General features: G+C 40.4%; 1 protein-coding gene across 1 annotated transcript; it reads left to right on the top strand.

Annotated features, from left to right (window-relative positions):
• The first annotated feature begins 51,183 nt into the window (after nucleotides 1–51,183).
• On the top strand, nucleotides 51,184–134,826 carry LOC126262884 (uncharacterized). The gene is made up of 5 exons (XM_049959760.1): nucleotides 51,184–52,796; nucleotides 69,812–69,934; nucleotides 83,523–83,766; nucleotides 101,347–101,631; nucleotides 130,210–134,826. The coding sequence occupies exons 1-5, from the start codon at nucleotides 51,447–51,449 to the stop codon at nucleotides 130,389–130,391; spliced, it is 2,184 nt and encodes a 727-aa protein (XP_049815717.1). The 5' UTR covers nucleotides 51,184–51,446; the 3' UTR covers nucleotides 130,392–134,826.
• Nucleotides 134,827–144,179: the final 9,353 nt, after the last annotated feature.

Raw genomic sequence — 144,179 nt, 5'->3', positions numbered from 1 at the left:
TCTCTGCGGTATACATTCCAATCTGAGTTTAGGATTTCATTACTGTTTACGTCTGGTTTCAGCCAACTTTCTGTCCCTAGTACTATATGGGTGTTGTGACCGTTTATTAATGAGAGCAGTTCTGGGACCTTTCTATAGACGCTCCTGCAGTTTGCTAGTAGCACATTAATATTGTTATTCCCTGTTGCATTTTGCCAACTCCTACCTTGCCGCGTCTCAGGAGGCGTCTTGTCGGGCCTAGGGAGGGAATTCTCTAACCTAAAACACCCCCATGTGCACTCCGCTACCCTTGTAGCCGCTTCCAGCGTGTAGTGCGCGCCTGACCTATTCAGGAGGATCCTACATTGCTCCACCCAATAGCGGAGGTCGAGAAATTTGCACCCCAGATCTCCGCAAAATCGTCTGAGCCTCTGGTTTAAGCCTTCCACTCGGCTCCAAACCAGAGGACCGCGATCGGTTCTGGGAACGATACTACAAATAGTTAGCTCTGATTCCACCCCGCGAGCGAGGCTTTCCGCCTTCACCACTTCCGCCAACTGCCTGTACGAACTGAGGATGACCTCTGAACCCAGACGGCAGAAGTCATTGGTGCTGACATGAGCAACAATTTGCAGTCGGGTGCAGCCAGTGCTCTCTATCGCCGCCGGCAGGGCCTCCTCCACATCTCGGATGAGACCCCCCGGCAAGCAGACAGAATGAACACTGGCCTTCTTCCCAGACCTTTCCGCTATTTCCCTAAGGGGCTCCATCATCCGCCTAACGTTGGAGCTCCCAATAACTGATAAACCCCTCCCCCCATGTGCCTCCTCGGACCTTGCTGAAGGAGCGGCCACATGTCCACTCACAGGCAGAGCGAGCGATGCCACACGGCCAGCCTCCACATTTACCCTCCGCCTCGTGCGCCGCGAACGCCGCTGAACCCGCCACTCCCTTTGGGGAGAGGGTGACCCAACCGCGTACTTAGGTAACTCCAGTGCCCAGTATTATGGATATCCTTAAACCAAGTATTTGTGCATTGATTTCTGCCTGTACTGTGTCTTAATTTTCGCCTACACTGTTGGTAATATCTTCCAGACACACATCATCTTTGATATCACCTCAGTTGTCATATCTAAGAAAACAGCTTTTAACTAGTTCCATGCCCCCACCCCTCTTACTGGTCATTGAACGGGGGCCTATCGAGACTTGTTCGAGTTTTACGACTTACACCGAGCATTGACCACATCGTTAGGGGAAACCTCAACTAAATGCACATTATGCCTCTGGTTTCGCCAATTAGTATCTTTCACGGTTCTCGATTCGAAATTTAGTTGTCCCTGGCCACTATTCGAAACGTAATTTTAATTTTACTGATTAAAGTCACGCGGTGGCGGATTATTTTGTCGCCTGGTTGTGTTCTGGATTTGCCATTCGGGTCATTGCCCTCATTGGCGGCGCACTGAGTGCATGGTGACTGTAACCTCTCTGGCCATTAAATCCTGACCAACAGAAATTCTGTCATTGGTTCTTTTTAAATTGAATTTTTGTCCCGTTCCGTTACCAAATAGGTTCCTGTCGGTATTGCTGCAAGGGGGCTATGTCCACCAGCCATGTTGGTTGTTATTGCCATTCCCACCATGTTGTTCATTACTTCGTGTGGAGTCTGCCTGCCTGCTGTCACTCTGTGGTTGTGCAGGTCTGTCTTCATAGATATGATCAGTGGAATTGAGAACTGAGAAAAAATTCTCTATATCGGGCTCAGGAGTGGTGATTAATTTCTCATGTATATTAGTCGGTAGTCGGCTTTTCAAAATTTTTAGGACATTTACGTGTGATATCAGATTCGTTCAGTATTGGATTTTATATAGATACTTCTCGAAGTATCTTCTGAGCACTCGGTGTTTGCTGTTGAATGGTGCCAGCTTAAACATGCCGTGCCTCAATGTCTCTTGTACTGCAATAGACGAGAACTTGTCTAGGAACGCCCTTTCGAACTGTTCATAGGTGTGACATCCTTTCGCCTTGTGAGTAGCCCACAGCAATACATCACCCTGTCTATAACCTACCGCAAAGGGTGTCTCTGCACTTCGGTCCAGTTCCTTGACAAAATGTTCTGCAAGGCTCTTATGAACATGACTGGGTTTGTTTGCTTACCTTCAGAAGAAAAAAATCGGGCACTGTCTGTGTCGTAATAAATCTTCATCTGCAAGAAAATAGAAAGGCGTGCAACACTGTCCGTTGTCGGTATGGAATTGTTTTGATATATCAGATCGTATTCCAAATACCTCTGCGTGGGAGGGACAGAAGTTGGTAGCGCCTGCTGCAAGTTATAGTTGTGATCTACCTCACTTGACAAGTTAGGGTTCAAGTGCAGCTAAATGTTTGGACTGTCTATACGGTCTGTTGACCCCTGATAGCTTGAGGTTGAATTTTCGCTTTCCTTTTCAGTGTTACTAACGATGTTATTTCACGATTTCGCCTCCACTGCTTTCAATCTCTGATCCATTTCACCTCTTCATCGCTTCCTCGGTCACATCTACATTACCCTTGTGTTCCTGGACTACCTTTTGCGCCAGGGTACTGCTTCGGTCTAGCATACCAGCCTCAGCTCTGTCTTTTACTTCCTAAATTGCTTTATCTGTACTTTCTTTCTCCTTTCTCATGAACTGAATACTTAAACTTATGCTACCTAGCTTCAATCACAGGTCTTGCACCTGCTCAGGTACAACTTTGTATGCTGTTTGCAACCCGTCTGGCGAGTGTATTTATATTCTGACACAATTGTGACTGCTCCTGCAGCATTTTTGTCTGAGCCCTGGATACATCCTTCACCTTTTCCGCAAACTGTTCTTGTGTCTTGCCTGCTCATGACACTTTTTGGCTTAGATTATTTATGTCTTGAGACAAGTTAGTGAGCAACTGGGTTTTTAGATACTTTCCCATACTTACTAGTTTATCCGATAATTCATTTGAAAGATCAGCAAGCAAATGTTTTGCCTCGTCACTGCATCATTGTGTTATGTCAGTTTTGAAAGCATAAAGAGTTTGCTTTTGCTGTTCAAGTAACTCCTTTTGTATACTTGTCCATTGTTCTGAAAAATCGTTAAATTTTTCATCAACACCTTGTTTGAGTGTTTGGTTTTACTCTTCTGTAAACTCGTTCTTGAAATCACTGAAGCTTTGTTTAAGGAACTGTTGTAATATTTGTATCGTGATCAGAGTTTCCGGTGTGTGCACTGCACCCTGTCCAATCACGTTTGCATTGGCATAAGTATGACAGCAAAGACTGATTTAATAAATCCGACCTGTCATGTGTTACATTTTCACCAAGGGAAAATATCCCAGGAGAAAATTGTGGCCGTGACTCGTCTACTGTCATCATCGTAACATTTCGAATGATAATGTTACTATTACCTGCGTCCATGTTACATAAAAAATTAATTGGTCGACGTCTCTGCGACCGGTACTTTCAGTTTACATTTCATCTGTTATTACATCCCTGTCGGCAACATCTTGTGCCTGGCTATCCGGCAATGGGCTTGCAAGAATATGCAATGTTGTGCACTCATTTTCTGATAATTTTACAAAATGACAAAATTAGTGAATACTTTTGAAAATGAAATATTATGTTTGTAATAGTGAAGTTACAACTACAAAACCCATTCAGTGGCACCTCGCTACCATGTATCAAAACACACAGTCGGCTTAACTCAGTTGTATGCACACATTTCTCTACCTTAATTTTCTGTCCAAGTGTCTACATATTTTACGAGAATGCTTCAATTCCGGAATTTGATTAGGAAAGGTACTACGATCCCTATTGGCAGGGGCACTACTAAGTGCAGTCATGCAGGCAATGAATCGCGAATTTTCCTACCTTTTCGTTGGCTTCTTCACTCCTTCTAGGATTAATTCTCCAATTGTTTATGTTTAATCTTTTGCAAAAAAAAAATGGTTCAAATGGTTCTGAGCACTATGGGACTTAACATCTGTGGTCATCAGTCCCCTAGAACTTAGAACTACTTAAATCTAACTAACCTAAGGACATCACACACATCCATGCCCGAGGCAGGATTCGAACCTGCGACCGTAGCAGTCGCGCGGTTCCGGACTGCGCGCCTAGAACCACTAGACCACCGCGGGCGGCAATCTTTTGCACATCGTGTGCTTTCCATCCTCGTTCGATAATATAGTATCCCATTTATGAAACAGAGAAAGACAGCAATTGGTATAATAGAAGATTTACAAAATTATATAATTATTTTAAATTATTACAAGCGTCCTAACTCTCTGCCGACAGCGACGTCCTAGTATAGGTTGCCAGATATGTTGGTCACGGAGAGACATAATGTGAACTGTTCAGAGCTGACATGCTAATGCATGTTTTGCCACACCAGAAATTATAAGTCCAGAAACGCACGCAGGTATGGAAGTATGGGGGTTAAAAACGTTGCAGCAGTTCTGGAACATTGCTTGAAGATTAATTCCTTTGAGTTTTGGTGTACGGCTTGGTATTTACCTCATCTCTCCGACGATGTACAACAATGCTGGCATGGCTGAGTCGGCTATTCTCTCTTTGTATTGACTACTTTTTCGAAAACGTCAATTTACAAATAAATCCTCATCGCATCGGGATGTGGAGGTTAGGATGCAGCTCGTTAGGAGAATGAGAACTTGTGACTTCCACATATTATGACTTTTAACTAACACAATATTAGGAGAGTGCAAATACATAATGTGAAGAAAATGGTTCCTGGAGTTTTACTAAGACTGTGAATTTGTAATCAGAAAATGTTTAAACAAAAACTGCATAAAGTAAATGAATATTGTATAAACCCCAAGAACCCGTTTTACTTACACAAACTTCAAAAGGAAACCTCTATATGAGAAGTTTCCTAATCCAGTTAAAATTCTGATAATAAAATCCTTTGATAGTGGCAAACAGTAAAACACTCTGAAGCTAATTTGATAAATAATGACACAGTAGACTGTAATTTTGCTTACCAGTAAAAGTTAAAACCAGATAAATTTGCATCTAAACATGACTGAATGGAAATATGCCATTACGTGGCAAATCAACAAAGATCGTGTACTTTGACAGCTGTCAGATTCAAAGGACTCTCTAATACGCTAACTTGAACCAATGGCGAATAAGCCACTTCTTTGTAATTGGTCAGTGTAAATACGTTCAATGGCGGATGCCTCAACTTACACATCTGGCCACATTTCACAGTACAACACATAAATTCTCCTGTCTAAACTACTGTATATACACATCGAAGCACACCTTTCCAAAAGAAACATACAATGCATGCAACGACTAGTACAAATACACTGAAAAGCAAAACCAAATAAATTATGGCAATAACTGCTGTTAGTGGTGGGGTCAACAATCACTGAAGGTGAACAATTTTTACAGTACACAAATTTTATTTACAGAGAGAACCATTAAGGGATAGCCTATTATAAAACAGAAAGAAATTAAATTGGTTACAATTGTGTTTCTCGAAGAGAGGAATGGTTTTGAGTCTGATCTATTCTGGGTCGGCATGATGTGGTGACGGTGATGGAAGCAGTTTGAAGTTACTGATATGAATCCTGTATGTTCATCCAGTCGTGTCCCTGGCACTAATATATCCTGTTTTCCTTTCATCCTGTTTTGTCTGGCGCTGGTAATAGGTTGTGTAGCATCCATTTGTCGTAGGCTGGAAAAAGTAACTGTTTATGCAACACCTGAAGGTCGTATTAGTTCTACTGCAATTTTCACTCACGATAGTTTGGCACAATCCACATGACGTGTTTAAATTAACATCCCATTTGCTATAATTTGCCAATTGCGAAGATAGGCAGTACGTCTACAGTTAATCTTCATGGTTCACAATAACACTGTTCACACGAAAACAGTCACTTAAGTAGCAACACAGTTCATAGTTTCCACATTGGCTGTTAGTGTTTTAGCATCCGTCATATATCATAGTCAAGAAAATGAGCAATATTAAATTCACAGTTTATGTAATGCAACTCAGTTCTAAACCGTCGATAATACTGTCTGTTCACGAGTGCAATGTCACTGCCACAAACATCATTCTGCGAAAACCAACAGCGTTTGCGTAATACAACGTCCTTTTAGAATATCCATCATAAAGTCAAATTTCAAACCGGTCTAACACAAGAAAGTCCCGTATTAATATCGCGTTAAACGCACAACATTACTACACATAGTACTTGCTTTCATACCGCCACGCTCATGCGCCATCCGCGACTGTCTGCATCACTGTTCGACCCGACAACTATCGACGCCTCTACTGCTCCATAGTTCTTACAACACTTCTGCCCATTGCCCATTGCATTCTGTTTCACACAATACATTTAGTAAAACTATCTGAAGCATCATCAGAAAAAAATTCACGTCTTTACATACGGAATTCATAAAGAAAATAGCAAAGTAAACATAGTCATACACATTTCAAGTTGTACACTATATAACCAAATGAAAATTATACTACATCATCAGAAATATATCTGTGGAGTAGAAGCTAGTAAAAGAAAGGAAAAAAGTGTATATCGTTATTAGTCATGCCATCACAATACGTCTTTATCGCATCAGCTCAAACGACCGACAGACAACGATATCAGTGAAAGAAACATGTGAGGTACATAAAAAATTTATAGTATAGCTTACAGTTTTCTGTCAATTTACTCAGACATGATCATATCTCCCTACGATATCTTTGGCGCATGGGGACGGCGCGAATAAGAATCATTACAAATAGTTATTTGGCCATTTAAAGAACCTACACAATGGGAGGCAGAAGTCCATTCCAGACCATTAATGTTAATCTAGATTTTTGTTTGTATAGCTTCTGTTCATTTATGGCCCTGATTATTCTTTACTGTCAGGTATCTGTTTTATGATCTAGAGAAATCCTAAGTCACAGTCCTTCATGGTCAGAAATGTCTATTTTGATTGCATAAACTGGTATCTGCTCGTGTGAAAATTACAGATATGTTATCCTACCATCCATTCACTCTGGAGGGCTTGTTATTCATACAGCAAGACATTTAATGACCTTGACGTATTGACTAAATGTACAAAATTTTGTGGAAAGAACCCATACATGCATGGTACTTCTCACATCCACATGTTAGCTCTTTGGACAAGCAGTCTGCTATGGATCTCCTGCTTTGCTTGGGAGCTTGTGCTGCGTTTATTGTTATGAAAGGGCGACAGAAAAAGGAACCGCAAAAGTGGCTGTAGGCAAAGAAGTATTTAAATAACAGAGATACGAGAAATACAACATGACTACAATGTTTTGTTTGTAACGTTCAGCAGGTCACAGTGAAATTTTAGAGTTTCTGCTTGGGAAGCTGCAGTGACAAGGCTGGCAGTAACAATTAGGTAGGTATTAACTGGCACGTTTTATAGCAATTTGAACTACTTATTTCGCATTTCAAAGCAAAGAATTTCAGTGATTATTTCTGAAACTGAAAAATAGTTAAGGGAAGTTGTTCATCGTTATGTAAATATCAATTAAGTCTCAGTGCATCAATTTTATTTCATTTTGTGAAAAAGGTTGTACACGTAACTGCAGCAATGCAAGATTATATGTAGATTAACACCCTCAGACTCGACAAATACGGAAATTTCATACACGCCAGAATCCACTAGAATGGCAGTTGTTTTCCTATTATGTGTCTTTTGCATCACCGGTAACCTTCATATAGTGGTAACGCTGGCACCGCCAAAAATATTTCGCTGCGCAATGTACATTACAACCACTGGGCAATAGAAATTAAGGAGAAAGGAGGGAGAAGGCGGGAAACGGCATGGAACGTCTGTTCAGGTGAAGCAGCGAAAAAACAACGGGGCCTATTTTTCGGCAGCACAAAGAGTTTATTAAGGTAAAGATTACTAAACTATATTTAACAATAATAAAAGGGGAATGTGCGTTCATAAAGAATATAGGTGCGACTTACACAGTGAAGGTTCTCAGTTTATCACTGCCAGTACAGGAACGGCCATATGCTTAAAGTTTATCAATTGGTGCCTTGTTGAAGAAGTACACGAAGTTCTAAAGCTCAATGTGCACACAAAAAGCTCATCTCTAGCAGAGACACTGTGTGGTGACGAATAAAAGTAAGGGGATAACTGTAGCAATGTACCATCACACACGAAAGGAGATGCAAAACTGCATAATAATTTAACACAATGGTCCAATGTTTGGCGCTGGAACAAAACAGCCCCTCATACAGGGCGTTTACATGTGCTACCACAGGCGGAATTTATGATCTCTGCAAATCGACTGGCGACTCTCCAAAGTATCTCGAGGAAACTAAAGCGAAAATGGCTAGTGAGTCATAATCCAATGGACTGCATCATGTTCTCCTCAGGAAGCGAAGGCACTCACAAACTACCTGTCTGAAGCAATGCACAAAGCAGACTCACCCAATTTCTTCTCTAAAAGTCGTTGTGCAGCAGTCCGCAGGTACTCATTGAGAGCACTGGTTCAAAACAAAAGCACAGTTTCACACATGGAAGGACCGGTTCATATATAAAAGTGGAACATCGACAGTTTGTCATTCGCACATACCTGGGACTTCCAGGAACAAGCTGGTAGGCAGATTATGGTGGTGTGTAAAGAACATTCTAGTCTGCAGGTGTCCACCTTGGGACAAATGCTTTGGAGAGCATGTAGGTGCAACTGCAAAGGGGGAAAGTCGTCCACTAGGGCAAATTGTAGGACTCGCGAAATTTATAAGTGATGGAGATGCACATCAGTTCCTCCTTCCCCCCGTGAGAAGAGTATGTCTGAGTAACGAAGCCGAATGCAGCTCAGGTACTTCAAAAGCTTGTGTGGGTGCCGTGGCGATGAGTGTCAGCGGTGGTGGCGTGGGCAGGCTATGAACAAGGTCCACGGCACCTGACAGCCACCATGTTGACAGTGAGGCATGGTGGCGTAGCATGTGGGGGGAAAACAGCTGGTCACTGCTGGTGGCTGGGCTAGGGTGGTGGTTATGGTGGCGTATCATGGAAGTGGGCAGCAGTCCGCAACACATGACTGGCAACTGGCAGGATGGTGTGCTGAACAGCATGCCTGAAGACATACCTGGTGCAGTGTGACATGACTGGAGCTGCAACTTAGAAAACGAGGTGCTGCATGGTAGAGCTACAGGTGTAGAGGAGGCACTGGGCAGCACGAACAGCTGCAAGGGTGTGTAGTCCCACTGAGCATAGGGTGAGGACTGGGTACCTGGTCAGGCAGCACATGAGCAGCTATGCACTTTATCGCCAGGACATGTGATGCAGTTCGCACCGGAGTGCACATGTGCTGCTGTGTGTTACTGTTGCTGTTGCTGACAGATGCCCTAGTGAGATACTGATGTGGTGGAAGTTTATTGCATCGACTCTGGGGTGATTGAGGAGCACCACCTGTGACTCTGTCTGGTGGGGGCAGTGAGGTATCAGGTTTGGCGTTGGGCACTGCATGCTAGATGTCAGGTTCCACTTGCTCAGAAGCAGGAATGGGAGTTGGTTGCACCTGGGTCCCAGGAGGCAGCTGATAGTTTGGCAGTGCTGGTGGAAGTGACATCAGCAATGGTGTCAGTGGTTGTGCATGTGTTGGTGGTGGCATCAGTGGTGTCAGCGCTGGGTAAAGAGACCTCAGCTGTTGGTGATGTATGGGCATAATTGAAGGTGAGCATATAAGCTGCCTTTAACCTGTTGATGGACACAAACGAAGGGGTGCTGTAAAGACATATGGTGAATATTTTATCATTTTGTTGTAAAACGAGGTGAGGTCCCAAGGATTGTGGGGGCAGTGGGGGATGGCAGACGTTGATGCATAGCATTATGTGAGTGCACGACATGAGGTCATGGTCCAAAAGTCTTACTCTCGTCATGCCAACATGGAGATATTGGCCAGAGCCAGGCAATACAGTCCAAAAGCTGCTGGACATAAGGCCAGGCACTGGTGGTGGTAGGGGGAGGCTGGGGCTCAATAAATTCACCTGGTAGGGCTAGGGACTGCGTGATAATGGTCAACATATAGATGTCCTATTGTGGAACTGAGATGTGTATATAGGCTTTTGCACCATCTATCTTACTAAAAATAGGGACCAGAAATGTCATTACTGTAGTCATGTAAGAGGAGGTTGGGATAACAGTGGGCAATGGTTTTTGCACTGAGGCACTGATAGTGGTTGAGAGCGCCAGGTGCTAAATGAAGCTCAGAGGACCCAAGGTTTTTGGATGGATGAAGAATTTCGGCATCAATGGAAGTAACGATTTCTGCCAGCACGAACCTGTGCTTGTGCAGTGGAAGAGTGTGGATGTGACAGTGAATCAATGGGTATAGAGTAGTTATGATATAGTGCACTGTATTGTGGTGCACCTCACAGGGAGCGCTGGGGGGCAAGTGACTATTGAGAATTGGGAAAGAAGGCAGCTAAAGGGCCAATGTAAGAAAGCTGCTTAACAGCAAGGTGATCAGTGGGGCAGGAAGTGCAGGGGATGGAGTGACTGACATGTCGTTGTCTAAGCGACACTCTGTGAGGTCAGGGAGGAGATTGAAATGATAGATAAGATCTGTGCCAAGGATTTGGTCAGTGATATCAGCCTTGGTGAATATCCAAAGAAGCTGCTCAACAAAGCTGAGGTAAGTGCAATGGGTGTGAGGATTATGGGTAGTGACGATGGTACTGTTTGCACTAGTTAGGAGGAAGGGAGAGGAGGGCCAGACCAGGACAGGAGTTTGTGCTGGAAGACAGAGAGGTTTGAACCGGTATTGCTGAGATAGGCTATTAGTGAAGTGAACTTATGGGGTGCTTGGAAATTTCTGAGCAACTAGGCATGCCTGCTGCCTGTCGCTAACTGTGTTTGAATGGCATGAGCATGGCAGCTGGCAGTTCAAAGTGTACTGCTTAAGCACTCATGGTACCTGCACATGGGCTTGGTGTCACATAAGTCCTTGGACTCACCAGTTTAGTGCGGGTAACATGCTTACATGGAAGTGCATACTAGGAGTCACCATGGATGGGGGAGATGCAAGACTTGTAGTTTGTGACTTGGACCATGTAGAGCTGGGGCTGGGTGGGTATGTGGAAGCAGGTAGTGTGAGCAAGAGGGAGGTGGTTAAGTTTGTCATCTTGCAACTAAGACATTCCCTGATTTGCTCTAGGTCTGCATCTTGAGGCAGGAGTTGTGGGGACACAGCTGCTAGTTGCGCTTCAGGACTCGTTATCATAGTGGCAGGAGGGGGATGGAGTGAAAGGTAAGGGCAAGGGGACTATATGACGGTGGTGATGGCCGGTGAAGGGCCAAGAGACTCAGTCACCCAGTCTGCTTGATGGTGAGGGCATCAATATGAGTAGTGGGGCTGGGCATGTGGGAGCGCAATTTGTAAGTGCGGGTTGCCTACATCATAGGCAGGTATGCACTCAGGGGCAAACCTATTGTTCTACTTTGATTGAGAGGTACTTAACCTACTGATCTCTTTTGATTGACAGGTACTTAACCTAGTGTTCTGTTAAGTGCTTTTCCATGTCACCCCCATTTCCTTTTGATTGACAGGCACTTAACTTATGCTCCCCCACCCGCCCTCTAACCCTCCCCCAACCCCTCCCCCTCACTGCTACAGCTACACTTTCAGGTCTCAGTTATTGGAATAGGCCCCCCTCTCACTACTTAATTAAATTGATCAATTAATTAACATCTCTGGTGGGAAAGTGCCATGTCCCCCTGCAACGCCTCCCTGGTGGGAAGTTCAAGTTCCATCAGGATAATGCAGAATCTAGTAACATAAGAAAAATGGTGGGAAAGAAAGGGCAGTTGGGCTACCTCCACTAACCCATGTCATCCGACTGACATCTCTTCCTAGGAATTGGCACGAAGTTTGAATTTTGGCAGTAAAGGAAGGTCACTTGGGCTATCTCTACTAACCTAACAAAATGGCAGGAAAGAAAGGGCACTTGGACTACCTCCACTAACCTAAGTCATCCGACCGCCACATCTGCCTAGGAATTGGCGCGAAGTACAAATTCCATCAGGACAGTGAAATACACCTAAGAAAATGGCGGTTAAGAAAGGCAGTTGGGCCACCTGACCCGACTGCACCTCGTCCTAGGAAATGGCTGGGAGACGACTCAACCTATACTGGACATAAGTCTTTATTTTGCATGCACTATTTACTCAAACAATTACAGGCAGTACCTCCATCCAGTTTGTTAACCATGAGGTCCGGGGTCCAACTGACATAGTACACAGTACTGCCACCAGAGGACACTGTGATCCATTCCGTGACATAATCCAAAATAGCAAGGAAAATGGCAGGAAACAGTGTGGTCACCATGGGCTTTGGAGTCCAACTGACCTAGTACACAGTACCGCGACCAGAGGGTGTTGTCTGTTCCATGACATAATCTAAGATGGCGGTCTGGTGGTGGAGAGTAAGGGTCTCATGACTCCAGGCCGTAATTTTCTGTAAAATATACCTTATTCCCTACTCCTAAAGACTATGAAAAATTCGGACTTCCCTTAATTAAGTAATGGGTTCTAATACATTAATATAACTTCTTGAAAACATTTAGTTTTGCAAAAAATCAAGAGAGAATCACTGAATACCATTGGGGTTAAATGTGACCCCATTTCTCTCTTGCAGTATTACTACCCAATAATGCTGCATTGAATCCGCAACTGTTGCTGTATTTCCTTTGTTTTATTCTTGTAAATATTGTTGTAACGTGTGATTGTTGCCGATACTTTATAAGCCAACACTTATTTGTTCCATACAAGTGGAGACTACTATTGTGTGTGTTGCATTTAGTGGAAAATGTCTAGTCACCTTTCCGAAGATGAGTACTTGAAATGTTACTGCAGGATAATCCTCTATCTGGAGAATCAAATAGTGATATCAGCGATATAGTTTCTGATGTCTCATGCAGTGATGGAGAAATTGACGTCTTGGAAGAAAATATTCCTCAATCAGACGGAAGTTCAGAAGAAGATTTGGACAGCACAGATGTCCAGCCTGATCAGGAAGTAACAGATATTTCTGACTGTTATATGTAAGTACACATGGTATTTTTGTAAATGTGCGTTAGGGTCTAGCACCAAGAGATACCTTTTGTATTTTTTATTTTTTTTATTTTGTGTAGGTCTAAAAACAAAGAAGAATTGTGGCACAAACACAAGTTGAGAAGAGCTTGTGGAAGAGAAGAGAGATGGAACAAAATGCGAGTAAAGCCAGGTCCAACAAAATTTGCAGTGAAAAATGTAGACTCCATTGAATCAGCTTTTCAGTTGTTTCTTAGGAGAAACATTGTTGACGTAATTCTAAAGTAGACTAACAAAGAGGGTAGTCTTGTTTCAAGGTAGTAAATGGAAACCAGTAGATGCCATTGAACTGAAGTGCTTTGTCAGTGTCTTGATCCTAGCAGGTGCTCACAAGGCATATAATGAAGCAGTTACAGATCTGTGGAACAAAGAGGATGGTAGACCCATTTTTAGTGAAGCAATGGCTAGAAATCGCTTTACGCAAATTTCAAGGTGCATCCGATTTGATGAGGCAGATGTGAGACGTCACAACCGTGCTCTTGATAAGCTGGCTCCCATTAGAGAAACATTTGAAATGTGGGTACACACATCTCAAGAAGCATATGTTCCTCACAGCAACGTAACAATTGATGAACAACTTGTGACATTTGGTGGTAGATCTCCATTTTGCTAATACATTCCTTCAAAACCAGGAAAATATGGGTTGAAATTATGGGCTGTACGTGATAGTGCAACGTCTTATGTTCTCAATCTCCAAGTTTACACTGGTCGACAAGAAAATGAGTCTCTTGAAGTTGGTCAAGGCAAGAGAGTTGCTTTAGATATGACGAAAGGCTTAGAAAACAGTGGCAGAAATATAGCAACTGACAGCTTTTTCACTAGCCTAAGTTTGGCGAGAGAACTTCTGAAAATGAGTCTCACACTCTTACGAACAATTAGAAAGATTAAAGGAGAACTATCACAAGCTTTCACTCAGACCAAAGGTCGAGTCAAATAATCATCTATTTTTGGATTCCAAGAGCATATTTCAATTGTTTCATATTGTCCGTAAAAGGGAAAAGTTATAACTTTGCTCAGTACAATGCATTCAAGGAAGGAAGTGGAAGATGGTGAAGAATGCAAGCCAGTAATGATTCTGGATTATAATAAAACAAAATCAGGAGTAGATACCATGGACAAGCTGGATAAAACGTACGCTACAAAGAGGATGAGCAGAAGGTGGCCAATGGTATTATTTTACAACATGATTGTTATCAGTGCACTGGGCACAAAAGACCAACTACAAGAGACGGGCATTTCTCATAGAATTAGGAAAGCAGCTCGTCGGAAGAAAGCCAGACAAAATTATTTCCCCAGTACTTCCATCAACACTACAGACAAAAAAAAGGGACGTGTCCGTTTTGTAAAAGGTCTGAAGATATAAAATTCACCGATAAATGTTCAAAATGTGGATGCTCTGTGTGTAAAAACCACTCTGCAGTTTTTTGCTGTAAGTGTAATACGTCATAAATGTCAATTCGGAATTTAATCAAAAATGTTTGTAATTTCATGAGAATCGTTTGTAAATTTTACTGAAATAAATAATTTAAAAAAATATGCATTTTAATTTAATGTAATGTCACTGAGATCATGGTTTAGATTGAGGAAAAAATAAGGAATGTGATTTTATTCTACCATTATTAAAACTATCTTTAATAAAAAAATAAATTCCGTTGGGGTCACTAAAGACCCAATGGTACTCAGTATAACAAAAAATACTCAGTATTAGAAGGGTTAAACTATTCTACCGCCTTTGATACCAAATTAAGTAATTAATAATGTCCTCCTATCATTTTCTGGTACACTTTTGGAATTTCACATGCTTTTGAACGCCATTTCTGGTACATTCTTCTTTGTCACCCACCCCCTTACACTGTTGTTCTGCGTTTTACATAAAAACTATGCGCCATGTCACCCACTCACACACACCCTCCCCTTAACTATTGTACTGCTAACACCACATTGATATAAAAAATTTATACAAATTCATTAAATCCATTTTTTCACATGTATGGGGTAGTTTTTTTAATTCGCAGCATCCTGTTGGTAGGTGAAATCGAAGCAATACAGTTTAAACAAAAGATCGCTAATAAAAAACACTTCCCGCCATTTGACACCCGACGCCGCCTCCGCTGCCACCGCCGCAGACGCCCCCGGCCCCTAACCTACCACGGACGCGGCAGCCACAGCATCACTCTGGCGGCCATGGGCCGCCCTCCCTCAGGCTAGTGGGTTAGGGCTGCAACAACCAGGCTGCTTGCAGCGGCCTGATTCCGCTGTGTCCCCTCTTCTGCTATCACTGTATGTGGCGTGCTTAGAACATAAATACACACACATATTTCGAAAAATGATTAATATTTGTGTGCTTATTTTTCCATATGTTCTATAACTGTGCTATGTTTTGTGTCCATTGATGTAGTTGTTTATGTGTGTAATAAAGCTTATTTCGTCCACATTCTCCTTGGTATATACCTTAATCTATATGATTTTCCTAGCATTTTATGACAATGGAGAAGCCTGCAAAAGACTTGCATCATTCTTTATACACATTCTCAAAACATCAGTAGCATAAGACTGTATATTTTAGTTGTGATGGAAATCACAGTTGCTGGATGAAATGTTTGGCGAATTGTATCATATTATAAAAATTTAGTTTTTGAAAGTTGCATTAGGCATTATTCTAATAATAGTTTTTGTTGCTTTGTGGAAATTTTAAATGAAATGTGCATACACTTTATAAATTACAGATTACAAACAGAAAGACCCCGAATATCCTGAAAACAGATATTTATGGTACATGTTTTAAATTATATCTTCAAATTACTGTAGGAGATTTTTGTATGTACATGACTGTATGAAACAATCTTGGAATACTTTTGTGCATCTTGCGAAGTTTGGAGGTACACAATGAGCAGATGGTAAATTAATTCAGTAGAAAGCTATTTTAGCTTGGCAGTGCCATAAGTAATAATTTCATTAACTTATGATCACCTGGCAACTTCATTGACTGGATGGGTGGATTAGGTCATAGTGCATCTGATTCATGAATGAGACTTTACGTATGTGAACCATGTACCACAAAGTTTATCTCATTCATTTCAAACTAATGTAGTGACATGCTATGTACAATTGATCCATGTGCCACAGAGTTTATTTCATTTATTTCAAACAAATTTAATCACATGCTACATACAATTTTTATAATAGCAAACTTATTCCAGAATGTTTTCTCATAACTCTGCTACAATAATAACACTTTATTCAACATCGAACAATTCATTGCATATGTTTAAAAACAGGCTATAATTCTTGATACATAGTACAATAATACATTCTTCTGAATATGTCATTGATTAACAAAGTGATTAAATTAACTTTTAGGTTACTCATATCTCCGACTAATTCTGGTATTTTTATGTACTGGACGTCTCTCATTTACAGCAAAGGGTATATTAAACCACACAAAATGTGATCTTAAACTGAATTTTCTAGAGATTGTCTGAATGTCACAGAGTAGCTGATCTAGGACTCGAGTGTCTGTATGTAAGTCCTATGGTAATTGCTGGTAGATGATGTTCTGGTATATCAAGGGTTCTTGATTATCAGGAGTAACTTCGCTTCTGGCTTGATAGTTGGACATTATCTCACTGCTATTCGACACATTATCTGTCTCTACCCTATATCACACTACTTTCTGTGTACTACCGAAAATATGGCGGAAAGTTGTTCAGTTAGCTTCAGTCTGGTTGTAGTGTTGCTTCTCTATGGTATTCTATGTCTTTGGTCACAATTATCAAATAGAAGTTTGTATGGGGGCTATTACACTATCAGATTTATTGGACTAAGGAATTTGATCTAATATTGAACAAAGATCATTGACAATGATCTTTGATGTGGTGCAAAAGTGGTATTACACTGCCATCCAATATTCCATCTAAGTTTCAGAATGGTGGACAACTTGTCACTATGCCCTGCAGTTGCATATAGGACAGTTGCATTTGGTTTGCATATAGAGGAGGAGAGGTATAAAAGGATAAGAAAACGTACTGGGGTGAAGTTGTGGATTTTGCAGCAAGATAATAAAAGCATACAACAAAATTTGTTATGGGAGCTGTAAGTTGAAGATGCATAGTCATCTGAAAATTACTTCTGAATGGATGATAGTACATTTCAATATGTGCCCAGGAAAGTGGCTCCTCATATTACGAAGCAGAGAACTCACCTCAGAAATGCTGTATCCACAAAAGACTGACTTACAGTAACACTGCAAATTCCTGCAGAAGGAGAAAGCTATTCTAGTTTACAATATAGCACTCCAATACCACAGTGCACATTTACAAGAAGAATACCAGAAACGTGTGAAGCTGTTTATATAGCACTAAAGCAGTAATATTTGAAGGAAAATAACTCTATAGTACATAGTCTAGCTATTAAGAAATATTTATATTGCTAAAAAAATTGTAGGTATTCTCCTTTACATCCTCTGGGGTACATCTTGGCCATACTTCACGACTAATGACCTCCACAATTTTTTTATAGCTCCCTATTTTTCATATTCTATTTTTGTAGCAGGAGAAAGCTATTTAGTTTACAATATAGCACTCCAATACCACAGTGCACATTTACAAGAAGAATACCACAAACGTGTGAAGCTGTTTATATAGCACTAAAGGAGTAATATTTGAAGAAAAATAACTCTATAGTACATAGTCTAGCTATTAAGAAATATTTATACTGCTACAAAAATTGTAGGTATTCTCTGTTACATCCGCTGGGGTACATCTTGGTCATACTTCACGACTAATAACCTCCACAATTTTATTATAACTCCCTATTCTTCATATTCTATTTTTGTATTCGAGATGCCACAAATTATACAGTGCATTGGCCTCTTGCATTTCTATCAATTTCATTGTAGATGTGATGCATCATGGATATTTTGAAGCTATGTTGGTGAAACAGTAGATGTCAGACAGCTGTAGCGGTGGTAGTGCTGCAAGCAGGTACATTTCTCATTGCAATAAACAGAAAAAAACTATTTCTTTAGTCAGATATAAGGCAAGGCACTAGATTTGATCAAATAAATTGGACGGAAGGGACATCTGACAAAAGTTCACTATTACACTACATCCAAGATATTGAGCAAATTAACAAAGGCACAGCATATAAATCTCTATGGAATGAGCATTTGGAGTGTAGCACTCGTTTCACACTTCCTGCAAACGTGATGTAATTTTGATGTCACTTGCAATATCGGACTGCCATCGACTTTCGTTTGCATTTCATGTGGGCCTCCCTCGCAGACAGCTCACATATGTTGTTGGCAGCACAAATATTCTTACAGGAAGTGCCACTGGTTTCCTGAAAAGCTTGTGATATCAGTGTACCTGCGAAATATGACAAGAACAAATATGAATGCTGTAGCTCCTTTTTTCACTCTCAACAATTTAAGCTTTCCTCATAGGCTCCTACCTAACCACAAAGTCATAAATCGACACATATTCGAAAATAAACAACGAAATATTTGTGACAAGGAGGAATATCCAGTACTACACTAAAGCTTAGTCTTTTCGTTTTCGTCTTGTTTACCATGTGTAACAACTAAAACGGCTTCTGACATCAAATGTAACAATTGTGTTACTAAATGTGACACTTCTGCTACTAAATGTAACTGGGTTTTCTCTTTGGATGCTGTCAATTGTCAGGATGAGCATTCTAAAGCATTCTGTCAGGGTGAAAATATTAAATAAATTAACTTTTCTCTCTTAACAACATGTGGGCAGGGTGGGTTCTTCCTTGGCTCGGGTATGAGGTCGAATGAAACATCATTTTTACATAAGAATAACTTTTATTGAAGATTTGTACAACTGTATCTTACAGAATGTTCTGATTCGGAGAGCGGCAGCTGTGTCGTTTGTGAAGTCTTCTGCTGCGGCAGCGGCGGCGGCGGCGGCGGCGGCGGCGTCTGATTACGGGTAGCGGTGTGTATCTCGTGTCGCCGTCTCGCCCAGTTGACTGGAGACGCGCAGCGCGAGGTGGCCCGTTTAATTATTGCGAGCGAAATCGTGCATCGGATGATACCTTGGGTGTCGCGTCCCAGTGTTTCTCTTCTCTAAGCGGCCGCGTGTGTTCTGCGTCGGCCAGCGGAGCGGCGCGGCGGGGGAAGGCCAGTGTGGCGGACTCGAACCACGGACTCCCGCTTGCCAGTCTTCGGCTGTCAGGTCTTCATCCCAGCTCACAGGTGACTGCTGATGTGAGGCCGTCTCCTTCCCGTCCTCACGAGTCACCCGGGTATGTAAAAACCAGACTTCAAATACCTTTTAACCTCTGTCTTCTGGCGCCGCGGCTGCTGCTTGCTATTCCATTACAGCGGCGGACTTGGTGCGTCTGTGCATGATGCAGTCTCTTCTTGCATGACGGTCTTCAGCACCGAAACTGACTGAAAACTTCTTCGTCTTCTTCGTTTCTCCTCTCCGTCTCCGTCTCCGTCTTCGTCTCCGTCTCCGTCTCCGTCTCCGTCCCCGTCTTCTTCTTCATCTGATTTCATCTGTCTGGCCCACTGCGTCTCGCGTATTTATTCACTTCAGTTTACTGGAGGTGAACGACTTCACGGTCATTGCCTCGTCTGTCACGTTGAAAAGCTTCTCGAAGAATCTTCTTAACGTTGGTCGTTGGCTCTTGGAATGTAGGTGAGGGCCTTTGATCACATGTGACGACTGAGAAACACGTGAGCCGGTCATTGCCTCTTCTGTCACGTTGAAAAGCTTCTCGAAGAATCTTCTTAACGTCGGTCATTGGCTCTTGGGATGTAGGCGAGGGCCTTTGCTCACATACGACAACTGAGAAACACGTGAGCCGGTCGGGCGATGCCCTGACGGCTGAATCGACAGCGCCCGCTTATGTGGAACTTGCTGACTTCATGGTCATTGTCTCTTCTGTTCTGCTGTTTTGCCCGCTGAATGCCAGTATGTAACTCTCTAAACTAAACCAAGTTTTTCATTTATATCCTAATTTCTAGTTCACTTTGATTTCACTGATTTATTTACTTAAGTACCACTCAACATTCCTCCACCCTTCGGAGAAATTCGCCCTCGAATTTACCACTCAACATTCCTCCACTCTTCACACGGAAAAAGCACTAACATAAGCAATGAAAACTCTCGACTTAGAAGATTACACACGCTTCACATTAAGTATGTTGAAAATACTTTAGCACTTTACTAAAGCACTGTACGCTCATGAATCACATAGTTCACACATAAATGGTTATAATAAGTGTAACAAATCTTGATGACAATGAATAAACAAAAAATAGATTATTCACTTAGAAGTTTTCATAGCAACACCTGTTTAATCTACCCTATATGAATGCAAGAATATCTATTCTACAGTATTGTTTATTTTAACCAGAGACTGTTTAATAAAGAATGAAGTACAATAAACAAAATTAATACAGTAGTGCTCAAAAGTAACCACTGAAGTACACCAGTTAAGAGTGTGGTATCCAGTTAACAGGGATTTGATGAAGTGGTATATTATTATTTGTCTTATTTTTTCGTCTTAAATAAAAGAAAACTGTACAAGGCAGAAACACCAACAGAAAAGTTCCAGATTAGCATTATAATTTGTGTTTTGTGTTCACCTTCTAATGTTAGGACATGTTTCATCATAAAATCGGCATCAATTTTGCCTTGCTGTGAGTTTATGAACATATCTAATGACTTCAGAAGGGAACTGTCAAGGGAGTCATTGAGGTAGGACAGGTTTTGTGTAGGAAATGCTTGCATGGCGTTTTCTGAAAAAAGCAAACAGCATGGTTATGAACCTACCAATCTCGTAAAAACAAAAACAAAGAAATGAAGGAATACATTGTTAACTTCCATATCTACATCAATCTACGTTCAACCTTTTTTTCTTAAAAAATAAACCATTATCATTTATTAATTATTTACATATGTATACTACAGTCTACTAAGATTCAACTAGGACATTCGCACTCTTGGTCGAAGATTGTATGGTGCCATGTCTGTATGTTGTGCTGGCGTGGCCACTCTTTTTCCTTTTTGGGTACTTCCTCCACCCTTCGGAAAAGCAGACACTATTGTTGAAGGAATTACTTCTGGAGCGCCCTTAAAAGGTTTTAAACGACTTGCATGGACAATGGTAGTTCGGGTGGGCAGTTGCAATTTAACGTTGACTGGTGACGTGATCTCAATAATTTGATAAGGACCTCTGTAGTTTGTTACAAATTTCTTCGTTTTTCCTCTCGCAATATAAGGAGTTGAAAGCATAACCCACTGACCGATTTTGTAATTTGGATATTTACCTTGGGCATTACCTAATCTTTCCTGTCGTTCCAAAGCCTTTGTATTAGATTTTTGAACCTTTTTCCATACATCCTTCATCATTCGACTGAAATCTCTTACTGTTTCTCCGACTTTTCCGTTTTTCTGCCTGATTACATCAAAAGGGGACGGCATTTTTCTCCCACAGACCACTTCATAAGGTGACATGCCAGTTGCTTCATGCGTTTTGGCGTTGTATACCGACACGATTATTGGTAAATACGTATCCCAATTAGAATGTTGTTCGTTAATATAATAACTAAGCATCTTGCCAATTGTCCGATGAACTCTTTCTGTGCGCCCGTTGCACTGAGGGTGTAACGGAGTTGTGCGTAATTTGCGTATTTTTAATAAGTGGCATAGCTGTTTCACTAGTTCAGACATAAAATTAGATCCCTGATCTGTGATAATAGCTTCAGGTACGCCAAATTTAAGTATCCAGTTGTTAACTAATGCTTGGGCAACTGTATTTGCTTGCTGATCTGGGAGACTCACCATAGCTAGATAGCGTGAAAAGTGATCTATAATTGTAAGAACATACTTATTACCAGCAGGTGTTTTATGATATGACCCATAGAGATCCAGTCCACAGATTTGAAACGGACATGAAGCCTCGGGGAGCCTCTGTAAGGGTATTTTTGAACGAGAAAGTTCAGCTCGTTGTGCGCACGCAATGCAATTACGAACGTACTGCGCAACATCCTGCTTTCTGGTTTGCCACCAAAATCGCTCTGCTACACGTCTTTCGGTTGTCCGCTGTCCACCGTGTCCTGCAAGGATATGATCGTGGGCCTCTGCCATTATTTCTTGTCTAAGGTGTAGGGGAACAACAATTCGCGGTCCAAGTTTTGTTTTACGGCATAATACACCATCTTCAAAGCAAAATTGTTTTTGAGTTGCGTATTTTTTGCATTCTGTATCCTCATCTTGTGCCTTTCTCCAGTCCTCAGTATCTCGGCCTGTTGCTTCCAAAAGTGCTATTTTCCGACTTAGACAATCTGCATTCGTGTGTTTTTTGCCTGGTTTATGGATAACTTCGAAATCCATTTCGGAAAGACATAGGGCCCAACGCTGAGACGACTAGATGGATCCTTTAACCCAAGCAACCATTTTAAAGCTGCGTGGTCTGTAATGACCTTGAATTTCCTACCATACAAGTAGCATTTAAAGTACTTGATACCATAAATAACACTTAACAATTCTTTCTCCGTTGTGGAATAATTTCTTTCTGCTGTTGTTAGTTATCTCGAAGCGTAGGCTATGGGGTGTTCCGCGCCATTAATATTCTGACTCAAAACAGCTCCTACTGAATGACCACTTGCGTCACAGGATAAAATAAATTCTTTGTTATAATCTGGGTAGGCTAATACTGGACTGTGTGTTAACTTATCTTTAAGGGTTTGAAATGCTGATTCACAATCTTCAGACCAATGAAATTTTGCACCCTTTTTCAATAATTGGGTTAAGGGTCGGGCAATTTCAGCGAAATTTTGAACATATTTCCGGTAGTACGATGTGAGACCAATGAAACTTTGTAATTCCTTAACGCGTTGTGGTGTTGGGAAGTCCTTAACTGCCGAAATTAATCGAGGATCTGTTTTAATTCCTTTTTCACTAATGACATGCCCTAGGTATGTAACCTCTGTCAATGCAAAAGTACATTTTTCGATATTTAAAGTTAATTTAGCTTTTCTAAGTCTCTGAAAAACATTACGCAGACGCACAGCATGTTCATTAATGTCTTTGGAGAATACAATAATATCGTCTAGATATACACAACATTGCTGAGTTTTGAGTCCTCGCAATACTCCATAGAGTAGTCTTTGAAAAGTTGCTGGTGCATTTTTCAAACCGAAAGGCATTCTTTTAAATTGCCAATGGCCTCCAGGGGTAGAAAATGCTGTTTTATGCCTATCTTCAGGTGCAACTTCCAATTGATGATATCCGCTACGTAGATCGATTGTTGAAAAGTATTTACTGTTACCCAAACTGTCAATGATATCTGTAATGTTTGGAAGAGGATAAACATCTGAGATAGTTTGTTTGTTAAGGTGTCTGTAGTCACAACAAAATCTATATCGTTTCGTACCGTCGGGAGACTTCTTTGAAATAATTACGATATTTGAATTATAAGGCGAATCAGAATATTCTATAATTCCATCTTGTAGATGCTGTTCTATAAATTCATCCAGTACTGGCTGTAAGTGATGCGCAACTCTATAAGGCTTCCTATAAACTGGGGGGCTATTTCCTGTTGGGATCCTATGCTGTGTGATATCTGTTGCTGGCAGTGGACCTTCTGCATTAAATAAAACTTGAAACTCAACTAAAACTGCTTCTATCGTGTCTCTATCCTTTCCTTGCAAATGCTCAATCTTCTGGCGTAATGCGGTATTATAGGCGTCTGGTTTCTGACCATCATTAATATCTGACCAAATGAAATCTTCTTCTTCAAAAGTACTGACTGTAGCTAATAATATTCCCTTATGCAACTCTTTGTCCTCCACTCCGAAATTGTCAATATGTACCGGTACTTTTCTTTCTCCCTCAACGTCTTGAACCCGTACAACACTCCTACGTACAAAACAATGTGATACATCTAATTCCTCATTTTCCTCTAAAGGCTCTATTAGACACACTGTATCTGTAGGTACCTCGGGATCAACGGTCATCCAGACAAGTTTTCCTGAGCCAGATGGTATCTGATCCCGCGAATCAACCTTCAAGGACGTTGCACGCAGTATAGTTGATTTCGCCTTCCGCTTGGGGAAATCTTGCGGCAGCGGGCCCTTTGCAGCGGTGTCACCTAGCTGAAACACTATTCCGCTAAGTTCGACAGTTTGCTGTCTGAGGTCGATTTTAGCGTGATGTTTATTCAGGAAATCCAGTCCTAGGATCGCGTCGTACCCGTCAGTTACTTTTGTTACCACTTCTACATCTTCCTGAAATTGTACACCGTGAATATAGAAAATCAGTGATGTACATCCTAATGACTTCACTGTACCTCCTCCTACTCCACTCAATCTATACCTTGGAGGGTCATATTTCTTTTCTCCAATACATTCATTACTTACTATTGATACGTTTGCGCCTGTATCCACCAGTATCCTTGCCTCTTTATCCTGTATGGTAGCAGATAACCAGCATTCCGCCTTCACATTCGCCTTAATGGCATGAAATTTTATTGGGAACGCCTGGCGGCGGCTCCGACATTTCCGTTTGAGTTTAACTGATTTCTATTTCCTAAAACTTTCTTAGACCTGCATTCCTTGAATGTGTGACCTATTCTTTGACAATTAGTGCATTGAGGTTGTCTGCAGTTTTTTGCTATATGTCCCTGTCGATCGCACCTAAAACATCGTACTCCTGCTGAAAATACATTTCGCTTCTCCTTGTATCTGGTGGCAATGTCAATTTCTTCAAAAGCCGTCGCCACAGATACAGCTTCCGCTAAATTTTTAGGAAACTCTGCCCTGACACGACGGGACGTTTCAGGAGGTAACCCACGTAAAAATGTATCCAGAGCTCTATTTTCTGCCTCTTGTAAAATAACTGTATTTGCTTCATCACTAGTTGTCAACTGATAGGTGTTAATATTAACTTTTCTAATCCTATCTACAAAACTTCTTGATTATCAGGAGTAACTTCGCTTCTGGCATGATAGTTGGACATTATCTCACTGCTATTCGACACATTATCTGCCTCTACCCTAGATCACACTACTTTCTGTGTACTACCGAAAATATGGCGGAAAGTTGTTCAGTTAGCTTCATTCTGGTTGTAGTGTTGCTTCTCTATGGTATTCTATGTCTTTGGTCACAATTATCAAATAGAAGTATGTATGGGGGCTATTACACTATCAGATTTATTGGACTAAGGAATTTGATCTAATATTGAACAAAGATCATTGACAATGATCTTTGATGTGGTGCAAAAGTGGTATTACACTGCCATCCAATATTCCATCTAAGTTTCAGAATGGTGGACAACTTGTCACTATGCCCTGCAGTTGCATATAGGACAGTTGCATTTGGTTTGCATATAGAGGAGGAGAGGTATAAAAGGATAAGAAAACGTACTGGGGTGAAGTTGTGGATTTTGCAGCAAGATAATAAAAGCATACAACAAAATTTGTTATGGGAGCTGTAAGTTGAAGATGCATAGTCATCTGAAAATTACTTCTGAATGGATGATAGTACATTTCAATATGTGCCCAGGAAAGTGGCTCCTCATATTACGAAGCAGAGAACTCACCTCAGAAATGCTGTATCCACAAAAGACTGACTTACAGTAACACTGCAAATTCCTGCAGAAGGAGAAAGCTATTCTAGTTTACAATATAGCACTCCAATACCACAGTGCACATTTACAAGAAGAATACCAGAAACGTGTGAAGCTGTTTATATAGCACTAAAGCAGTAATATTTGAAGGAAAATAACTCTATAGTACATAGTCTAGCTATTAAGAAATATTTATATTGCTAAAAAAATTGTAGGTATTCTCCTTTACATCCTCTGGGGTACATCTTGGCCATACTTCACGACTAATGACCTCCACAATTTTTTTATAGCTCCCTATTTTTCATATTCTATTTTTGTAGCAGGAGAAAGCTATTTAGTTTACAATATAGCACTCCAATACCACAGTGCACATTTACAAGAAGAATACCACAAACGTGTGAAGCTGTTTATATAGCACTAAAGGAGTAATATTTGAAGAAAAATAACTCTATAGTACATAGTCTAGCTATTAAGAAATATTTATACTGCTACAAAAATTGTAGGTATTCTCTGTTACATCCGCTGGGGTACATCTTGGTCATACTTCACGACTAATAACCTCCACAATTTTATTATAACTCCCTATTCTTCATATTCTATTTTTGTATTCGAGATGCCACAAATTATACAGTGCATTGGCCTCTTGCATTTCTATCAATTTCATTGTAGATGTGATGCATCATGGATATTTTGAAGCTATGTTGGTGAAACAGTAGATGTCAGACAGCTGTAGCGGTGGTAGTGCTGCAAGCAGGTACATTTCTCATTGCAATAAACAGAAAAAAACTATTTCTTTAGTCAGATATAAGGCAAGGCACTAGATTTGATCAAATAAATTGGACGGAAGGGACATCTGACAAAAGTTCACTATTACACTACATCCAAGATATTGAGCAAATTAACAAAGGCACAGCGTATAAATCTCTATGGAATGAGCATTTGGGGTGTAGCACTCGTTTCACACTTCCTGCAAACGTGATGTAATTTTGATGTCACTTGCAATATCGGACTGCCATCGACTTTCGTTTGCATTTCATGTGGGCCTCCCTCGCAGACAGCTCACATATGTTGTTGGCAGCACAAATATTCTTACAGGAAGTGCCACTGGTTTCCTGAAAAGCTTGTGATATCAGTGTACCTGCGAAATATGACAAGAACAAATATGAATGCTGTAGCTCCTTTTTTCACTCTCAACAATTTAAGCTTTCCTCATAGGCTCCTACCTAACCACAAAGTCATAAATCGACACATATTCGAAAATAAACAACGAAATATTTGTGACAAGGAGGAATATCCAGTACTACACTAAAGCTTAGTCTTTTCGTTTTCGTCTTGTTTATCATGTGTAACAACTAAAACGGCTTCTGACATCAAATGTAACAATTGTGTTACTAAATGTGACACTTCTGCTACTAAATGTAACTGGGTTTTCTCTTTGGATGCTGTCAATTGTCAGGATGAGCATTCTAAAGCATTCTGTCAGGGTGAAAATATTAAATAAATTAACTTTTCTCTCTTAACAACATGTGGGCAGGGTGGGTTCTTCCTTGGCTCGGGTATGAGGTCGAATGAAACATCATTTTTACATAAGAATAACTTTTATTGAAGATTTGTACAACTGTATCTTACGGAATGTTCTGGTTCGGAGAGCGGCAGCTGTGTCGTTTGTGAAGTCTTCTGCTGCGGCAGCGGCGGCGGCGGCGGCGGCGGCGGCGTCTGATTACGCGTAGCGGTGTGTATCTCGTGTCGCCGTCTCGCCCAGTTGACTGGAGACGCGCAGCGCGAGGTGGCCCGTTTAATTATTGCGAGCGAAATCGTGCATCGGATGATACCTTGGGTGTCGCGTCCCAGTGTTTCTCTTCTCTAAGCGGCCGCGTGTGTTCTGCGTCGGCCAGCGTAGCGGCGCGGCGGGGGAAGGCCAGTGTGGCGGACTCGAACCACGGACTCCCGCTTGCCAGTCTTCGGCTGTCAGGTCTTCATCCCAGCTCACAGGTGACTGCTGATGTGAGGCCGTCTCCTTCCCGTCCTCACGAGTCACCCGGGTATGTAAAAACCAGACTTCAAATACCTTTTAACCTCTGTCTTCTGGCGCCGCGGCTGCTGCTTGCTATTCCATTACAGCGGCGGACTTGGTGCGTCTGTGCATGATGCAGTCTCTTCTTGCATGACGGTCTTCAGCACCGAAACTGACTGAAAACTTCTTCGTCTTCTTCGTTTCTCCTCTCCGTCTCCGTCTCCGTCTTCGTCTCCGTCTCCGTCTCCGTCTCCGTCTCCGTCCCCGTCTTCTTCTTCATCTGATTTCATCTGTCTGGCCCACTGCGTCTCGCGTATTTATTCACTTCAGTTTACTGGAGGTGAACGACTTCACGGTCATTGCCTCGTCTGTCACGTTGAAAAGCTTCTCGAAGAATCTTCTTAACGTCGGTCGTTGGCTCTTGGAATGTAGGTGAGGGCCTTTGATCACATGTGACGACTGAGAAACACGTGAGCCGGTCATTGCCTCTTCTGTCACGTTGAAAAGCTTCTCGAAGAATCTTCTTAACGTCGGTCATTGGCTCTTGGGATGTAGGCGAGGGCCTTTGCTCACATACGACAACTGAGAAACACGTGAGCCGGTCGGGCGATGCCCTGACGGCTGAATCGACAGCGCCCGCTTATGTGGAACTTGCTGACTTCATGGTCATTGTCTCTTCTGTTCTGCTGTTTTGCCCGCTGAATGCCAGTATGTAACTCTCTAAACTAAACCAAGTTTTTCATTTATATCCTAATTTCTAGTTCACTTTGATTTCACTGATTTATTTACTTAAGTACCACTCAACATTCCTCCACCCTTCGGAGAAATTCGCCCTCGAATTTACCACTCAACATTCCTCCACTCTTCACACGGAAAAAGCACTAACATAAGCAATGAAAACTCTCGACTTAGAAGATTACACACGCTTCACATTAAGTATGTTGAAAATACTTTAGCACTTTACTAAAGCACTGTACGCTCATGAATCACATAGTTCACACATAAATGGTTATAATAAGTGTAACAAATCTTGATGACAATGAATAAACAAAAAATAGATTATTCACTTAGAAGTTTTCATAGCAACACCTGTTTAATCTACCCTATATGAATGCAAGAATATCTATTCTACAGTATTGTTTATTTTAACCAGAGACTGTTTAATAAAGAATGAAGTACAATAAACAAAATTAATACAGTAGTGCTCAAAAGTAACCACTGAAGTACACCAGTTAAGAGTGTGGTATCCAGTTAACAGGGATTTGATGAAGTGGTATATTATTATTTGTCTTATTTTTTCGTCTTAAATAAAAGAAAACTGTACAAGGCAGAAACACCAACAGAAAAGTTCCAGATTAGCATTATAATTTGTGTTTTGTGTTCACCTTCTAATGTTAGGACATGTTTCATCATAAAATCGGCATCAATTTTGCCTTGCTGTGAGTTTATGAACATATCTAATGACTTCAGAAGGGAACTGTCAAGGGAGTCATTGAGGTAGGACAGGTTTTGTGTAGGAAATGCTTGCATGGCGTTTTCTGAAAAAAGCAAACAGCATGGTTATGAACCTACCAATCTCGTAAAAACAAAAACAAAGAAATGAAGGAATACATTGTTAACTTCCATATCTACATCAATCTACGTTCAACCTTTTTTTCTTAAAAAATAAACCATTATCATTTATTAATTATTTACATATGTATACTACAGTCTACTAAGATTCAACTAGGACATTCGCACTCTTGGTCGAAGATTGTATGGTGCCATGTCTGTATGTTGTGCTGGCGTGGCCACTCTTTTTCCTTTTTGGGTACTTCCTCCACCCTTCGGAAAAGCAGACACTATTGTTGAAGGAATTACTTCTGGAGCGCCCTTAAAAGGTTTTAAACGACTTGCATGGACAATGGTAGTTCGGGTGGGCAGTTGCAATTTAACGTTGACTGGTGACGTGATCTCAATAATTTGATAAGGACCTCTGTAGTTTGTTACAAATTTCTTCGTTTTTCCTCTCGCAATATAAGGAGTTGAAAGCATAACCCACTGACCGATTTTGTAATTTGGATATTTACCTTGGGCATTACCTAATCTTTCCTGTCGTTCCAAAGCCTTTGTATTAGATTTTTGAACCTTTTTCCATACATCCTTCATCATTCGACTGAAATCTCTTACTGTTTCTCCGACTTTTCCGTTTTTCTGCCTGATTACATCAAAAGGGGACGGCATTTTTCTCCCACAGACCACTTCATAAGGTGACATGCCAGTTGCTTCATGCGTTTTGGCGTTGTATACCGACACGATTATTGGTAAATACGTATCCCAATTAGAATGTTGTTCGTTAATATAATAACTAAGCATCTTGCCAATTGTCCGATGAACTCTTTCTGTGCGCCCGTTGCACTGAGGGTGTAACGGAGTTGTGCGTAATTTGCGTATTTTTAATAAGTGGCATAGCTGTTTCACTAGTTCAGACATAAAATTAGATCCCTGATCTGTGATAATAGCTTCAGGTACGCCAAATTTAAGTATCCAGTTGTTAACTAATGCTTGGGCAACTGTATTTGCTTGCTGATCTGGGAGACTCACCATAGCTAGATAGCGTGAAAAGTGATCTATAATTGTAAGAACATACTTATTACCAGCAGGTGTTTTATGATATGACCCATAGAGATCCAGTCCACAGATTTGAAACGGACATGAAGCCTCGGGGAGCCTCTGTAAGGGTATTTTTGAACGAGAAAGTTCAGCTCGTTGTGCGCACGCAATGCAATTACGAACGTACTGCGCAACATCCTGCTTTCTGGTTTGCCACCAAAATCGCTCTGCTACACGTCTTTCGGTTGTCCGCTGTCCACCGTGTCCTGCAAGGATATGATCGTGGGCCTCTGCCATTATTTCTTGTCTAAGGTGTAGGGGAACAACAATTCGCGGTCCAAGTTTTGTTTTACGGCATAATACACCATCTTCAAAGCAAAATTGTTTTTGAGTTGCGTATTTTTTGCATTCTGTATCCTCATCTTGTGCCTTTCTCCAGTCCTCAGTATCTCGGCCTGTTGCTTCCAAAAGTGCTATTTTCCGACTTAGACAATCTGCATTCGTGTGTTTTTTGCCTGGTTTATGGATAACTTCGAAATCCATTTCGGAAAGACATAGGGCCCAACGCTGAGACGACTAGATGGATCCTTTAACCCAAGCAACCATTTTAAAGCTGCGTGGTCTGTAATGACCTTGAATTTCCTACCATACAAGTAGCATTTAAAGTACTTGATACCATAAATAACACTTAACAATTCTTTCTCCGTTGTGGAATAATTTCTTTCTGCTGTTGTTAGTTATCTCGAAGCGTAGGCTATGGGGTGTTCCGCGCCATTAATATTCTGACTCAAAACAGCTCCTACTGAATGACCACTTGCGTCACAGGATAAAATAAATTCTTTGTTATAATCTGGGTAGGCTAATACTGGACTGTGTGTTAACTTATCTTTAAGGGTTTGAAATGCTGATTCACAATCTTCAGACCAATGAAATTTTGCACCCTTTTTCAATAATTGGGTTAAGGGTCGGGCAATTTCAGCGAAATTTTGAACATATTTCCGGTAGTACGATGTGAGACCAATGAAACTTTGTAATTCCTTAACGCGTTGTGGTGTTGGGAAGTCCTTAACTGCCGAAATTAATCGAGGATCTGTTTTAATTCCTTTTTCACTAATGACATGCCCTAGGTATGTAACCTCTGTCAATGCAAAAGTACATTTTTCGATATTTAAAGTTAATTTAGCTTTTCTAAGTCTCTGAAAAACATTACGCAGACGCACAGCATGTTCATTAATGTCTTTGGAGAATACAATAATATCGTCTAGATATACACAACATTGCTGAGTTTTGAGTCCTCGCAATACTCCATAGAGTAGTCTTTGAAAAGTTGCTGGTGCATTTTTCAAACCGAAAGGCATTCTTTTAAATTGCCAATGGCCTCCAGGGGTAGAAAATGCTGTTTTATGCCTATCTTCAGGTGCAACTTCCAATTGATGATATCCGCTACGTAGATCGATTGTTGAAAAGTATTTACTGTTACCCAAACTGTCAATGATATCTGTAATGTTTGGAAGAGGATAAACATCTGAGATAGTTTGTTTGTTAAGGTGTCTGTAGTCACAACAAAATCTATATCGTTTCGTACCGTCGGGAGACTTCTTTGAAATAATTACGATATTTGAATTATAAGGCGAATCAGAATATTCTATAATTCCATCTTGTAGATGCTGTTCTATAAATTCATCCAGTACTGGCTGTAAGTGATGCGCAACTCTATAAGGCTTCCTATAAACTGGGGGGCTATTTCCTGTTGGGATCCTATGCTGTGTGATATCTGTTGCTGGCAGTGGACCTTCTGCATTAAATAAAACTTGAAACTCAACTAAAACTGCTTCTATCGTGTCTCTATCCTTTCCTTGCAAATGCTCAATCTTCTGGCGTAATGCGGTATTATAGGCGTCTGGTTTCTGACCATCATTAATATCTGACCAAATGAAATCTTCTTCTTCAAAAGTACTGACTGTAGCTAATAATATTCCCTTATGCAACTCTTTGTCCTCCACTCCGAAATTGTCAATATGTACCGGTACTTTTCTTTCTCCCTCAACGTCTTGAACCCGTACAACACTCCTACGTACAAAACAATGTGATACATCTAATTCCTCATTTTCCTCTAAAGGCTCTATTAGACACACTGTATCTGTAGGTACCTCGGGATCAACGGTCATCCAGACAAGTTTTCCTGAGCCAGATGGTATCTGATCCCGCGAATCAACCTTCAAGGACGTTGCACGCAGTATAGTTGATTTCGCCTTCCGCTTGGGGAAATCTTGCGGCAGCGGGCCCTTTGCAGCGGTGTCACCTAGCTGAAACACTATTCCGCTAAGTTCGACAGTTTGCTGTCTGAGGTCGATTTTAGCGTGATGTTTATTCAGGAAATCCAGTCCTAGGATCGCGTCGTACCCGTCAGTTACTTTTGTTACCACTTCTACATCTTCCTGAAATTGTACACCGTGAATATAGAAAATCAGTGATGTACATCCTAATGACTTCACTGTACCTCCTCCTACTCCACTCAATCTATACCTTGGAGGGTCATATTTCTTTTCTCCAATACATTCATTACTTACTATTGATACGTTTGCGCCTGTATCCACCAGTATCCTTGCCTCTTTATCCTGTATGGTAGCAGATAACCAGCATTCCGCCTTCACATTCGCCTTAATGGCATGAAATTTTATTGGGAACGCCTGGCGGCGGCTCCGACATTTCCGTTTGAGTTTAACTGATTTCTATTTCCTAAAACTTTCTTAGACCTGCATTCCTTGAATGTGTGACCTATTCTTTGACAATTAGTGCATTGAGGTTGTCTGCAGTTTTTTGCTATATGTCCCTGTCGATCGCACCTAAAACATCGTACTCCTGCTGAAAATACATTTCGCTTCTCCTTGTATCTGGTGGCAATGTCAATTTCTTCAAAAGCCGTCGCCACAGATACAGCTTCCGCTAAATTTTTAGGAAACTCTGCCCTGACACGACGGGACGTTTCAGGAGGTAACCCACGTAAAAATGTATCCAGAGCTCTATTTTCTGCCTCTTGTAAAATAACTGTATTTGCTTCATCACTAGTTGTCAACTGATAGGTGTTAATATTAACTTTTCTAATCCTATCTACAAAACTTCTTGATTATCAGGAGTAACTTCGCTTCTGGCATGATAGTTGGACATTATCTCACTGCTATTCGACACATTATCTGCCTCTACCCTAGATCACACTACTTTCTGTGTACTACCGAAAATATGGCGGAAAGTTGTTCAGTTAGCTTCATTCTGGTTGTAGTGTTGCTTCTCTATGGTATTCTATGTCTTTGGTCACAATTATCAAATAGAAGTATGTATGGGGGCTATTACACTATCAGATTTATTGGACTAAGGAATTTGATCTAATATTGAACAAAGATCATTGACAATGATCTTTGATGTGGTGCAAAAGTGGTATTACACTGCCATCCAATATTCCATCTAAGTTTCAGAATGGTGGACAACTTGTCACTATGCCCTGCAGTTGCATATAGGACAGTTGCATTTGGTTTGCATATAGAGGAGGAGAGGTATAAAAGGATAAGAAAACGTACTGGGGTGAAGTTGTGGATTTTGCAGCAAGATAATAAAAGCATACAACAAAATTTGTTATGGGAGCTGTAAGTTGAAGATGCATAGTCATCTGAAAATTACTTCTGAATGGATGATAGTACATTTCAATATGTGCCCAGGAAAGTGGCTCCTCATATTACGAAGCAGAGAACTCACCTCAGAAATGCTGTATCCACAAAAGACTGACTTACAGTAACACTGCAAATTCCTGCAGAAGGAGAAAGCTATTCTAGTTTACAATATAGCACTCCAATACCACAGTGCACATTTACAAGAAGAATACCAGAAACGTGTGAAGCTGTTTATATAGCACTAAAGCAGTAATATTTGAAGGAAAATAACTCTATAGTACATAGTCTAGCTATTAAGAAATATTTATATTGCTAAAAAAATTGTAGGTATTCTCCTTTACATCCTCTGGGGTACATCTTGGCCATACTTCACGACTAATGACCTCCACAATTTTTTTATAGCTCCCTATTTTTCATATTCTATTTTTGTAGCAGGAGAAAGCTATTTAGTTTACAATATAGCACTCCAATACCACAGTGCACATTTACAAGAAGAATACCACAAACGTGTGAAGCTGTTTATATAGCACTAAAGGAGTAATATTTGAAGAAAAATAACTCTATAGTACATAGTCTAGCTATTAAGAAATATTTATACTGCTACAAAAATTGTAGGTATTCTCTGTTACATCCGCTGGGGTACATCTTGGTCATACTTCACGACTAATAACCTCCACAATTTTATTATAACTCCCTATTCTTCATATTCTATTTTTGTATTCGAGATGCCACAAATTATACAGTGCATTGGCCTCTTGCATTTCTATCAATTTCATTGTAGATGTGATGCATCATGGATATTTTGAAGCTATGTTGGTGAAACAGTAGATGTCAGACAGCTGTAGCGGTGGTAGTGCTGCAAGCAGGTACATTTCTCATTGCAATAAACAGAAAAAAACTATTTCTTTAGTCAGATATAAGGCAAGGCACTAGATTTGATCAAATAAATTGGACGGAAGGGACATCTGACAAAAGTTCACTATTACACTACATCCAAGATATTGAGCAAATTAACAAAGGCACAGCGTATAAATCTCTATGGAATGAGCATTTGGGGTGTAGCACTCGTTTCACACTTCCTGCAAACGTGATGTAATTTTGATGTCACTTGCAATATCGGACTGCCATCGACTTTCGTTTGCATTTCATGTGGGCCTCCCTCGCAGACAGCTCACATATGTTGTTGGCAGCACAAATATTCTTACAGGAAGTGCCACTGGTTTCCTGAAAAGCTTGTGATATCAGTGTACCTGCGAAATATGACAAGAACAAATATGAATGCTGTAGCTCCTTTTTTCACTCTCAACAATTTAAGCTTTCCTCATAGGCTCCTACCTAACCACAAAGTCATAAATCGACACATATTCGAAAATAAACAACGAAATATTTGTGACAAGGAGGAATATCCAGTACTACACTAAAGCTTAGTCTTTTCGTTTTCGTCTTGTTTATCATGTGTAACAACTAAAACGGCTTCTGACATCAAATGTAACAATTGTGTTACTAAATGTGACACTTCTGCTACTAAATGTAACTGGGTTTTCTCTTTGGATGCTGTCAATTGTCAGGATGAGCATTCTAAAGCATTCTGTCAGGGTGAAAATATTAAATAAATTAACTTTTCTCTCTTAACAACATGTGGGCAGGGTGGGTTCTTCCTTGGCTCGGGTATGAGGTCGAATGAAACATCATTTTTACATAAGAATAACTTTTATTGAAGATTTGTACAACTGTATCTTACGGAATGTTCTGGTTCGGAGAGCGGCAGCTGTGTCGTTTGTGAAGTCTTCTGCTGCGGCAGCGGCGGCGGCGGCGGCGGCGGCGGCGTCTGATTACGCGTAGCGGTGTGTATCTCGTGTCGCCGTCTCGCCCAGTTGACTGGAGACGCGCAGCGCGAGGTGGCCCGTTTAATTATTGCGAGCGAAATCGTGCATCGGATGATACCTTGGGTGTCGCGTCCCAGTGTTTCTCTTCTCTAAGCGGCCGCGTGTGTTCTGCGTCGGCCAGCGTAGCGGCGCGGCGGGGGAAGGCCAGTGTGGCGGACTCGAACCACGGACTCCCGCTTGCCAGTCTTCGGCTGTCAGGTCTTCATCCCAGCTCACAGGTGACTGCTGATGTGAGGCCGTCTCCTTCCCGTCCTCACGAGTCACCCGGGTATGTAAAAACCAGACTTCAAATACCTTTTAACCTCTGTCTTCTGGCGCCGCGGCTGCTGCTTGCTATTCCATTACAGCGGCGGACTTGGTGCGTCTGTGCATGATGCAGTCTCTTCTTGCATGACGGTCTTCAGCACCGAAACTGACTGAAAACTTCTTCGTCTTCTTCGTTTCTCCTCTCCGTCTCCGTCTCCGTCTTCGTCTCCGTCTCCGTCTCCGTCTCCGTCTCCGTCCCCGTCTTCTTCTTCATCTGATTTCATCTGTCTGGCCCACTGCGTCTCGCGTATTTATTCACTTCAGTTTACTGGAGGTGAACGACTTCACGGTCATTGCCTCGTCTGTCACGTTGAAAAGCTTCTCGAAGAATCTTCTTAACGTCGGTCGTTGGCTCTTGGAATGTAGGTGAGGGCCTTTGATCACATGTGACGACTGAGAAACACGTGAGCCGGTCATTGCCTCTTCTGTCACGTTGAAAAGCTTCTCGAAGAATCTTCTTAACGTCGGTCATTGGCTCTTGGGATGTAGGCGAGGGCCTTTGCTCACATACGACAACTGAGAAACACGTGAGCCGGTCGGGCGATGCCCTGACGGCTGAATCGACAGCGCCCGCTTATGTGGAACTTGCTGACTTCATGGTCATTGTCTCTTCTGTTCTGCTGTTTTGCCCGCTGAATGCCAGTATGTAACTCTCTAAACTAAACCAAGTTTTTCATTTATATCCTAATTTCTAGTTCACTTTGATTTCACTGATTTATTTACTTAAGTACCACTCAACACATGGTGTCTCTTGAAGGCTTATATCACTGATGCACTTTAACTGATGTTTAAAGTTAGGGGTGACATGTTTGTGACACATTTTCGATGCACCATTGCTATGAAACAGGAACCCGCCAGGTTAGCCGAACACGCTAACGCACTGCTTCTTGGACTTGGGTAGGCGCGTCAGCCCAGGATCGAATCCGCCTGGCTGATTAACGACTTGGGCCGGGGTGCTGACCAGCCTGGATGTGGTTTTTAGGCGGTTTTCCACATCCCCTAGGTGAATACCGGGCTGGTCCCCATGTTCCGCCTCAGTTACACGGCTCGCAGACATCTGAACACTTTCACACTATTCCATGGATTACACTAGTCGCTGACAGTTGGGATACACTAATTTCTTCCTGGGGAGTACGGGGCGGCGGCAGGAAGGGCAACCGGCACCCCTTAAACTAATATTGCCACATCCAATTAACCATGCCGACCCTGCATCTCCGCGGGAAAAACGACACAAGCAAAAGAAAGAAAAGTTGCTTTGAAAGAGGACACTTCAATTTATAATCAAAACAGCTAAATAAGCCAAAATGAATAAGGCGCCTGCCACATAGATTGTCAGAATTCCAGCATCGATTGTCAAAATGACGTTATGTTTGCAGAAAGTAGTGTGAGACGAGGATTACCCGCATTTGGCTGTGTAGGACGAGACTTCTATCCACAATGGATATCCACAATGGCCTCCTCTATCATTACTTTTCTTAACAGTAGTTGTCGATAGCAGTATTATTTTTTTCGAATTTTGGACAGGTCAATACTATCTCAGTTGCTTTTCTGAAAACTTTCGAATAATTTTATACACAGTATGTTATATGTCAAGCTAAAATTTATGAAAAGGAATTACTTTATAAAATAATTTAGTTTCGATATTATAATCGATAGGTACTAGTTCTGAAATTAGAGTTAAAAAAATTTTTTGAAACATTTGAAATTTCTATTATTAATTACAGAATCCTGTATTGTTCACTATGTTTATTTATGGATTCATTTATGAAATCATAATCGAAATTAATAATGTGAAGAAAACTAGTAGAAATTCATTTGTTAGGAGAAATTGTAAACCCTTTAGAAAAGTGTTATTTACACACAGTGAAAGAGTCATAAGCTTGCCTCTGATGTTATCAGACGTATTTTTGTATAATCGGTGCAAACAATGTAATTTCGGCATTGTTAATGTGAAACATCAAAATACGGTATGATATACTAAACTGTGAGTAAATCAGTGGAAAATATAGTTACATAAAAAATTCTGCAACAACAATCTTCAAATATATTTAGTTCAAACCAACCAAGAGTACCTGATGTTAGATTTTCAGCTGCAAGAGTCAGACCCCTAGACGAGAATAACTGGAGCCATCTCAACATGACAAGCTAAGTAAACACAAAAATTTATTGTAATCTTCGCTCCTCTCAAATCTTCATAAAAGACTTTGCTTATTAATTACTTGGAATGGACATTGTGTAATTTGGCCAATAGACAGAAGAAAGAAAGAGGGGGAGATTAGAAGAGTGGGTGTTGTCTGTGATTAATTGACTAATAATGAAATTTTGTCTGTTGCAGAAATTGTTTTAGTTCATCGATTTTTGAAATTTATGTACAAATAAATTTTCGATCACATGGAGCAAAACTGAAGGCTGCCCAACAAAGGATCTTGATGCCAACAGAGGCGATGAATTACCACTAATGATAGACCGGATCTAATGAAAGTGAAGAGGAGTTTACAACTACAACCAGAGACATCAAAAAGGAAAGATAAGTAAAAACTATTTGTGGCGTTAATTTGTTTGTGAGTTCATGTGTTTGTTAACAACAGGAATAGGGAGGAAAGCAAAACTGAGATAGAAATGGAAGCTGCAGGATCCAGTTAGGACATGTTTTAGCCGAGTGAAATCGTAGACAGTACAGAAACAGTAAAGATTGGTATTTTCTATTTAATTTTGGCAAAACTAGAGGAAATAAGAACAGATAACGATAGCAAATTTAGTGCTAATAATGAAAGGCTAAATGCTTTTCAAACTTCACTAGATTGACAATTAAATGACTTGAAGACTGAAATTAAACAGTAAAATGGACAGGGTACAAGATCAGATAACTCAACTTAGTAATCAAGTTTCAAAGCTCAAAAATGAGTTGTCATAGGGGTTAAAAAGTGTGACTGAAAAGTTGATGTTTTAGAAAATAAATTTATTGTTTTAGATAATGAGTTTTTAGATGGGTCAGTGAAACAATTAAGGTATGTTGATAACATCAGAGTTGAACAGAAGGCCACAGCAGAAAAACTGTGTGAGTTGGGAGCTACCACCCAACAAAATGTCGCCAATTTAAACCAAAAAATATTAAATGTAGAAAACAATATGCAAACTAATGTAACTGTTTTAGATAAAAAAATTTCAGCAGTTCAGGGAAGTTGTATTAACAAAAATCTGTGTGCAAACAATGGTATTGCGTGGTCCAACACTACTATCAAAAGTTTTCCATCAGATAATTTACATCCAGTGGGTTTTCTGCACCACTCCAGAAATGGCTTTCCATCAGGCATGAATGACAATCAAAAAATTAAATTTGTTAAAAGATGTCTTGAAGGCGAAGCTCTGTCATGGGTAAATTTATATTTAAGTCAGTGGGAAACACATCAGAGTTTCGAGGAAAGTTTTTTATATAAATTTTCGTCAGAAGCAGAACAAGGGAGAATCAAAAGTAAGTTTCTGAGTGGACCTAGTTATAGGAGTAGGGACAGCATTTTGAAAGAGTTTTGTAAGTACCAATTTAAAAGATTAGCACTACTTGACAAACCATTAGGCGAAATGACTGTGACTGATGCACTTGAAAGCAGATTACCAGAAAGATTGCAGTGGGATTTGTTACACAGACCTGACAGTTATCTTGAACAGATTTTACGAAATCTTGACATAGTGGATAGGGTAGTAGAAAGAAGTATGTACCATAATAATAGGAATGACAGAAATCACAATGAGAGTAATCACAGAAACAGAGACAATGGTAATTTCCATCAGGATCAAACTGACAATAGAGAGAGAAATTCTGAACAGCACCAGGATACGAATAATGAGAATAACCATGGGTATTTTAATAGAATAAACAATCACAGAAGTAAATACTCAGGAAAAGGCAGTTCGCCTCAATGAAGGTCCAAAGTTTTGGGGATAGGAAACATAACAAGCACAGGACCCCTAAGTTACACATGCAATTAAACAGTAATAACAGTGTTAATGATATGACACTTGTATCTGAAAGTGAACAGAAGGAATATCAAATTTCTCGTTTATGTTTTGATCAAAAGTTTTTGGATACTATGCTTAATTATGGTGATGTAAGTGCCAATCACAAACCAGAATGTGAGAGTAGCGATAATTTTGGTTTAGTATATGCTAATGTACTTGGGCGGAAAACAGTGTTGTTGAGGTATGTAAATCATGCAATGACTGAATTGGATCTGAAGTAGGTAATATTTTTGATGTAGATGTGGATGAGACCTGTGAAGTAACTGAGGTTGGTAAACCTGAGACTGGTAGCTTATTGAAAATGAATGTATGTGAGGTAAGTGACTTTGATGGAGACGAGACTTGTATTGTCAGTGGTGTTGTTGATAAAGTAATTTTGGAGGAATCTGATGAAGATGAGTATCAGGTATTTGTGGTGTTTAAGAATAATGAAGTTTCATAGCTATTTGTAAATGATATTGAGGATACAGGTAAGGTAAGTGATGTCATGCAGAGTAATGATACAAACAGTGAAGCCTGGAGAATAAAGGTGAAACTTTTTGAAGTTTGTTTGGGACCAGATTGATGATCACTTTGATGAAGGTGCATTCTGGAATAAGTTAGCTGTTGTTAGTCAGAATTGGTATCCTAATAGGTGGAATGAAGTGAAAGAAGATCTTCGCAGGAGGTGTAATTTTGACAGTAATGTATTTTGTGTTACTTCTGTAACAAGTGATGTTAGTTGTGCTGTGGAATCTGTTCACTGTGTTCAATCTTTACCTGACAGTGTGAGTAATCAAAGTAATGTTATGATACTTGTAAGGTTGATGAAACCTTGTGAAGACAGTGAGGATGGAACATTTGACAAGTTGAAAGTGATCTTTCGCACGAAGTGTCTGACAACGATGATTCAGGTTTTGGGTATCCTTAAATTAAAATTAAGATTGATCAGTGGGAAAGCAACTGTTTGATTGACACAGGTAGCCCAATTTCTGATATATCTGAATAATTTAGAGACAAGATCAAATATAGTACAAATTTCGTGGAAATGCCCATTGTAGGTGTAAAGATAAGAGGAGCTACAGGTAAGCAGAGCAGATTGGTAAAATCTCAAGTACTTTTAACTTTTAGTATGGAAGATAAGACTTTTGAACATGGATACTTAGTGATCCCTAGTCTGGAAGGAAATATGATTCTTGCTATGGATTGGATAGTGAAAATTGAAGCTTGTTTTGGCTGGAGTGCTAAAGAATTGTTTATTTTGCAACCTAAAAGTAACACTTATGTGAAAACTAATTTCTGTATTTTAAACGGGGTGGAAAAGTAGCAACTATTTGCAAGTTGAGTACCAGATGTTTTATAACGATATAAATTTAGATTAGACTGAGGATCAGGATTTTGAAAGTGTAGTATATTCTAAAGTGAGGGAGGCTAAAACTCTTACTGACCAACAAAAGGAACAACTTAGGAATTTGTTATTGAAGTTTAGAAATGTGTTCAGTGAAAGACCAGGGTAAGTGAAAGCTTACCTTAGAGACCATCAACCTTTCTTTCTCAAGACATATATAGTATACCATTTTCAAAAACAAAAGATGAGGAGAAAGAAATTCAGAAAATGGAAGCATGGGGAGTAATTGAGAGAAGTAGGATTGCTTACAATAATCCTTTAGTTATGGTAAGTAAGAGAAATGGTGGAGTGAGAATAGTTTTGGACTATAGACAAATTGTAAGCAAGAAGACCTCTGTTTGTTGTAATCAGAAATTTGTCAGATGCTATGTATTTCTTTCTATACCTTTTGCAGTTTTTTAAGGTTATCTTATATTTATATTCATAGCAAAATTATGATCATACAACCTAAAATTTTCTTGTAATTTTGGAATTTAACTTTGGAAATCTATATTCCATCTTTTGGCATCATTTTGTACACCATTTGGCAAACCTTGTAGTAGGTCATAACAGATTGTAAACACATTGTTTCCATATTATGTGAGGGGGATGCTGTGACATGACATCCTCCCCTAGCATTACTTTTCCTCAACAGTAGTCGATACCAGTATTATTCTTTTCGAATTTTAGACAGCTCAGTATTATCTTGGTTGCTTTTCTAAAAACTTTCATATCAATTTATACACAGTATGTTACATTCAAACTAAAATTTATGAAAAGGAATTACTTTCTAAAATATTTTGGTTCTGATGTTACAGTCGATAAGTACTAGTTCTGAATGTACAATTAAAATTATTTTTTTGGAAATATTTGAAATTACAAATTTTTTGCATACTTAAAGTTTCTATTATTAATTACAATATTCTGTACTGTTTATTATGCTTATATCTGGAGTCATATATGAAATAATAATCGAAATTAGTAATGTAACGAAAACTAGTAAGAACTCATTTGTTAGGAAAAATTGTAAACCCTTTGGAAAATTGTTATTTCCGCAGAGTGAGAGAGTTGTAAGCTTGCCTCTGATGTGATCGGACGTATTTTTATATAATAGATGCGCACAATGTAATTTCGGCTTTGCTAATGTGAAAGTTCAAAATACTGTATGATATACTAAAAAGTGAGAAAATCAGTCGAAAATATAGTTATCTAAAACATCCTGCAACAACACTATTCCAATTTATTTAGTTCAAACCAATCATGAGGACCTGATGTTAGATTTTCAGCTTCAAGAAACAGACCATTAGACAAGAAGCACCGGAGCCATCTCAACATGACAAGCTAAGTAAACTTGAAAGTTTATTGTAATCTTCACTCCTCTCAAATCTTCATAAAAATTTTTGCTTATTAATTACTTGGATTGGGCGTTGTTTAATGTGGATGTGGACAATAGACAGAAGAAAGGGGGTGGAAGATAACAATCTCCCACAGCACAAGTCACATGATTTTGGGACAATGTTTTTTAGCCCTATAGCGCTTAGCATATTTTGAATGTTACTACACACATCAAAAAAAGTTTTGCATCACCTCGCTTCCGAGAGTTCTGGAACCTGTACAGAAAATTGGAATAGATATCAACATAAACATCATTTCTGCCCTTTCCATTACTCATGAAAACCACACATTGCATGTTGTACCACAATACAGTGAGACCTTCAGAGGTGGTGGTCCAGTCTGCTGTACACACCAGTACCTTTAACACCCCATAGAACATCGTCTTGCATTTTTGCATGCCTGTATTCATTGTGGCATATTATCCACTAGTTCATCAAGGCACTGTTGGTCCAAATTCTCCCACTCCTCAACGGCGATTCGGCGTAGATCCCTCGGAGAGGTTGGTGGGTCACGTCGTCCATAAGCAACCCTTTTCAATCTATCCCAGGCATGTTTGATAGGGTCTTGTCTGGAGAACATGCTCGCCACTCCAGTCGAGCGATGTTGTTATCCTGAAGAACGTCATTCATAAGATGTGCACGATTGGGGCACGAATTGTCATCCATGAAGACGAATGCCTCGCCAATATGCTGCTGATATGGTTGCACTATCGGTCAGAGGATGGCATTCGCGTGTCGCACAGCCATTATGGCGTCTTCCATTATCACCTGCGGTGTATGAAGGCCCCACATAAAAGCATCCCAAAAAAGCAGGGAACTTCATTTTGCTGCACTCACTGGACAGTGTGTCTAAGGCGTTCAGCCTGACCAGGTTGCCTCCAAACACATCTCTGACGATTGTCTGGTTGAAGGCATATGCGAGACTCATTGGTGAAGAGAACGTGACGCCAATCCTGAGCATGTTTGTACTGTGCTGCATGGTGTCATGGTTACAAAGATGGATATCGCCATGGGCGTTGGGAGTGAGGTTTTGCATCATGCAGCCTATTGCACACAGCTTGAGTCGTAACACGACGTCCTGTGGCTGCACAAAAATTATTATTTACCATGGTGGTGTTTCTGTTAGGGTTCCTCTGAGCCATAATCTGTAGGTAGCAGTCATCCACTGCAGTAGTAGCTCTTGGGCGGCCTGAGTGAGGCTTGTCACTGATAGTTCCTGTCCCTCTGTAACTCCTCCATGGCCGAACAACATTGCTTTGGTTCACTCCGAGACGCCTGGACACTTCCATTGTTGAGAGCCCTTCCTGGCACAAAGTAACAACGCAGACGCAATTGAACCGCGGTATTGACCGTCTAGGCATGATTGAACTACATACAACATGAGCTGTGTACCTCCTTCCTGGTGCAATGAGTGGAACTGAGCAGGTGTCAGACCCCCTCCATCTAATAGGCGCTGCTCATGCATGGTTGTTTACATCTTTGGGCAGGTTTAGTGACATCTCTGAACAGTCAAAGGGACTGTGTATGTGAAACAATATCCACAGTCAACGTCTATCTTCAGGAGTTCTGGGAACTGGGATGATGTAAAACTATTTTGATTTGTGTACTTCACTGCTACAGACACATCACCTACAGAAGTACTGTGAAGTGTTATATACACATTTTACCAACATTTGAAAATTTGATATCAGGAACTGAAGTTGGCTTAAAGATGCAAAGAGCATTCATACTGTGCTTTTTCGCCACAGTATTGTAGTTAAGATTCCACTTTATTTAAGTTTTTCGGAAATTGGGTAAGAAGTGACAGACAACAATATGTTTTTTATCTTTTATATTGTACTTGTTAATACTGTCGAATCCATGTTATAATTAATTACGTTTCAACACTGTATACGGTGCCAAAGTCTCATGAAAAGCAACGCATTTGGAACTATGAATTTGTTACAGTAAATACAGTAAGCGATTTGCACCACATGCTTGGCCATTATGACATTCAAATTTTATTTATTTACCTTTCTGCTTATTTAGACAAGGAAAATGTCTGTAACTTTGTCACGTCATCAGATAAGTAAAAGTGTACACTACACACAAAAATAAAAAAATACTACCTCAATATTCGAATTTTGGAGTAATGAAGCAGTGATAGCCAACAATATTTCTTTTACATTTTCTATTGCACTGATCATATTGTCGAATCTGTTGTAATTAATTACATTACAGTGACACTTTATAGGAAACTATCTACTGCAGAAATTGAAAGAAATTAATCAGACTGTCATGTACAAGTTTTTTCTGCATATTAACGTAGCACCAATATGTATACACTAACTGGCAGTTTATTCAAACACACTTGCAAGTTTATCTAGCATGTGTCTCGTAAACACTGGGGCATAAAACTGCAGAAATTATCTCTATAGTACAAGACTACAATACAATGCATCGATATTTTTCATCATATAAAGTGCCTTAGATCAATAAACATTTACAATTATACAATTATCTGATTGTACCTGACATGTTATGTGACAATGAAATTTCTATTACCATTTATTACCAATTCTATGTCATTCACCAGCCACAGCTAGACAGACAGCGTCAAGATACAACATTATCAAAATACATGAATACAACTCTACTATGATAGTAATTTAATGCTGGAAGACATATTTAAGTTATAAATTAGATTACAATAACATTACAACAATAAAATAGATACAAGTATATAATGAAATTAAATATAATGGTTGCTGTTGGAGTCATTGAACTGAGCTGCAGCTCAAGTAAACACTATGCAATTACTAGAGACGAATTCTTCAATATTGTGAGAAGGGTTGTTCTTTTAGCTTACACAAAATAGTAGTTTTAAACTGCTCCCATGGCAAAGACTGAATGTCATCAGGTAGAGCATTAAACAATTTTAGGGCCACCATTGCGAAACTGTTTTGTGTCTTTGCTAATCGACACCTTGGCATGTTGATACTGTCTTTGTTGTGAGTGCTGTGTTTGTAAACTTCATTTATCTTTCTGTAGATATCATGGTTCCTCTTTATGTGGAAGAGGCAGTTCAATATATACTGGCTGTAAACAGTCAGAACTTCTAACCTGGTGAAAACTGGTTTACACTGGTCTGTTTTTTTCTTGAAGTAATGATCCTCATTGCTTTCTTTTGCAGTAAAAGCACATTCTTGCAGCCTGCAGAATGGCCCCAAAACAACAATGCATAGTACACAGTTGGCAGGTAGTGTTCTGGTAGTATACTTTTCAGTTTCCTCAAGAGTACAGGACCTGTGAAAGTTTGGAACATACATGTTTGATGTGCTGTTGCCAGGTTAATTTGGTATCAATGAGAAAGCCCAGAAGTTTAACATCTGCTGCATTACCCAGTGCTTGGGTATTGCTGAGGCTGCATATTATCCTCTGCGTTTTTTCTTCATTAATTTTCATTTTGTTCATGATAAAGCAGGGCTTAGCTTCATTGAACAAGACTTCTGCTTGTTGGACTGCCTGTACAACATTCTCTCCTTTTGAGAGCAAGGTTGTATCATTCGCAAACTGCAAAGTGTGCCCATTGGACCCTATGTAATTTACCGATCCCTGTGGCACACCATGCTGTAGCTTCTTCTCACACGAATCAGCTCCTTGCACTGAGACAATCTGTCGTCTGTTTCTCAGGTAGGATTCAAGAGTTTGCAGGACAGATCCACTTATACCATATGTTTTTAGTTTTCTGAGCAGGGCCTTATGTGGGATGCAGTCAAATGCCTTACTAGGGTCACAGAGTACTACTGCTATAGACTCTTTGTCTTCAAAACCCTGACTTATGTTTGTAACTAAGTCAAGTACAGCTGTTGTTGTTGACCTGTCCTTCCGAAAGTCATGTTGCGCATCATAAAAGAGACTATTTCCTTCAAAGTAATTTAATAGTTGTTCTTTCATTATCGACTCCATCACCTTCGCTAGTACTGGTGTTATAGATATGGGTCTGTAGCTTGACACTTCATGCGGACTGCCTTTCTTGTAAACAGGCACTGTGCTTGCTACTTTCAGGAAGTCTGGAAATTCTCCTGTATGGAGGCTTTTATTTATTACTACTGTTAATGGCTGTGGTATTTCACTGATTATAGTTTTTAACGTAATACATTACATGCCATAAATATCAGGACTCCCTGAAGTTTTGTAGCTTTTTACAACTTTTATTATTTCTTTTGAATACATTCTCTTCCACATTACCATGCTGTATTTACTCTCAAATTTCACAGCAGCTGCAGTATCTATTCTAAAGTCAGGAATTTCATCTACTGTATTTTCCACTATTTTAAAAAAATAGTCATTAAACTCATCTTGACTACAAGAATTAGAGCAAGAGGTGGGCTTTTTCCTATGCTCGTTAAGCAGATCCCATGCTGCTTTACAAGGATTGTGAGCGTATTAAAAAAAATCTGGCATTGCTTTCCTTCTTTGCTTTGTCTTCTTCCTTTCTGAAGATCCTTTTGATCTGTAAATAACTAGAGTACAATCTATCCTTAATATCTATATATTTAGCAGCTTTGACCTTGTCATTTAGTATTTGGACAATACATTTCATTTTGGCTAGTCTAGGAGTATACCACCTCTTTACTTTGTTAGTTTTTTGTCTACATTTTGATCTGGCATTTGAATATCTCTTGGCTTTTAATGGAAAAATTTCTTCAAATTTCACTTCAAGGGTCTGGGACATGTGATTCAACACAGAATTTGGCGGCAATTCATCAATTATTTGGTGACAATCTATAGAAGACACTGCAGTTTTGAAATCATCTAAGCTTTTCTTTGTAATAACTCTATTCCTAAATACATAATTTGAATGCCAGCTGGGAATTCGTTGTGTACTTACTGAGTTTCTCCATAACTTCATGATTACTGCATGGTGATCTGCTAGTATAGCGCCCACCACACTTAGTTTGTAGTCCCAGCTATTTAGGTTTGTCACAATTGTGTCAAGACAAATGGCTCCTCTTGTTGGTAGAGAGTTTCCTACAAATAGCCCATAGCTCCTTACTAAGTTCATGAAAGCTCTTTCTTTATCATTACCTTAACCAATATGAATGTTGAAGTATCCACATTAAGCAATTTTTGTCCTTAAGTGTACTTCTCAAATTTTCCATCTGGGGAACGGTACACAGAAACAACAATTAAGTTGGCATCTGACAGTCCCAAAGGAGCTAATTCTAGGTCTAGTTCTACACAAAATTTACTTAAGTCAATTTTATTGGCACTGAGTTTACTATTTACATACACAGCCACACCACCATGGATAGTAGTTTCTCTACACTATGCATTCCCCATTTCTAAATATTCAATGTTTCTGTAGTATTCTGTTTCTGGTTGGGCTAGCCAGTGTTCACATATACATAATACATCAGGTCTCACTTCGTCAACAAACAGTGATAATATATCTAGTTTTGTTCTGAGGCAGTGCACATTTACACTCGCTATAACTAAGACAACATTTTCTTTAATGATATTATTTCCTTTTTCACTGGAATGTTCTTGGTCTTGGGAGTTTATCGCACTGGTCATCCTCTGGAATGAAAAACGTTTTATCACAATGTTCTTTGCATATACTGTTGTTCATTATTTTATCTTTTAGGTCGAAGTCAACACAATTTTAAGGCTATTGTTTATTCCCGTTGTTTCCAGTTTTTCAACCATAAAATTGTTGCGATTTGGGAAAGTGTTCTGTAAGATGTTAGTCACAGTTTCAGCTGTGGTGCCACCTCTTAGTTTGATTAGGAGGAACCAGGCTTTTTTGTCACCATACAGCATTCCTTTTTCATCGCCAATACCTATTATGGCTTAATTTCTGTTTTTGGTACTGTCATTCACAAACGTTTGTATATAGGGCCTCAAACACTGTTCACCAGATTTTCCATTTTGTAGCACAGTCTTGTAAGATGTTTTGTTTTCTTTTTCTGTGTCTTCAGCGGTCTTAGCCAGTTCATTTTTTTGCTTCGCTACAGTAGAATTTTTTCTGCCTCCTCGCTCATTTTTCACTTCTTGCCAGGCTGTATGGATGCCTTCCGAAGAGTTTTCATCCATCAGATTGTTTACGTCTGTATTTGATTTGTTTTTAATGTGGGGTTTCACTGACACACTCATTGCCACTCTAGCAATGTTTGGGTCTTCAACGTTATTTCTCGTTGGAAAATTACCACTTGATGAATTTGCAGGCTTTTTGGTGCTGCTGTGATTGGTGATAGTGGTAGGTGATGCTTCTCTAACACACTCCAGACCTGTATTTGAAGTTTGCCTCAGATTCGCGATGGTTACCTCTTTATTTCCGGCTATAATACATGATATGTTGTTTTCTACATCTTCTGCACACTGTCTTGCTGTGTTTCTCGATTATTGAGATGCTTCTTCACTTCGTGGTACCAATATTTCTAACTTATAGAGTTTGGGGCAATCACAGTGTCTAGTGTTTCTTATATTTGTTTGTTATCACTGGTAAGTTTTTTCACAATTTGCGTAAGATTACTCACTGATGCAACTGGATCAACTCTGCATTGCTGCTTAGAGTACAAGATTTGTTCATGTTTCGCTGTATTAATGTCCTCTGAGATTTCGTCAGCTAACCTCACTTCACAGTTGTCACAAACGCATGTTAAGCGACCTTTTTAGCACTTCACAATGCGATCTTCGCTGCTGGTGAGCCCCACACATTCCGTGTAAAACGATTTTCCACACCACAGTGCACACTAAACACTGAATTCCTCATTTTTAACTTTTTTCTCGCACTTAGCACAAAGCATGCTTTCACTGGACGCCATCTATTCTATTCCATTTATTGTACATACCTATGAAGAGTAACTGTCCCTCCTTTCATGTTGTTGTTGTTGTGGTCTTCAGTCCTGAGACTGGTTTGATGCAGCTCTCCATGCTACTCTATCCTGTGCAAGCTTCTTCATCTCCCAGTACCTACTGCAACCTACATCCTTCTGAATCTGCTTAGTGTATTCATCTCTTGGTCTCCCTCTACGATTTTTACCCTCCACGCTGCCCTCCAATGCTAAATTTGTGATGCCTTGATGCCTCAAAACATGTCCTACCAACCGATCCCTTCTTCTAGTCAAGTTGTGCCACAAACTTCTCTTCTCCCCAATCCTATTCAATACCTCCTCATTAGTTACGTGATCTACCCACCTAATCTTCATCATTCTTCTGTAGCACCACATTTCGAAAGCTTCTATTCTCTTCTTGTCCAAACTAGTTATCGTCCATGTCTCACTTCCATACATGGCTACACTCCATACAAATACTTTCAGAAACGACTTCCTGACACCTAAATCTATACTCGATGTTAACAAATTTCTCTTCTTGAGAAACGCTTTCCTTGCCATTGCCAGTCTACATTTTATATCCTCTCTACTTCGACCATCATCGGTTATTTTACTCCCTAAATAGCAAAACTCCTTTACTACTTTAAGTGTCTCATTTCCTAATCTAATTCCCTCAGCATCACCCGACTTAATTCGACCACATTCCATTATCCTTGTTTTGCTTTTGTTGATGTTCATCTTATATCCTCCTTTCAAGACACTGTCCATTCCGTTCAACTGCTCTTCCAAATCCTTTGCTGTCTCTGACAGAATTACAATGTCATCGGCGAACCTCAAAGTTTTTACTTCTTCTCCATGAATTTTAATACCTACTCCGAATTTTTCTTTTGTTTCCTTTACTGCTTGCTCAATATACAGATTGAATAACATCGGGGAGAGGCTACAACCCTGTCTCACTCCTTTCCCAACCACTGCTTCCCTTTCATGCCCCTCGACTCTTATAACTGCCATCTGGTTTCTGTACAAATTGTAAATAGCCTTTCGCTCCCTGTATTTTACCCTTGCCACCTTCAGAATTTGAAAGAGAGTATTCCAGTCGACATTGTCAAAAGCTTCATATACTTCTCTTTATATCCGTAGCAACGACAATACTACTATCACAAGGCGAATACGTGTAATATTCAAGTTTCGCCGTTACCGCAAGTCGTAGACAAGCAGCGTCATCCCAAAATCATGTCACTAGGCAGGTTTAATGTTGAGAACACGCGCAGTAGCATAGCCAAATGGGCTATGGCAGCAAGCTACACTTTTTCCATAGATTTATATAACACAGTATATTCTATGTAAGACCATGTGCTTTGCTTGCCATCTTTGTTTTCATGTACACATGAAGGGAAGGTCTTTGATATTGCACAGATGTGCATCACGTCGGCAAGATATGTTGACGAAGGTGTTGTGATATTGGTTTGTTTGGAAAGAAGCATAAGAGTTTACATGGTACAGTGTTGTCCTGTAAAGTTTGTGTAGTTTTACAGGTGATATCCGAAACAGATATCACACTATTTCATCCTTGCGTTTTTTTGTTTCGTTAGATGTGATTAAGATGCTGGAAATGCGCCGTGATTGGGAGTGAATTATTTCGGTGTTCATAGACATAATCGCATTTGTGTTGGATACATCCTGTAAATGAGAGATGAATGTGGGTGATGTGGATATGAATGGAGAAGCTGATGATAATGACACTGACAGCACAGACTGCATAACAAGTACTCCTCTACATCATGATCGAAGTAAACACTGCATGGCCTCAGGCGGAGGTGCTCGTCCAAAGAACAGACATTTGGTTAATCATTTAGCAAATGGTATTTCCAGCCATGTAATTGATGGTGCTGTAGCTGTGAATAACAATTTACCTGTAGATGCTGTTAGTGAAGCAACAAGCAGCAAGACAGAAGTTAATTTGGGCGTTACCGTAAACAAGGTTCTCAATGGTTTGAACTCAAACCAACCAGAAAACTCATTACCTCTTTGCGTAGAATCATATTTGGGGACTGCAAACGTTAATAACTCTGTTTCATCGTGTTCGCGTCCACTCCAGAACGGGACGGGCAAAAATTCCTTGCGTCATAGAGAAAGGAGTGGAGTCGTAAGTAAAAGGTGGAATGACGATGAAAGTTCTAGTGATACGGGAAATGAAGGTGAAGATGTGTTGTCTGCGGACGAGTGTTGTTTTTACACCTACAAGGGCGATCAGTTAGCAGATTTACCGAGCTCGTTTTTCAGGCTCGATGTCGTTGGTAACGGCGAACAATGTGTAGGAGAAAATTCCCCAAGAACCAGTGGAAACGGAGAAATTAATGAAAATGTTCATCCTCACAGTGGAAGCTCCTCACCAGATATGGATTTTTTGGAAATGGATTTTGATCCCGGACATTCTTGCGATCAGAACTCAGACGATGATTCTGATGTATGTGAGTTAAGGGAAGAAGAGTCTTGCCATGAAACTGCAACAGCTGAAAGGGTGTTTGAGGTAGCTTCTGAGTCAGTGGAAGATGAGGTAGGAGACACTCAGGAACAATGTCCCTGTAATCATAGTGAATTAATGCCATCTTCGGTAAACGGTGCAGTTGCACTAGTACCAACACCACTTATGCCTGAAGGAAATAATGTATCAGAATCTCACAATATAATTTCTCTCCCTCAAAAAATGCCAACGAATCTGCAATCATTGTTTCTTCCTCGCAGCCGTAGCAGTGAAGTTTTTCCAAGCACTAGTACTGCTAGTGTTGTCTGTTGGCCAGCAAGAGACACTCGAGGTCATCATTGTAGTGGTGCAGATCTGTGTTCTCCAGGTGAAACCGATGTGTGCTGCAGTGACTGTCCAGTTGATCATGCAGGTTTGTGGAATGAATCCCACTCCAGGTTGCAGTGTGAGCAATTGCCAGATACCAGGAAGCATAGCCTCCATACTTCTCTTTATCACAGCATAATGGCGAAGAGGTTGCTTCTGAGTATTCACCCAGATGTTGAAGAAAGCAGTTCAGTAAGTATTTATTTTTATGGTGTTTCTTCAGATATGAATAATCCTGTAACAATTTTAATCATTAGTCTTGCAGGCACAGCTAGCCCAGTTCATTTTAGTTTTCTGTGTTTTATTACCCTTTGAACAATGTAACATATACTAAGTAGTGTGGTCTGTGTTTCTTATTGATGAGATTTTTTTAAGTTGATTGATTATTTTTTTGGGGGGGGGGTAATTTGATTTATGATCCCTGTTTTATTTCTGGGACGTATTAAATTTGATCTTAACAACGTCTTTATCCACTGATTTTCTTGTCAGTTGTGATGTTTTATTTCCAATAGGTGTAACCACATAAGGAAGAGAAACACAAATTCATCTTCATCAGAGTATATTTCAGATTGAAAGTAATGCACTGTGATGTCCATATGTTTAAACTTTCGTCAACAATACTAAACTTGTGAAAAGGGTGCCAAAAAGTTGTGTTCCTTCTTATCAGGACTTCATCATAACATATCGAAAATACACAGACCATAAAATACATACACACAGAATATTTAAGTTTGCTTTCATGAGGATTGGACATATGATTAAGCATGACATTAATAAAGGGGCCATCCTCGCATTTGCCTGAAGCGATTTAAAGTACAGTAACCCAATTCAGGACGCCTGGACAGAGCAGGCACCATCATCCTAAATATGAGGACAGTGTCTTAATAGCTGCATTGTCTTACTTGGTTGGTCCCTGTTGTACTATATTATTTGATTTAGGCAAAGGTTGCACCATATAATGTATGATTTAATACATAGTTTTGCACTACATCACTGCACACACTTAAAGACACATACTGCTGACTCTTGGACCACGAACATGTTGTTATGCCCCTTACACTCTCTCCAGTCTACTGGGAAAACTGACTCAGCCTGTAAACTTGTAATTGTGTTCGGGTTAATCGAAACGTCTGATTCCACCCATCTGCTTTTACCAGTGACGTCACCGATGTGGTGGAAACGACCATTCATAACAACTCCCATATCGTGAGTATGACATCAGTATGTAAACATGACAACAAAACACAAAAATAGATCGAAAAACCATCAAAGACTTATTCCTCAAAAAATATAATGAAACTAACTGGACAAGCAGAGGAATTTGGGGGTTTTTGGGTGGGGTCAAACTAAAACACACGCTACTAAACCAAATGACAAAAACAATAAAATAAAATGACCGCAACCTTCCCAAAATCAACTAAAAACAATATCCACTGGAATCGAACACTTCCCTTGACCTATATAGGTCAACAGAAACTACCGAACCAAATAAAAAAACCCAAAACTACAACCACTTCCACAATCATCACTACCTCAAAAAAGACAACAAAGCAACAAATTGGAATCGAACACTTCCCTTGACCTATATAGGTCAACAGCAAATTGGAATCAAACATTTCCTGTGACCTGTTATCCTTACAACATCTCCACATATAGCCGTCCCTGGTCCGAGATGCCGGAATTTTAGTAAGCATCATTTCTTCACGACGCACTGAACAATTCATGACTTCAGCCAACAGACCGAATAGCTGAAGAAATTTTATTAGAGGCAACGCACTGTCCCCCATCATAACCAACAACCGAAAACTGTTGACCTTGTCAGTCATATCCATACCTACCAAAGACATAAACAATGCAGTTTACCAAAATTCACACACGATGAACAGAGAAAAAAAACTACAATAACGTCGACATAACAAAACCAAAATCGTTAAGTCACTGAAAAATGTTCCACTGAAAGCACAGTCACCACTGATACCACACACGTGCAATGCTACCACGCAAATGAACCACATACGCCACATAACACGTTACCCATAAACACACCACCAGAGAGATCCACCGACTGCAACAATATGCCACCTATAAACATGCCACGCACACAAACTTAACCAAAAAAATCACCGAACACACAACACTTACACCTAAACCCACCACTAGAGAGTACCACCGATCACATCAAAACGACACCTACAAACACGCCACTCTCGTAAACTAAACTCAGCGCCGTCGTCACGTCACACACCTCAACAGCCTTACATCACGGGTCAAAGTCGTCTGGTGGAATCGGATGCTTCCATTGACCCTTATGTTCCATGCATCTCTTCATGCCCACCCCTCAGTCCACCTGAAAAACTTGAGTCTCCATCCTCCCCCCCCCCCCCCTCCCCCACATGATAAGTGAAATATTGAGCTGTGGTGAATTATAAGACATAACTGTCATGCACAATAGGTCTTGGCTCTTGATTTTCTTGTAAAAGCATTCTGAGCATGTATTGTAATATGGCAGCTTGTTGCAGTTATCCCCATTCATTACTAACCACTACTGTGAGTCCTGAAACTAATCGTTAACTGTCAAGCATGAATTACATATGAAGAATGTTTTAGCTACTATTGTCAACAGATGTTTTTAGTAACCTTTTCACCTCCATAGGCAGTTTACTATACATTCTTATTCTCTGGTATAAAATGCTGTTTTGAGACTTTTTTTGTTTTCATTGGTAAATGTTAAGCCCAAACTAGTTTTGAACATGGCTGCATAATCAGCGACCATCCACAAAGCAAAATTAAAGCAATAGCAGCCTGCAGTCACAAAAAAGAAGTATTTTGACCTAGATTTTGGCACTGCTACGAGTGCCTTCATCAGAAGTAAAACACTCAATCTGGCATGTCACATATAAAACTAAATATTAAGCAAGAAAGCTTTAGTCACAAAATTATTAAAAAAGAATATGTAGAAGGCAAGCCACTATGGGCTGCTCACATGTCTGATGCTATTGTAGGTAGACGTAGATTTTGTCCATGCTGCTGTGTTCTGCTGAAGAATTCCAAGACAGGCAGTCAATGTCTTCATGTGCAAGTCTTTTTTTATTTTATTTATTTATTTTTATACTGCGTGACATTGTACTTGTGAAGCCTCAATACCAATCCCGCCAGTCAGTCTGACAGACCTTGCAGGCTAGTCAGCCACCATAAAGAATGGTGGTCTACCACAAAATTGTGAATGATTTGCCAAATAAATAAGGCCAGAACTTGTTGGTGGATCAAACAACACGAAGACACTTCCTCTCAGTTTAGAATAGTTCTCGGCCTTGGAGAATACTCTGAAAGCGTAAGCTGCTGCGTTTTCAGTACCTTCCTGAATTTACACAAGAACAGCATCAGTCTCATAACTGCTAGTCTTGGTGTGAAGTTCTAACTCAGCATTCTCAGCATACAATGCTAGGCGTGGAGAAGATGGTACTACCACCTGAGGGACAAGGACAGATTTTTCTTGTGCCTTGTTCCATGAAAATTTGATGTCTCCCAGCCGTAGTTCTTGCAAGGGACTTGCCTTGGTACAAAAGTCCTTTATGAATAGCCAGTAGTACCAACACATTCTGAGAAAACTTGTCACTTCACAAGTCTGCCAAGGAGTTGGAAAATCTGTGACAGCTACTATTTTCTCTAGATTGGGAAAGACTCTATCACCATTCATTAGGTGCTAAAAGATTTTTATTTCTTGGGCAATGAAGAGGATTTGGACGGATTCAGGCAGAGTCCTGTAGGCTCAACAAACTTCAACAAAGTTGTTAGGCAGCGTAGTTGTTGATGTTGTGGCCTTCAGTCCAGAGACTGGTTTGATGCAGCTCTCCATGCTACTCTATCCTGTGCAAGGTTCTTCATCTCCCAGTACCTACTGCAACCCACATCCTTCTGAATCTGTTTAGTGTATTTATCTCTCAGTCTCCCTCTACGACTAAATTGGTGATCCCTTGATGCCTCAGAATATGTCCTACCATCCGATCTCTTCTTCTAGTTAAGTCGTGCCACAAATTTCTCTTCTCCCCAATTCTGTTCAATATCTCCTCATTACTTATGTGATCTACCCATCTAATCTTCAGCATTCTTCCGTAGCACCATATTTCAAAAGCTTCTATTCTCTTTTTGTCTAAACTATTTATCGTCCACGTTTCACTTCCATACATGGCTACACTCCATACAAATACTTTCAGAAACGACTTCCTGACACTTAAATCTATACTCGATGTTAACAAATTTCTCTTCTTCAGAAACGCTTTCCTTCCCATTGCCAGTCTACATTTGATATCCTCTCTACTTCAACCATCATCAATTATTTTGCTCCCCAAATAGCAAAACTCATTTACTACTTTAAGCGTCTAATTTCCTAATCTAATTCCCTCAGCATCACCCGATTTAATTCAGCTGCATTCCATTATCCTCGTTTTGCTTTTGTTGATGTTCACTTTCAAGACACTGTCCATTCCGTTCAGCTGCTCTTCCAGGTCCTTTGCTGTCTCTGACAGAATTACAATGTCATCGGCGAACTTCAAAGTTTTAATTTCTTCTCCATGGATTTTAATTCCTATTCTGAATTTTTCTTTTGTTTCCTTTACTGCTTCCTCAATATACAGTTTGAATAACATCGGGGATAGGCTACAACCGTGTCTCACTCCCTTCCCAACCACTGCTTCCATTTCATGCCCCTCGGCTCTTATAACTGCCATCTGGTTTCTGTACAAATTGTAAATAGTATTTCGCTCCCTGTATTTTATCCCTGCCACCTTCAGAATTTGAGAGAGAGTATTCCAGTCAACATTGCCAAAAGCTTTTTCTAAGTCTACAAATGCTAGAAACATAGGTTTGCCTTTCCTTAATCTATTTTCTAAGATAAGTCGTAGGGTCAGTATTGCCTCATGTGTTCCAACATTTCTACGGAATCCAAACTGATCTTCACAGAGATCGACTTCTACCAATTTTTCCATTCTTCTGTAAAGAATTCGTGTTAGTATTTTGCAGCCAGTATATAAACTTGTACTACTGTGGTTGGTGTGGGCTTCATATCTGTCTTGGCCACAATAATGCATTCATTATGCTGTTTGTAGTAGCTTACCCACATTCCTATTTTTTTATTCATTATTCAACCTACTCGTGCATTACCTCTATTTGATTTTGTATTTATAACCCTGTATTCACCTGACCAGAAGTCTTGTTCCTCCTGCCACCTAACTTCACTAATTCCCACTATATCTAACTTTAACCTATCCATTTCCCTTTTTAAATTTTCCAACTTACCTGCCCGATTAAGGGATCTGACATTCCATGCTCCGACCCAGAGAACGCCAGTTTTCTTTCTCCTGATAACAACGTCCTCCTGAGTAGTCCGCGCCAGGAGATCCAAATGGGGGACTATTTTACCTCCAGAATATTTTACCCAAGAGGACGCCATTATCATTTAACCATACAGTAAAGCTGCGTGCCCTCAGGAAAAATTACGGCTGTAGTTTCCCCTTGCTTTCAGCCGTTCGCAGTATCAGCACAGCAAGGCCGTTTTGGTTAGTGTTACGAGGCCAGATCTGTCAATTATCCAGACTGTTGCCCCTGCAACTACTGAAAAGGCTGCTGCCCCTCTTCAGGAACCACACGTTTGTCTGGCCTCTCAACAGATACCCCTCCGTTGTGGTTGCACCTACGGTACAGCTATCTGTATTGTTGAAGCACGCAAGCCTCCACACCAGTGGCAAGGTCCATGGTTCATGGGGGGGAGACAGCGTAGATATTCCTCAAATGTCTTCTGAAAATTGTCAGTACCATCCAGATAGTAAAGAAACAACATCCATTTCAGATGTAGAAACAGATTATCTGTCATACAATCGAAGGTGGGTGGAGCATTCATTGCCAAAACGGCTTAACTTTGAACTCACTGAGACCATCAGGAATAATAAATTATGAGGGCAGCCTTTCTTTTCTTGGTCAGCCTCGTTGACCTCAGGTTACCACTTGCCTATCTGTATGTCCATAGTTGAGAAAAATCTTGCTCCTTTTAATCAGTCTACGGTGTCATCAATACATGGCAACGGGTAGCTATCGTTATTCATAATTTTGTTGAGTTGTCAGTAATTGATGCAGAAATTCCATGTACCATCCTTCTTCTTCACAAGGACCAAGAACTCTCCGAAGGTTCAGTGATGTCCTCCTGCACCACATTGTCCACTTTCTGCTGAATTATGCATCGTTCAGCTGCTGACATCCTGTTTGAGCACTGGCTAACTGATGGGTGATCCCAAGTCTTTATCAGTGTTTAACCACTGGCCTCTTGGTCTGTCTTTTGTCCACTTCGACTTTCTACAGCATCTGGAAATTGGCACAGAACAGCTAATACTCGCTGACATTGTTCCTTGGTCAGGCCATATCCTGTAGGCAGTTCAGTAGCTCCACTGTTTTTCTGTAGGGGTAGTAGAGCTCAATTCCATTGATGGTACAGAGTTGCCCACCATGGACTGATTTGGCTGTTCTTACGCACATGCCTTTAGGGCTGAGTTGTGTCTGCTCATTACAGTTAGTGATCCAAAGTTTTCCTTGATCACTTGTGATGTTAATGATCATCACTGGTATGTAGATTTCTTTTTGAATCTGAGTAATTTTTGTATTCGACAAAAGAGTCACAGTTTAACTATATTGACTATTGGGACTTGCCTCATTGATGACATTGAGATAACAGTCTTGAATGATCCACAACTCCCCAAAGCAACCTTTGTTATGTATGCTTGTTGGAATAATGTCATCAATCTTGAGTCTTTTCCACAGTGTACGACTGCTTGTAATGCTTGCAAGAAGTCCCATAATAATATTATGAGTACATTCAGCTAAAACAATGAATTCGAAGAGCTGTGTTTTGTCATTGGTAGTTATTCTTGCAGTATGTGTTCCTGTTGGCTGGATGTATTTTTCTTTGTGTGACTTTCAGCACAATCCCTTTCGTGTCTCAAAACAAAGTCTTCTTTAGCTGATGACTATAAGCATTCGACATTACAGAAAGAGAAGCCCCTGAACTGACCAGCACCCAGACAGGTTGGTCATCAATTTCCTGACATCTTGGTGACTGTCACCCATGGAGGATTTTTGCCTGTGGTGAGCTCACGTCCATAGATGGTCAGCTGCCATAGTTTTCCTGATTTCATTGGTTAAGTGAGTGGAATCCACCTTCACACAGCAATAGGGAACGGTTGTGGAATGTTGGAGAATGACCTCATCCGGAGTACAGCAATGGGTTTCGCCCCACAGGTCAATGATGATCGTCTGCAGTTTTCTGGTGTGAATAGAACTGTTGTGGTGGGGTGATAGTCAATCAGTCAGTCATCTTCTTGCTCTGCAGTAGCATAGGTATTCAGGGTGTCTGCAGAGAAAAAATACTAGTGTGTTATCCTCTGTCCTCCCAACTGTGTGTTCTGCTACAGGGCATTGTGGAGGAGTTGGTTGCACCTCTGTTGGTAAAAAGCAGAGTTGTCGTTTGACGACTACAGCATAAGTTCGAGATGACTGGGACTGTTCTTCATGATACATTTGACTGTTGGCAGAGATTAGTGCTAAAGGTTGATAGACCTCTTAACGTTTTCTATTACCTCCTAATGTATGGGCTCAATGTTCAGGTCATGGTGGTCTTCCACAACTTATGTAGTTACCTCATTTGGGTGTCTGTCTTACTTCTTTCATCCGAAACTTTTATGTTGCATTTCATTGATGCCCAGACACCATGTAACGAATTCCTCAGTAGTTGTGACATCCTTTGTCAGAAGAGCTTGGTATATGTTTTCTGTGACTCCTTTCATCGAGTGTGAGATTTGGTCAGCTTCTGTCACATTCAGATTAACTGTGTGATGTAGCACCAAAATAGTCTGTATGTAAAACTGTGTCATTTCCCCATGATGTTGGGTAGCACCAAAATAGTCTGTAGGTAAAACTTTGTCATTTCCCATGATGTTGGGGCCTTTTTCTCAATTGTACTTCCACTAAGTAGACTTTCACCAATCAGCTGGACTTTATCGTACGTAATGAGCTTCTCTTCTTTTTTCAAACCACTGCAGAGCAGTATGTATTTACCAAACACGTCATGTCATCCCATCTGTTATATTTGGCATGTCAGTAGAATCATTTCAGCCATTTTGTCAGCTCCTAATCAGTGTCTGTGGGAAATACTGATGGATCCCTGATATGCTGCTGACCTATTACTGTTCTAGAATCCATCGGTCCGGAAAGTATATAGCTTTAAAATGACGTACTGGTTGTATTCCAGTTGCTGTCTTTGTAGGCAACAGCTGTTATGTTGCATACTTGGAGCGACAATGATGTAGAACTTTTGAGGATACCTGGCATCTCCACCAAACAGTGTCACATAATAACCACAGTTGAGTCCGAATTTGAAAGCAGATCCATTAGTGAAGTACAATAGGCCTACTTAGTATTGAAAGCCACATTTATTTTTGACAACAATAATATAAGAATACAAAGCTTTCCCAGTGAATGGAAAAAGGTGCAGGCCTTTCCCATTTTCAAGAAGGGTCATAGGACAGACAGACAATACTGTAGTCATGAATCTAACATTTGTCTGTTGTAGAATTTTGGAACATGTTTTTATGCAAAATTTTTGGAATCCGGAAACCACCTCTGTAAAAATTAGCTTGGCTTCAAAAAGCAATGATCATTTGAAATCCAGCTCACTCCGTTTATCTACAAGACCCAGAAAGCAGTAGATACTGGTGCCCAGGTTGAGGCAATGTTTCTTGACTTTTGAAAGGCATATGATACAGTTCCACACTGCCACCTAATGAACAAAATACTAGCATACAGAATATCAGACCAGATGTGTGACTTGATTGCAGAGTTGCTAGCAAACAGAACACAGCATGTCATCCTCAGTGGAGAGAAGTCTTCAGACATTGCAGTAACCTGTGGCATACCCCAATGGACTGTTATTGGACCATTAACTTTCACATTAAGTATAACTGAACTCACTGATAGCAGCAGAAGTACTATGAGACTTTTTGCGGATGATGCCGTTGTAGAAAGAGAAGTTGCCATGCTAGAAAATTGTAGCGAAATGCTGGAAGGTCAGCAGAAGATCGACATATGATGCAAGGTTTGACAGTTGTCCTGAGCATAAGCAAATGTAATGTGTTGTGCCTAAATAGGTAGAAATACCCATTATTGTATGATTACATGATTGCAGAACTATCACTGGAAGCAATTGTGTCCGTAAAATACCTTGGAGTATGCATATGTAGCCTTTAAAAGTGGAACTGCCACATAAAACTAATCACAAGTGAAGCAAATTCCAGATTAAGATTCATTGGAAGAATCCACAGGAAATTTAGTACACCCGCAACGGAGATAACTTTAAAAATAAAAGTAAAAAGAAACCCTCATTTGACCAATACTAGAATACTGCTCACTAGTATGGGGTCTGTACCAGATAAGATTGATAGAGGGAATAGGGAAGATCTAAAGCCGAGCAGCAAGTTTTATTACTGACATGTTCAGTAAGTGTGAAAACTTCATAGATTTGCCAGCCGTCTCTAGTGGCAGGCGCGTTCTGCGTCATGGTGTAGTTTACTGTTAAAGTTCTGAGAGTGTATGTTCCTAGACGAGTCAACCAACATATTTCTTTCTCGTATGTATATTTTGCAAAAAAACTATGAAGGTAAAATTTTTAGTCCGCTCGATAGCTTACTAGCAATTGTTGTTCCCCTGAACCATTTGAAACAGGAACCGGAGAAAGAGGGGCAGTGACAGTAGTACACAGAGTATCCATTGCCACGCACAGTATGGTGGCTAGTGTAGTATAGTTGTAGATACAGACAGATAGATAAGACCTGAAGTGCTGGATGGAGAATGCTGCTATTTATACAAACATCAAATATTCCGAAATGTATAAACATTAAAAACATAAGAAATTTTGAGAACCTCCCAGAAATGATAAATACTAAATAACAAATCATTGCTAGTGGTAGGGTGCCATTTCAATGGCACCCTACACCCTAACAGTGCTAACTGCTATGCCACTTTGCATGCAGCATAGCTCACAGCAATATTGCCAAAATGAGATCTGTTCACCTTTTCTGCTGATGCAAATTGATTAGCAAATGAGCTATCTTCAGTTACGTACTGAACCCTGTGTGCAGCACTATCTGCAAAGTTGTTCCTTTTGTGTGTGTATCTTGTAGTTCTGGCATTCACTTTGATGGTGACCTGTTCTCCTACAGTGGCTTGGTTGGGCCTCACAAACCTCGCACCACTGGTATTATTTGTCTTAATTATTGCAGATTTTTGTCCAGTTATGATTTACTATCGCTGCATTCACATGTGAACACTTCACAATAGGTTTGTTGATAAAATATCAATATATCAATATTTTTCAAGTAATATCGATATATATCAGCGATAGCTTTTTCCCCAATATATCTATATCAAAATGGCAATATCAAGTGCTGCTATTTGTATTTTATATTATATTTTTTCACAACTTTTGGTAAATATATGAAATTGTTCTTTTGAAGTTGTAGTAGAACATAATTTTACTTTCACTGTGTGAAGGAGTCTTACTACTTTTTGAGCTTTCATTGTGTCCAATTTTTCTCTTTGACTGTATGAAGCAAGTATGTGTGGCACAAAAGATGATGTCCAATTGCACTGGGGGGAGGGGGTAAATGGAATAACAAAATTGCCGATATGAAGAAATAGCTCACCAGCTGTGTTAAAAAACAATTTTTAATGCAACTAGTGTGCTATTTCTTCACATCAGTACTCTTCAAAAGCAGCTGCCTAAAAATGATGAACAAAAATCCAAATGATAAGATTGGTCTTTGTGATGGGCAGAGCTGTGTGAGGGGAAATGCTGATGCAGTTAGCGGTTGGCGCTACCAACAGAAACTGCAACTCTTAGCTTCACCGTGCAATTGTGACAGAACAATTGCTAGGTCACTGGTGTTGGCAAAAATGAAAAAAACAGGAAAGTCGACATGAAGTGTTCTGAACATATTCGACGTGTGATGAAGACAAACGACAGATCCATTGGACACATATTATTGTGCTATTTACTTGCAGTTACCATTGTTAGCTCTAAAACTGGCAGTATATTTACAATGTGCAGACAATATTTTTATAGGCTGGTACATCAATATTTTTCCATTGATATATTGATACTTTTTCTCAGTATATCAAGAGCAGATAATGATATTTTTTATATGTATCGATGTAACGTGTTCTCTGTATTTTAAAAATATCAACAGTCCTACTTCACAAAGCACACTGGTTATAAAGTACCCTGAGATTTGACTCAGATTTTTGCAGTCATAATTCAAGCCTCGTGAATAAATCACCTTTCCTAATCAGTGGCAGCTCTGAGTAATGTGTAATGCTAGTACATATTATTTACAGTACATACAGACTATATGAGCTCATAAAGTCATCTGAACGTAATGGACAATGTGCACTTGACTTCTGATGTGAAGGAAGGCAAGTTAATCAGATTTAATGTCTCAACAACAGCTAGTTCAGCTGGGAAAAGTCAAGGAAAGGAATTCTAGTTAACGTTATTGTTACACAGGTCTCTACAGCATCTTTGAGAGTAGAGTCCCTGTACAAAAATTTAGTTTCAGAATTATACACTCCTGGAAATGGAAAAAAGAACACATTGACACCGGTGTGTCAGACCCACCATACTTGCTCCGGACACTGCGAGAGGGCTGTACAAGCAATGATCACACGCACGGCACAGCGGACACACCAGGAACCGCGGTGTTGGCCGTCGAATGGCGCTAGCTGCGCAGCATTTGTGCACTGCCGCCGTCAGTGTCAGCCAGTTTGCCGTGGCATACGGAGCTCCATCGCAGTCTTTAACACTGGTAGCATGCCGCGACAGCGTCGACGTGAACCGTATGTGCAGTTGACGGACTTTGAGCGAGGGCGTATAGTGGGCATGCGGGAGGCCGGGTGGACGTACCGCCGAATTGCTCAACACGTGGGGCGTGAGGTCTCCACAGTACATCGATGTTGTCGCCAGTGGTCGGCGGAAGGTGCACGTGCCCGTCGACCTGGGACCGGACCGCAGCGACGCACAGATGCACGCCAAGACCGTAGGATCCTACGCAGTGCCGTAGGGGACCGCACCGCCACTTCCCAGCAAATTAGGGACACTGTTGCTCCTGGGGTATCGGCGAGGACCATTCGCAACCGTCTCCATGAAGCTGGGCTACGGTCCCGCACACCGTTAGGCCGTCTTCCGCTCACGCCCCAACATCGTGCAGCCCGCCTCCAGTGGTGTCGCGACAGGCGTGAATGGAGGGACGAATGGAGACGTGTCGTCTTCAGCGATGAGAGTCGCTTCTGCCTTGGTGCCAATGATGGTCGTATGCGTGTTTGGCGCCGTGCAGGTGAGCGCCACAATCAGGACTGCATACGACCGAGGCACACAGGGCCAACACCCGGCATCATGGTGTGGGGAGCGATCTCCTACACTGGCCGTACACCACTGGTGATCGTCGAGGGGACACTGAATAGTGCACGGTACATCCAAACCGTCATCGAACCCATCGTTCTACCATTCCTAGACCGGCAAGGGAACTTGCTGTTCCAACAGGACAATGCACGTCCGCATGTATCCCGTGCCACCCAACGTGCTCTAGAAGGTGTAAGTCAACTACCCTGGCCAGCAAGATCTCCGGATCTGTCCCCCATTGAGCATGTTTGGGACTGGATGAAGCGTCGTCTCACGCGGTCTGCACGTCCAGCACGAACGCTGGTCCAACTGAGGCGCCAGGTGGAAATGGCATGGCAAGCCGTTCCACAGGACTACATCCAGCATCTCTACGATCGTCTCCATGGGAGAATAGCAGCCTGCATTGCTGCGAAAGGTGGATATACACTGTACTAGTGCCGACATTGTGCATGCTCTGTTGCCTGTGTCTATGTGCCTGTGGTTCTGTCAGTGTGATCATGTGATGTATCTGACCCCAGGAATGTGTCAATAAAGTTTCCCCTTCCTGGGACAATGAATTCACGGTGTTCTTATTTCAATTTCCAGGAGTGTATTTATTCATCAGGCTGATTTTTTTCACAAGGACCACTTGGATACCGAGCTGAAACCTATGAACCGTTTGTTCCAGAGATCAGCTGTAGGGATCATGATATTAGATGAACACTCTCCAGGGAATGGAAATGCACTCAGCAATCACAAGACGATTGGCCTGATGCACATCTCCCTTTCTGCAGATGTACATCTATGAAAATATGTTGGATGACTGCTGTGGTCTATTTGCTCATCAACTATGAGGATAGGAGAGATGCTGTGCCCAGTTAAAGACAGTTTTCCCCTCGATGTTCTTGAAATATGTAACATCCTTTGTCAGTGCAGAGGCAACTATATTGGTCAGCCCAGCTATTCAGATTTTGAACATTGTGCAGAACACAAACATCACATTAAATATCACGATTTGGACAAATCAGCAACTGCTGAGCACATTGTAATGTGAAGGCATAAAATTATGTTTGATGAATCAAAAGCAGCCTTGTTCCACAACAGTGGCTCTCAGGGATGTATGAAAGCAAGTTCTTGCCATTGAGAAGCTACAGAGAAATTTACCAAGTTGTTTACTTTCCAACGAGAGAGGTGGCACCACTGGAGTCTCATACATGAACGTTATACTGGCCTCTTCATGACAGGATGACATAGCTTGAACAATCACATGCTGATTTTTCAATATAGGAGGCCATTATAGCAGCAATGATGGCTGTCAGTAATTTCTGCAAAGATTTGTGAGTCTATCACTGAAACTTCAAAATTTTACTGTAGGTTTGTGTGCCAAGAAGACTGAGAAAAAATTCTTCAGGAACATGAAAAATTTTGTTGGAGATTATATAGGTTCAGACAAACCTAATGAAATTAATAGAAAAATGGCTACTTTGAAGAAAGCTGGTGCTTCTTAAGTTAAAATAAAGAGATACCATTTATATACTACTGCTCGCATAACATTTACAAGACTGTATTGAAAATTGTCACAAAAGAACAATTTTTAACATGCTGTAGAAATGTAGGATTAATTACATTGAATATTGTTATTTGTCAGCCACTAACAAGTTATTTTAATCCTTGTATCTAAATAATCAGATAAATTGTATTCTTAACTTCTTTGACTTTATAGGGATTCAAATTTTATTGCTTATGTCTGCAGGAATTTTGTTAAACACCATCACACCAGAATGCAAAAGCCTGCTCTGAACTCTTAGACAAGCAGACATTCGACATGGAAATTATTTTTGTGTCATATGTTGAGATAGTGTTGTTGCAGTTCATTTTAAATTTATTTTTATTGTTTATCTTAAATGTCATTAATCATGTGGTGCACATGTCCACTGCAGTGCACATGTCCACTGCAGTGGACAGCTGTTAACGATGCTTCTTTGGCGTTTTCAATCAGTCCTGAGGCTGCAAATGTGCACAGTCCACTCCAGTGGACACTCTCTACTGGTGCTGTAACCTGCCAGCATTTGCAGCTTCAGGACTGATTGAAAACGCCAAAGAAGTGATCATCAACAGCTGCCCATTGCAGTAAACAAATGCACCACTTTGTTAAAGTGGAAATGTGCTGGGAACTGATTTTAGAAAAACATAAACATTTGGAGTGCCCTTCTTCCTCTTCCAGTTGTGATGAAGTGATCTGCTCTACTAGTATTCTTTCTGCTTGCTCTTTCTGAAAAATACTTAATACACTGCAGCTGCATTAACCTAGAGGATTTAACTACATAAGGTAAAAGAAACTGAATCTATGCAAAAGGAGTTATATCCTTGCCTTCAAGTAAACACTGTGAGAGATACTTTGTATGTTGTGTGACAGTTAATTGTCTTTTCATTCCAACTTGTTATTTTTATTCGTTTAAATTTCCATAATTTGCTTCTTTTCAAGATCACAAATTAAACTCCTGGTTATGAATGAGTTATTTATCTGCTCAGAGGTCATCTGGGTTGGTCTGATCCGGTATGGTTGATGTTTGGCCTTTAAGTAGTATTCTTGTGTCATCAGAATTTTTTAATATATCATTGAACTATTTTGAATATCATTTATGTTGTTAAGAATAGAAAGGACACTATACATCATGGCACGTCATGCCGTATTCCCTGGTTCTGTGTTTGTTTTTATTCCTGTGATGTATAAGGGGTAACAAAAAACTTTCCATTGGCGGGTGTTGCTGCAGCATATATGCAACGTTGTAGGATTCTATTCTTGGTTGCTGAAGGGCAAACATCGGTAGACATACATTGGAGAATACGGGTCGCAATTTGACATAAGATGCCAGTCGAACTGGGAGGCCAGCAACTGCTCTGTAGTCTGATCTCTCTCTGTGCCATTATGATGCCTTCAGTCCCTTAAAAATGCCTTGAAGGGTTGGATGAGGATATGCAGCAGATAGTTACTGACTTCTTCATGCAGCAGATCACAGTGTTTTTTCAAACAGGTACACTACTGGCCATTAAAATTGCTACACCACAAAGATGACATGCTACAGACGCAAAATTTAACTGGCAAGAAGAAGATGCTGTGATATGCAAATGATTAGCTTTTCAGAGCATTCACACAAGGTTGGCGCCAGTGGCAACACCTACAACCGATTTCTCATACACAAACAGCAGTTGACCGGCATTGCCTGGTGAAACGTTGTTGTGATGCCTGTGTAAGGAGGAGAAATGCGTACCACCATGTTTCCGACTTTAATAAAGGTCTGATTGTAGCCTATTGCGAATTCAGTTTATCGTATCGCGACATTGCTGCTCGCATTGGTCCAGATCCAATGACTGTTAGCAGAATATGGAATTGGTGGGTTCAGGAGGGTAATACGGAATGCCGTGCTGGATCCCAACGGCCTCGTATCACTAGCACTCGAGATAAGAGGCATCTTATCCGCATGGCTGTAATGGATCGTGCAGCCACGTCTCGATCTGAGTCAACACATGGGGACATCTGCACGAACAGTTCGACGATGTTTGCAGCAACATGGACTATCAACTCGGAGACCATGGCTGCAATAACCCTTGACGCTGCATCACAGACAGGAGCGCCTACGATGGTGTAATCAACGACAAACCTGGGTGCACGAATGGCAAAACGTCGTCATTTTTTCGAATGAATCCAGGTTCTGTTTACAGCATCATGATGGTCGCATCCGTGTTTGGCGACATCACAGTGAACGCACATTGGAAGCGTGTATTCGTCATCGCCATACTGGCGTATCATCCAGCATGATGGTATGGGGTGCCATTGGTTACACGTCTTAGCCACCTCTTGTTCGCATTGATGGCACTTTGAACAGTGGACGTTACATTTCAGATGTGTTACGATCCGTGGCTCTACCCTTTATTCGATCCCTGCGAAACCCTACATTTCAGTAGGATAACGCATGACCGCATGTTGCAGGTCCTGTACAGGCCTTTCTGGATACAGAAAATGTTCGACTGCTGCCCTGGCCAGCACATTCTCCACATCTCTCACCAATTGAAAACGTCTGGTCAATGGTGGCCGAGCAACTGGCTCGTCAAAATACGCCAGTCACTTCTCTTGATGAACTGTGGTATCGTGTTGAAACTGCATGGGCAGCTGTACCTGTACACGCCATCTAAGCTCTGTTTGACTCAATGCCCAGGTGTATCAAGGCTGTTATTACGGGCAGAGTGGTTGTTCTGGGTACTGATTTCTCGGGATCTATGCACCCAAATTGCGTGAATGTAATCACATGTCAGTTCTAGTATAATATATTTGTCCAATGAATACCCGTTTATCATCTGCATTTCTTCTTGGTGTAGCAATTTTAATGGCCAGTAGTGTATCTTCAAGCTGGTGTGTCAGTGGGGTGATTATCTCAATGCTCACAGCAGTTTTGCTTGATTGGCATACCAATTCTGGACTGTATGACTTTTGAATGGAAATTTTTGATTGCTGCTAATAGTTTGTCAGTTTGACCCTCAGGTGTCTGTTATGGAGACCCATGGAAGAAGGTACTCTTAATACTATATTTTCACATCATATGCAGAATGGCGTGGTCTGTACAACCACAAAATGTTAACAGGATGTTGTTTCTTGTTTGATTAAATTCTTTATTATAGAAGCCTCAGTTTTTTTTCTGCCAGCACAAAACAGTTTTATTGTATTGGACTGTTACAGATAAAACATAACAGGAAGATAGCGGAAAGAGTAATGATTTGGTCAGAGAAAGAAGCTTGTGCCAAAAATGTTACACAGATTGGCACTTCTCAGTGTGGAGCAACAGCTGTCATCAATGTACTGGTAAGTGTATCACATATTGATTTTGGGGACGTTACAGGGAAAAAAATTATTTATTAACGATCTCTCACAATATTTAATCTAATCAAAATCTTCAGTTTGCTGTCAAAATTTTGGATAACTTTTCATCTTTTCTGTTTTTAAATAATGTAATAAAATACCAGTTATCAGCATCTTACATGCACAGTATTTTGGCAATGTGACTCATTCTCTGCATTAGGTGCTACCTGAGACTGCTAGTTGAATGGAACAGGTCCAGTGTTATATGCTTAATGTCTCCCCCCTCCATAATTGGTTCTGGCACTTGATGCAAGACATTGAATCACATCAAAATATTGTGCATGGACAATGCTAATATCCGGTAGAACACTGGACATCTCAAGATGTCAACAGATCACCGAGAAAGCCTGAAGAATTACAATATAATAAAATGTTAGAAATGTGTAAATAATAATTCCATTACATAAAGAGGAGAAATCTCTATCCTATTTATTACTTTGTGTAGATATTTATTTTGAACAGGCACTATTGTAGATGGATGCCTGTAATGTCAAAAAGGTTCAAGTTTCTAGAAACGTGATGAAGTTATGAATGAAGGTGATCTTTCATATTCCTTCTCCGACTTGTGTCTGTTGGCTAATGTAAATGTCCAGTTTAGATGACTAAGATTACACATTGTTTCTGGCATACAATGAGATGACATGAGTCATGGGATACCTCGTAATATCATGTTGAACCTTCTTTAGCCCAATGTAGTGCAGCAACTTGATGTGGTATGGACTCAACAAGTCGCTGGAAGTCCCCTGCAGAAATATTGAGTCTTGCTGTGTCTATAACTGTCCAGTGCAGGACTTTTTGCACAAACTGACCTCTTGAGTATGCCCATTGGCTTGAATTGACCAAAATTTTGCAGCACTGTGCTAACAGAAATGTTCATCGAATGTTCCACATTAATTTCTGCGGTTATTTCACACAGTGTTGCATGTCTGTTAGCACTGAGAACTCTACACAAATGCTGCTGCTCTCAGTCATTAATTGAAGGCTGTCGGCAATTTCATTGTCTGTGGTGAGAGGTAATGCCTGAAATTTGGTATCCTCAGCACACTCTTGACCTTGAGGATCTAAAAGTACTGAATTCCCTAATGATCTCCAAAATGGAATATCTATTGCATCTAGCTCCATCTACTGTTCTGCACTCAAAGTCTGTAATCCCTGTCATGTGGCAATAATCATGTCGGAGACCTCTTCACATGAATCACCTGAGTACAAATGACAGCTTTGCCAATGTGTGCACAATACTACCCCCATGTGTATGTGTGCATTTCGCTGCCCCATGACTTTGTCCACCTCAGTGTAATGTTTATGTTATGAAAATTAGTAAACTATTCTTGATGGGAAGTTTGAAAAGGGTTCAAAAAATAATTTGCTCTTAAGATGGATGATTCATTATTAATAATTTCTTATGCCCTTATTCCACAAAATATTGCTGAGATATATGGAATTTGATATAGGAACAATGACAGGTTTTGATGGTTAGTAATTTTATACTTAATAATACCAATTATGAAAAAAAGTCCAAAAACAGTATTCATATCACTTTATCTTGGGTTGACTGTCATGAGGTTCCTGCTACTGAATATCCGCATTGTCACATGTTGATAAATTGACTTTTTAATTATAAATTACTATGCCTTGCATATTGTCAAATTTTACTTCAGTATATAGTGCTAGTTTAGAAATAAGGTACAGGTCTTTGATTAGTGCATTTTTTGGATAACTGCAGCGTATATATGGTTTCTGGAAATTGCAGCATGAGTGAAGAAGAGTGCTCCTTATATGCTCCTGATATGAATCTCTCAATAGATTCAAAGTAGGATTTGAGTTATGAATTGTTATAATTACTGAACAGTGCATGAATAACAAAACAATTCCAAATACTTTATTTCTGTGTGTAATTGTAAGCCAAATGTCATCTATGTTTCATTTAGTTATTCATCATTCTACCAAGTAATTCATTAATTGTAGAATATATGCCCTGTAGTTTCAAGTTTCATCACTCATTCTCATTGTGCAGTTTCTCTCCAGAATACCTTTTCTTTACTAGTGAAATTTATCCATGATGATCATTATTGAACAAAGCTTTGCTGTTAATCATATACCTCTTGAAACTTTTTCTCTTTAACTGCTAAGAAAGAAAGAAAGAAAGACAGAGGAATATATGTTGAAATATGATTTGGGTATCTGCAGAATGAGTTATATCAATACATGTCTGTGTTGAAAAGATACAAGAGAGGAATGAAACACAGCACATTAAATTATTGCTTTTGTCATAACTGTACCAAATTCATCTACTATTATAGTCTGATCAGAATTGTTGTAGGATTAACACTTTGAACTGGAGTATGTAGAGGCTCAGAGCAGAGTTACCAACTCCTGCATGGAACAGATGTGTAATTTTACATTTCATTCAGCTTGCTCATATTCGCAAGCTATTCGATTTCTTTGTGGCAAAAACTTTTTAAGACAGTATATGGAAAGTTTACAAAAATGCATTTCCCAGTGTCTTTCTCAAATTTTCAACGTGCAACAAACTTTTTTGTTGTTGGATTTAAGTGAACACATTATCAGAATGAAATCTTAAAAACACATTATATTTTCACCTACTTCAATCTGGCACACTGTCAAAGATCTATTAACATGGGATAATTTGAGTTGAATGTGATACGTGGTACTGCACTTGCCCATTTGGTTTCAAGGAGAGAAACAAGCATTAGGTTTATAATTAATTTGTTATTACGTGTTATAAAACTGTCTGCTTATTTCTGACATAAAAAAAATCATGCCTATTAATTGAGGTGAGAAAACTTACCTGTTTCGAAGAGAGAGTACACTACTTCAGCACTGCAAAAATTATAATGTAATCGGAGGTATTGTGTTTGTATAATTATTACTGAGTTCCTAAAATGAATTGCATTTGGACTCAGCTGCTGATAACAGCCTTATTATTAACAATGAAGAATATGAAAATATATTTTGCTATGAAGGTACTTCAACTGCACTGACCAAACATTCAGTTGAATCCAACTGTGCATCTTATTTGTGATGACATAGGGAAATCTCTACTGGCATTACTCTTGTCGCTATTGCATGGGCTTGAAATTAGACTGTCACTGCCATTATTTAATGACAATTCATTTCTGATAGTAAAATTAGCTTCCTAACAGCTTTGTTGCTGAGTGCATTGACAGCAGCTCTTTTTTTAATTAAGGTAAAATTTAATTGGGGTCCATATCAACGCTGTTGGGTTGAAATGGCAGTGGCAGTTTGACAGACCAGTGACAGTGTGCCCACACATTTTTGTCAGCTCATCGATTTTGTACCTGAGTAATCATAGTTTGTGGATAGATATTAGTTCCATTTGCTCCATCTTTCTAAGAGTATCAGTTAGTTCAAAATTTCAGCATGGAAGCCAATCCCCTACCTCCTTCTTTTGCTTTGCCATGGTCGTCAGCAACAACAGAGTAGTTGGCAGTATTATCAAGAACAGTTGTTGACAGTGTAGGCATATAATGTTTAAACCATTTCCCTTGACTGACTTCATATGACATGTTTTGGGTAAGAAAGCGACATTGAAATTACTGTTGCTTCAGCTACAGCTCTCATGAGATTGACTGAGTGCATGCCGTGTCTTCCTGGTAAGCCTTACTCTACTACTTCCTTTGTAGCTGTCAATCCTAAAGTAATTTTGAGCAGGTTATAGTATTGTTCCTGTGGATGTTGATGTCACCAATGTAATCGCTGTTGTCTGCACTATTACTGCACAGTTTTTACAGTGGAAGTCTTTGCTTATCAGAAATGAAGTTAGTCAGGTACTGGCCTCCAAGGCACATGTTTCAAGAACTACTTTTTTTCTTTTCTTCCAAATTTTACCATTTTTTCATGTCTGTTTCCATAACTTTGTAGTTTCCTATCTTATATGCAACCATTTTCTTCCTCAAACATATTATAGCATAATCAGGAAAAGGTGTGTGTTGTAACCAGCAAAACTTTCCTTCAGAATTCACCGACAAAAGTCAGTGGGATATCGCAAAGTCACCACTGTCAAAGTATCAGTCCAAATAACATTGGTTTAAAGTACAGTTCAGCGAAACTAGTTTATTTGTTTAACCTCGTCTGATTAGTGCCATCAGACCCTATCTTAAATCAGACTAGGGTTTCACGTACACAGTGACTTTTTTACATCATAATTTCCTAAGAAATAGCAATTTTAATATGACAAATAGTGATACAGTGATTTGAGTGTGAAGTGGCGATGATGATGATAATAATAATAATAATAATAATAATTACAGTGGCAGATATAAAATGAATTTATAGGTGTACAGAATAGATGTTTCCTGATACAGTGACCTCTGGCGAGAGAAAATTTAAGGAGACCGCAGCAACTAAGAATACTGGGGAAAGAGGAAGATATGATAGGGTAGAAGGATGTTCAAGGACAGCAAGTGCATATAGGGACAACTGTAATTCATATTATTGCTTTAGTAGAAATGTCATTAACTGTCTGCAGAAGCTGGAGATTTTATTCAGTTCTCCAATATAATGTGGGAGGTTATTTCAGAGTTGGGTTCCTGTTATGGAGAAGGACTTTGAGACAGTGGCTGAACAATGGAGTGATACAGAAAGGATTATGCTCTGATGGGAGCAGTTGTTTGTGCTAAGTTGTTCAGGTAAGAGCATTAATGTTGTGGAGAGATACTAGGGACAGTGTTTGTTGATAAGGCAGTAGAGAAGACAGAGGGCATAGAAGTCTCTGCACCCGTCTGCACACAGCCAGGATAGCTGTGCATATGGTGGTAAAATATGATAAAAGAGCCGAACATCACAGGTATAATGAATACAGCCATTCATAACCAGTTCCAGGTGCTATGAGCTTTCCTGAGAAAGACCTTGCAGAATAACATTGTTGTAATCAATAATTGGAAGTATAAGGGTATGTACAAGTTTCTTTTTGGGTCAAGATGGAATAGCGTTTCATATTTTTGTAAGGCATGGAGAGATGCTGATGCCATCTTGCACATGCAGTTACGTGCTCAGTCCAGTGTAGATTTTCATCTTCTCTTAGACTTTTTGCCAAAGGAGGGAAGTTGGTATTTGTCCCATTCAGGGTTAAAGATGGTAGGGATTCCTGATATTTTGGGCTAATGAACCTAGAATGACCAACCAGTGGCACTTGGGTTTTGGATCCGTAGAGCTGTAACCCTGTATCCTACACCTATTTTGATATTGCACATAGGTCAGTATTGAGATTCTTGATAACTGTCTTCAGATTTGTTGGTCTTGCACTTAGATGCATCATACATGTGGTATTTGCAGTAGGACAAAACTGATGACACATCATTTATGCTTAATGAAAAAAGTGTGTAGGACCCCAATACTGAATTCTGGGGGATACTTGATACTGCCTTCCTTCATTATGACTTTATATTGTCAGACATGATGCATTGCTGGTGAGATGTCAGGTATGAGCAAAACCTTTGCACTGCATTTGGTGAGAAATTTATGCTGCCAAGTTTGGCAAGCAAAATGTTGAAATTAACAGTGTCAAAGGCTTTATTGGTGTCTAAGAGGCATCCACGGCAAGTTTCACCTCATCTGTTACCTATATTAAGGCAGATGTTGTGTTGCAGTGTATATGGGAACCTGATTGATACTTGTTTAATAGGTTGTTTGTAGTTAGCCAGTTTGTTAGCTGTTCTAAGGCCTTGGACAGTGCAAGAAGAATGGTGGCTGCTCATGTGTACACAGTCAGTTGGTTTTCATGCTTACTTAGAATACTAGACATTAGTTGCAGAACAGCTGATAAATGTCAGGACTGTTTTTGCTGTGCCCCACCCTTAATTGTATAGTAAATATCTATCACAGGACTCCAGTAAGAGGTGGTGAGTATATTTTTGCATCTGGGTCATCCATAGGGGAAAGATTTATAGGTGCTGGACTGAAAGCAGGAGAGGCATAGGGATAGCCTTGAATATTTTGTAGTTTCAGTAGGCAGTGAAGTACTACTTGTTTGGGAGGGTGGAATTTTATGTAGGACAACTCTCACCTAGGGACATTGACAGTTCTGAATTTAGCGTAGACCACACTAAAATAGAATTCTTTATAGTAGGTCAAAAGGAGGAGGTGTACTTGGGACAGGCCAGGAGATGTGGGAAGATAGATTACGTCATGGTCACACAGAGTCCAAAATCAGAGATTTGAATAAAAGGCATACCCAGGAGAAGATATGGACTCAGATCACAGTTTCATGTTGATGAAGAGTAGGCGGAAGTTTAAGAGACTAGCCAGTGAAAATCAGTGTGCAAATAAGTTGAATATGGGAATACTAAGAAATGAAGAGATAAACTCAAAGTTTTCAGAGGGTATAGATATTGCGATAATGAGTGGCTAAGTAGGCAGTCATCTGAAGAGGAGTGGACAACTGTAAAAAGAGCAATCACAGGTGTTGGAAAGGAAAACAAGAATGAAGCACTCAGATTAAAAAGCCCCTACTGTTCAAGCTATACATCGAAAAATCGATGACAGAAATGTTTAAAAGTTGGATTAAAATTCAGGGTGCTAGAAAATCAATGATAAGATTCGCTAATGACATTTCTATCGTCAATGAAAGTGAAGAAGAATTGTAGGATGTTCTGAATGGAGTGAACAGTTTAATGAGTGCAGAATATGGATACAGAGTAAATCGAAGAAAGACAAAAGTAGTGAGAAGTAGCAGAAACAGCAATAGCGAGAAACTTAACAAAAGAATTGTGGATCATAAAGTAGATGAAGCTAAGGAATTCCGATACCTAGGCACCAAACTAACCTGTAATGGATGGAGCAAGGAGGGCATAAAAACAGTCCAGCACTGGCAAAAAGAGCTTTCCTGGTTAAGAGAATTCTAATAGTATCAAAAATAGGCCTTAATTCGGAGAAGAAATCTCTGAGGATGTACGTTTGGAGCACACCATTGTTTGGTAATGAAACTTGGACAGTGGAAAAACTGACACAGAAGAGAATTGAAGCATTTGAGATGTCGTATTACAGAAGAATGTTGAAAATTAGGAGGATTGATAAGGTAAGGAATCAGGAGGTTCTCTGCAGAGTCAGCGAGGAAAGGAATATATGGGGGGAAAAAACTGATAAGTAGAAGGGACATCTGCTAAGACATCAGGGAATAACATCTGTGGTATTAGAGGGCAATGTAGAGGATAAAAACTGTTGAAGAAGATAGAGATTGGAGACATTCAGTAAAATATTGAGGATGTAGGCTGCAAGTGTTACTCTGAAATGAAAAAGTTGGCACAGGAGAGGAATTCGTGATGAGCTGCTTCAAACCATTCAGAAGCTTGATGACAAAAAAATTCTTCTTCAGGAACTGTTTTCTTGCCATCACCAATACACATTTTGTATTGCCTCTAGTTCTGCCGTCATTTGTTATTTTATTAAAAGACATCTTCTATACACCATGAGCTGCACTAGATATGTTTTATTTTTCTAAACCGGTTTTCAGGCTTATAACCTATCCTCAGTGGTATTTGATACAGAGGAACAAACAACTGTATGTGCATCGATATCTGCAAAATGATAACTGTGCATATGAGCCACTGAGAATGCACGTGGTCTCAGTTAAAAAAAAAAAAAAAAAAAAAAAAAAAAAAAAAAAAAAAAAAAGTTTTTGAGCTATACCACTCAGTTTACTCGCAATGCACAGAAATTTGTTGTGGAGAAGTGGTGTAACGATAACTCCCACCGGAACCACTTGAGAGCTCCAAATGCATTCTTCCTCTCACGCCAGAGTGTAGGGTGTTCACGGGAATAGTGGTATAAGTCAGGCGGCAAGGCCATGTGGCCTTGTTGTTTTGTGTTGTTTTGCATGTTTATTTATTTATGCTCTAAAATCAAAAAGGCATTGTAACAGTGCTAGTAAGTATTAGCATTGTTTTCTTTCTTTAGATTTGTAATATCCCAAGTGTTATTAAAGCAGAAATTGTCTTTGTAGGGGGAGTTTGTACTTCATGTTCAAGTCTAGATTAAAGCCTACACAAATCAAGCAGTGATGTTCACATTAAATACATGATCCATAAAACGCATCCCTCTCAACTATGCTATGTGACACTCCGAGCCAAAAAGGGAAGACATGATGACACTTCTCTTGTACATCCCTCTGGTGCACTATGCTTTCTTCAACCAACTGACAACTGCAAGTTTGGCTAAGGAATCTGGACTTGTACGTGTTGACCCTTTGGCAGAGGAAGATGATGTGACGGTGGAATCGAGTAAATAGACATGCTCCATTATGAAGCTCGACAAGAATTACATTTTAAGAAATTTTGACATTTAGAAACAACAGTTTATTTATAATCCATAGATGAACGCACTGCTGAACTGTTGAATGGACTCAGTAGGTAAAATTCTAGTAATCAACAACAATATTGCAATTATTTTAACTCAATTTGTGTGAGAAAAGTGCATAATGTTAGCAATAAGTGCAGACTCACATTTACTGTATCACATTACGTTTATGTTTTATAAATAAACTGCAATTATGGGGATTAAAAGGCAGCATATTTCTTCTCAGGTATTCAACTTCACCAATATGTTTATAAGAAGAGTAATTTATACCACTTTACCTTTCACTATGAATAAATTTCTGTGAGGAAAATTGGTACTCCAACTTTTATGGACTATAAAAAGGAATTTAAGGTACAAATAACTAAAATGTCTGTAGTAAACATAATTGTAATATTTCATTTGTAAATTTCATCAAAATAGTCAAGAAGTATTTTAAAGCATGTATTTACACTAAACAAAATGCAAACCCTTTCATTTCTCAGAAGTGGAAAAAATTGAGTTATACCACTTTTTCTCTCAGCAGCTTATATATAGCAGTTGGCCTAATATAAGTCTTCTTACATTATGTGCTTCTATAGCAATGACGTGCTTGCCATTTAATATGGCAGGACTTGAAGTATGTCCTATAACATAGTACACAGTTTGTCTTGTACATTACTACTATCAAATTTTAGGCAGTGGCTGTGACCCAAAACTACCCAATTATGAAATTATACACAAAAAACAGGAAGAACATAGTTAGAGCAGAAATCAGATTACATCAGAAAAAGGAAGCAAGTAGAAAAAGATACGTTTATAACCTTACCATACTGGGGCCACATTTCTGACAAAAACTAGTCATTTGTTTTGAGAAACTAACCTCAAAATCGGCTTCACAACAGAGAGAAATGTAAAACCACATCTTATACACAATGTCAATAAGAGGCAAATATGTATTATATCAGGGGTGTATAAAGTAACATGTAATGATAGTGATAAATTTTATGTTGGGCAAACAGGGAGAAACTTCAAAACAAGATTTAGAGAACATACTAATGTTAGTGAAGCCAATCCCTGAGCATTCAGTAAGGGAATATTCTGCTAATGATGTTAACAAAAACATCACTATTCTCCACAAAACGGAAACAGCCAGATTTGTGGAGAAGAAGAAATTGAAATGTACAGACATATGACAAACAACCAGACAACATACTTAATGAACAAGCAGAGTTACGGAATAAGATGTGTATACAAAATTTCAACAGTGTTTTAACTGAATAATTTTGTTTTGGATTCTACATCCAGGTTGTAAACATTGTCTGATTTGATATCATATGTTGGATTACCTTGCAATCTTATACCTTTTGTATATTCTACCTTCACATGCCAATTGTCAAAAATTGTAATTCACAGAATTATATGAATGCATATCCCAAAATATATTAATATGATCTTATAAATAACAAAAAATAGGTAATATAGACTCCCTGACCTGTCAGTACCATGTTTACTCTATATGATGGCTATGTCAGACGTTAACAAGAATTGTCACTGCCTGAAACTTGACAGTAATGATTTAAATGATGAACTATGTACTATATTGTAGGAAATATTTTAGATTCTGTCATATTAACTGACAAGCATGTCATTGCTGCAGAAGTGCATAATGTAGGTGGAATTATATTACTGCTATATGTGTACAGTTATCATTTTGCAGAAATCTTTGCATATGCAGTTGTTTGTTCCTCTGTACCAGATGCCACTGAAATTAGGTTAAAAACCTGAAAAACGGTTTTGGAAAGAAAAACATTTCTAGTGCAGCTCATGATGTATAGAAGATGTCTTTTAATTAATATCTGAAAGCTGCAGAGCTCCAAGCGTTCAAGATTTGTTGTTTTACTGCCCAAACATAAAAACTCTTGTACCACCTTTAGTGTATCATTTACTAATCTAATTTCCTCAGCATCACATGACTTAATTCAACTACATTCATTACCTTTGTATTGCTTTTGTTGATGTTCATCTTATAACCTCCTTTCAAGACACTGTCCATTTCATTCAATTGTTCTTCCAAGCCTTTGCTGTCACCAACAGAATTGCAATGTCATTGGGAAATCTCAAAGTTTTTATATCTTCTCCCTAAACTTTAATTCTGTCTCCAAATTTTTCCTTAGCTTCACTTATTGCTTATAAAATATACAGAGTGAATAAAATCAGGTATAGGCTACAACTCTAACTCACTTCCGTCTCAACCACTGCTTCTTGTTCAAGCCCTTCGACTCCTATAAATGTTACTTGGTTTGTGTACAAGTTGTATATAACCTTTTGCTTCCTGTATTTGACACCTATTACCTTCAGAATTACAAAGAGAGTATTCACATCAACTTTGCTAAAAGCTTTCTCTAAGTCGACAAATGCTACACAAAATAGGTTTGTCTTTCTTTAACTTGTCTCCTAAGAGAAGCCATTGGGTCAGTATTGCTTTGCCTGTTTCTACCTTTTTCCAGAACCCAAACTGATATTCTCCAAGGTATGCTTCTATCAGTGTTCCCATTCTTCTGTAGATAATTTATGTCAATATTTTGCAACCATGACTTATAAAACTCATAGTTCGGTAATATTCATACGTCAGCACCTGCATTCTCTGGGATTGGAATTACCACATTCACCTGGAAGTCTGAGGGTATTTCACCTGCCAGATACATCTTTCACACCAGCTGTAATACTTTTATCATGGCAGGCTCTCCCATTGATGTCAATAGTTCTGGGGGTATTTGTCTGCTCCAGGGTCCTTTTTCGGCTTTGAGTGCTCTGTCAAATTCTTCTTACTGTATATTTCCCATCTCACCCTCATCTACTACCTCTTCCCTTTCTATAATGTTGCCTTCAGATTCATTTCCCTTACATAATCTTTCTTCTAGATACTTGTTCCATCTTTCCCTTCTTTGCGTAGAACTGGTTTTCCATCTGAGACCTTGATATTCATAGAGCTGCTTCTCTTTTCTTCAAAGGCCACTTTAATTATCCTAGAGGTGATATCTATCTTTCCCATAGTTATTCCTAGTTCGGTAGCCTTGCATTTGTTCTCTAGCCAATCCTGCTTAACCATAGTGCACCTTCTGCAGATCCTATCTTATAGAGTCTGTATTCCCTTGTATTGCCTGGTTCATTTGCTGAATTTTTATGTTTTCTCTGTTCATCAGTTAACTTCAGTAACCCCTGTGATATACCACGATTTCTATTAAGTGTTGTCTATTTACCTGTTTGATCCTCTGCTGCCTTCACAATTTCATCTCTCAAAGCTATCCATTTGTCTTTTATTGCATTCCTTTCTTCTCTTGCAGTCATTTGTTGCCTAGTGCTCCCTCTAAAACGACCTGGTTCTTCCAGCTTATCCAGGTCCCATCTTCTTATACTTCTATTTTTTTTTCCAAATTCATCAGTTTTTATCTGCAGTTCACAACCAATAAATTGTGGTAAGAGCCCACATTTGAACTTGGAAGTGTCTTACAGTCTAAAATCTGGTATTTAAATCTCTGTCTTACCATTAGATAATCAGTCAGAAACATACCTGTGTCTCCCCACACATACAACCTTCTTTCATGATTCTTAAACCAAGTGTTAGTGATGATTAAATTACATTTTGTGCAGAATCTTACCAAGGAGCTTCCTCTTTCATTCCTTTCTCCCAGTCTGTATTTTCATACTATTTGTCCTTCTCCTCCTCTGACTATACATCAAATTAATCTTATTAGTATTGACTTTGAGACCTATTTTTAGACTTCCTCTATTACTCTTTTGTGGGGTAGTTGTCTGTCTTGATCGTACAATAATTTTATTTAATTACTGGTTTTGTCTCTCTCTCCAAGACTCGTCTTCACATGAAAAAGGTCACTGCAAAATACTTTTTGTTCAAGAAGTTTAGTACATTGAGATACATGCAAGTACTCAATGATGCTCTATTAAATAAAAATTGTAATTGCCAAAACTACAGTGTTATATCAGCAAACCAAAGAAAGTTTAGAAATGTTTTAGGAATGACCCAAGTGATCTTATAAATTCATTCACTGCTTACAGAGTTTAAGAATAATACAATATAACCATGGTTAACATAAGAATCCCCATAAGGTCATTTGCAGAAGACGACGTTGCATACACGGAAGTCAGAATACCATAAAATTGTTGGGAAATTCTAATAAAGACCTTCAGAGAATCGACACTTGTTTTCAGGATTTCCAGCTGACTGCCAACATAAATAAATGTAAAGTATTACACGTATAAAGGTGGGAAACATATTATTGTTTGATTACAGTGTTTTGGTCACTGGAAATAACAAATGTCATAAAATATCAGGAATAAACATTTGGAATAGCGTAACATCCACATGAAATTAGTTACAGGTAAAGCAAATTCTGGACTGATATCCTAAGGAAATTCACACACAGAAGCGGGAGCTTCCAAAACACTTGCTTAACCAGTTCTTGAGAATTGCTTGTCTTCCTGAGATCCTTACTGGATGTGAAAAATAGAAAAAATTCAAAGGCGAAAGGTATGCTTAATCACAGGTTCATTTTAGAAGCACAGCAGTGTCACAAATATGCTCATCCAACTCTGGTATTAGATGTTACACAGGGACGTATTGTGAGTCACAGAGATTTGCTGTTAACGTTCTCTGAGAGTACATTTTGATAAGTCTCAGGCAATATATTTCCACTAATGTACATCTCGTGATATTATCAGGACTGGAAAATTGGAGGATATAAGGAGAATAACTGACCATTGTCCATCCCATACTCCATTCAAATTTGGAAGAAGAAACAGAAATACATTCCCCCAGCAGTCTGTATAGCGCTTGTGAAGTATAGATGTTGATGTAAAATGGTAATTCATACTCATTGCTTCATTCGTATTTTGCACGTGGTCCGCTCTGTGGTATTCACTTCTGAAGTCTACTTGTTGGTCAGCATGACTGAAACATTATAATGTTTTCTATGTAGTTTCTGATCATTTTAATGAGTATCTTGCACTAGTATTCTTAATACTTTCCTATGTTCACAAATATATGGCCAGTTGCGTTTGGTTCTGACTATATTAATGATCACACAGCAGTGTGTGTGTGTGTGTGTGTGTGTGTGTGTGTGTGTGTGTGTGTGTGTGTGTGTAGTTTATATGTGCTTATTGAAAACTGTTGTATAATTTAGAAACTATTACTTTCCAGCTGGTGTTTAACATCCCATACTCACTTGAGAGAGTGAAGGACGCAGTCAGGACAAGGTTAAGAGCAGAAGCTGCCCCTCTTCCGGAATACCTGTTGTCTAGATCTTTTGCTGGAGCTACACACGAAGACCTCATCCGAGGAGTCCAGCAGGCATCAGATGGCTTTGTTTATGCTCGCTTCATTCACATGTACCCCAACCGAGTTTCTTCACTCACAAAATGGCTAGCTAGTTGGATGAGGAAAGGTGAGGTAGTAATGGAAAACATTTGTTATTACTTTTAATAAAAGCCTACCAGTTCTGGCTGGACTGAATGCATCAAGAACGATTTTAAACTGCAATAAATAATATAACAATAAAAAAACACAAACATAAAAGAAATCAAATTACAGTAACTGCAGATGCTGCTATGGCTGCTTGTGTTGTCACAATTCAGATAGTCCAATTTTTTTTCCAGGAGAGCTTTGCCAGTTACCAAGTGTCAGCCAGTTGAAATTTCTGGTATTGCAATGACACTGCCTTGCAAAGCAAACACACTTGTAAGTCTGACCGAATACAACTGCAATTTTCACTTCATAGTGTTTCCTCACAGATGACTGTATCATCTGCAATAAGTCAAAGATTGCAATTAATACTATGTGCTAAGTCATTTATTGGTATATAATATGAATTAGTAATTTATTATTTATTTAGCATATGGTTGAACACACAGTATTATTATACATTATTTTATAAATATAAAACAGTTGTCCTAATGGAAAATATATTACATATATTGTACAATAGCTTAAGGGAATACTTACAACATTGAAATTTAATTTCTCAATCTACTCAACAGCAACAGACATCAGTGCTAGGAAATCCTTTGTGTTGCCTGGGTATGATGTTACAGTACACTCCTGTATGATGTGTTGGATGTCTGGGGATGTCTGAACTCAACTGGAAGATGAGTCAAGCACTTTTTTTCTATTTGAGAAGAAAGTTCTTGCATACACTTTGGTTTGTGTGGATTGTGTTAAGTGCAGTGAGGCAAACCAAAACATGCTGGATTAATGCTGATGTTAGGTTGATTTGTCCTCCTGGTGGACTATGCTAACCCATATTTGCTCTGTTTATGAGGTACATTAAATCCTTCATTGAGAAGTTTTTAGTGCTGGTTGTGTGTATTGTAGCATGTCAGACGTATTTTAGGGATATAATCCTGAGTGAGAAGCATGAGGTTGTCCGGTATCTTTTTATACTCATGTAACAAAACTTACTGCCTTCGGAGTTCAGGCAGAGAGCTCGGGCCAACAATTGGACAGCCTGGGTGTTGTGTTTGCTGGTATGGTTTCTGTATAGCTACATAGAAATTAGTTATGAAAACATCAAGAAGAGTCACAATATACTATTGGACAGTATGTGATTAAAATAGTGTGAAATATGTTGCAGCACTAGCCACATCAGAAGAAAGAGCATGGTACTTTTATGTGAGGAGAGGGTTTTGAATTAAATGTGTGCTACACTTGTTAAATACTGACTGAAAGCAGATGTGGAATGAACTTCTTGGCCAAGTTTGGACCATTTTAAAACAGAATCTAATTGATTTTGTGTGCAGATTTGTTTTTGTGGATGAAACATGGGTGTGTCAGTACATACAACAAATGAAACTACAAAGAAAACACTGAGTTAGAGACTGAGGGCACTGAACTAAAAAAATTAATTTTATTGGCCAGAAAGATTGAGGCTTGAGTTTTCTGCAGTACAAAAGGGATCATTCCATTTGATTTTCTCATTAATGGCAAAACAGTAATTCAAGTACTACATTATTCTTCTATACTACCTGGATGGAAAAATACTTGAGAAGTGGGCCAAGTATGAGTTGTCTGAATATCCATCTCATTCGTCACATTTGGCATCTGTTCCAGCTATTCCTGCATCAAAAGACATTTGTGGCTGGAAATCTCCAGTGAAGGGGCTACAGCAGCTGTAGATGGATATATTACCATCCTTCCAGTATCCCAAACCCCCTATGAACCATTGACCTTGCCTTCAGTGGGTCGGCTTTCATGCTTCAGTGATACAGATAGCCATATTGTAGGTGCAATCACAATGGAGGGGTATCTGTTGAGAGGCCAGACGGACATGTGGTTCCTGAAGAGGAGCAGCAGTTTTTTCAGTTGTTGCAGGGGCAACAGTCTGAATGATTGACTGATGTAGCCTTGTAACATAAACCAAAACAGCATTGCTGTGCTGGTACTGTGAACGGCTGAAAGCAAGGGTAAACTACAGCCATAATTTTTCCCGAGGGGCTCTTGGATAAAATATTCAAGAGGTAAAATAGTCCCCCTTTCGTATCTCCTGTTGGGGACTACTCAGGAGTGTGTTATCATCAGAAGAAATATAATTGGCGTTTTACAGGTTGGAGTGTGGAATGTTAGATCCCTTAATCGGGCAGATAGGTTAAGAAATTTTGGATAGGTTGAAGTTAGAGGTAGTGGAAATTAGCAGAGTTTGGTGACAGAAGGAACAGGACTTCTGGTCAGATGAGAATATGGGGCTATAAATACAAAGTCCAGTAGGGGTAATGCAGGAGTTGGCTTAATAACGAATAAGAAAATAGGAATATCGGTAAGCTACTATGAATAGAAAAGTGAATGCATCATCATAACCAAGATTGACATGACGCACGCACCTACTACAGTAGTACAATTTTACATGCCAACTAGCTATGCAAACGAAGAAGAGATTGAAGAAATGTATGATAAGACAAAAAATTATTTATATAGTTAAAGGAGACAAAAATTTAATTGTGATGGGGACTGGAATTTGACTGTAGGAAAAGGAAGAGAAAGAAAAAATAGCAGGTGAATATGGACTGGGGGGAAAGGAATGTAAGAGGAAGACGCCTGGGAGAATTTTGTGCAGAACTTAATTTAATCGTTGCTAACACTTGGTTTAAGACTCATAAAAGAAAGTTGTATACTTGGAAGAGACCTGGAGCCACTGGAAGGTTTCAGACTCATTATATAATGGTTAGACAGAGATTCATGAACCAGGTTTTAAATTGTAAGACACCTCCAGGGGCAGATGTGGACTATGGCCGCAATTTTATTGGTTATGAAATGTAGATTAAAACTAAATAAGTTGCAAAAAGGTAGGAAATTAAGGAGATGGGACCTGGATAAGTTGAAAGAACCAGAGGTTGTGGAGAGTTTCAGAGGAAGCATTAGGCAGGAGTTGAGTAGAACAGGGGAAAGGAATACAGTGGAAGACAAATGGGTAGTGTAAGAGATGAAATAGTGTAGGCAGCAGAGGGTTGAATAGGTAGGAACACAAGGCCTAGTAGAAATCCATGGATAACACAAAAGATATTGAATTTAATTGATGAAAGGAGAAAATTTTAAAAATGCAGCAAATGAAGCAGGTGAAAGGGAATGCAAATGTTTAAAAAATGAGATTGACAGGAAGTGCAAAATTGCCAAGCAGGATGGCTAGACCCCCCTGCGGGTTCGGGGGTAAGAATAGGCCCGTGGTATTCCTGCCTGTCGTAAGAGGCGACTAAAAGGAGTCTCAAACTTTTCGGCCGTATGTGATGGTCCCCTGTTGGGTTTGACCTCCATCTCTCAAAATTTTTCCGAAGAGCGAGCCGACTGGGGAAGGGCGCCTTACTTGGTGCATTGTGTCCATCTAGCGATCAGACCTTTCGCCAGCTTCTTTGTCGTTGCATTGCAGTCCTGCCCGCTCTCCATCTCTTGGGCATGGATCCGTTCCTGCGTGCACTTTCCACCTTGCGATGTGCAGTGCCACTTTCTGCACTGATGGCGACCATGGACCACATGTCACCCAACATCCAGCACGGTAGCCAGTCCGTTGTGGTGGGGCCGCCATGTACCCTGTTGGTTGTAGCCCCCTGACAACACAGGGATCGCTCTACTGATGCCTGCGCCGTTAACTCCCCAAGTATGTCAAGGAGTAGATACCCGTCTCCCTGGGGCATCAGGACTCCCGGCAATGGCCATCCTGCCAGGTGGCTGTTGCTGCGGCTGGGTGGCGCCCGTGGGGAGGGCCCTTGGTCGGAGTAGGTGGCATCAGGGCAGATGACCCGCAATGAAGTGTGGTACATCATCTCTCGCTGGCGGCCAGCCGCTAGCAGTCTCTAAGCGTTCTCGGGCTCAATTTAATGCTCAGAAGTACGATCCGAAAACGTTCCCCTCTCTGGCCATGCCGTGGGAGGAGCATAAGTCTCAGGATGGAGGTAACAGTTATTCGCCCCTGTTGTGTCGATTCCCTAAGGTCTCGACACAATGAGTGGATAGGTGCACGCGAAACTAACGCAGACGGGCGTAAATTCTGAAACAGGAGACTGGATGAAAACTATAAAGAAAAGAAGAGAGATTTTAATATACTTAACTTTAATGTAGTCTTGTTCTTGTTGAAATACATCTCTTGCATAGTAGTAAGCAATTAGCAATGATACACATGGCGCCTTGCTAGGTAGTAGCGATGGACTAGCTGAAGGCTATTTAATATGTCTCTCGGCAAATGAGAGGAAGACTTGGTAGGTCTTGTCGCAAGCTATGTCGTCCGTACAACTGGGGCGAGGTCAAGTCCGTGTCTTGTGACCTGCCATGTGGTGGCGCTAGGTTTGCGATTACATAGTGGCGACACGCGGGTCCGACATGTACTACAGGACCGCGGCCGATTTAAGTTACCACCTAGCAAGTGTGGTGTCTAGCGGTGACACCACATTCCTCCCCCGCAAATCGGCGAACGGTCGTGAGATAAGGCTTCCGCCCGCCGTGGGGAGGACCCCATGTTGACGTATGCGATGAGGTGGGGAGCCTAACAACAGGCGAGGCTGTGCCACCCGCACCCGGCCATTCGGTCCGAGGGGAGCTAGGAAACGCCTGCAAACCTAGTCCAGGGTGCACGTCAACATGAGGTGTATGCGCACGTAATGAGACAGAAGGGTCGACCTCCATGTGGTCGGAGCACCCGACGGGCGAAGACGACTTCTGGTCCGGAGCGGGCAAGAGGTCCATGGCGGAGGACGGCTGGTCACGGGAAGCAAGCGGCGGCGCGTGACCCAGGGAGGCGCGAGGCGGCTGCAGCGAAGCGTCCGCTGCTGGCGGCGCCGGCGGCGGCTGCGGCGGCGCGACGCCATGAGGCAAAATGGAAGGCATCGTCGGTAACACCTGGGGATGAGGCGAGCCAGTAGATGGGTCCCCAAGGCGCTGACCGGACGGCTCCGTCGCTGAAAGCAGACGGGGAGCGGCAGAACCCAGGCGACGACAGAGGCGCAGCTGATTGAAATGCCGACGCACCTCACCAGAGGCCCCCAAAACCAAATACATCGCGCGGCCGAGGCAGCGAAGAATGCGCCCTGCGAGCCAACGCTGTGAACCGCGATAGTTGCGATAATAGACAACGTCGCCAGGAGCAAAAGCAGGAGTCTGCCGCAGCACAGGAACCGGATGTGGCGGATGCCGCAAAGACATCAGGTTGCGATGAGGACGACCGTGGAGCAACTCAGCCGGCGAGCGACCATCGCGAGGCTGAGAGCGATATGAAGACAAAAAGAGCAACAAAGCGTCCTCCCGAGAATGCGACTCTTTCAACTTCAACATCTGTGACTTGAAAGTCCGGACCAATCGTTCCGCGGCACCGTTTGACTGAGGCGAAAACGGCGCGGATGTCAGATGTTGAATACCATTGGCCTGGCAGAATGACTGAAATTCTGCGGACATGAATTGTGGGCCATTGTCGGAAACAATAGTCTGCGGAAGACCTTCAATGCAAAAGATAGCAGACAAGGCTTGGATGGTGGCAGAAGACGTCGTGGAAGACATCCGGACAACAAAAGGAAAATTACTGAAAGCATCGACCACAACCAACCATCGAGCATTCCAGAACGGCCCAGCAAAATCGATGTGCAATCGTTGCCAAGGGGAAGTGGCTTTCGGCCAAGCAAAGAATTTCCGCGGCGGTGCGGATTGTTGTTCGGCACACGCCACGCAAGAGGAGCACATATTCGTAATTGCAGCATCGATTCCGAACCAAGTACAGTGCCGTCGAGCAAGTTGTTTCGTTCGCACTATACCCCAATGTCCTTGGTGAAGAAGCCGTAAGACAGAGGACTGTAACGAACGTGGGACCACGACTCGGGATTGATCATTATCGGAACGCAACAACAAAACACCACGTCGGACAAAAAGTCTCTCCTTGTGAGCAAAAAAACGGCGAACCAAAGGATCCTCGATCCGTGACTTTGACAAGGGCCATTGCGTAGCAACAAAACGCAAAACGGGAGCAAGGACAGGGTCAGCAGCTGTGGCTGTAGCTACACGACGAAAATCAATCGGAAACGATGCGACCACGTCATCGGCTTCCGAATCAATGAACATGCAAGCAAGTTCGGAAGAATCGAATGCCTTATCCTCAGCAACAGGCAAACGGGACAACGCATCAGCGTTGCCGTGCTTAGCAGTGGACCGATACAAGATATCGTAGCGGTACTGCGAGAGAAAAAGTGACCAGCGAATGAATTTCTGCGCTGTACGTGGAGGTACAGGCTTGTTCGGATGAAAAAGCGATGTCAAAGGCTTGTGGTCCGTGATGATTGTAAAGTGACGACCATACAAGAAGTCATGGAACTTGGTAACACCAAACACGAGAGCTAAAGCTTCTTTCTCTATTTGTGAATAATTTCTTTGCGCAGATGAGAGCAATTTGGACGCAAAGGCAATAGGGCGATCATGCGAGCCATCCTTGTGCGCAAGCACAGCACCGATCCCGAAATCCGATGCATCGACCATCAACAAAAGGGGTTTTCGGGGATCGAATGGCGTAAGGCAAGTATTTGATAGTAACGCCGATTTCAACTGGCGAAAGGCGCGTTCGCATTCCGTTGTCCAGACGAACGGAACACCTTTACGGCGGAAGCGATGAAGCGGAGCTGAAATGGAAGAAGCATTGCGCACAAATCGGTGATAATAATTTACCTTACCCAGCACACTCTGTAGCTGTTTTAAGTTCTGCGGTGACGGCAAGTCCTGAATGGCACGAAGGTGCTCTGGACTCGGATGTATACCTTGGGCATTTATGACATGCCCCAGGTACGGTAAGTCACGAGCAAAAAACACACATTTGTCCTTCCTCAAGCGAAGACCATTCTGACGCAATACCTGAAATAATGTTCGGAGATTCTGCAAATGTTCGGCTTCTGTCTTTCCTGAGATCACAATATCGTCCAGATAGTTCGCAGCAGTAGGGACCGACGCACAAATAGTTTGTAAATATTGCTGAAATAAAGCAGGGGCGGATGCACACCCGAATGGCAGTCTTTTGAAGCGATACAAGCCAAGATGCGTGTTAACCACTAAGACGCGCTGGGATTCTTCGTCCACAGGTAGTTGCAAGTACGCATCTGCTAGGTCCAATTTTGAAAAATATTTTCCCGGGCACAGTTTGTCAAAAAGATCTTCCGGGCGGGGCAAAGGAAAAGTAGCAGTCACAAGTTGTGGATTCACAGTGGCCTTGAAGTCCACACAAAGTCTCAATTTTCCGGAAGGTTTTGGCAAAATTACTAAGGGTGAGGCCCAGAGAGAAGCCTGCACACGTTCAATGACACCTTGAGATTCTAATTCGGCTAATGTTCTTGCGACCTCATCACGCAATGCGTGGGGAACATTGCGCGCTCTGAAAATTTTTTTGGTTGCGCGTTATCTTTCAGTTCCAAATGCGCTTCAGAGTTCTTAGCGCAACCAAGGCCCGGTGCAAAAATGTCTGCAAATTCTTCACAAAGACTAGAAACACCGGCGGAAGGCACAGTCTGATTCACTGATAGGACCTGATTTACAATAGACATATTAAACAATTGAAACAAATCTAAACCAAACAAGTTCACTGCACTAGAGGAACGAAGAACATAAAATGACACAAGTTTTGTCTGTCCCTTGTATGTTGCAATAAGGCGGCACTGTCCTAACACAGGTATATGCAGTCCTGAGTAACTAGTTAACGTAACATTTGCGGCACGCAATGGCGGTTGGCCCAGTTGTTTGTACGTGTCGTGATTGAGCAATGAAACTGCAGCTCCGGTATCGAGCTGGAACGGTATCACTTGTCCTGCAAAGTCTAAGTCCACAAAAAGTTTATTGTCTTGCTGACGACAAGAGCGACTGTCTCGTGCAATTTGAACTGATACAGGTCCAGAAGCACTTGCAACTTTACGGGCTTTCCGGCGACGTCGACGCACACTTTGGGTGGGACGAACACAGTCACTGTTAGCTAAAGTGTCACTGGACGGGTGGGAATGAACTACATGAATGTCCATGGGCGAAGGTCCACGAGCCTGATTGTCCTGGGTTCGATTCCGGCGCGAAGCAAAGGGCCTGGAATTTGTGTGATTGTCTGATCTGAACTTTTTCTGGCAAACACTTTGTACATGTCCTTTCTTGTGACAGTAAAAGCAAATAGCTTGGCGTGACGGGCAATTTTCACGCGAATGTCTAGTGGCACACCGCGGGCAAGATTTCACTGCATTTGCTTGCTTACGCGGCGCACGTGGTTGCAAGCGAGGCGGCCGCTGCGAAGTCGGGCGCGAGGGCCGCTTAGCGTCCCGTGCAGCGGGCCGGGCGGGCCGATTAATGTGACACACTGCTGGCGAAGTTTCAAATGATTCCTGAGCAAAGTCAAGTGTGTCTTGCCTGTCCAATATGTCTATCACTTGTTGCAGGGAGGGATTAACTAGCTTCAAAATCTGTTCCCTTATGCGAACATCAGAAACGTTCTGTGCAATTGCATCACGCACCATAGTATCTGAATATGGGAGGCCACATTCACAGGCAAACGCACAGTCTCTAGTAAGTCCTTGCAAAGTTGCAACCCACTCCCTATTAGTCTGACCGGCCGTACGTTTTGTACGAAAAAACGTATACCGTTTTGCAACTACATTTACTGTTTCTTTGAAATAGGCATCTAAAGCCGACAAAATTTCCTCGTAGGTCAGAGTTGCTACGTCGCGTCGGGGAAACAATTTCACTATCACCCGGTAGGTAGACACACCGACACAAGAAAGCAAAAACGGCTGCCGCTCTTTACCTTGAATTCCATAAGCAGTGAGGTGGAAGTTGAACTGATCGGCCCACTCAGTCCAGCTTTCTGTTGTGGCCTCAAAGGGCCTAAATGGCGGTGCGACAGCGGTGTGTGGCTGCGGTAGCGATGAAGCGGCTGCCGCCGCATCGGTTTGCAGCGCACGTTGACCCTGGACGAGCTGTCCAAGGGCTTCCAATAACGCCTGCGTCTGCTGATTCTGCAAGCGAAAAAATTCGGACAGTACATCTGGAGAACGCGGCGAAGCCATGACACAAGCAAATTAGAGCAAGTATAACACAAAGACTGCAACGTGGGCGCGGCACCACTCCTCGGCGCCAAAATATTGTTGTGTCGATTCCCTAAGGTCTCGACACAATGAGTGGATAGGTGCACGCGAAACTAACGCAGACGGGCGTAAATTCTGAAACAGGAGACTGGATGAAAACTATAAAGAAAAGAAGAGAGATTTTAATATACTTAACTTTAATGTAGTCTTGTTCTTGTTGAAATACATCTCTTGCATAGTAGTAAGCAATTAGCAATGATACACATGGCGCCTTGCTAGGTAGTAGCGATGGACTAGCTGAAGGCTATTTAATATGTCTCTCGGCAAATGAGAGGAAGACTTGGTAGGTCTTGTCGCAAGCTATGTCGTCCGTACAACTGGGGCGAGGTCAAGTCCGTGTCTTGTGACCTGCCATGTGGTGGCGCTAGGTTTGCGATTACATAGTGGCGACACGCGGGTCCGACATGTACTACAGGACCGCGGCCGATTTAAGTTACCACCTAGCAAGTGTGGTGTCTAGCGGTGACACCACAGCCCCGATTCTTAGTTTGCACGAGAGCTGATGGGGAGTCTTTTCTATCCACAAAGCCTCAGTTCTTCGCCGAGCATTTAGAGGACAAGTTGGGGGAGGTGGAGGGCTAGTCCAAAATGCACTCTGGGTCAGTACTGATACAAACGGCATCCTCCGCCCAATCACGCAGGTTACTTGCTTGTGACAAGTTGGGGGATGTTAACGTTACCATTGCACCACATAAGAGTTTAAATATGGTCCAGGGTGTTATTTTCCATAGGGACCTACTTTTGCAGTCTGATGACGAGCTGCGCGCCAACTTAGAGCGTAGAGGTGTACATTTCGTCCGGCGCGTTCATCGGGGTCCGAAGGACAATCAGGTTGCTACCGGTGCCTTCATCTTGGCCTTCGAGGGTGATACATTATCGGAGAAGGTCAAGGTGATGGTCTACCGTTGTGACGTCAAGCCCTATATCCCTCCCCCGATGCGGTGCTGGAAGTTCGGCCATATGTCTTCCCGCTGCACTTCCAATTTTCTGTCGTATCGTACCTTACGCGTGCAAGTCGCGGCCTCGTGTAGTTCCTCCCACGTCCAGGAGAACGGTGTGCCACAGGGTTCTGTTTTAAGTGTCTGCCTGTTTTTAATAGCCATTAACGGGCTCGCTGTGGCCAGTGGGAAATTCTGTCTCCGCTTCCCTGTATGCTGACGACTTCTACCTTTACTATAGCTCTATTGGCATTGCAGCTGCTGAACGTCAGGTACAGGGCGCAATCCGCAAGGCGAGGTCTTGGGCTGTAGCGCGTGGTTTTCAGTTTTCGGCTGCCAAGACCCGCGTTATGCATTTCTGCCAGCGCCAAACGGTCCATCCTGCGCCGCAGCTTTATGTTGACGGCTTTGGGTGTACTTTTTAATGCCCGGTTGACTTGGCTGCCTCATATTCGGCAGCTTAAACAGGCGTGTTGGTGGCATCTCAATGCTCTGCGATGCTTGAGCCACACCAGCTGGGGTGCCGACCGATCTACCTTGTTACGGCTCTACCAGGCATTAATCCAGTCCCGTTTGGATTATGGGAGCCTGGCTTTTGGCTCCGCTTCCCCATCTGCGTTGCGGGTACTGGACCCAATACTACACAGCGGGATACGACTTGCCACTGGTGCCTTCCGCACCAGCCCTATGGACAGCATACTAGTGGAGGCAGGTGTCCCTCCCCTGCGGTTACGGCGCCAATGTTTGCTGGCCGCTTATGCTGCCCATGTTTTTAGCTTGCCCGGGCATCCAAACTATCGTCTCCTGTTCCCGCAATCGGTCGTCCATCTGCCAGAACGTCGGCCCCGGTCTGGTTGTACGATCGCGGTCCGCGTCAAAGAGCTTCTCTCCGGGCTTAGGGTTTTCACTGTTCCACCTCCTTTCCGGCCCACTTTGCGTACACCCCCATGGTGTGCTCCTCACCCTTGCCTTCGGCTCGACTTGGCACAGTCCCTCCAGAGGCCTTCCGCCGCCGCTTTTATTCCATCCTGGCCACGTATCAGTGCTTTGGCATTGTTTACACTGACGGTTCGATGGTTGCTGGTCATGTCAGGTATGCGCTAACTCTAGGGGACCATTCCGAACAACGTTCCTTGCCGGATGGCTGCAGCGTTTACACTGCTGAGCTGGTTGCCATCTTTCGTGCCCTAGAGTATATCCGCTCCTGCTCAGGTGAGTCCTTCGTTATCAGTAGTGATTCCCTGAGTGGTTTACGAGCTCTAGACCAGTGTTTCCCTCGTTCTCGTCTGGTGATGGCTATCCATGAGTCCATGCATACTCTTGCCCGTTGCGGCCGCTCTGTGGTCTTTGTGTGGATTCCCGGTCATGTCGGTATCCTGGGCAATGAACGTTTTGACTGCCTGGCCAAACAGGCCACCAGTGAACCCACTCTAGACATTGGCCTTCCGGAGACTGATTTGAGGGCAGTCTTACGCCGCAAAGTTATCTCGCTTTGGGACGCTGAATGGCGCGGTCTGACCGCCCCTAATAAACTCCGTGCCGTCAAGGAGACGACGACTGTGTGGCTCTCCTCCTGCGCATTGGGCACACCCGGATGACCCATGGTCACTTAATGCGCCGTGAGGACCCCCCTCTCTGTCGCTGCGGCTCGGCATTGACAGTGGTCCACATTTTGTTGGACTGTCCACTTTTATCTGTGCTCAGGCAGACGTTTGCGCTGCCTGACATGCTCTCTGCCCTTTTAATAGATGACTCTGCCATGGTGGACTTAGTTTTGCGTTTTATTCGGGCAGGGGTTTTTTATTGTTTAATCTGAGTGTTTCTGTTTTTTAGTGTTAATTCTGGCTTTTGGCCTCCGATTTTAAACTGAGTTTTTAATGTTCTTGGTGGTTGGATTTTCCTCTTTTTTTTCTCTATGGTCGGCCAACCACTGTCCCACTCTGTGTGCTTTTAATTTGTTTTGTCTGTTCTTTGTCTGAGTTTTTCTTGTCCTGTCTCGTATGTTGTCTCAATTTTCCGTATTTTACTTGGTGTGGGTGTTTTTAAGTTTTGGAACAAGGGACCGATGACCATTGCAGTCTGGTCCCTTTAATCCCACAAACCAACCAAGGATGGCTAGAGGAGAAATTTAAGGATATAGAAGTGTTTCACTAGGGGAAAGATGGATACCACCTACAGGAAAATTAAAGAGGCCTTTGGGGAAATGGGAAGCAGCTGTATGAATGTCAAGAGCTTGGGTGGTAAACCAGTCCTAACCAAAGAAGGGAAAGCTGAAATGAATGTAGAGTGTCTCTACAAGGGAGATGAACTTGAAAGTGTAATATTATAGGAAGGGAAGTGGACATAGATGAAGATGAGATGGGGGATATGATACTTTGAGAGAAATTCAACAAAGCTCTGAAAGATCTAAGTCTTAACAAGCCCCTGGGAATAGCCAATATTCCATCAGAAATACTGATAGCCTTGGGAGAGCCAGCCATGACGAAACCCATCCAACTGGTGTGCAAGATGTAGGAGACAGGCGAAACATCCTCAGACTTCAAGAAGAATATAATTCCAATTCCAAAGAAAGCAGTTGCTGACAGTTTTGAAAATGGTCGAATTATCATTTTAATATGTCATGGTTGCAAAACACTAACACAAATTCTTTACAGAAGAATTGGAAAACTGGTAGAAGCCAATCTCAGGGAAATTCAGTTTGGTTTCCAGAAATGTAGGAACAAGCGAGGGAATACTGACCCTACAACTTCTCATAGAGGATAGGTGAGGAAAAGACAAACCTACATGTATAGCATTTGTAGCCTCTGAAAACTTTTGACAGTGTTGACCGGAATACTCTCTTTGAAATATTGGAGGTAGCAGGAGTAAAATACAGGCAGCGGGATTCTATTTACAACTCGTACAGAAACCAGACAGCAGTTACAAGAGTTGAGGGGCATGAAAGGGGGTGGAGTGGTTGAAAAGGGAGTGAGAAAGGACTGTAGCATATCCCCGCTACTATTCAGTCTGTACATTGAACTAGCAGTAAAAGAAACCAAAGAAAGATTTGGAGTAGGAATTAAATTTCAGGGAGAAGAAATAAAAAGTTGGAGGTGTACCAGTGATATTGTAATTCTGTCAGAGATAGCAAAGGACTTAGAAGGGCAGTTGAATGGAATGGGCAGTCTCTTGAAAGGAGGATATCAGATGAACATCAACAAAAGCAAAACAAGCATAAAGGAATGTAATCAAATTAAATCAGGTGATGCTAAGGGAATAGGAGTAGGAGAAACTTAAGGGGGGATGTAACGAAACATGTAAACATTTATTTTAAAAAATCATTAAGCCATATTTATTAATGTACAAATCCAAAATTTTGCATGTGTAAAGCAAAAGAGATATGTTTTAACAGAAAAATATAATAAAATGTGCAGTATCAATGTTTTGCCAGAAATTTGAATTTTTAATTTTTTATTGTCTTTTTTACAAAAAGCCACAACTCAAATTCTAATCATGCAATTAATCTGAAAATCTTCTTGTAGTGTCCTGAAGAGGATATAAGACCATTGATTATTAATTTATGGTACAAATTGTATCATTAACAGAGTTTTTAATTTTGCACATCCAAAATTAACTTTTTTTCTACATAAAATCATCTAAAAATCAGAATGTATTTGAAGGATCTCGTATTCTTTGGTTCCAGGGAGACAGCAACACGCTGTGAACAGTTCCTGAAAATTTCATAGCATTAGCACATATACTTTTTATAGCGCATATACTTTTTGAGGAAAAAATGTAAAACAAAGAAAATGAGGTTCAAAGATTTTCTTCTCATACTTCTACATGTAATAAGCTTCCCTCAATTTTAAAATGTACCACACTGATTATTTCCGTTATTGTAACATAAAACTGCATCATATACACATATTTTCAATACTTGAAGTCCACAGAATGTCCTTTTTGAGCATCTAATCCAAATTAAATTATTGAGGCTTTCATTTGCATTTTGTGTCTTCCTGTGAAGACACTTCCTCAATAAATCAGCGTCTGCAAGAAACCTGGATGTGGACTTAATTGCATACATAACAGGTTCTGGTGATGTGTGTTTATGTGAATACATCTCATTTCTGTTGATGAACTTACACCAATCGTCTTTCGGAAACAGATTGTGAATTTGTGTGTTTGGTCAGTGGATAGCTTGTGGAAAAAAATTGCCCACACAGCACACCTCATTGCCTCTAAATTATGTGTGTTTTTCCTGATAGCTCTGCCATAAAATAACTGAAGAGAATCAATTTCTTTCAGAGTAAGCCTGCCTTTTCCTCCTAGTGGTTTACCATCCTCTAGTACTTTACCTTTCTTCTCTTTCAGCAAGCGAAAAGCCTACCACCAAGCCTATTTTGGATGTAGCCAACACATACCAACTTTTATATTGTTGTATTGTATGGATTTTTATCTGTTAAATCTATGAATGAAGAAGAGTCCCATCACCAAGGTATTCAGTATATCTAACACCATACTAGTCCTCAGATGTGGAGAACATCCTCACAACTGCTGCAGCCTCCATGCCCCCCCCCCCCCCCCCCTTGAGCCACTATAAGTTTAGAGCATGCTACTGCATGCTTTTCTTGCCACAGCTTCTCACAGTCTTCATTGTTGGACATTTTTCTTATTGCATACTGGTGGCAGTATTTAGACATAATTTCTACATCTAAAACTTTACCTGAGTCAATACCAATAACAGACGCAACTCCATACAGAGATGTGTGACCCTTTTTCATCTAGGTCCCATCTACAGACACACACAGGTCAGTAACATTTGTAGGAGATTTACTGTCATGAATATCTACTCCTGGATCCATTTCTATTTGGTTTATTTTAACAAATTCATCCACTGCTTTCAGATATTTCTTTATTCATTTTTTCAAACCTTGCACAAGGAGCAGGCATGTTCAGAAAACCACACAATAAATTACCTCCTTCCCTGCCCTGTCCAAGGCATCTCAGAGCATATGCTAACCTAAAATTGCTTTCATAGGTACCAGTGTCAGTGTTTTTGGAGGAGGAAAATGAAAATTCACAGTCACACAAATTACAAATTAATTTAAAATCACAAGCTATTTCCACTCTTCTTTCTTCAGCAACAATCATGCATTTCATATTTTTACAGCTAACACATGAACATGAAAACTTATAGCCTGGTAGAGATGCTCTAAATCAATAAGGCTGAATCCGGTGGAATCCATATCATCATCATTCATGCACCTGTACAATTCTCCTGTCCCAAGTTTTGATGCTGAAGCTGAGAGCTTACGTTTTTCATTTCGAGTTGCTTCCTCTTTTTTGTTTGTAAGCCGATTTCCATGAAACCTCCGTTTCCAAAACATAGTTTTTCCACCATCCATTACGCATAAATCTGACTTCCACATAAAGGTTTATGAATTCAACCTTCCACCTACTAATATGTGTTAGTATTGTCAAAATGTAAATAAACCACATGCAAGGAAGTTTTCAGGCAAAAATATAGATGTCAGCCAAAGATATCGAAAGAAAATAGCCTTCTCAATGACAAAAATTCCGCTGAAGCAAGCAGTTTCCCAAATGTTGAGAAAGGTGGGAGAGGCTGCCAGTGCAGAGTTAATACTATTTTTGAAAATATCCATTACATCCTCCCTTAAAGTAGTAGATTTAGTATTAGGGGGGGGGGAGTGGTGGGGGTAAAAATTGTAGAGGGAGACCAAGAGATAAAGACAGTAAGCAGATTCAGAAGGCTGTAGGTTGCAGTATCTACACCTACACCCACATCTACATGAAAAATCACACGTAAGTGGCCAGCATAGAGTTCATCGTACCACCTTCACACTAATTCTCTATTACTCCACTCTCAAACTGCGCGTAGAAAAAATGGCCACCTTTATCTTTCTATATGAGCTCTGATTTCCCATATTTTATTATGATGATCATTTCTCCCTATGTAGGTTGGCATCAACAAAATATTTTTGTATTCAGAGGAAAACATTGGTGATTGAAATTTCATGAAAATATCCCATCGCAATGAGAAATGCCTGTGTTTTAATGGTGTCCACTGCAAATCCTATATCATGTCCACGACACTGTCTCCATTATTTCTCAATAATACAAAATGTCTGCCCTTGTTTGAACTTTCTTGAAGTACTCGGTTAGCCCTATCTGGTAAGGATCCCTCACCCTGCAGCAGTATTCCAAAACTCCAAAATAGGGTGGACATACATAGTGTAGGCAGTCTCGTTAGGAGATCTGTTAAATCTTCTATGTGTTCTGCCAATAAAACACTGTCTTTCGTTCGCCTTCCCCGCAACATTTTGTGAGTATTCTTTCCAATTTAAATTGTTTGTAATTGTAATTCCTTAGTAGTTAGTTGAATTTACGACCTTTTAGATTTGATTGTTTCATTGTGTAACTGAAGCTTAATGGATTGATTTATCGTGTAACCAAAGCTTAATGAAATCCTTTTAGCACTCTTGTGGATGATGTCACACTTCTCATTGCTTAGGGTCAATTGCCAATTTTTGCACAATACAAATATCTCTTCTAAATCTTATTGCAATTTATTTTGATCATCTGATGACTTTACTAGGCGTCATCTGGAAACAACGTAGGACTGCTCATCGGATTGTCTCCGTGTGACTAAAGAGCTACTTGTGTTTCACAAGCACAACATTTTCTAAATCCGTGTTGACTGCGTGTGAATAGACCATTCTCTTCAAGGGAATGTTTGAACACAATATATGTTCCAAAATCGTGCTGCATAACGACGTTAATGATATGGACATGTAATTTAGTGAATTACTCATATTGCCTTTCTTGAATATAGGTGTGACCTGTGCAACTTTCCAGTCTTTGGGTACAGATTTTTCGTCGAGTGAGCGGTTGTATATAATTGTTAAGTATGGAGCTATTGCATCACTGTACTCGGAAAGGAACCTAATTGGTAGACAGTCTGGACCAGAAGACTTGCGTTCTGCTTCACTACTCTGAGGATATCTGCTTCTAAGTTACTTATGTTGGCCGCTATTCTTGATTCGAATGCTAGAATATTTACTTCATCTTCTTTGGTGAAGGAATTTCAGAAGGTTGTGTTTAGTAACTCTGCTTTAGCAGCACTTCATCAGTATTATTTCATTGCTATTTGAAGATGAAGAGGGCTCATACAGGATAGAGTACCATGGAGAGCTACATCAAGCCAGTCTTCAGAATAAAGATCATGATGACAATAGTATCCCACTATTGTGATGTAATCTGCTCCCTGTAAAAACACTGTACAAACTGAACTGACTTTAAAAGAGGGCTTACATCAAAACATAAGTGCTTTTTGACCTAAAAAACAGTCTTGCCATACTAGCGTGAGGAACTACTCACCCTGCACTCTTACTACTGTGTTCTCTTTACTATGGCTCATGAAATGTATGCTATGTGTTTGTATAATATTTTGAATTACGGTTGCAGGTGCTGTGCCAATCCTGACACTGAATTTACAGAAGGGTGTAGCCCCAGGTAGCCCATTGCCAGATGCGTGGCACCACCAAATGGTTTTTGGTGTTGGTCCTCAAGGCATCTACCTCACCAACCCCCTAGAGTGCGTCAGTGAGGAAGCCCTGTGGCCGCAACTGTCCAGCCCCTCGGTACTACTCATCAGGCGAAGTGACATCCTCGCTCGGTGGAATGAAGTGACAGACCTCCGTACACTTCTCTGCCAGGCAGATCGTCGCTGGAAGGATATGAATGTTTTGGGTGAGTTTCTGGTGTAATCCTAAGCAGACTTTTAAAAAGTTGTTGTTACTCACCTTAAAGAAGACCCTTTTTAGTTGCAGACAGGCACAACAAAAAGGTGTTACCCATTGTAGCTTTTGGCCAAAGCCTCCTTCAGCAAAGAAAACACACACACACATTCACACAAGCAAGCACACCTCATGCACACATGGCTGAGGCATGCTCACTGTGTGTATTTTGTTTGCTGGAGAAGGCTTTGACCGAAAACTAAAATGTGTAACTTGTAACTTTTCATTGTGCCTGTCTGCAGCAATGTATCCTTTTCATAATATTGTTGATATTTATACCTGGAGTTACCATTGTTTTGAGTAGTTGTGGAAGATACATATTGACTGTCCCTTAATTTTCACGACAAGTACCACTGGATACTGATTTTTGGTTGTAGGTCAGTTAGCATTTCCAGAACTGAACACAAATAACTTTTTGCTTGGGTGTCTTAAGGAACTATTCAGTAACAAAGTCCCACATAAAGAAGTAGGATAAAAATTGAAATCTGTAACCCAGGATGAAGAAAGTTTGCTTCAGTGGATTCATTTGCAGTCCTTAGCGAACTTCAGTCCTGCATGAGCAGCAGCGCCTGCATGCCATTCCTACCTTTTACACCTGGTGGTTCTATCCGAGCTACTAGCCACCCTTCACCTACCCTCGCTCCCACTTGCAATCTCCTTTCTCCCCTTGCCCACTCCACCTGATACATACCTTCAACCCAGTCAAGTTGCAGAGGTGTTTGTGGATAGTCAACCAGCACAATGTACTCACACACGTGTGTGTGTGTGTGTGTGAGAGAGAGAGAGAGAGAGAGAGAGAGAGAGAGAGAGAGAGAGAGAGAGAGATATGAGGATTTGTCCAAAAAATAACAAAAGTATGAGTCTAAATCAAACAAATGAAAATCCAGGATTGAGTGTAACAATATTGTGAAAATGATAGTTGCTGCTCACCATATAGCAGAGATACTGAGTCACAGATAGGCACAATAAAAAGACTGTCACAAAATAAGCTTTCGGCCAACAGGCCCTTTTGTCAAAAATAGAACACACACACACATACTCATGCAAACACAACTCAACTCACACACACACACATGACCGCAGTTTCTGGTAGCTGAAGCCACACTACGAGTAGCAGCAGTAGTGCATGATGGGAGAGGCAACTGGGTGGGGGTAAGGAGGAGGCTGGGGTGGGGAGGGGGAAGGGTTAGTAGGGTAGAGGTGGGGGGGGGGGGTGAAGTTCTGCTCAGGAGCATGCAGGGATGAGGTGGATGGAGGGTAGGGGAGCTAAGTGCAATTAGGAGGTTAGACAGAGGGGTTGGTGGAGAGGTGGAGGGCAGGGGGAGCAGAAAAGGAGTAAAGTAAAAGGTTTGTTGGTGGAAAAGAGGCCATGTAGTGCTGTAATGGGAACAGGGAAGGGGCTGATGGGTGAGGACATGACTATGAAGGTTGAGGCCAGGAGGGTTATGGGGATGTAGCCTATATTGCAGGGAAAGTTTCCACTTGCGCAATTTGAAAAGCTGGTGCTGGTGGCAAGGATCCATATGGCACAGGCTGTGAAGCGGTCATTGAAATGAAGGATGTCGTGCTGGTAGCATTCTCAGCAACAGGGTGGTTCACTTGTTTCTTGGCTGCAGTTTGTTGATGGCCATTCGTGCGGACAGACAGCTTGTTGCTTGTCATGACCACATAGAATGCAGCACATTGGTTGCAGCTTAGCTTATAGATCACATGACTGGTTTCACAGGTAATCCTGCCTTTAATGGGATAGGTGATCTTTGTGACCAGACTGGAGTAAGTGGTGGTTGTGGATGTATGGGACAGGTCTTGCATCTTGTCTATTACAGGGATGTGAGCCATGAGGCTAGGCATTGGGAGTAGGGGTTGTGCAACTCAGCATCTCAGCTATATGGTGAGTAGCAACAATCCTTTTCATAAGGAGTCTTGTTTGCATACCTATAAGCAACTCAACAGTTCTGCTATTCGGTGAGTTGTTACCAGTACTCCCAAAATATTTACTTTCTAGTAGCACATTTATTAAAGACTACTGGTTGCAAATATAGTACACTAGCTTAGCACCCACAGCCTGGCTCGCGTAGACTGTGCTGCCTGTACGGATTTTTTTGCTTCTCTTTAATAGAATTTTTATGTTGTTCACAAACACCTTCTAAACTTTTCATGCTAATTAAGGCCATAGAAGCATGGTCTTTTCCAAGTGTACTTCTTACCAAAAAGCTATTCCAGTAGCTGCATTCCAAAGTTTTTGTTCGTCGTGGCATTGCATTCTTGTGGAGATATTTCCATAGAAACTTTCATCCACTAACATGTTTCTTTGTATCCGAGCCAGAAATGAAATACCAGTTTTCTTAGATTTACCTTTAAAATTTTTTAAATATAAATAAATATTTTCTTAAAAATTTTCTTCCCCTATTTCACTCCCCTATGTTCTGAATTTCCAAAAGCAGTGAAACACATATTTTTTTTATTTTTAACAGAAAAGACAAATACAAATTTTCGTAGATTTACCTTTGAAAGTGCTTTCGTAATGAAATAATTTTGTAAAATCTGTCAACCCCCATTTCACACCCTTTGTATGTTGAATTTCCAGAACCACTGAAACATGTAATACTTTTTTATTTCTAAGAGAGAAGTTAAATACCAATTAGTGCAGATGTAGCTGCAAAATTGCTTTAATAGTTCTTGTAATGACGATTTATTTTGAAGTAACTTCCACCCACCATTTTATCCTCTTTGGGTTGAATTTCCAAAAATGCTGAAATACATATTTTTTACAAGATGTCAAATCAAACGCCTTTCATCTGTCTGATTTCCAAACTTACTATATTTGGCTACCAGTTTCAGCGATTTACTATGCCATCTTCAGGCCCCTGTCTGACATATAGAAAGATCCCACCTCAGTTCTGGTCAAAACAGTGGCCAGCATTTGAATAGTGGTATTAGTAGATTTCTGCTTGTTATAGCGATTGCTTCAACCGTCATCTGTTTGGTAGAGGATGGTTGAAGTGATCGCTGTAGCAAGCAGAAATCTACTGATACCAGCATTCGAATGATAGCCCATGTTTTGACCAAAACCGAGGTGGAACCTTCCTATATGTCAGACAGGGGCCTGAAGATGAACATGGCATTAATAAATCGCTGAAACCTGTAGCAAAATAAAATAAGTTTGTAAACTAGGTGGCTGAAAGGTGTTTGGTTTGACATCCTGTATTGAATAGTTGAGCCTCACAACCATCTCTGGAAAGATGGACATTCAGACATATTTTTTATTTCTGACTGAGAAACCAAATACCACTTTATGTATTTCTAGCTTCAGAATTGCCTTAATAGTGACATATTTTTGAAAAGCATTTCATCCCCATAGGAGTGGAATTTCTAGTCTCTTCTTAAACAATGCCTACAGTATAAGATCCATACCCTCTTCCAAATTTCAAGTTTCTGTCCTTAGCAGTTTGGCTGGGCAATGAGGAGTCAATGAATCGGTCTGCCCCTATTTTACCCCCTTAGGAGTGGAATTTCAACAGTCTCTTCTTAAACGATGCTTACAGTATAAGATCCACACTCTCTTCCAAATTTCAAGTTCCTGTCCTTGGCAGTTTGGCTGGGCAATGATGAGTCAATGAATCAGTCTGCCCCTATTTTACCCTCTTAGGGGTTGAACATCCGAAAATAGTGAAATACATATTTTTTCATTTCTATCAGAGAAGCCAAACACTAATTTTCAAAGATTTAGCTTTAAAAATATTTTCATAAAACTTTTCACCCCCTATTTCACCTTCTTAAGGGTTGAATTTCCAAAAGCAGTGAAATGGGGTATTTTTTTAAATTTTTTATAGAGATGTTGAATACAATTTTTCATAGATGAAGCTTTAACAATGCTGCAGTAGTTTTTTATAATGATTTACATTTTTAAAAAATCCACCCACTATTTCTCCCCCATGGGGGTTAAATTTTCAGATTTACTGAAACATGTATTTCTTTATTTCTGGCTGAGAAACCATATATTTTCAGAAAACCTTCAACCCCTATTTCACCCCCTTATGAGTGGAATTTTGAAAAATCCCTTTTGAAACTATGCCTACATTAAAAGCTCAACATGACCTCCAAATTTCAAGTTTCTATCCATTGCTGTTCGGGCTGGGTGGTGATGGTGAGTCAGTAAGTGAGTCAGTCAGTCAGTCATTTAGGACATTGCCTTTTATATATAGTGATTCATCTACATCTACATGATTCCTCTGCAGTTCACAGTTAAGTGCCTGGCAGAACCACCTTCAAACTACTTCCCTACTGTTCCACCTCAAACAGCATGCTGGAAAAATGAGCTCTTAAAGCTTTCCACAAGAACTTTGATTTCTATTATTATTTTCTTGTTTCTCCCAATCTACGAGGGTGCTAACAAAATATTTTCACACTCCGAGGGGAAAGTTGATGATTTAAAATTTCAAGAGAAGGTCCTGCCGTAGTGAAAAACACATTTGTTTTAATGGCTGCCACACCAGTTCTTGTATTATATACATGGTACTCTTTCCTGTGTTTCACAATAATACGAAATGAGCTACCCTTCTGAACTTTTTCAGTGTCCTCCATCAATCCTCTCTGTTGCAGATCCCACACTCCACAGCAATATTCCAGAAGAGGGCAGACTACCATAGTGTTTGCTGTCTCTTTGCTACACATCTTAGATTTTCTAAGTGTCCTACCAATAAATCACAATCTTTGGTTTGCTTTCCCCACAACATTATCTGTGTGATCTTCCCAATTTAAGATAGTCATAATTGTAATCCCTAAGTATTTACTGGAGTTTATATAGCCTTTAGATTTGTGGTATTTATTGTGTAACTGAATTTGGTGGATTCGTTTTGGTGCTCAAATGGATGACTTCACACTTTTCATGATTTAGAGTCAACTGCCACTTTTTACACTATACGAATATTTTGCCTAAATCATTTAGATATTTGTTTTAATCATCTGATGACATTGCATGATGGTAAATGACAGCATCATCTGCAAACAATCTAAGAGGGCTGCTCAGATTGTCTCCTAAATTGTTTGTGTAGATCAGGGACAACGAAGGGCCTATAACACTTCTGTTTTACTTGCTATTCACCATATAGCAGAGATGCTGAGTTGCAGAAAGGCACAACAAAGAGTTTGTCTGAACATTAGCTTTCAGCCACCAATGCCTTTGTCAAAAATAGACAAAACACACACACACACACACAACCACAGTCTTGGACAGCTGGAGCCATATTGTGAGTAGCGGTGCATTATGGGAGATGCAACCGGGTGGGGGTAAGGAAGAGGCTGGTGTGGGGAGAGGGAGGGATAGCAGGGTAGGGTTGGGAGACGGTAAAGTGCTGTTGGGACTGTGCATGGACGAGGTGGAGAGTAGGATAGCTAGGTGCGGTTGGGAGGTTAGACAGCGGGTTGGGGAAAGAGGAGAGTAGTGGAAAAGGACAAAAGTAAAAAGACTGGGAGCATTGGTAGAGTAGAGCGCTGTGTAGTGCTAGAATTGGAACAGGGAAGGGGCTAGATGGGTAGGGACAGTGAATAACCACAGTTGAGGCTAGGAGGGTTACGGGAATGTAGGATATATTGCAGGGAAAGATACCATCTGTGCTATTCAGAAAAGCTGGTGGTGGGAAGGATCCATATTGCACAGGCTGTGAAGCAGTCATTGAAACGAGGAACGTCATGTTTGGCGGAGAGCTCAGCAACAGGATGGTCCAGGTGTTACTTGGCCTCATTTTGTCGGTGGCCATTCATGTGGACAGACAGCTTGTTGATTTTCATGCCCAAGTAGAATGCAGCACACTGATTGCAGCTTAACTTGTAAATCACAAGACTGGTTTCACGGGTAGCCCTGCTTTTGATGAGATAGGTGATGTTTGTGACCAGACTGGAGTAGTAGTTGGTGGTGGGAGGGTGTATGGGACAGGTCTTGCATCTAGGTCTATTTATTTATTTATGCATTTATTTTACCTGGCAAGATTAGGGTCTTCAGGCCCTCTCTTACACCTAACCAGGCATACTCAGATTGAATGAATTACAGTTCCTACAGAACATTAAGGACATGTAACGTGTTATACAGTATTAATGTTAAAGAAAAAAAATAGAGATTATAACAGTAATACAATGATAATTATAACAATCAAAAAATAATTATAACAATCAATAATAATAATAATAATAATAATAGTAATGACTATGTATATGAAAGTAAACATATTTTTCTTTTATGAATGTCAGTCCTATTGCTAGTTGGGAATTTTCTCGTTATGTTCTTGCAGCTTGTGAGTTATTCTCATCGATCAGAGACATAAGACGATAGAATGGGGTGAAAGAGATATAGAAGAGATAGATAGGTTAGAGGAAGAGAAATAGAATGGTAAAATTCGAAGCTATGATGGAAAGGAGAAAGAAAGAGATGAGAGGGGCACAACAATGGTGGCTATACTGTCCCTAATATGTAAGTTTTGAGTTCCCTCTTGAATGTTGAGTGGTTCTGGATAAGACGCAGATCACAGGGGAGCGTGTTCCATAGTCGTATGGCTGAGATGGAGAATGACACGGAGAAAGATTTTGTGTTATGTAAAGGTACAGCCAAGATGTTAGACGTATCCGATCTGGTATTGCGGTTGTGGAATGATGATAGGTGTTTAATGTGAGAAGGTAAGTATTGGGGGCACCAGCGGCTAAGAAATCGATGAAGTAAGCACATCGTGTGGAGATCGCGTGCCTTATGTGGGCTTATCCAACCTAGCTGGGAGTCTGAAGGACTGATATGATCATACAACTGTATATTGCACACGTATCTAACGCAAGCATTCATCACTAGCTCAAGGCATCTCAAATTTTCACTATTTGTGCCATGTTGAACTACATCACAGTAGTAAAGATTAGGCAAGACTAGTGTTTGGACTAATTTTTGTTTAACATGGGGTGGAAATATTTTTCGAAATTTTTGAATTGCATGTAGGGAGGAGAGCGATTTCCGGCAAGCCGTGACTGTTTGTTCTTCCCAGTTTAGGTGTTCATCCAATATTATTCCAAGGTCTTTTACTGTTTTTTGGTATGGCAGTTGGGTACCATTAAGGAGTATTTGAGGGACTGTTTCGCGAAAGTACCGGCTGATTAACTTTGGATGAGATATAAGTATGACCTGGGATTTCTTGGGGTTTAGTTTCAGACCTAGGTTCTGTGCCCATCGAGAAATGGAGCAAATATCTGCGTTCATACTTGCTACTGCGTCAGCAATGTTCTTGGAGCTTGCACTTATGTACAGTTGGATGTCGTCGGCATATAGATGGTAGTTGCAGGAGTGAATCACTGAAGAAATATCATTAATGTACAGTGAGAAGAGTAATGGACCAAGGACGGAGCCTTGGGGAACTCCAGAGCGCACGTTTTCCCATGATGACTTTTCCGACCCACGAATGACTTGTTGACTTCTGTTTTTGAGGTAGCTGTCGAACCAGTGTATTGCGCTGTTTGAGAAATTCAGCTGTTTCATTTTAATTAGTAATATATCAAAGTCAACTGTATCAAAAGCCTTGCTGAAGTCAAGCACTGTTAGGATGGTAGCTTCACGTCTGTCCATAGCATGTTTAATGTCATCAGTTACTTTGATTAATGCAGTTGCTGTACTATGGTGCTTTCAAAAGCCTGACTGATATTTGTCATGTATGTTATGAATTTTGAGGTAATCCGTCAGCTGTTCATGGACGATGTATTCTAGGGCTTTAAATATTGCAGGAAGTATGCTGATCGGCCTGTAGTCACCTGGCGACTTAGGGTTGTCAGTCTTGGGTACAGGTTGAATTAAACTTTGCTTCCACTCAGTAGGATATGTACTACTGACAAGAGACAGGTTGAAGATGTCTGTGATAACTGGAATAATAGTGTCTACGACGTTCTTAATCATTCCAATGCTCACTCCATCATTTCCTACTGCCTCAGAAGAGATTCTCATAATTGCCTTGTGTACTGTGCTGGTAGTGACATGTTTTAGGAAAAACTTGTCTCTCGAGAAATTGATATCTTGGGGCTGGTAATTTGTCGCTGCGTGGCAGTTTACAGCTGTTGAGAAGAAATCGTTTAATTCTTCTTCAGACGCTTGATAAACAGCGTCAGATCTTCGCTTCCCTATACCGAAACTGAGCAGCTATTTCCACAGTGCAGCAGGTTTTGATATGCCGCGTACGACAGAGCGGGCATGTCTGATTTTGGCATTCCTCACGCTTTGCTTGGTTCTGTTTCGGAGTTTCCTATAAGCATGATCAATGAGGCAAGGGGTTGGGAGCAGGAGTTGTATAGGCATGGATGAGGGTATTGAGTAGCTTCGGTGGGCGGCGGAATACCACAATGAGAGCAGTGGGAAGGATAGTGGGTAGGACATTTCTCATTTCATGGCACAACAAGAAGTAGTTGAAAGCCTGGAGGAGAATGTAATTCAGTTGCCCCAGTCCTGGATGGTATTGAGTCACGAGGGGACCCTGCCTGACTCAGTTCACTCCTCCATCCGTCCGTGATCCACCCTCACTGCCCACAAATTACCCCCTGTTAAATTTCCAGAATTTCTTAACCTTGAATGTTGCCTCACCATCATTCCCCAACCCCTCAACATGCAAACTAACCTTACTTCTGCATAAAGATCTACAGTCCAACACCTAAAAACTGATCCCGACCTTATAATCCTACCTGCTGGTAAAGGCTCTACCACTGTTGTTCTGAACCTCAAGGATTACGTGGCCGAAGGTCTCCATCAGTTATCAGATTCATCCACCTACAAACCTTGCCTCAGTGACCCCAATCCAGAAATCCAGCAGGATCTTCAGTGTATCCTCAAATCCTTAGGACCATCCCAGAACCTCTCTCTGGAGTGCATCTCTCTGCTCACCACTACCACTCCCTGCACTCCTACCTTCTACATGCTTCCTAAAGTCCGTGAATCAACCTGTGGTTACTGTGTGCCCACTGAGAGAACACCTTCAACCTATTACCCGCCAACCTACCCTCCTATGTAAAAGACACCAGCAATTTCCTCCACCGACCCTCCATAGTTCCTGTTCCTTTACCACACAGTGCCCTGCTTGTCACTATTGATGCTGGGTCATTCCACGTCAAATCATCCAGAAATATTTGGAAATGACACCCATTGTCACACGAATCCTTGAAATTTTGGGTAGTGGAAGTTTACCTAGATATATTCACATTCCCAAAATGTAAACATTGCAAGTCAATTACTCGTTCACTTATGATAAAAAGAAGTTGGATAGATTCAGAAATTCAGGCTTTCCTAGACAAGCTCCTTTGTAATTTTCCTACAGTTTTTGCAATGGAAGCTTGAATTTTTTTAAAGAGGAAGGTTTATATTTTTATAGTCATGCTTCTTGTAGTGAATATCCATCGTCTACATCTCAGAAAAAAGTTTTAAATAATTTCTTTTAAACAAAATTCAGGCATGTACATTATAATCTTTTAAAGGTAATGCCCCTTCATAGATACCTTTGAAAAATTTATAATATTATTATACATATTCTATTATGTCACACAAAGAGAATCAGTTTGTAGAAATAATGGGAAGTGTGAAAAACAGTGTTATTGTAAAAGAAATATTGAAGTTGTATCTAAAAACACAGATGATGTGACTTACCGAACGAAAGTGCTGGCAGGTCAATAGACACACAAACAAACACAAACATACACACGAAATTCAAGCTTTCGCAACAAACTGTTGCCTCATCAGGAAAGAGGGAAGGAGAGGGAAAGACGAAAGGATGTGGGTTTTAAGGGAGAGGGTAAGGAGTCATTCCAATCCCGGGAGCGGAAAGACTTACCTTAGGGGGAAAAAGGGACAGGTATACACTCGCACACACACACATCCGCACATACACAGACACAAGCAGACAAGGTCAGTGTATACCTGTCCTTTTTTCCCCCTAAGGTAAGTCTTTCCGCTCCCGGGATTGGAATGACTCCTCACCCTCTCCCTTAAAACCCACATCCTTTTGTCTTTCCCTCTCCTTCCCTCTTTCCTGATGAGGCAACAGTTTGTTGCGAAAGCTTGAATTTCGTGTGTATGTTTGTGTTTGTTTGTGTGTCTATCGACCTGCCAGCACTTTCATTCGGTAAGTCACATCATCTGTGTTTTTAGATATATTTTTCCCACGTGGAATGTTTCCCTCTATTATATTCAAATATTGAAGTTGCTAATTCATGACTACCATGTCACCACTAAATTGCTGAAGTTGGCTACACTGGTTTCCCTAGGAACAAATGATATCTGAGGACACTGTTTTATTGCCACTACATGTATTGCATCATCCAGTTCTTTAGTTTGAGTCATGTGTTCACTGAGCATGCAGTTCTGACCTCTTGTACTGAGTTGTGCACAGAGTCAGTTATTGTTGCAATTTTTAACTATTCATTCCAAAACATAAGTAAGTTCCCTGATGTTACAGTAATAATGTGAAATACCTTTGTAATGAAACAATGGGATAGAATGATTTTTCATTATTTAATTACTTTTAGCTTACACCAATCATCTTTTGAATTATTTACGACAAATATTGGTTTTACGACTGCAGCAATATCGAAAGTACAGTATCTGCAAGATATATGTGATAATGCCCTCGCTTGTGTTAATGACCTGACCAGTGAAGAACAAGAGCTTTTATTATGGCGAAGCAACAGTCATTCATACTGTGATTTAAGTGTTTCATATGTGTGTGTTAAACACAAAGACAGGTACCTGCACAGATTCCTTCAAGTGCCATAAATGATGGTTCATCTGGATAGCGTGAAATTAGTTTAGGAAAGGCAAAGATCTTCAAAATGAGAGGCTTTAGTGTTATTCCTGTGGAGAAAATGTGCCCAACCTGTATCAAACTTCATTAATGAAAAACAAGCAAGTGACGACTCATCACCATACTATATAAATGCAGTAATGTGAAGGTGCAGACTCCTGAAAAATCTGCACTCAGTACTAGCTTAACTAGCTTAGGAGTATCTCCTGCAAAGCTGCATTCAGTTGCTTGGCATAGTCTATATGCAGCAGCCTAACAAAAATTGGAATCAGCAGCTGGGGTTCTGAAAACTAAAATTGCACATACTTATCAAGTTGAGCTGGCTGCTGATGCACACACTATCCCTGACAGTGATTTAACAGAACTGGAAGAAAAGCCAAAACATCGTGATGATCTCGTGGACAAAATCAAATAGAAAATTGAATACGCAAATAATCGTGAAAAAATTTAGTTACTTACTCTTGTGCCACCAACTTGGTCTCGACAGAAAGTCAGTTCCAAATTTCAGGTTTATGAGTATTTGGTACGACAAGTAAGCTCTTTTAATGGAGAAGGGTATTTTATTGATGACTGAGCAGAAAAGAGGAAAGACATTGCCACTTGGTACAGTACAAAAAGGAAAGAGTTTTTATTTGGATGACGAAAACACAAGAATACTGTCTGTGAAAAAAGACAAAGTGAGCACCAGCAAAAATACCTATGAACAAAAGCATCTTGTTTTAACTACTTTAACTGAACTGCATTCTCTCTGTAATAAAAAGTATCCTGAAGACAAATTAGGATTCTCAAAATTTGCTTCTCTTTGACCAAAACAGCATATACTTGCTGGATCATCAGGAACACATACCATATGTGTATGCATTTACCACCAAAACATTCAATTTCTTCTAAATTTCATTTCTATTAAAGAAACATACCAAGATCTTATTAAAATAATAACATGTGATTTAAATGACCGAGCCTGTATGCTTCGTCTGTTTGAAAAATGCCCCACCAGCTCATTGCTTCAGATCCGCTTAGAAAGTGAAGTAAAAGACTGTGATCCTGATGAGGTGGTTCAGTACAGTCAGTGGGTATCAACTGATAGAATGACATTTTAAGTGTTCAAATTACTTCTCTATCAGCATTCTGAGAGACACTAATTAAAAATAAATTGAAAAACTCTTTTATTTCTCAATCACAATCTGGTTATCTGAAAATGGAGAAGGAAACACTTGATGAAGGATCAGTGTTAATTTTAATGGATTTCAGTGGAAATCTCAATTTTGTTGTTCAAGATGAAGTACAGGGGTACCATTGGAACAATGGCAGCTGCACTCTTCACACTGTCCATATATACAGACATATATATGTGCGAATGGATATGTGTGTGTGTGTGTGTGTGTGTGTGTGTGTGTGTGTGTGTGTGTGTGTGTGTGTGTGTGTGTGTGTGTGTGTGTGTGCGCGCGCGCGCGCGCGTGTGTGTGTGCAAGTGTATACCTGTCCCTTTTTCCCCCTAAGGTAAGTCTTTCCGCTCCTGGGATTGGAATGACTCCTTACCCTCTCCCTTAAAACCCACATCCTTTCACCTTTCCCTCTTTCCTGATGAAGCAACCATGGGTTGCGAAAGCTTGATATTTGTGTGTGTGTTTGTGTGTATTTTATTCTGTCTATCTGCCAGTGCTTTCCCGTTTGGTAAGTCACAGCATCTTTTTTTAATATATTTTTCCCATGTGGAATGTTTCTTTTTCCCAATGCTATTCATTTTCAAAACTGATTTTCTTGTGCGATGAAACTATTGTTTGTAGATCACTTTCTAATTTTTTCTTTGTTTTCCAGAGGGGGGCAACTGTCCAAAATATTTTTTTTCTAATTTAACAATAAAATTAAATAGAATTAATTTACAAAAATTTAATTGGACATTTCTAACACATTTTCGGAAACTACTTGTTCGAAAGGATATTCAGGGAAAAAAACTGTCAGCATACCATTTTTAGTATAAAAACTGAAGCCAATTTTCAAATTTTTACAGTTTTCTTTGAAGTAATGCATGGCATCGAACTTTTAGCAATTGCTACCAACAGACTGTATATAAAGCAATAAAAATTGGCAAAAGTTCATGATATTAGATACAAAAGCAGTACACAAAATCTCAGTTGACAACTAGATAATGGGTATCATGGCCTGGATGACTTGGCATGGAGTGACCCTGCCACCTCCCTTTACACTGACGTCCTAATACCCATGGCCTTGTGGCTATTGAACACTACCTTTTTCAACAACCGATAGATTCCAAAGCAACAACCTTCTTCCTAGTCGCCATGACCAACTGTGTCCCCACCCACAATTACTTCTCCTTTAAAGGCATTACCTACAAACAAATCCAACATACGGCTATGGCACCAGTGTGGCAAAATCCTACGCCAACCTATTCATGGGCCATCTGGAGGAATCCTTCCTAAACACCCAGAATCCCAAACCCCTCACCTAGTTTAGCCTCATTGATGACATCTTCATGATCTGGGTTGAGGATGAGGACACCCTATCTGCATCCTTCAGAACCTCAACACCTTGTCCACCATTTGCTTCACCTGATCTTGCTCAACCCATCAAACCACCTTGCTCGATGTTGACCTCCATCTCAAAGACGGCTATATCAGTACCTCTGTCCATATCAAACCTACCAACCACCAGCAGTACTTCCACTTCGACAGTTGCCACCCATTCCATACCAAGAAGCTCCTTCCATACCGTCTAGCCACCCATGACTATCACATCTTTAGTGACAAGCGATCTCTCTCGAAATATAATGAGGGTCTCACTGAGGCCTTTACAGATAGTAATTACCCTCCCAACCTTGTACAAAAACAGATCCACCATGCCTTATCTTTCCAGTCACCCACCACCTCCCAAAGTCTTACTGTCCTGCCACGGAGGAGCATTCCCCCCATGACTCAGCACCAACCAGGACTGGAGCAATTGAATCACATTCTCTGCCATGGTTTCGACTGCCTCTCGTTGTGCCCTGAAATGAGAAATGTCCTACGCACTATCTTTCCCACCCCTCTCATAGTGGTTTTTCCACTGCCTACGGAACCTACACAATATCCTCGTCCATCCCTACACAACCCCTGCTCCCAACCCCTTGCCTCACAGATCATATCCCTGTAATAGACCTAGATGCAAGACCTGTTCCATACATCCTCCCAGCAATATCTACTCCAGTCCGGTCATAAACATCACGTATGCCGTCATAGGCAGGTCTGCCTGTGAAACCAGTCATGTGATTCACAAGCTAAGCTGGAATCACTGTGCTGCATTCTATGTGGGCATGACAACTAACAAGCTGTCTGTCCGCATGAATGGCCACCGACAAAATGAAGGCGAGAAACAGTTGGACCATTCTGTTTTTGATTTGAATTCTGGAATGTTTGATTCATCTTCTTTTGTGAAGGAATTTAGAAAAATCGTGTTCAGTAATTCTGCTTTAGTGGCACTGTCATCAAAAACATCACCATAGTTATAGCGAGATGAAGGTATTGATTGCGTCTTCCAACTTAATTTATCTATGAACAGAATCTCTTTGGGTTTTCTGCCAGATTTCGAGACTGAAGTTTGCGCTCAATTTCGAGCTTTTGTAAAACTTTGCCAATCTTGCAAGCTTTTGAATTTGGCATGCTTGTTTTGTTGCATCTGCAATAGTGTTCTGACCTGTTTTGTGTATAATGAGGGATCAGAACCATCTCTTATTAATTTATTTGGTATATATCTCTCAATTGCCATCGATACTATTTCTTTGAATTTAAACCACAACTGGTCCAAGCTTATATAGTCAGATCGGAAGGAGTGTAATCTCCCTCTTAGAAAGGTGATAAGTAAATTTTTATCTGCTTCTTTAAGTAGGTGGATTTAGCATTTATTTTTGGTGGTTTTGGATGTTAAGGTAAACAGTCTAGCTAAAACAACCTTGTGGTCACTAATTCCTTTACCTGTCTTGATGCTGCCTATTTGGTCAGGATTGTTTGCTCCTCAGAGGTCGAGTATGTTTTTGCAACCATTTATACGTTGAGTGGGCTGCTGAATTAGTTGTTCAAAATAATTGTCTGAGAAGGCACTTAGTACAATTTCAGACAATGTTTTATGTCTATCACTGACTTTACACATGTATTTTCGCCAACACATTGACGGTAGATTGATGTCACTACCAATTATAATAATATAAGTGGGGTGACTATTTCATATATGTGAGGTCTGTTCAAAAAAAATTGGGAACTTGGCCCACAAATTTTTTCTGCACTTACCTTTTACTTATTGTGCACGGTCTCCTTCGAAATACTCTCTTCCACAATTGATATATCTCTCCCATAGCTGTTTCCACTTCTAGAAGCGGTCTTGGAATGCCTCTTGCTGGATTGCGCAAAGTGCCATCTGCGAATTTTCTTTTATCTAGTCTGTCGCAAATCTTTATTCTTTCAACAGGGTTTTCTACTGTGGAAATAAAAAGAAATGTCCCCACTGGCCAGGTCTGGAGAGTATGGAGGATGAGGCAGCACAGTGATTCGGTTTTTTGTGCAATAGTCATGCACCAACAGGGATGAATGTGCGGGTCCATTATCGTGATGGAAGAGCCATGAATTGTCTCGTCACATTTCAGGACATTTCCTTCTGACATTTTGTTGCAAGTGTTGCAGCATGTCCTAATAGCACACCATTAACAGTTTCTCCCTGTGCCGCAATTTCATGATGAACTAATCCTTTAAAGTCAAAGAAAACTATCGGCATGGCTTTTAAATTTGACCTGAACTGACAAGCTTACTTTGGTCTTGGAGAACCTTTCCTAACCTATTGTGAAGATTGAATCATGGTCTCAACATCATAACCGTAGACCCATGTCTCATCACAAGTTATGATTCTCTTAAGGAACATCTCATTCACATTTGTGCAATCCGAAAGCTCTTCACAGATTGCGAGGCAAAGGTCTTTCTGATGTTGACTCATGAGCCATGGGATGAACTTGCAGGATGTAATGACATCATCCAACTTAAATGTTATATTCTTCAATCTTTCAGAAAGGCAGTCTTCATTTGGCATGCACAATTTTGTTGACGTTCCTGACATGAGCATCATCAGTTTAATGCAGATGTGTTGCTCCCCTAACTCTGCCATCTCAAAATTTGCAAATTGTGTGCCACAACATTCTACTTAATATGGCACTGAACAATAATTAACTGATATACAATAATGAAACTTAAACATGTTACACAGTAATCACAGGCCTGTGCAGGGATGCTAACTTCATTTCGCTCCACTTCACCATTGGTACGAAATTACGAGTGTTCCAGAACTTTTTGAATAGACCTACTGTGACACTCAAGTTTCCTTTGAACTATTCAGCAGCTGTATCATCTGAGTCGGGTGGTGGTGGGGGTATTGGTAAGAGGAACCAATTATTAATTTATTCCAGTTATTAAGTATAATCTCTACCCATACTAACTCATAGGAACTATCTATTTTACTACCAGAATTACTACTTCTGACAACAGTAACCACTCCACCACCAACTGTATTTAACCTATCCTTCCTGAACACAGCTAGATCCTTTGTAAAAACTTCAGCTGAACTTATTTCTGCCCTTAGCCAGCTTTCCGTACACATAACAATTCAAGATTCATTGCTTTGTATTAGTACTTGGATTTCTGGTTCTTTTCCAACACAGCTACGATAGTTTACAGTTACAGTTTTGAATGTTCATATGTCTACCCTCTTCCTGTGTTGGTCGTGCACCCTTTGAAACTGAAGCCCATTCTGCATATTCCTGGGACATTCTAAACTAAAAAATCACAAAGTCCCCTCCACATAGCCCCCGCTACCGATATAGCTGCTTCCTCATGAATTTAGCAGAACGCAGAAACCCACCAGCCAGTGGCACAAGTTGAGGAATCTGCAACCTATACGGTTGCAGAACCATCTGACCCTCTTGATTCAGGCGCTCCACTCGGCTCTGTATCAAAGCACCACAGTTGGTTCCATTGACAATGCTGCAGATTGTGAGCTCCAACTTCATCTCTTAAGCAATACTGTGGCAGTTTTTACTACTTCAGCTAGCCACCCAAAACCAGAGAGAATCTCTTCCGATTCAAAGCAACACACATCGTTAGTTCCAACATAAGCCACCACCTGTAGTTGGCTGCACCCTGGGCTCTTTGTGGCATTCGGAAGCACCCATTCCACATCTGGGGTGACTCCTCCCAGTGTATATACAGAATGCACATTGGATTCCTTCCACTTTTTCGGGGCCATATCTGTGAGGACCCCATTACATGCCTAACATTGGAGCTCCCACTTACCAGTAATCTCACCATCTGTGAATACCCAGACCTTGCAGGCCAAGAGGATTCCTTTGGAACGGGCCAAGAGACTTCTCTGGCTCAGGGACTTCGTCGGCCACAGTTAGTGTCCAAAACCTGTTCGTCAGACGGACTGGTGGGCCCTCCATTTGGTCCCTTGAAAAATCTTTCGCTGCTGGCGTGTGCAGGCAGTACTCAAGAAGGCCACAGTAATGGATTGTGGATTGATAGGGAGACATGTGGGTTGTGCTGGACATCCTTTGGATCACCTTGTCAGGGCCTCCCCTCAGTGATGCCCATTGGCAACAGCCTCAAGCTGCATGGCCGAAGCCGGTACCGCCTGGAGCTGTGAGCAAGGGTCACCATCTTGGCTCACATCTGAACTCTGCAATCACAGTGCCTATCCATACTAAAGATGGCCTGGTAAAAACACAGAAATGCACAAAATATAGGAGTTGATGCTAAAGAACACTGATGCAATTTAAAATGAGTCACTTCTTATGAGAAGCTGTGTCAGCTCACTGTACTCTGATGGGCTGCTACTCCTGCTATGCAACACGACAAATGTGGTTAAAAAGTTAAAAATAAATTGCTAACTGCAGAAGTTAATTATGCGAGGGTGAATCAGATATAAAGTGGAATCTTTGGTTTATATGCCTTATTTTAAATGGAGAGTGGCACAGGCCCAGCTCGTTGTTGCTTTCGTTTCCAGTGATTGTTCAGAGTGTCAGAGCAAGAGGTAGCATCATCTGTGTGCATCGTGTTGTAATCAAGTTTCTGACAACAGAGGGCATACACCCATCTGAAATTTTGAGAGGACTTGTGGCATTGTTCGGAGACGACACCCTTAGAAAGGCTCAGGTGTATGTATGGCAGAAACAGTGTTTACGAGAATGATAAAGAGTTGAGAATGCAACTCACCAACATTGCCCAAGGACCAGTGCGACTGACGAGTCAGGTTATTGAAGATTATCATCAAATAACAGTTGGTGAAATTAATACTGAGGTTGGCCTGAACTACGGCAGTGCTCAGGCGATCATTATTGACAACATTGGATTTCGAAAAGAGCCAGCAAGATGGGTGCCTTGTCTTCCCACTGCATAGCTGCCCAAACTCGAAAAAAATTTCAGAAATTGTTCTGGACTACACCCAGAACATCCTCCCTACAGTTTGGATGTATAGCCCTGTGATTTTCAATTGTTTGGACCAGTAAAGGGAGCAGTTGGAGAGGACAGATTTGACGATGATGGCTGTCCAACTGTTTGTGCCCAGCTGGCTGCTGTCTCAGTCATGTTTATTTTATGAAAATGTGATCAAGAAACTTTCTATATGCTGGGGAAAATGTGTTTCCCCTTTCAGGAGACTATATAGAAAAATAGGTTCATTTATATTAATTTTTCTGAAGCTTAAATAAACTTTTAAAAACAATATTCCAATTTACATTTGATTCAGCTTCATGAGAGAGAGAGGAGAGAGAGAGAGAGAAACTTGACTTTTGAAATTTTCCCGGAATATTTCTTCTTCCAGTAATTTTAGGGTCTGCAGCTGGATCCCATCAACATTCTGCCACAATATTTCGGCCCACAGATGTCCGGCCATAGTCAGGCAAGTGGATGAAGTACTTTGTCTACTCACCTGAGGATGGCCGGACGTCTCTGGGCTGAAATACCATGGCAGAATGTTGATGGGATCCGGCTGCAGACCCGAAAATTACTGGAAAAAGAGATATACTTGTTGGATCATGATGTAATAGCCAGAACTTGGTTGTAGGTAAATGATAAGGTTGCTTTATACACTGACATTTCCATAGCTATTGTATCTCCACATTTTAAAGTTAACTACCAGCAGTTTGTTTATGCAGACCAAAACTTTGGCCTTAAGAGGTGAAAGCCCAATAACAGCCAAAATTTTTGTTAAGAATAAAGTAAAAGAACAAGTTTTAGAGTTGTCATGTTTAGTCTTCCACACAAAATTAAAATACCAACAAAAAAATAAATTGTTAAAAATGTGATTGTAGACATAAAAAAAAATCTACTCACCAATTGGTGGCAGGAGAAAATACATATAGAAGTTAAGGAAATGTGAAAGCTTTTGCAGCCAACGGCTCCTTCGTAATGCAGAAGGGTTGAAGGGAAAGGAGGAGGGAAGAAGGAAAAGGACTGGCAAGATTTAAGAAATGGGAAGAATTATGGAAATATCGCCCAGAACCCTGAGTTGGGGGAGACCTAATGGGGCAGGATGAGAAGGAAAGACTGACGACTGCGGACTGCACGGGATGAGATTTGACAACCTGAGAGTTTAAAGGTGGAAGATAGGGTTATAAGCAAAACAGAGATTACTGCCAAAACATCTTGCAAGAGATAGTATGAGTGGAAAGCTAAGTGTGTTATATGTGGTAGAGGTGAGGGGCGGAGAAAGATAGATAGGTCAGAAAATAAAACATGTAGAAAACTGAAAGGGAGTGAAAAAAGAAATGGTTGCTGGGAAGGAATGTTGAGACCAAAAAAATTGACATAAATTAAGGTCAGGTGGGTGGCAAGAAACAAGGACATGTTGTAATGCCAGTTTCCACCTACGAAGATCTGATAAACATGCCCGGTGGAACAATCCAGACAGCATGTGTGGTGAATCGGGCACCAAAGTCACAACTGTTGTGTTGTAGAGCATCATCTGCAACAGGATATTGTGTGTTGTCAGTATACACCCTCTGCCGATGCCCATTCATCCTAACTGATAACTTTTTGGTAGTCATACCAGTATAAAAGGCCGAACAGTGTTCACATAATAGCTATTATATGATATGTGTCATTTCACAGGTGGCACTCCCTTTGATAGTGTATGTTTTATCAGTTACAGGGCTAGTATCGGTGATGATAGGAGGGTGCATAGGGCAAGTCTTATAATGGGTACTGTTACACAGAGGTAGGAGCTGATGCAGTCCCCAATAATCTGTCTTTCCTTCTTATCCCATCTGGCAACTCTCCCCTGACCCAGGGTTCTGAGCGATGGTTTCTGTAATTATACCCATTTCCTAAACCTCGCTTGGCCTTTTCCTTCATCCCTCTTTTTCCCCTTCAACTCTTCTGCCAGACAAAGGAACCACTGGCCCTGGAAGCTTGTCCATTTCCTTAACTTTCTCCTGCTGTCACTTGGAGAGTAGATTTAAAAAATCTATCCAAGTACACAACATTAAAAAATATCTTGGGGATCACTGCATTATAGTTATCAGATTTAGAAGCCGTCGATACAGTGAATTATGTTGCCTGCAATATACAGTTAAGTTATCCACTGTCTGACATCAAGGATTATAAAGAAATTGTAGAAGCTGTAAAATATCCAGACCACCAGAAGTGTGATAAAAAAAATGTGAAATAATGTGTTGCAGCACTTGAAGGATATGGCTATATCCAAGATAACCAGAAAAGTATTATGATCCATTATGACAGCAAATATGAGGATGTCCCTGGAAAAGATGTGTTGACCAATGAGGAGCCAAAATATGCCAAGAGGCATGATGAAATAAATTGAAGCTGCATGGTAGGTAAGGCACTAACCTCACATTCAGGGGGAGCAGGTTCAAATCTCTCTCCAGTTATCCAGATATAGGACTTCTGTGGTTTCTTTTAATCATTTGAGGCAAATGCTGATATCAGAGCTGTACATTCCTGGAGTCAGTAAGTTAATAGTGATTGGTGCATAGTACATGGTAGTGTAATTGGACAATACATTAGTGCATCTTATGGAACATGAGGTCACATGACTTAGATGACACTAAGCCGGTTGTGGCAGAATATTATAATGACTGCTGCAAACTCTACAATTCTGTAAAGATAACGTACCTTCGAGTTGAAAAATATGATAGGTGACTGAGATTGCGGACTGGGCTACCGGCATAATTAGCAGCAATGGATGAAGACTTCCACTGCCTTGGCTGCCAATGGTAGCTGACCTACAAGTGGCAGCACTCGTGAGTCTGCCCCATCAGGCAAAGCAGCAAATATAGTGGATGAAGACACAAGGTACGGTGTTGCCTCTGCCACCACTGGGTACCACAGGAACAGTAATATGTTTCCAAGCTGTCGCTTTATTGGTTTGGCCATCAGTTGTTACTAAAAATTATAATAAAAACTACTATAAAGTCTTCACCTCTCCATTTCAGCCATTCAATAAAAAAGTTCAGTGAAACCAAGGGCATGAAGAAATAACACAATATAAATTATCAGTGTGGTATATCCCAGTGGTAGATGAAGGCTACGTGTAAAAGTTGCTGAAACATTGGTCTATGTTAAACATGATGAACTAGTCACACAATCAGAAAAGATTTATTGAAAAATAGGTTAATTATATTAGAAAGATACTTATGGAACAGCAAAACATGTTACAAGTGTGAAAAAGGCAAAAACACCTCAAGTGTAACAAGGCATCTACTAAAAATGAGGTGAGACTTAGAAGCCAATAATACTAGAAAAGAAGAGGACATGCTGAGTGAAACATAATTTTGGAAATGTCTTCAAGATGAACAACTGAAAACAATAAGAATACAAAGAAAACAAAACAGAAATTAACATTGGGTAGATGTCACATTTCAATCATAAAGTAGGCATGTGGCACTGTAACAGCAGAATAAACATTGTAAAAGCATTCAAATATTTCATTAAACATTTGCATAGACCAAGAGACGAAGAAAGGCAGACATGAGTACCAGAAAAGCAGTTGTAACTAAGTTGACAAGGGATGAGATCAAATCAGTGGAGGAGAAATGTTGCTGTTCAAAATGGTCATAGGAGAAGCAACAGTAAAAGTGAAATGGCAAGAAACTCCTTGGTGGAATGTTGAAACCAGTGAAGTATTACAAAGTATTAATAAGACTTTCAGGGAATGGTTTCAAAAGATGCTGGGTAAGAAATCCAGAAAAACAAAGCAAAAATCGGTAAAATAAGTAAAAAGCAAATCCAACAGGGACTATGGGTATGCTAAATGAAATAGGCAAGCAGGTGGAGAATGCGTGAGAAATAAAGTAATTATGGAGCAGCAATATGCACGTAGACAGATGGCAGTAGTATCATGTACTCAAGGTATAAAAGGGCAGTGCATTGATGGAGCTGTCACTTGTATTCAGGTGATTCATGTGAAGAGGTGTTCGATGTGATCATGGCCACGCACCGGGAATTAATAGTCTTTGAATGTGGAATGGTAGTTGGAGTTAGACGCATGGACATTCCATTTCAGAAATCAATATGGAATTCAATATTCCAAGATCCACAGTGTTAATAACATACTGACAATACCACATTTGAGGCATTACCTCCCATCACAGACAACGCAGTGGCTGACAGCCTTCACTTAACCTCCAAGAGTAGCGGCATTTGCTCAGAGTTGTCTGTGCTGACAGACAAGCAACAATGCATGAAATAACTGCAGAAATCAATGCAGCATATACGCTGAACATATCAGATAGGACAGTGCAGCAAAATTTGGCATTAATGGCAACGGCAGCAGACCACTGACACGAGTGCCTTTGCTAACATTCCGACATCTCCTGCAGTACCTCTCCTGGGCTCATGACCATATTGGTTGGACTCTTGATGACTAGAAAACTGTAATCTGGTTGGATGAGTCCCAATTTCTTTGCGTAAGAGCTGATGGTAGGATTTGAGTGTGGCATAGGCCCTACAAAGCCATGGACCCAGGTAGTCAACAAGGCAAATTGGTAGTGACTCCATAGTGGTGTGAGCTGTGTTTACATGGAATGGAGTGGATCATCTAGTCTTACTGAAATGATCATTGATTGGAAATTGTTACGTTTGGCTACATGGAGGCCATTTTCAGCCATTCATGGACTTCCTGTTCCCAAACAATGATGGAATTTTTATGTATGACACTGCACCAAGTCATCGGGCCACAATTGCTCTCGACCGGTTTGAAGAACACCCTCAGTTCGAGCGAATGATTTTGTCACCCAGATTGCCTGACATAAGTCCCATTGAGCATGTATGGGACATAATCGAGAGGTCAGTTTGTGCACAAAATCCTGCAGCAGCAACACTTTCACAGTTAAGGATGGCTATAGAAGCAGCATGGCTCAGTGTTTCTGCAGGAGATTTCCAATGACTTGTTGAGTCCATACCACGTCTAGTTGCTGCACTGCACTGGACAAAAGGAGGTCCGACACAATATTAGGAGATATCCCACGACTTTTGGCACCTCAGTGTATAGGAAAGACATATAATAGTGTGAGCCGCTGGAAAGTATGGAAAGGTTTAAAGGACAAATGCTTCAATAATCAGTTGATATAAAGGGGAAAATAGCTGTTCCAAGGAATGAAGGAAAAGCTGGAGGATAAAAGATGAAAGCAATGCCGTTTGCAGATGATTTGATGGTGTGTGGGGAAAAGGAAGAGATGTCCAACAGTAGTTAGATGTGTAGGAGGAAGAAGTGAAAGATTATGAAATGGAGTTTAGTATTAAAAAGTGTGTTTTTGAATACAAATAAGACACCAAAACTGAGGTCAAGTGGAGTAATGGTGAGGGAAAAACAGCAAAAATGAGTGGAAAGAGTTAGATAGTTGAGAAATGAAATAGAGTAAAATGGAAAAATTGAAAAAGAAGTTAGTGGACCAAGTCATAAAGCACCAGCATTCTTAAGTACAATCAGACTCTGCATCTGGTACAAAGAAGTACCCATAATAAGCAAGAGAGTGTGTATCAAATGCATACATCCTAATATTTCTGTAAACGGTGGATACGTGAGTGATGAAAGGCAAAATAAAACTAAGTGAGATGAAATTCCTTAAGAGCAGCGTGAAACTCACAAAATGGGTCAGAATGAGAAACAGGAGTCAGGGAGACCTTAAATGAGGAATCTCACATGAAAGATTGAAAGGCCAAGATTGAAGTGGTACACCCCTGTGAAGAGATGTGACCATCAAGGGTATCAAAGATGCTGCATAAAGTGAAAGTAGAAGCTAAGAGGAGGGCCGTGGCGCGAGTAGCTGAAGGGAGTGGAGGTGATAATGCGAAAGCAATGGAAAGACTGGGCAAATGTAGACTCAAAGAGATAGGTTAAAAGCTGAGGAAAATTGAAAAGCTTTGGTTGCACACAGATGCCACTTGAGGCGGGAAAGTTGTAAAGCTGGTGGTGATAATGAAGAGATGAACAAAATTTTCTGACTATTATTACTGAAAATAATGACATTATGGAAGTAATGCCAGATAAGGTGTATAAGGTATATAACTGAAGAGAATGTGCTAGGAAATGATGGTGTTTCAATAGAAATTGTTGAACATGGAGGCAACGCGATAAAAATAAATGTAAAATTGTTTATAGGTTATCTCTAATTCTGCAAGCTTGAACAGTGATGTAATTGTTATATTTCAGAGTAAAGGAAACAGACAAGAAAAATGAACTGTAGACGTGTCAGTCTAATAACCATCAAATTGTCAGATATAGGGAGAAAAATGAGTTTAATATAAAAAAGATGAAGGAGGCTTTGAGTGCATATAGCACAATTGACAATTTTTAACAGGTGAATGGAGAAATGCATGTTGATTACTACTTTGTCTGGGAGTCATAGATGTTGAGGAAGCTTGTAATTCCATTTTAAGAAAATCTGTACTGAGTGGCCATGTGATAACAAAACATTGGTTCAACTGATTTGAAAATATTGGAGATTTTGTACATAAATGCTACTGCATTCATTAGATTTAATGAGGATAGTGGAAAAGAAAAGAGGGGTAAGGGAAGGATGTTCCATGCAACGTAATTATTCCCAGCTGCCCTAGAGGGAGTTACAGGTCCATAAATTGGGAAAGAGGAGGAGAAATAGGTATTAACCCTCTCAAAAACAAAGGAGGGGGGGGAGGGTGTACTTTACATCCACCTTTTGAAAATATTGTAATCTAGTCAATTACTTTATATTGTAAATTTTTTTTAATGAATTCCGCTACCAGATTCCATAAATGTTGTAAATTTTTTTAAGTAAACCTAACCCAAAAATTTAATACTTAGTAGCAGATCTCACTTTCCCCAGCGAATGTAATATTCAATATTTCCGGATTCAGGACCTTACACACCAATATCTTTTTACTAGTATGTTGTGAGTAAAAGGCAACAACAATTAACAAAATTTACATTTTACAAATTCTTGTTTTAGGTTGGGCGTGAAGTCCCTCCTAGCTGGTAAAGTATGTTATTGAAAGTGCCTTGATATTGTCAAGTGTGTGCCAAAAGATATTTCCAGGTTTTGGCCCTACTTACACATCAGTATCTCTTTAGAAAATTTGTTTATAAATAAGTCAACAAAAATTAATGACTTTTTTTTAATGTTTTTAGGGTGTGGGTGACATAAATACCCCCCTTGTGTTAAGAAAAATGTGTTCGTATTGCTAGATTAATGGACAATATGTGAACCGCCTTCATGTTGTGGATGATGTTGGCTGTCTCTCTCTCATAGAGATAAACTTCAACTGGTTATGGAAGAACTTAATAGACTTAGCTTGAAAGTAGACCTGGAAATAAATTATAATAACTTTAAAATAATGTATAACTACCTCATTGAAAAGATAGTATAATTAACAAGGAAGACATAGTCAGTTGATAGGTTTTTTGTATTTAGCACACTAGGATATAACAGCTGGATGGAAAGGAAATTAAATAAACAGAAGAGTCAAAATGGCCTTGAGTGTTTTTGGTAAAGTAAACAATGTTTGGACAAAAGCTTACAGTGCATCTGATATTGAAGGTGTATGATCTGTATGTATAACCAATTTTGACTTAATACTGTCAGATGTGAGATTGTATGTGATAAACATTAAAAAGAATAAAATGAGTGTAGGTTACTGAGCAGTATAGAAACATGTGAATTACTGTGAGAGATAAAAAGACAGGCAAGTTGATCATGAAATAATACGAATAACAATAAATAATTATGACTGTGCTGAAAATAAGTGGTGGTTAGCAAGAGGTGTAGTCATGTGAATGGGTGGTAGATGGGCCAAGTAAGTTCATTGCTGGATTCCAAGAGATAGAAAAAGTTTGAGATTTCAATGTAACAGGAGCTGGGATGATGACACTAGAAAACCTGCAGTAATAACATACACTCCTGGAAATTGAAATAAGAACACCGTGAATTCATTGTCCCAGGAAGGGGAAACTTTATTGACACATTCCTGGGGTCAGATACATCACATGATCACACTGACAGAACCACAGGCACATAGACACAGGCAACAGAGCATGCACAATGTCGGCACTAGTACAGTGTATATCCACCTTTCGCAGCAATGCAGGCTGCTATTCTCCCATGGAGACGATCGTAGAGATGCTGGATGTAGTCCTGTGGAACGGCTTGCCATGCCATTTCCACCTGGCGCCTCAGTTGGACCAGCGTTCGTGCTGGACGTGCAGACCGCGTGAGACGACGCTTCATCCAGTCCCAAACATGCTCAATGGGGGACAGATCCGGAGATCTTGCTGGCCAGGGTAGTTGACTTACACCTTCTAGAGCACGTTGGGTGGCACGGGATACATGCGGACGTGCATTGTCCTGTTGGAACAGCAAGTTCCCTTGCCGGTCTAGGAATGGTAGAACGATGGGTTCGATGACGGTTTGGATGTACCGTGCACTATTCAGTGTCCCCTCGACGATCACCAGTGGTGTACGGCCAGTGTAGGAGATCGCTCCCCACACCATGATGCCGGGTGTTGGCCCTGTGTGCCTCGGTCGTATGCAGTCCTGATTGTGGCGCTCACCTGCACGGCGCCAAACACGCATACGACCATCATTGGCACCAAGGCAGAAGCGACTCTCATCGCTGAAGACGACACGTCTCCATTCGTCCCTCCATTCACGCCTGTCGCGACACCACTGGAGGCGGGCTGCACGATGTTGGGGCGTGAGCGGAAGACGGCCTAACGGTGTGCGGGACCGTAGCCCAGCTTCATGGAGACGGTTGCGAATGGTCCTCGCCGATACCCCAGGAGCAACAGTGTCCCTAATTTGCTGGGAAGTGGCAGTGCGGTCCCCTACGGCAGTGCGTAGGATCCTACGGTCTTGGCGTGCATCTGTGCGTCGCTGCGGTCCGGTCCCAGGTCGACGGGCACGTGCACCTTCCGCCGACCACTGGCGACAACATCGATGTACTGTGGAGACCTCACGCCCCACGTGTTGAGCAATTCGGCGGTACGTCCACCCGGCCTCCCGCATGCCCACTATACGCCCTCGCTCAAAGTCCGTCAACTGCACATACGGTTCACGTCCACGCTGTCGCGGCATGCTACCAGTGTTAAAGACTGCGATGGAGCTCCGTATGCCACGGCAAACTGGCTGACACTGACGGCAGCGGTGCACAAATGCTGCGCAGCTAGCGCCATTCGACGGCCAACACCGCGGTTCCTGGTGTGTCCGCTGTGCCGTGCGTGTGATCATTGCTTGTACAGCCCTCTCGCAGTGTCCGGAGCAAGTATGGTGGGTCTGACACACCGATGTCAATGTGTTCTTTTTTCCATTTCCAGGAGTGTAGATGTGTTTGGCTGAACACCATAGTGTATGGAAAAGTCTAGAGGAAGCATTATTCATTAGTCCATATTGATGTTGATCAATGGGAACAAAAACAAGAAAATGAATCCATATGTTTCATTTGCATGTAATGCCAAAAATTGATTAGTTATTAACCCATATTCTATATGATCTCACTTAAAAGGTTTCAGATGAGTGCAAGATACAAATTCGCCATTATATTCCTTACCCCATTTGTAACATATGATGATATCATTCCATTGTTAATGGAGCACATGTGCATATTGTTTTTTCATGAGGCACGTAGCAATAGAGCCATCTTTACTGCAAAAACTGCTCTCACTATGCACCTCCTCCCAGACATTTTTCTGATGGCAGATAATAATCTTCAATAATGTATTTTGTAGTGTTTTTCAATTTCTGAATGCACAGTCCAGGAGTTTGTATCATGGACTCAGAATCCTGACATTGAAGATACCATGCAAGGTAACTACATGAACTTGTCCAACTGCCAGGCCAAAAATATTCTTAAACATGATATAACTTAATACCACTCAACTTCTGACTCACTCCACTCTATAGCACTGAACACCACAATATACAGAGGAGGAGGGAAGACTATGTTCTCGTGTATGCATCATCCTGTAGTATTCTGTTCAAGGGTTTTGAATAAAATTAACATTATTTTACTACTCAGTCCATCTTTTATGTTCTTTCATTTCTTCCTTGTTTTCCTTAACTGCAGAAAAAAAAGTTCTGAAGTTTCTTGCTTTTCATTCATTTCTGGGTTCTTGGAAGCCTGATATATTATGTGCTTGATTGTGTAATATAAAGTATTGATTTCTGTAGTGAATTTTAATGATTTCTAATTGTCTATCTTCAGGGCAAGTTGTGAACATCATTCGCGAGTCAGCCACATCCCGAGCGCAGAGCCAGGGCCGCGTTTTGACATCTCATATAACAATACCTGCATCATACAGTTCAGGAATTACATTGGTTATCAGCAGAGAATCTCCTTTCTATGAAGAACTGAAAAATTCACCTTCCTCACACTTTTATGCTTGATGTCTCCTCCCAGGTGAAGTGTACAGATTATACATTTACATTGTGGAACATGTGTAAAACAAATTATTTTCAGAGTACAACTTCCTTTTTTATTTAGTGCTAGATATAATGTAAAAAGGCATTGAACATGCTTTATATTCTATGTTATATGATTTTTTAAAGTTTTGTTTTGTGGCAAATTTTGATATTGGATGAAGATGTGAAAATGTATTTGGAGGTGGCACATAAAGCTCATCTAGCTGAAACCCAAGCCTATCAACCTGTAGGCAACCGTACCAATTTTCTGTTTTGTTCACTTTCTCAGCAATTTGCAGTTGAGTCTAGTCTTATTGTTTTGGGAATAGTTTAATTATCACATATGTAAATTTTTCTTTTGGTTTTCCTTATGACAAATACAGAGCATTCCTAATTATCCTTGTTGACTCAGAATGCTGGTTAACATGAAATACCCAACACTGTTCATAAAATAGCTGTTTATTTTCTTGTAATTACTTGCTGTACTGTCAAGGAAATGTGTTTTATGTGAGGGCAAACTAGCTTGTTGTAAATCATCTTCCTCTTTGCATTAAAGTGTCTTACGTTCCTTTTTTTTTTCCCCCGCCAAGGTTTGTTTAAATGTGATTCATGATGTTAATGTGACAACCAGTGATATTTATTCTTTTATTCTCTCATACGATATAGTAAACATTTGGAATTGGCCTTTTGATTCCAAAGCTTACCCCTACCCAATATAATTTTTCTGCTAAACATGCTCTCCAGCCTTCTTTAATTTGGGTGGGAAATAGGTTACCTGTAATTATGTGGCTGATTGCTGTGACAAAGGCATAAATATGGGTTAATTTGTAGCTTTTAAAATCTATTGCTAGTTACAAAAAATATAACTTATTTTTGTTCTTTTTGTGTGGAAACTTATTAAAGAAATGAAGGGTGAAATCACACTTCGTCTTGCATGTTTCACATCAGAAAATGGTTTCTCTCCTTCAGCCTCTATTAATGTCTTTTGCTAAAAGACATACAGCCCTTTGTTGAATCATTTTCATTTGGAGTTATAAATGATGTCAGAAGATGACAGTCTTCCTCTCTTTCCTCAATTCCTTTTCATAACATTCCCCACAAGCTGAGTGATGAGATTACTCTTATAAGAAGAAGGGCTCTCCTGTCTTCTTCATATCTTATGACTAAAGGATATAGCTGTCCACAACTACAACTTCCTTAAATTATAGGAACATTTTTTCCACAATTTGTAGTACCTCCATGTAAACACATAACATCCACGGTTCTACTGAGTCTTCCAGTTCCCTTGATCTGTGACAGGAGAAACTAAATGCAGCATCCAATATATTGGGGAAATTGGGTACCCAATATTTGGTACAATGGTCAAGTAACTGCACCTTCAAATTCAGAGCCATGTTCATTATTAAACAAAAGAATGACAATTTTTTCTAGTAAACATCTTCCTGTGAGTGAATATTTTGTTGATGGCATCATCTTCAATATTTTTTCCACTGGGTACGTACAGGTCGCAATCTGTTTTGCTACTAATTTTCTCATTGTATGAAAACTAGAAATTTTCGAGCTCTGTTGTTCGAACGCTTTGAGAAAGCTTGAATCTTTGTTGGCTGACAAGATCAGGAACTTGATTATGTCATAATAAACCTTTCAGTTACATGCACTGTTGTCACTTTCTTCTCCATCGCTCACTGCAGACAAGGGGGGGGAAAAAGGTCTTTCATCTTCAGCATCTTCCAAATGCCACAGCATGTGGTAGTTACAAACATTGTTAATACATATCATTTTTATACGAGGAAGAACCATGGAATAAAGACACAGTGACCACTTACACACATCAAAACCTGTCATGCTGTGAAATAGTGTGTGCTGTTTGCTCTATGGAAGCAGAAAATTACTATATCAGATGACATCCAACACTTGGTTGGAAAGGGGGAAAACTTTACCCAGGAGAACTTATGTCAAATGGCCACCATCATACTTGTTTTATCACATGTTTCCACTTGGTGAACACAAGAGTGCCTGCAACTTGCCCACATCTTTTATTTAAATACTTTTCTTGACTGTATCCCATATTCTGATCTTCATGTGTTCTTTAAGAATTTATAGGATGAAATCAACATCTAATAGCAAAGTATTGTACTTCAAAGTCTGTAGCCATTAGTACTACCTGTAGAGCACATCTTTGTTACATCCAGCTTATCATTGCGACTTTCCGTATTCTGCTGCTGACTATTGAAGTGTCATGTTTTAGCTGTTGTCAAACTCCCGTCATCTGTTCCCTGTTTCATTTCCAGTTCTTGTTGCCAGAGTATTGCTGGACCATAAAAATCTCACTCTATTTTGTACAATGTTTTTTCTGTTTAGTGTTTACACAAATTTATTTATTTTCCGAGAATCAGTAATGGCTTTGTGCCTAACTTTGCTCTGTGATTAAAATGTACATAGAACATCAAATCTGTTGCTATACTGCAATGGACAACCACTGGCCTGTCAATTCATTTGAGCGCTAGCAAAGATAATTTGATAATGAGATATTACCTATTATTTAACATGCTCTTAATATATCCTTGGCCGCATTTAATAGCTCCAGCTGTTGTTTGATTGTAACCATTTTCCAGAGCTGACATTTGGCAAAGACTGAACGTATTCTCCAGAGCAAAACAGATCCTTATTTTCTGCCTGCTATTATCAATAAAGTTCTGTAGTTAGAATAAGTACTTGCATGCATAGAAAGTTTACAAGAAGTGTTTGAAAGTTGTGTTAACAGAATTGACCAAATGCTTGGTACTCTTATGTTAGGAAATAAATATTTTATTGCCCATTCTGTCTGAAAAAATAGTAGTCTGATATGCAAATAATAAATATTAATGTTTGTGAAAGATTAAGAGAGAAAGGTTGCTTCAATGAGAATAACAGAAAAAAAAACACAGTTCAGAAATTGAATAATTTATTCCACAGAAAGGAAACTATGCACAAGCATACAATCCAAAACTAATATTAATTGGATATCTGAAGTTGTTTACACACTGTATATTTCATCCACAGACATAGTTTCCAGCATTTCCATTCTGAATTATATTATATAAGTAAAATGAGAAAGAGAGCCATAACATTAACTTAAATGTAGATGAAAAGGTTGTACTTGCAACAAATTAAAGGTCAGTGAAATTCAACAGGAAAACATTTGTATAATTTAATCAGGATTTAAGGTACTAATGTTTTTGACCTAGTACAATGAAGAAAGAAAAGTAGAAAGGAAAATTTGAAGTTACGGTTGCGTCTCATATTGAAGTGAGAATGTAAATGGTTATTTATGTTACACTTCTCAACAAGAGAAGCCCTGCTCTTGTCTGCTGTGTACTATCATTCTCTCTCTTTGTACTTATGAAAGGAAGCTTTGTATCCCGTGAACTTTTCTTTTAATATTTCATCTGTTATTAATGCCTTCTAGATTTTGCTCTTGTCAATGTTATTAGTAGTTTCACTGTCAGAGAAATGGGTGAGATGCCTTCTTGGAGAAGCTGTTGTGGAGTGGAAAATGATGGGCAGAAAATGCTATTTCATATGCTCGCAAAGGCTAATTATATTACAGTATTCCTTAATTATCTAATTAGTTGTGTTTACAGATGAGATACTGATTAGTTAAATATATTTTAAGTAAGCTTTTGGCTTTTATTTAAGTGAAAGATTTTGGGAAAGTTGTCTATAAAAGTTTTTTTTCTTACCTATGACCCCTTATCACACTTCAAAGTTTAAGTTTTATCACCTTGTGAGAGGCAGCTGACTCAAATTCATGGAAGCTTAGCTCTTGGAGATTCTTTTAAATGCATGTCTTGTTTTGTTATTGTATAAAGAATCATCTTATCAATTACTTTGTGTATCAAATTATTGTGAGGAAGTAAATAAACAGTAGACACTGGTTGCAGGAAAACCAGATGCTAATAATGCTTCTTTACAGAAAGTGGCTAATTCTGCTATTTGATGTTGTATTTTGTGCAAAGTATGAAGATAAAATGTTGTTACTGTACATCTGTTGTGAAACAAGATATGAACATCTATTTTCTCCTTTTAATTGCCAAATAGTTTTGATTTGAGTCAGTGGTATGCGACAAATAATTGAAAAAAAAAAAAAAATAGAGAGTGAACGGCAGTTGTTTATGTGCCATGAGATTGTAATTTTGACTGAAATCATATCATGTAAGTTTTTGTGTATATATTTTAAAATGCTTATACAAGATTATAAAATGAAAGCACAAGTTAAATGTAGTCTTATATATTTTAGAAAGAAAATTTGCTTTTATACCAAAGAACCAGAGGATGGCAACACCTTGTAGTTTGTAGATACGATGTTACTGCTGCCATTGCATATACCAAACATATATTATATTGAATGATGATGAAATAAATCTGTCATAAAATTGTACTGGCTATACTTTTGAAGACTTAAATCTAAAAACTGTATTTGCTTGAAAATATCTTCTTTGAGAGCAGCTACTAATCATATGCAAAGTCAGAGTGAAGATGGAGGTAAACAAAATTATTGCTTTGTTATAGATACAAAATAAAATATCATGCATATGAGAATGAATGATTTGTTATTGTGTCACTGTCTGCAATGATCCCTCTCTGTCACATTTCAGGACCATATTCTCCATATAATAGTACAATTTCCTTAGAAACCTGGAAACAGTCTGTTGATAGTTGCCATTCGTATTACTCTCAGATGATGAAAAATTGAATTTTTTATATTATTTGTCTTGGAATGTGTAATTTAGATGGGAAAGTTGTGAATGACTATCATATACTTGAATCCAAGCTTGAAGGTGCAGCTGTTTGATGATTTTAAAGGGCCAGTGACATCACAGAAATGTATACCATTCAAGTCAATACAGCAACTCAACAGAAGTATGAAACCCAAGCAGAATATTCCAAGATGCTCATCTGGAGGGAAACTACAGGACCACATGGCTGACTGCCTCATATAAAGTCTTATCATATGATGCTTTTGGGTCAGATGTCTTAGGGTAACTGTTTTAATAAAGACGAACCCCACTCAAAAACCTATGTTATTGTTTTAATGTGAGTGACTGAGATTAGTGCACACTGAATGTAACACCCTGTTATTGTTGCTAACCATGAGATTTATTCATTTACCCAATGCACCAGTTACCAAGAATAAAATGGTCTACAAATAATTAAACCGTTTTCATAGAATAAACTCATTTGCACTAAGATGAGCAAAGAGTACTGTGAAAATAGGTTCTCGTACTTTGCTGTTCTCGAATAGGACCCAAGTGCAGATGAGGTTAACATCCCAAGATATCCGACACGAGTCACTTCCATGAGAAGCTGCAGTGTAGTTTTGAAATTGTGTACTCTCAGTTTATATTCAGTTGTATTCTATGTGGTGATGGCCTTTTCATTGTCACAAATGTTTCCACCTCACATGATGTACAAGAGAATTCAGTACCAGAATGAATATATTAGCATATTTGAGAGGATTTTCCTGCTCATTACTAGCTTTATTTGCCTTGCAATTAGAGTATAAGGATAAACTTTATGTAGTGAAACTTATATGTACAAATTTTGTGTTTAAAAACAAAGATGATGTGACTTACCAAACGAAAGCGCTGGCAGGTCGATAGACACACAAACAAACACAAACATACACACAAAATTCAAGCTTTCGCAACAAACTGTTGCCTCATCAGGAAAGAGGGAAGGAGAGGGAAAGACGAAAGGATGTGGGTTTTAAGGGAGAGGGTAAGGAGTCATTCCAATCCCGGGAGCGGAAAGACTTACCTTGGGGGAAAAAAGGACGGGTATACACTCGCACACACACACACACATATCCATCCACACATATACAGACACAAGCAGACATATTTCCCTCTATTATATCAAATTTTGTGTTTGTAATTTATAAACATGCCCTATGGAACTTAGATTGGAAGGTTTGAGCTGACCAGTTGTTAAACAGAATTATTTGCTGCTGAAGATGCTCAGCTATGAGTTGAGCTGATTGTGAGTGAGAATTTCAGTCCATCTACATCTACGTCTACCTCTATACTCTATAAACCACCGTGAAGTGCATGGCAGATGGTATGTCCCATTGTACCAGTTATTAGGGTTTTCTTCCTGTTCCATTCACATATGGAGTGCTGAAAGAATGATTGACTGAATGCCTCTGTGTGTGCAGTAATTAATCTAATCTTATCCTCACGATCCCTGTGTGAGCGATACATAGGGGGTTGTGGTATATCCCTAGAGTAATCATTTAGAGCCGGTTTTTGAAACTTTGCTGGTACACTTTCTCAGGATAGTTCATGTCTAACTTCAAGAGTCTGCCATTTCAGTTTCTTCAGTATCTCTGTGACACTCTCCCCTGGATTAAACAAAACCTGGGAACATCCATTCTCCGTATATGTTCGGTATCCTGTGTTAGTACTATCTGGTAAGGGGCCCACACACTTGAGAAATATTTGAGAATGGGTTGAATGAGTAATTTGTAAGCAATCTCTTCAGTAGACTGATTGCACTTCCCCAGTTTTCCATCAATAAACCGAAGTCTACCACTTGCCTTACCCATAACTGAACCTTTGTGATCATTCCATTTCATATCCCTATAAAGTGTTACACCCAGGCATTTGCACGAAATGGCCAATTCCAACAGTGACTCATTGATATTATAGTAATAGGTCCAATGTTTTTTATTTTTTGAAGTGCACAGTTTTACATTTCTGAACATTTAGAGCAAGCTGCCAGTCTCTGCACCGTGTTGAAATCTTATCAAGACCTGACTGAATATTTATGTAGCTTCTCTCAGATAGTACTTCAATATAGATAACTGCATCATTTACAAAAAGCCTGATTTTACTATTAATTTTTCTGTGAGGTCATCAATACACAACATGAACAGCAAGGGTTCCAACACACTTCCCTGGGGCACCTACCAAAAAGTCCTCAGTCCAGTCACAAATTTCACTTGATACCCCATATCATCATACCATAAGCGTATGTGTGGTACTGCGTCAAATGTTTTTCGGAAATCAAGAAACACTGCATCTACCTGGTTGCCTTGATCCAAAGCTTTCAGTATGTCATGTGAGAAGAGTGTGATTTGGGTTTCCTATGATCGATGTTTTCGAAAACCTGTGCCTTTTTCCAAGAACTGGGCATGACTATCTACGATAGATTACCGTGGGAAGAGGGCTAACTCAGCTGTAAACTCAGTATAGAATTTTACAGAGGCTCCATTGGGCCCTGGAGCTTTGTTCAGTTTTAACGATTTCAGCTGTTTCTCAATACCACTGATACTAATACATATTTCATTCATCCTTTCAGTGGTAAGAGGATTAAATCGGGACAGTTCTCCTTGGTTGTCCTTTGTAAAGGAATATTTGAAAACAGAGTTAAGCATTTCAGCTTTTGCTTTGTTACCCTTAACTTCAGTTCCTGTCTCATACGATAGGGACTGGACACTAACTTTGGTGCCACTAACAGGCTTTACATATGACCAGAATTTCTTTGGGTTTTGTGAAAGATCATTTGACAATATGCTGCTATAGTATTGCATTATAGTTCATCACCTACTGTATAAGAACATTTGCAATTTCAATGAAGCTAATCTCTAAAAAAAAGGTGGGAATTTAAGGAGATGGGACCTGGATGCCAACTAGCTCTGCAGATGATGAAGAAATTGATGAAATGTATGATGAGATAAAAGAAATTATTCAGGTAGTGAAGGGAGACGAAAGTTTAATAGTCATGGGTGACTGGAATTCGTCAGTAGGAAAAGGGAGAGAAGGAAACATAGTAGGTGAATATGGATTGGGGGGGAAGAAATGAAAGAGGAAGCCGCCTTGTAGAATTTTGCACAGAGCATAACTTAATCATAGCTAACACTTGGTTCAAGAATCATAAAAGAAGGTTGTATACCTGGAAGAATCCTGGAGATACTAAAAGGTATCAGATAGATTATATAATGGTAAGACATAGATTTAGGAACCAGGTTTTAAATTGTAAGACATTTCCAGGGGCAGATGTGGATTCTGACCACAATCTATTGGTTATGAACTGCAGATTGAAACTGAAGAAACTGCATAAAGGTGGGAATTTAAGGAGTTGGTACCTGGATAAACTGAAAGAACCAGAGGTTGTAGAGAGTTTCAGGGAGAGCATAAGGGAACAATTGACAGGAATGGGGCAAAGAAATACAGTAGAAGAAGAATGGGTGGCTCTAAGGGATGAAGTAGTGAAGGCAGCAGAGGATCAAGTAGGTAAAAAGACGAGGGCTAATAGAAATCCTTGGGTAACAGAAGAAATATTGAATTTAATTGATGAAAGGAGAAAATATAAAAATGCAGTAAATGAAGCAGGCAAAAAGGAATACAAACGTCTCAAAAATGATATCGGCAGGAAGTGCAAAATGGCTAAGCAGGGATGGCTAGAGGACAAATGTAAGGATGTAGAGGCTTGTCTCACTAGGGGTAAGATAGATACTGCCTACAGGAAAATTAAAGAGACCTTTGGAGAGAAGAGAACCACTTGTATGAATATCAAGAGCTCAGATGGCAACCCAGTTCTAAGCAAAGAAGGGAAGGCAGAAAGGTGGAAGGAGTATATAGAGGATTTATACAAGGGCGATGTACTTGAGGACAATATTATGGAAATGGAAGACGATGTAGATGAAGATGAAATGGGAGATAAGATACTGCGTGAAGAGTTTGACAGAGCACTGAAAGACCTGAGTCGAAACAAGGCCCCGGGAGTAGACAACATTCCATTAGAACTACTGATGGCCTTGGGAGAGCCAGTCATGACAAAACTCTACCATCTGGTGAGCAAGATGTATGAGACAGGCGAAATACCCACAGACTTCAAGAAGAATATAATAATTCCAATCCCAAAGAAAGCAGGTGTTGACAGATGTGAAAATTACCGAACTATCAGTTTAATAAGTCACAGCTGCAAAATCTAACGCGAATTCTTTACAGACGAATGGAAAAACTGGTAGAAGCGGACCTCGGGGAAGATCAGTTTGGATTCCGTAGAAATGTTGGAACACGTGAGGCAATACTAACCTTACGACTTATCTTAGAAGAAAGATTAAGAAAAGGCAAACCTACGTTTCTAGCATTTGTAGACTTAGAGAAAGCTTTTGACAATGTTAACTGGAATACTCTCTTTCAAATTCTGAAGGTGGCAGGAGTAAAATACAAGGAGCGAAAGGCTATTTACAGTTTGTACAGAAACCAGATGGCAGTTATAAGAGTCGAGGGGCATGAAAGGGAAGCAGTGGTTGGGAAGGGAGTGAGACAGGGTTGTAGCCTCTCCCCGATGTTATTCCATCTGTATATTGAGCAAGCAATAAAGGAAACAAAAGAAAAATTTGGAGTAGGTATTAAAATTCATGGAGAAGAAGTAAAAACTTTGAGGTTCGCTGATGACATTGTAATTCTGTCAGAGACAGCAAAGGACTTGGAAGAGCAGTTGAACGGAATGGACAGTGTCTTGAAAGGAGGATATAAGATGAACATCAACAAAAGCAAAACGAGGATAATGGAATGTAGTCAAATTAAATCGGGTGATGCTGAGGGGATTAGATTAGGAAATGAGACACTTAAAGTTTTGCTATTTAGGGAGTAAAATAACTGATGATGGTCGAAGTAGAGAGGATATAAAATGTAGATTGGCAATGGCAAGGAAAGCGTTTCTGAAGAAGAGAAATTTGTTAACATCTAGTATAGATTTAAGTGTCAGGAAGTCGTTTCTGAAAGTATTTGTATGGAGTGTAGCCATGTATGGAAGTGAAACATGGACGATAACCAGTTTGGACAAGAAGAGAATAGAAGCTTTCGAAATGTAGTGCTACAGAAGAATGCTGAAGATAAGGTGGGTAGATCACGTAACTAATGAGGAGGTATTGAATAGGATTGGGGAGAAGAGAAGTTTGTGGCACAACTTGACTAGAAGAAGGGATCGGTTGGTAGGACATGTTTTGAGGCATCAAGGGATCACAAATTTAGCATTGGAGGTCAGCGTGGAGGGTAAAAATCGTAGAGGGAGACCAAGAGATGAATACACTAAGCAGATTCAGAAGGATGTAGGTTGCAGTAGGTACTGGGAGATGAAGAAGCTTGCACAGGATAGAGTAGCATGGAGAGCTGCATCAAACCAGTCTCAGGACTGAAGACCCCAACAACAACAATCTCTAAAAAGATATACTGTTATAGTTTCACATGAAGGTCCTTGCATCTACATTGAGATACACTTTCCATCACTCAATAGTCACAATGGAAGGCATCTACTTACAAACATTTGAGGGGTGATAAAATGATCTGGCTTCTTGCCAAATGAATATAAATATGCTGCGTGAGGAGTATGGTTCTTTATTGATCTGCTGTGTGGTATAAATGTTGGCTTGTTCCCTGCAAATACACCTTCCTATAATTAGCCATGAACAGTAACCATGTACACATGCCACTGCTAGTATAGAGAACTCAAAGATATTCCCTATTTGGTCACTGCAGCATGGGCATACTGTGATTTTAACCATGTAGTGCGTAACAACAATTATTGGTTAGTGGTGTGCACGATGGATTTTGGTCAAGTGTTATAGGAGCAATTGTTGGTAGCCAGTGAATAAGAGGTCAATATTTAACCAATCTGCTACATTTGGTCAGGTCTGTTTTGTGGACAGGGGCGACCACTGTGACGAAAATCTAACTGCCAGTGAAAAGACTAATAAAGGTGACCAGATAGTAAGGATGCAGGGATGCTAGGACAGCGCACACAGAATGAAAGAAACATGGAATAGAGAATAGTAAACTATATTACTCAACTGTGGTAATGCTAGGGTTACAACAATTGTAGATTGCAGGTTTAGCCTCTCTGTCGTGCATTGACTACAGTTCCATGAACACAAAATAAATAATGTTCTTGGAACTTAAGTTGGGAGAAAACTAATTTTCTGTCTTGATGTATTATTCAAAGAACAGTTCCAAACTAACATTACTCAGTTACACCTCTATAGACAGTCAAGTCTCTGTCCATACCCAATAATTCTATTCAAGGTCCTGTTTCTACTAAATACCATCCATGGTGTGCCACTGTTTCTATCTCACTCAACAACTTAAAGACATGACAAATGTAAAGCAGGAACTCCCTAGCAAGACTCGATCTGACTTACAACTTGCAACTGACAACTTCTTTTAGGCATTCTGATTAGTTTGCTCACAGTGATCATCCTACTACGGACGGATGTCCACGGTACTTCGTAGAAGTACCTTAAGCTCTGGTTTGTTAGCCTATTGTCATGCACTCTGTACAAATGTCCAAAAACTATGGATACAAAAATAATCAATTTTTGGAAATATAATGTCTACGTCTACATCTATGTGATTACTATGCTATTTACAATAAAGTGCCTGGCATAGGGTTCAGTGAACCACCTTCAGGCTGTCTCTCTACCGTTCCACACTCAAAAATGATGCACAGGAAAAACAAGCACTTAAATTTTTCTGTGGGAGCCCTGATTTCTCTTATTTTATCGTGATGAGCATTTCTCCCTATGTAGGTGGGTGTCAACAGAATGTTTTTGCAGTCGAAGGAGAAAACTGGTGATTGAAATTTCATGATAAGATCTTGTTGCTATGAAAAACACCTTGTTTTTAATGATTGCCACTCCATTTCATGTATCATGTCTGTGGCACTACTTCCCCTATATCGCAATAGAACAAAACGAGCTCCCCTTCTTTGAACTTTTTTGATGTCATCTGTCAGTCCCAACTGATGCGGATCCCACACCACACAGCAGTAATCCAGAATATGGTGGACAGGTGTGGTGTAAGCAGTCTCTTTAGTAGACCTGTTGCACCTTCTAAGTGTTCTGCCAGTGAATCACAGTCTTTGGTTTGCTTTACCCACAACATTATCTGTGTGATCATTCCAATTTAGGTATTTAGTTGAATTTGCAGCCTTAAGATTTGTGTGACTTCTCGCATAATCAATATTTAGCGGATTTCTTTTAGTACTCATGTGAGTAACTTCACACTTTTCTTTATTCAGGGTGAATTGCCATTTTTCGTGACACACAGATATCTTATCTAAATCATTTTACAATTCGTTTTGGTCATCTCATGACTTTATTATACGGTAAATGACAGCATCATCTGCAAATAATCTAAGAGGAGTACTCAGATTGTCTCCTATGTCGTTCATATAGATCAGGAGCAATACAGGGTCTATAACACTTCCTTGGGGAATGCCAGATACTACTTCTGATTTACTCGATGACTTTCCGTGTATTACTATGAACTGTGGCCTTTCTGACAGAAAATTATGAATCCAGTTGCACAACTGAGGCGATATTCCATTGGCACACAGTTTGGTTAGAAGACACTAGTGAGGAACAGTGTCAAAAGCCTTCTGGAAATCTAAAAATATGGAATCAATTTGACATACCCCATCGATAGCACTCATTACTTCATGAATACAAAGAGCTAGTTGTGTTTTACAAGAACAATGTTTTCTGAATCCGTGTGCTGACTATGTGTCAATAAATCATTTTCTTTGAGGTACTTCATATTGTTCGAACACAGTATATGTTCCAAAACCCTACTGCATGTTGACGTTAGTGATATGGGCCTGTAATTCAGTGGATTACTCCTATTTCCCTTTTTGGATATTGGTGTAACTTGAGCAATTTTCCAGTCTTTAGGTACGGAACTTCCTGTGAGCGAGCAGTTGTATATAGTTGCTAAATATGGAGCTGTTTTATCAGCATACTCGGAAAGGAACCTGACTGGTATACAATCTGTATACAATCTGTCCCTTTATTAAGTGATTTAAGCTGCTTTGCTACACCGAGGATATCTACTTCTATGTTTGTAATCTTGGCAGTTGTTCTTGATTGGAATTCAGAAATATTTACTTTGTCTTCTTTGTTGAAGGAGTTTCAGATTACCATGTTTAATAACTCTGCTTTAGTGGCATTGTCTTCAGTGACTTCACCATTGTTATCATGCAGTGAAGGTATTGATTGCATCTTGCCACTGGTGTGCTTTATGTATGACCAGAATCTCTTTGGGTTTTCTGCCAGATTCCGAGACAGAGTTTTGTTGTGGAAATTATTAAAAGCATCTTGCATTGAAGCATGCGCTATATGTTGAACTTCTGCAAAACTTTGCCAATCTTGGGGATTTTGTGGTCTTTTAAATTTGGCATGTGTTTTTCATTGCTTCTGCAACAGTGATCTGTCCCGTGTTGTGTACCATGGGGGATCAGTACCATCACTTATTAATTTATGTGGTATATTGTAGTGCTTCGAGAATTTGGAGTAAATTCTAGAAACACTTGGCTCTCCACCATCTCAAACACCCGATATTTTAATTATAAGGGTGAGAGAGCCTTTTTTTAATGTGCCACACATTTGTGTGCTGGAAGGATAGCTATCACGAGGAACCAGGAGCTTCAAAAAGTCAAAGAGTATCTTGATAATGTTCCATGGTGTGTGGTGTCATGAGGATTGTTACATAGACAGATGAAGTGTGTATTATAGAGAGACTTTTACTTTATTTCTTGACTGTGCATGAGGCAGAATGTATGTAACTGTATGAATGTATAGTAGATTCTAACATTTATCTTGGAACCAGTTGGCTTGCTGGAGTTTGTACAGAATAATTGTTATTTTGGGAAGGGAGTCGAAAATATATGGTGGTTTAACTGATAAGAGCGAACAAGTACTTAATTTATTTCAAGAATATAGAGTTGGTA

The sequence above is a fragment of the Schistocerca nitens genome, chromosome 6, assembly GCF_023898315.1.
Source record: "Schistocerca nitens isolate TAMUIC-IGC-003100 chromosome 6, iqSchNite1.1, whole genome shotgun sequence".
Classification (NCBI taxonomy): domain Eukaryota; kingdom Metazoa; phylum Arthropoda; class Insecta; order Orthoptera; family Acrididae; genus Schistocerca; species Schistocerca nitens.
Note: the sequence above shows the minus strand (reverse complement) of the source record. Positions and strands in the feature narration are given on the sequence as shown.

Excerpts from the sequence above, each read along its gene's own strand:
- LOC126262884 (XM_049959760.1), top strand. The coding sequence starts at position 51,447 with ATGAATGTGGGTGATGTGGATATGAATGGAGAAGCTGATGATAATGAC. Across the intron at positions 52,797-69,811 it reads ATGTTGAAGAAAGCAGTTCA|ATAAAACATAACAGGAAGAT; the intron begins GTAAGTATTTAT and ends GGACTGTTACAG. Across the intron at positions 83,767-101,346 it reads AGCTAGTTGGATGAGGAAAG|GTGCTGTGCCAATCCTGACA; the intron begins GTGAGGTAGTAA and ends TTACGGTTGCAG.